We start from the raw sequence: 144,179 nt of genomic DNA on the forward strand, positions 1-144,179 counted from the left end.
AATTCCAGCATGGAAACTGTCTTAACCAACAGGAAGTGGTTTTGAGATCCCATCACTAAGCAGGCAGTTTAACAACAAAGTGCTTGGAGGACTGACTTAGCCAGTTGCTAGGGCAGGTCTGTGGCAGGGCTCTTCCCTCAGTCCAGTGAGCTTTGGTAACAAATTCCAAATCCTTTTCTAGCATCAAATGTAGAAAAACAAAGATGCAGTCATATCAAGCAACCTCATTTATATAATACCTGCATAGTCTTGAACTGATACATTCTTAGATAGCCTCCGTTTACTCTTCAACTATTCATAGTGGGGGTCTGCAGTGATTTAAAGAAAGGCTCTCTTTAATCTTTTAATCTTGAAAACAAGTGGGGACCTCTGTTTTCAAAGGACAAAAGAGAAATAGGGCACACAGTGAAATCTATGGCGATCAGGGAAAGGATAGAGAGCACAAAAGGCTTTCAAGAAGAGAAAAGGAAGGATGCCAGCCTGAGGGGAAGTAGGGAAAGCCTCTTGAGGAGGCAACAACTGAGCATGGCTTGGAAACATGGTGGGTGTGGCAGGTTTAAGAACCATAACCTCTTTGATATTCTCCCATTGACCCTTCACTAGATGCCATCAGTCCTGTGGTTCTTAGACCAATAGAACACAATGAAATTGATTTGTGCCAGTTTACAGGTTAAGACTTACAATCATGGCATCTTGCTTTTCTTGTCCTCTGGAATACCTGTGCTTGCAATGCTCCTTCTGGGAGCCTAAAGTCATCAGGCTTGAGATGCCACAAGAGTGCACCTCAGTGTAGTTCAGCTCCATCATGCCACCAGACAGATGAGTATAGCTGTCCACCTTAGTCTCTCTACCAACCAAACAATATAAGAGATCTCCAGCAGCACTTCACAAAAACAGAAGAACCACCTGGCTGAGCCCAGCTCAGACTCCTGATGCATAGGACCAAGAAGCATAAAGAATATGATGGTTCTAAATCAGTGTTTATGTGGGCATTTTTGAAGCAGTGCCTGGGAAGTGGGGTTCTGACTAGGAACAACGAGGAAACAATGTCATATCAGAAAATGACATTGGTGCAGGCAGACCTGTGGAGCTATGAAGGCACCTAGAATAGATTCAGTAATTGAACAGGCGTCACATGTAGTCCTATATTCTATGGTAGTGGGGTAGCACTAAGGTCCTACATTTTGATGAATATTTGTAAATACATTCTGGAGAAGATTAGAATGAGGTACCATTGTCTTACTTTCTTAGGTCTGGTGTAACACTACATTTTAAACTGAGAACCTTGTAAACAACAGAAGTTGATAGCCCACAGTTGTTAGTGCTGGCACCTCCCAGATCAAGGCAGCAGGAGAATGAGTAACGGTTGAGGTTTCAATTTTTAGTTTGTAGGCAGCACCTTCTCAAGCTGTCTTCCCATGGTGGAGAGGGGTGGGGATCTCTCTGGAGGCTTTTTATAAGGACCCACCTCTATTACCCTGGGGAGTAGGATTTCAGTATATGACTCTTTGGGGTATACATGCATGCAGACCTAGGTCCTATACACATATTACAACTGGAGTCTTATGGTGTGCATGTTTTCCTGACAAAAAGAATCTATTATAATTTTTAAAGGATTTTTTTTGTCAATAGAGATAGTCTTATTATATATTAAGTAGACCTGATCCTTTAATTGCATGACTTCTTCCTGCAGAAACCTTTAAGGTCAGTGTCTTAGTTTAGGTTTCCATTGCTGTAAAGAGACTCTATGATCAAGCCAACTCTTATAAAGGATACCATTTAATTGAGGTTGGCTTACTGGTTCTGAGGTTCAGTTTATTATCATCATGGCAGAAAACATAGCAGAATCTAGGAAGACATGGCTCTGAAGTAACTGAGAGTTCTATGGTTTTCTTTTTTGGGGTTTTTTTTTTTGGTGGGGGTGGAAAGAAAGAGTTTATTTCATCTTATATCTTACAGTACATTATAAATGGTGGTCAGGACAGTAAATCAAACATTAACTTGGAGGCAGGCACCGAAGAAGAGATCATGAAGGAATAGAATTACTATCTTGTGCAGACTGAATTTTTTTTTACCATTTTGTAATTTATAAAGTATAAGATATGCCTAACATCCAGTCCATCATCTTTGACAATTAAATAGAACACTCTTTCATCTATCCTAACTTAAAAGACTTATAAATCCATCTGTTATGTCCTAGTTTTGCTTGTATACCATCAGAAAACTATCTTCTCAAATATATTTTCTCAATGTTAAATAGCCTGGATTGGCTATGAGACTATAAATAATATTTCATACCTGTCAGAAATCTGAGAACAAGCAACATTATCTGAAAATATAGGAAGCCTTCCAGAACTGTGACAAGTTGTAGAGTCAGCTGCCTACTCATGCAGCTACAGTAAGTCAGGAAGTTGGAGCATCAGTCTTCAGCATTCTGGCCCAGGGTCATGAGAAAGACCTTTGAAAAACAGGAATTATTAAGGGCTAGCTTATTCTGTCTCAGCAGAACCAAGCTGTCCTAACCTACAAATTGTGTCCTCTCAAGAACAGTACAGTTCTGCAGAAGAGATAGGCAATTTCTGCCCAGTAGCCACCTAGCCACAATGTACAACCTCACCTGGAGGTGAGATGCTCAGCTGCTTCTTTGAATTCACAAATAGGAAGCTGTTAGGAGCATTTTTGTCTCAACAACAAAAGAATAAATAACATTAAATGTCACATTCTGTGGATTTCTGATGTTTTTGAAAACCAACTATCTATGTAAAGTAATCTGGACTGTTGTCCATTAACTACTCTCAGCTATTTCTAATTAAATTATTTGAAAACACCCTAACAATAAACTCAGAACCATGAATTTGCTATTTGATCCTTAACTCACAGGCTTGAACATCTCAGATCAGTTTGTAATAACGTTATAGAAGGACTGGGTCCAAGCCTTGTACTTTAAAATTTTTTGTATCAATAGAAGAAATTTATACCAATAATAACCTTGATTCTGTATCAAAACAAATTCTGTACCAAAATAAGAAACTATGACATCAATTTAGTAACTATTGTAAAGATTTCTACCAAATGCAGTTATGACTACACAATCAATTCTAGCTCTTTCCTCCCTGAACCAATTATGATCATTTCAACATTCCCCAGAAAGAGAACTAGAATAACCACCTCTAGACCCCCAAGTTTGGAGAACTGGGGCAACAACTCTTCATAACTTCTTCAAGCTGAATATAAATGCTGAGATATCTTTGAAGGGGGTGAATGGTAGAAAAAATGGGAGAGTTGGATGACCTTAAGAAGGCCACACCAAAGGATTGTTTTAGTCTCTGACATCTGTGTCCTGACTGGATCCAGATGAAAGTCCAAGAGATCAGGAGTTCAAAGCAGGTCAGTTCAGCATGTCTACTGATGAGACTCACCAAGGCTGTATATTCTGTAATATACAAATCTCAAAACAAAGTTTTAGAATTATCAAGATACCTTTTTTGTTTGATTCTCTGGAATCTAGTTCTCTGGGGGTCTCCCTTTGTCACATCTGATCCATATAACTCTGGAAGCTGTGTAGACACTAATTACCTTATCTGAAAACACAAAGACAAAACCTTTCTCCCAAATCAGCATATCCTTGGGCCAGTAACCAGAAAAACTTTTATTTTGACCTCTCTCCCAGAGGAATAATATAACCATAAAACCCAAAATCACACCCATTTTGAGAATTAAAACAAATGTAGTAAGCTAAAATATGATATGTGCCCATTCTTAGTTTTTTTCTATTTTGCCATGCCAGGAAATTAACCCAAAATTCCCATGGAGTCCATGTTCAAAAGAATATGAGTTATCCTGCAGGTCTTCAAATCTTCCCTAAAACAAGTGTTTTCATACAATTTCTCTGCTATCCTAAAAAATCTTTTGCTTATTATAAAAACCTATTCTCAGGCCTTTTTCCTAATCTGTCATGTCAGGAAAATCAATGCAAAATTCCTGTGGAGCCCACATTCAAAGAATATGAGTTAGTAACCCTGCAGACCTTATTATACCATTTTTAAAAACAATTGACTCACACTTCTATCTATACCTGCTTATAAGCAGGGAGCTTGTCAAACCAGGATTTTAACCCAAAATTTCCATAGAGCCCACATTAGAAAGAGTATGAGTATCCTGTAAGACTTATTAAAGCATTATATTTTTATACTATCTTTAAAGCAATTAATTCAAACTTTCACTAATATCTGCCTATGAAAAGCAGGTAATTTTTACTTGTTAAGCTCTCTGACTAGAGCAGCCATCCTGTTATACCATCTAACTATTGTGCTCACTACCTGGAGCCACAGACTTATCCAGTCCGTTAGTCTATGTCTTTTTATTGGGTAATTGAGTCCATTGATGTTAAGAGATATTAAGGAAAAGTGATTGTTGTTTCCTGTTATTTTTTATGTTATTTTTATGTTTGTGCGGTTATCTTCTTTTGGGTTTGTTGAAAAAAAGATTACTTACTTGCTTTTTATAGGGTGTAGTTTCCCTCCTTGTGTTGAAATTTTCCATCTATTATCCTTTGTAGGACTGGGTTTGTGGAAAGATATTATGTAAATTTGGTTTTGTCATGGAAAATTTTGGTTTCCCCATCTGTGGTAATTGAGAGTTTTGCTGGATATAGTAGCCTGGGCTGGCATTTGTATTCTCTTAGATGTCTGTATGACATCTGCCCAGGATATTCTAGCTTTTATAGTCTCTAGTGAGAAGTCTGGTGTAATTCTGATAAGTCTGTCTTTATATGTTACTTGACCTTTTCCCCTTACTTCTTTTAATATTCTTTCTTTGTTTTGTGCATTTGGTGTTTTGACTATTATGTGACAGGAGGAATTTCTTTTCTGGTCGAGTCTATTTGGAGTTCTGTAGGCCTCTTATATGTTTATGGGCATCTCTTTCTTTAGGTTTGGGAAGTTTTCTTCTATAATTTTGTTGAAGATATTTACTGGCCCTTTAAGTTGGGAATCTTCACTCTCTTGTATACCTACTATCCTTAGGTTTGGTCTTCTCATTGTATCCAGGATTTCCTGGATGTTTTGAGTTAGGAGCTTTTTGCATTTTGCATTTTCTTTGATTGTTGTGTCAATGTTTTCTATGTTATCTTCTGCACCTGAGATTCTCTCTTTTGTCTCTAGTATTCTGTTGGTGATGACTCCTGATCTCTTTCCTAGGTTTTCTAACTCAAGAGTTGTCTCCCTTTGTGATTTGTTTATTGTTTCTAGTTCCATTTTTTTAGGTCCTGGAAGGTTTTGTTTAATTCTTTCACCAGTTTGGTTGTGTTTTCTTGTAATTCTTTAAGGGATTTTTGTGTTTCCTCTTTAATGGCTTCTAGTTGTTTACCTGTGTTCTTCAGTATTTCTTTAAGGGATGTCTTAGTCAGGGTTTCTATTCCTGCACAAGCATCATGACCAAGAAGCAAGTTGGGGAGGAAAGGGTTTATTCGGCTTACACTTCCATGCTGCTGTTCATCACCAAAGGAAGTCAGGACTGGAACTCAGACAGGTCAGGGAGCAGGAGCTGATACAGAGGCCATGGAGGGATGTTCTTTACTGGCTTGCCTCCCCTGGCTTGCTCAGCCTACTCTCTTATAGAACCCAAGACTACCAGCCCAGGGATGGTCCCACCCACAAGGGGCCTTTCCCCCTTGATCACTAATTGAGAAAATGCCTTACAGTTGGATCTCATGGAGGCATTTCCTCAACTGAAGCTCCTTTCTCTGTGATAACTCCAGCTGTGTCAAGTTGACACAAAAATAGCCAGTACAATTGACCCCTTGTCAACTTGACACACAAACACATCACTAGTAAGCCTCAACCCTTATATTCTTATTCATCCCCAAGATCTAAATAACTTTAAAAGTCCCACAGTCTTTACATATTCTTAAAATTTCAATCTCTTTAAAATATCCATCTCTTTTAAAATCCAAAGACTTTTTACAATTAAAAGTCTCTTAACTGTGGGCTCCACTAAAACAGTTTCTTCCTTCAAGAGGGAAAATATCAGGGCACAGTCACAATCAAAGCAAAAATCAATCTCCAACCGTCCAATGTCTGGGATCCAACTCACAATCTTCTGGGCTCCTCCAAGGGCTTGGGTCACTTTTCCAGTCATGCCCTTTGTAGCACATACGTCGTCCTCTGGGCTCCAGATGCCTGTACTCCACTGCTGCTGCTGCTCTTGGTGGTCATCTCATGGTACTGGCATCTCCAAAACACTGCGTGACCCCTTCAGTCCTGGGCCTTCAATTACAACTGGGGCTGCACCTTCACCAATGGCCTTCCATGGCCTCTCACAGTGCTGAGCCTGAGCTGCTGTGTGACCCCTTCATGCCTTCAAAACCAGTACCACCTGGGTGACCCTTACACATTACCAAGTCCCACTGCAGAAGGAGTACAACCTTGCCTATCTCTGGAACACAGCCTCTTTGTGCTTTCAGAAAACACTTCCCAGAAGATGTCACCTCAACGATGCTGGTCTCTTCTTAATCACCGCTAATTTCTTAGCTCCAGCTAACCAGCATCAATAGTCCCAGTAATGCAAAGTTTTTGCTTTAGTAGTTCTGGTATCTTGTTAATCACAGCTGATTCTTCAGCCCCAGCTAACCAGAACTACAAAATCTTCACAATAAAAACAGCAATGGCCCTGAAGAGAGTCTTTAATTTTCCCTCTGAAATTTCACAAACCAGGCCTCCATCTTCTGCACTGTTCTCAGCATTATCTTCCAAGCTCCTATACAACATCTGACAGAGCTCTTAACAACGAATGGATCTTCAAGCCCAAAGTTCCAAAGTCCTTCCACAGTCCTCCCCAAAACATGGTCAGGTTGTCAGAGGAATACCCCACTCCCAGTACCAATTTGTCTTAGTCAGGGTTTCTATTCCTGCACAAACATCATGACCAAGAAGCAAGTTGGGGAGGAAAGGGTTTATTCGGCTTACACTTCCATGCTGCTGTTCATCACCAAAGGAAGTCAGGACTGGAACTCAGACAGGTCAGGGAGCAGGAGCTGATACAGAGGCCATGGAGGGATGTTCTTTACTGGCTTGCCTCCCCTGGCTTGCTCAGCCTACTCTCTTATAGAACCCAAGACTACCAGCCCAGGGATGGTCCCACCCACAAGGGGCCTTTCCCCCTTGATCACTAATTGAGAAAATGCCTTACAGTTGGATCTCATGGAGGCATTTCCTCAACTGAAGCTCCTTTCTCTGTGATAACTCCAGCTGTGTCAAGTTGACACAAAAATAGCCAGTACAAGGGAGTTATTTATATTATTCTTAAAGTCCTCTATAATCATTATGAGATGTGATTTTAAATCAGAGTCTAGCTTTTCTAGTGTGTTGGGGTATCCAGGGCTCCCTGTGGTGGGAGAAGTGGTTTCTGATGATGCCAAGTAGTCTTGGTTTCTTTTACTTACGTTCTTGCCTGTGCCTCTCACCATCTGGTTATCTCTGGTGTTAACTGGCACCTTGCTGTCTCTGATTGTGGCTTGTCCCTCCTGCAAGCCTGTGTGTCAGTACTCTTGGGAGACCAGTTCTCTCCAGGAGGAATTTGGGTATGAAGAACTGTGGTACAGGGTCATCAACAAGTTGTCTTTCAGAATGCTGGAAGGACAGGGTGCAGACAGAAACTGGAAGGATCCTGTCCCTGGCTGTTCCTTGGTTCCTGTGTTCTGATGGCTTGGGGAGGGTCCCTCTTGGGCCAGGAATTTGAGCAGAAGTGGTGGTCTTACCTCTGCTCACAGGCATGTCCACACTCCTGGGAGATCCTTTTAAAAGCATTTTGAAGGATGCATTTTATTTTTATGTTATATGTATATTCATGTGCACCCATGCATGTGTACTACATACTTATCTGGTGCCCATGAACACCAAAAGAGGGCACGAGATCCTCTGGAACTGAAGTTACAGGTAGTTATGAGATGCTCTGTAGGTGCTGGAACTGAACTAGGGTTCGTGCAAAAGAACAAGTAGTTTGACCTCAGAGCCAACTCTCTTTAGCCCCCTCCTTAAGCATTGTAAAACAAACCTCTTACATTGTATCATTTTAACCATAAATCTTTCAGGCTGCTGTTGAAAGGGTGAAGGGCTTTAAAAGGGCACCCCAATTCCATTTCCTACACCTACAAAATGGCAATCCTGTAATGGAGCCTATTCCACTGTAACAGCTCTCTCACCATCTCTTGTGATGTGGTATTGGATCAAAGTTGTATTAGATTGTCTCTCTGTCCTACATGATGTGTTCTACAGAGCTTCCTTGTAGAGTGCTGGGCTGATGGCACCCCAGAGGGTAAGGTCACTTCCCCTGCTCCTCTGTCACCAAATTATCTGTGAACCAGTAGTTAAGGCAGATGTCACTGCAGCACTCTGAAAGACAACTTGTTGGGCAGCATTTGAAAAGCCCTGATGACAATGACACTAGGGTTGAATTGGCATCGTTCCGGAATGATAGCTCCTGAGATTCTGGCCTGGGCAGGAAGGAGATAAAGACCACAGCTGGCAAGGTGCTGAGCACAGGACACAGAGGCCAGAGTCTAAGTGGTAACACTAATTACCAACATTTTTGTGTGCTCACAGCATACGAGGCTCTCCACATTGACTTCTTACCTTAGCACAGCAGATGCTGCAGCCTCCACTTTAGAGACCCACACATAGAAAGACAAGTGAGTTCTCTAAATATTTGTGCAGAATGCAGAGAAATACTGAATCCTAAACCCTGTTCCTTTCCACTGTGCTCAGTCTTCAAGGGAAAAAAAGGTTCTCACCACCGAGGCCAAGGGAAGGGCAAGAGGGCAGGGAAGCTTCTGTAGTGGAGTTGCTCCTAGTGCCGTCTGAGACACACTTCAGCATCCCTGAGAGTCGTTAAATAAAGTTCAGATTGCTATGTCTTACCCAACACCCGATCAATCACAGGTGACCAGCAGTATGCACTAACAAGCTCCTTACTCTCCTATACCTGTGACTCCCAAATCAGTATTTACATCCCTCCCAGGCTCACCTTTCTCTTCTTTTCCTTTGATGGCTAAACTCTGATTTTCTCCTGCCTGCTGGAGAAACCCTTCTACATGAGGTCTCTCCCTGAGTGGCCAGACACTAAGCAGCTCTCCTTGATTTAAAACTGAGAATCTTTGTGAAGGAACTGAGCTCAGCTCAGACTGGGAAAAGCCTCCAAAGCCAAGTTTCCATTCATCAATTGAAAACAGTTTTTGTCTTTCTCTACCAACCTGCTGCTGGGGATGGAACCCAGATTCCTGCATAGTGGTCAGGAAAACCCCCGGTTGGTCTTCTCTTTTGTTGAGCACACTGTTTTATGACCTCTTTTAGTGGTCAAGTCTGCTACTGAGAAAATGAGTGTCTTCTGCCTTCGTTCCAATTGCTCAACTGTCCCAGAATGAGAGTGTGCACAGTGGACACAGCATGTTCACTAAAACTTTGCAAAAACACTTTTGCACTGCAGCGGTTTGAGTTGATGTTTTCCCTGGATGGCAGTTCTGAACCCAGAATCTTTCAAACTATCATAAAAAGAGACCCTGCAGGAGCCAACCTTAACTACAGTTCAGGAATTAAGAACATTCCAAAGGCTACTTTAAAAGGCAAGGCCTGAGCCTGAAGCCAAGGGCCTGCGTTGCTAGGGGAGGGTTGTGCTGGAGAGGAATGGCTCAGGGGGGCGCGCGGAAAAGAGGAGTGAGCCAACATTCTCTGTCCAGGCTGGTTGGGCTGTACCTGGCATCAGTCCTGCCCTCTCCCCTTTGGCCACGCGGCTCTTCTCAGCGATTTGCAACAGACCCGCAGGGCAGTGTGCCTCGGTGGCATTGAACTGAAGCTTGGCTCTCGGCCTGGCCTGCTGGCTAGTTTCCCACCCTGTGGGTCCCGCCCAGAGCAAGGATACTGGAGCTCTCTGCCTCGCTGAGCCTGGGTCCCTGCTCCAGTCATCCCTCCAGCTACTTTGCAGCACTCTGTCACCATGAGCACCTCGTCTGCGTCTGCGCGGCCTGCAGTCCTGGCCCTTGCTGGGCTGGCTCTGCTCCTTCTGCTTTGCCTGGGTCCAGGTAAGTGGAGGATACCTGGTGGAGAGTGCTTAAGGTGCTGGGGAAGGAGATTGGAAATGGGGTGCTTCATGCCTGAATATGATCCTGCTCTTAACCTGAACTAAACCAAGAAGACAGAGGAACCTGGTCTAGTATTTTGCACTCACGTAAGTCCCAATGAGTGCACTTGGGCAGGCAGTGAGGGAATCAAATTCAAAGAGAGCATAGTAGACTGAGGGGCAACCTTGGGCAAATGGAATAGGGATCTGAAAGAGCCACAAGAAGTGCTAAATCAGGGATGGTGGAGGCTTGAAGGGAGTATGATTCCGAGGCAGGACACACTGCTGTCTTTCTCCAATTCCCTCCCAGGCAGTTTGGGGTAACAGAGCTGACTAAGAGTGTTCGGGCTGCAAAGCTGAGCAATGTTTAACTTTTTCTATTATATCCAGTGGAATTATTAGCTATTGTATTTCTACTAGCTATTATATTTAAACATGAAATATATCTACATATTAGCAAATATATATCTACTATATTTAGCTGAATTAACTGAAAATCCCCAGTTCTTTCTCCATTAAAAGCACTTAAGCAGTACACTGTAAAGTGAGTTCAGGCCTTTATACTATACCCAGAGCTCCACAGACTCTACCTTCTGAACCTGGAAAGTTCTTCTTTTGTGTGACCCTTTAGAGGTCACAGGTGAGTTCCTGTGCATAAGAGCACCTTTGAGGTTATAACTCTGGGAGGCAGTAGGGTGACCCGAGATTTACTGCCAAGAGAGCAGTAGCTGGAAGACACTAAACTATTTACCTATCACCTGAGACTGGTGTTTGTCCCAGTGTGAAGCGGTGGCCATTGCCAGATGTAAATAGAAGACACACTCAGTTTCTCTGTGTTTCATTTTTGCTTTCTCAGAGCAGGCATGGTAAACCAAACTCCAGAATGAGGGGAGGCAGGGTCACGGCAGGAGAGACCATGAAAATAAAGGGGAGCTTGCTTGTTCTTGTGGGAAGGGTGACTGTTGCAAATGACATCAGTACCCTCTTGTGAGCTAGCTTCGTGAACATGGCGTTAGGCCATTCATTTTCAACACTCATATTTTACGAGTTAATGCCAAGAAGTGAGGGAGTGGAATCCGTCACAGTATCAGCATCACTGAACTGAAATAAATGTGAACTTAATAATGAAAGATGAAAACACATTGAGTCTCAAGGATGACCGTTTCCCCTCCCCCTTTTATTTTATGTGTATTGGTGTTTGGCCTACACATGTGTACTTCATGCATGTAGTACCTTCAGAGGCCAGAAGAAGGTGTTGTCACTCCGGTACTGAAGTGACAGAGGTAGATGCGGAAATCAAGCCAGGGTCCCCTGGAAGAGCAGCACCCAATGCTCTTAGCAGAGGAGCCACCTCTCCATGCCCCAAACATGACTCTTCATGGCATCCAAGCACATTTCATGAAGAGAAGGATCACAGCTCCCTCTTGATTGGCCTGTTGTGGGTTCTCATCTTCAGAGTGAGACATCTTGAGACTCTGAATGTGTCCAGTCCCCTGTGAATTCTAATTCCAGGTAACGAGATTTGCTACATATGTGACTGCTTTTCATCACAGCCTGGACAGGACAGCTGGGGATGTTGGAGTAAGGGGGCTACAGTTCTTCTTTTGTTCTTTCCTCCTTTCCCCAAGCAGATTTAGTGTGATGTCCAATTGTATGTACTAATATACAGCTGAATGTACAGGGTTGGCATAGCAGCAGCATTCATAATTCATGGCTTGGGGCCTCTGCAAGCCTTTCAGTTGCACAGCTAAGATTTGCTGTGGTGGAGCTTTCATTCCTGAAGTACTCATGACTCACATTTGCAAGAAATTTCAGGCTTGCAGGAATAGCCTGAATCTCATGTCTCTTTCAGCATCAGACCACATTTCATTCATTAACCGTTAAGCACATCTACAGAAGGCAAACAGATGGAGGGCCGTGCTTAATTCTGTGTGTGCTGTCCCATGGCTTGTTAAAGACTGATGAATGTTAAGATATTCATGCATGTTAATATTAGAGCCGAGAATGTATCTGTCTGCTTTGGCAAATATTTTCATAGATTTCTTCATTGAGTTTTAAGATTTGGAGGGAAGTATAGCACTCAACAGCAGCCCCACTTTAGTGGTTAGATAATCATTTTCCAGTAGCTTGGCCAGCTCTCAACTGTGTTGATTTATGCTCAGATGCATTAATTCTTAATCAGGAATCTCCTAGAGGCACTTGCTCCATCTTTATGTGGTGGCCCAGGAATTGGAAATATTACTAACTCACTACTTTTCTATTGCTGAGATAAAATACTATGGCCAAGACAACTTATAAAATAAGACATTTAGAGTCTTACAGTTACAGAGAGTTAGAGCCCATGGTGATGGATTGAAGGTATGGCTGCAGGAGCAGCTGAGATCATCTAAAACCATAGTGGGAGGTAGGGTGTTTCCTTTCTCCAGGTTTCCTGTTATCTTGAACTGCAGAGATGTGGCCTGATCAGGATGATAACAAAGCAGAGATGGGGCAGTCATTTCTTGATAGCTGACTACACTGAACTCTGATGTTATTTTAGAACAGCCACATCACCATAGGTAGCCTGCATACAGACTACAGAAACCTCCATACTCTGATGCCTGCTATGCTAACGCTTTAGCTCCCTGCCTAGCTCATGCCGGTTCCTCTGAGCAAGATGTCAGGACAATAACTTCTATCACTCATTCCTTAGCATGGCTCTTACATACTCTTCTCACGATGTTTCTATGCTATCCATTCTCTAAAATTAGGATGCCCATATATTATCCTTCAAGCTAGAACACTTCTGAGAATGAGAGGAGGTGCTGTAAATCAAGACTCTCCTAGGAAAGACCAGAAAGTTGCCACTACACCCATCAGGTCACCAGGGAGGCACTTGGACAAGCTCTAGGATTTTCCTACTCTATCCAAGAGCATAGGCCAGACTCTCTAGATGGTACTGCCATACTTGCAGTCAGCAGGCAATATATTCATGCTGCAGTAGGTCGAGTGATGAGGCTCTGTATGGATTGCACATAATATGAGTGATGTGGATCTAGAAACATGGTGAGCATTAAGTGCACTAACACACACACAGTAAAACAATCAGGTGCTGACTCTAGGCTTTGAATATTGGCTATTTTTTCTCCTCAATAACATAGCAAATCATTTATGCAAGAGTTCTTACTAAAAAGATGTTTTTTCAGTCTTATGGTTGCATTGTTGACAACCAGCGTGCAGGTTTTTTAGTTGATTTGAAGTGCTGAGGATTAATCCCACGGCTGGCTCATCATGCTAAGTGGATGTTCACTGAACTAAACCCAGAACCCCAAATGGATATTCTTCATTTTCTTTTTTAATTTTAAAATTGTCCATTCCTTTGGCCCTCTTCCTCTCCTCTTTTCTTACCCCCCCCCCATATCTTCCTGGTGAGCCTTTCATCATTGCTCTCTGTAGACAACCCCTTCCTATTTTCTTATCCCAAGATACATCTTTATTACTATGGTGGTTTGAATGAAAATGGCCCCCATAAGCTCATATAGTTGAATGTTTGGTCCGCAGTTGGTGGAACTGTTTGGGAAGGATTCTGGGGTGTGGCCTTGTTGGAGGAGGTATATAACCGAGGGTAGGCTTCAAGGTTTCAAAAGCCCATGCTATTACCAGTTAGATAGCTTTATTTCTCTACCTCCTGCTCATAGATTAGGGGTAAGTGCACAACTACTGTTCCAGCACCATGCCTGCCTGCTGCCATGCTGTCCCCATGATAGTTATGGATTCATCCTCTGGAGCTGTACACTCCCACTAAATGATTTCTTCTTTAAGTTGCCATGGTCATGGTCTTTTGTCTCAGCAATAGAAAAGTAATTAAATTACCCTCCAACCTTTTAAAATTTTTTTCCTTTCCCTCTCATGGTCCCCTTTCTAGTTTTATGAACTATATCAAATCTGTATACATACATATAAAAGCACTCTAATATAAATTAAAATCTGGGTTCAGCATGAGAAAAAGTATGTTATTTGTCCCCCCCCTTTTTTTTAATTGTCAGCATGGCACAGCCTAGACTCACAAAAAAGAAAAAAAAAAAAAAAAAAAAAAAAAAAAAGAAAGTCTCAGTTGAGTAACTGCCCTTGCTCTGTCGTCACGTCTTTTACATATTGTCTTGATTGTTGATCCATAGAGGAGGGCCAAGACCACTGTGAGCAGTGACATTTCCTGGGAAGGTGATTCTGGGCTGTATAAGGGAACTAGCTGAGCACGGGCCTGAGGGAGATGGCCAGGGAGTGAGCCAGCAAAGGGTGTTCCTCCACTGTTCCTTATTTAAGGCTCTTGAGTGTCTATGCTGACTTCCCTTAGTGATGAACCGAAACTTGAAGTGTAAGCCAAACAAACCCTTCCCTCTCCGAAGTTTCTTTTGGACATGTTTTATCATAGCAAAAGAAATCATACCAGAACACTCAATCCGGCCTATCTCACTTAACATAATGATCTCCAGTTTTATCCATTTTTCTGACCATAACATGATTTAGTTTTTCTTTACGGTTGTCTCTGTACCAGTTTCTCTACCTCCATTTATCTGTGAGTAGATACACACACACACACACACACACACACCAATTCCATTTCCTAGCTATTGTGACATGAGGGTTCAAGTGTCTTGGTGCATTTTCAAAGTGTTCAACATCCTTAGGCACCAGGGAACTACCAATTAAAACAGGTGATTCCATCTTGCCCCAGTCAAAATGGCTATCATGAAGAGAACAAAGGACAGCATGTGCTGGACAGGATATAAGGAAGCAAGAACCTATATTCACTGCTGCTGAGTAAACTGGCAATCGCCGCTATGGAAATCAGTGTAGACGTTTCTCAGAACACTAGAAATGGAATTATTATGTGACCCAGTTATTCTACTTGTGAGTGTATACTCAAAGCAAGTTCTTAATTGCATTTGGACCCCTCTAGCAGATGTAAGCACAGATTTGTCCTTTTCTCAGGAACCTTGGATAGACTGAGAGGATAAGAATCCTGATGAGAAGACAGAACTACTACCTCACTGTGGCCTTCTCTATCCTAGGTTCTCATGGTAGTTCCAGACCCCTATAAATGTTCTGTTTTTTACTTAGTGTTTTCTCCAGAAGCTTTGAGTCTACCCTTCATGAGACCAACTAGCCTGTGTACAACTCTTAGGTACCAGTTCGCCGAATAGAGGGTGTACTCTTTCAGGCTAGACACGCTATTTCCTATCAAATTATCAAGCTGATTAGTTAAACTCTTTAAAAACATATTTAACAGCCAATGCCCCCACCCCCCAAATAAAACTTAAATGAAGGGCAATTAAAGAAAGTTGCAAAACTGTACAGCGATTTTAAAGAGCCAAGTTCCCAGGCTTGCCCTAGAAGGCTCACCTCTGCCTGGCTCTTTCTCATGGGGCTGCCTAGCCTGTATGGATCTGCACCATGGGTGTAGAGTGCACCCTGAGTCAAATGAGAACCATCTTAATATCCTTAAAAAATGTTACTTCTGAAATTCCCAACCAGTTATTCCTGGAGGATTATGAATTTGGGAGGAGGGCACTACAGGATCTATTACACCATGAAGATAATGTTTGCTGGAAGCTGCATGTGATAAGCAGGAAGACATTAGGACTAAAAACACTGTTTTAGCGAGAGAAGCTCAATCAGTAATGCTCTTGTCATCTATTCGTCTCTGTTATCAGTATTAGCCCTCGATACCATGCACTGTTTTTCTTGTATGGCAAGTATCCCCAAACCCATTAAATACTTTACTACAGAGCTGTTAAATCAGGACAGGGATCAGCAGTTCTTATTTACAACTCTGATTTTTGCATTCCATAAGGTGCAAAAATCCTAGGAATTATGGACTACTTTCTCTTTCTGTTTCTGTAGATGGCATATGTGGAAACACACTCAAGAAAATGCTCCAGAAACGAGAAGGTAAGTCTGCCTCAAGCGGGTAAGGATGTGTTCACTCGTAACTGCAAGCGGCAGAACAGTAATGATGACTGTGTTCATGGAGGGCTTGTATTAGGGACATGAGGAAGGCTTTGCTCTTCAAAGGCTTGCAGATCTGGCGGGCTTGTTCTGTGGCTATGTGGTGTGGCATTCTGGGAGGTAAGTATTATTACTAGTAAACATTTGCCTTCCCCCACCAAACAACAGCAAAAGAAGCTGTCAGTGTGAACGCAGAAACAGTGTTAATTGAATTTTGATTATTTTATACCAGTGAAACACATCTGAAGGGGGTCTGAGGACCCTAACCCTACCTGGTGGGGTGGGTATAGAATGGCACGTTGATGCTCTGCCTATCCAGTCAGCAATTAGGAAAAGGCATTCCCATGGGGAAACCTTTCTATTACTAACTTCTACTGAAAAACAAAAAAATAAAAATAAAAAACAAAAAAGCAGTTTCTGAGTTATATGATAGACAGCAACAAGGAGACATAGAAGTAAAATATTCTAGAAGTCAAAATGTGGGCTCTTGGTCAGTTATCAGTTAGGTCAAATGGAACCATTGTGCTGTCTAGTGAACATCCTTTCCCCTCTCTTCATCTCCCTCTATAAAATTAGGTGTTGAAGAGATTAGAAAATGTGATAATCACTTACCTTCCTCCCTCCTAGCTTGTAGTGGATCCTGAAGAGGGAGTGAGGTGGGGAGGTTGGATGACAAGCAGGTACAGGGGAGTACGGTATACAATGTGCTGCATCACTGCGGGGTGGCTACAGCTCAGAGCAACCCACTGCACATTTTATGAGCAACTAGAAAAGAGTTTAAAGCTTCCTAACATGAAGTGATAAGCATTTCAAGGGAGGGAAATGCCAATGAACCCACTTTGATCCTTGCGTATGTATAGCATAAATATTTACAATTTCTATGTGTTAATTCAAAACACAGAGTAGTTAAACCACATTAAAATTCTAATAATAGCCTGGGGCTAGAGAAATGCTCAGTAGTAGTTAAGAGCACTGGCTGCTGTTTTAGAAGTTTAGGATTTTATTCCCAGCATCCACATGGTATTTCCCAATTGTCTATAACTCTGGTTAGGGGATGATGCCCTCTTCTGGCCTTTGCTGGTACTATATGTGCATTGTGCACAGTCATACATGTAGACAAAACACCCATGCACATAAAATACAAACCTTGTTAAAACATAGGAGGAAAAATTTCTTTCAATCGTAAAGAGAATATTATTTTCAAAAAATAATTCATTCTTTGTCTTTTTGGAACTAACCTTTTCAGGACCTGTCCCGTCAAAGACTAATGTAGCTGTAGCCGAGAACACAGCAAAGGAATTCCTAGGTGGCCTGAAGCGTGCCAAACGACAGCTGTGGGACCGTACGCGGCCTGAGGTACAGCAGTGGTACCAGCAGTTCCTCTACATGGGCTTTGATGAGGCTGTGAGTATACTTTTCTGAGGGGGAGCCTTGGACACTATAGGGCAGGCTGTGTGGGACAGAGGACTGGCCTGAGGGAGAGTGCCTGAGATGGTAGACTTTGCTTCTTAGTAGTCTGTTCTCTGTTGCTCTGTCAGAATATCAGAGTTCATGTTTAGCTTGTGGTTCTGGAGGTCTGAAGTAAAAAATCTACTGGCTCTAGTGAGAACATTTTGGTAAACGGTGTCATAATAGCATGAGTATGTGCTAAGAAACTGTGACATAAAAAGCAAGTCTAAACTGGTTATATTATTATTTATTTTTCATATAATTTTTTTATTATCTGCTTGTTTATTGAGACAGGATCTCATGTAGCCTAGCCTGGCCTCAAACTTAGTATACAGTCAGGGAAGACCTTGAACTTCCTAGTGCTGACATTATGGGTGTGTATAAGCATGCCCACTGACCTTTACAACCGCCAGTCCTTACAAGAACTCAGCCACTCTGAAACACCACAGCATTAGTCCCTCTAGTAAGTAAAGCCTTCATGACCTAACTACTTTGCACAGGGCCTCACCTCTTAAAGGCTCTCCAGCAATGCCATACTGGGACCATGCTTCGAGCTTCTAGGAGCGCACAAACCATAGCCAAGCCGCAGGGCTTTTTATTCCAAGTGTATGGGCCCACTCTTCACTGCATGCTATCCATCCAGGTGGAGAGGAGGGATCCAGGGAACCTGTGAGCCAAAAGGCCGCATCTAGCTTCCCGAAGCATCTTATTTTCCTAGAAATGCCTTCAGCCCTGCTGTTTAGTTTCAACTGGGCATCCTCAAAACAACTCGCTAAATATTATCATCTTTGCCCAGAATCGGCTGAAACAACAAGGTGGGTATATGGACTCGTGAAGACCATAAAGAGACTTTTAAGGAGAGGTGGTTCTTGCAGATGTTTAGGGGAAATTGCATCAATGCACTCACGAGTAAAGCTGCTTGGCAGTTCATATGGGCCAGGAAGCACCAGTGGGCAAAATCAGCAAGTTAACTATCTTATGAGACTATTTAAGGTCACATGTCATTATCTGGGCTACAGGAACAGGTAAGAAGGCAGCAGGACAGGCACTCTAGATTCCACTCACTGGAGACCATCCACAGAGTGGCTGAGGAGTCCAGGGTAGACCACATAGCCTGCCTGCCAGGGAACATCTGCAGCCGGGCAGCTGAACATGTTTTCATGTTCATGAGTATGAGACTCAGAGGGTGTTTGACGTACTATGCAGGGTAGAAAGGTCCCCTCTCATTAGAACAAACCCTGTGGCTGCACCATCCCCTGCCTTCCCATTCCTAGCTTCTATACATACCAGTCCCTTCCCTACTCAACTATCTCTTTTGCTGTGCAAGTAGCTACATACTTAAGCTAGACACTATGTCAGGAGTGATTTGAAGTACTTAAAAATGACTTTATTAAGCATTTTTCACAACTCAAAGGACATCACTGTGCATCAGTTGTTCCTTTCTTAGGTCCATGTTCTCCCTGGTGAGGTTACGGGGAAACAGGTGGACTCAGATGAAGGGTCCTTGCCACAGTCAAGTTACACATCCCCAGTGTCCTTCAGGATACCCATGTTCTCGAGTCTTCAGCATCTTGTCTTTGGAATACTTAAGCACATATATTTATTTCGTAGATGAGAATGTTATATCATGTTTTGGTAGTTTGTATCTCTGTGATGACCACCATTAAATAGCTATTAAACTTTTAATATGGGTAAATGGCTAAAACATAATGTCTGGTAACAAAATCTTAAAAAGACAAGGACTGAGGAAGACTATAATGAGTTAAGTTTACATTAAAAGACCACAAGAAGCTATGCTCAGATGCCATGAGTGGTGTTCTTTTCACTGGACTAGCACCATCCCTCTTCATCTTTGCCCCTGCCCACATTCAAACTTAATATTCAAACTTGAACTTGTCTTAGTTATATATTCATAAAAGATCTTAAAGTGTATCTAAAATACACATTTGATTCTGAAATCTCAAACCTAATAAAATAAGAAAATAGGCAGTAAGATCATTTCACTCTGACCACAAAATGTGGTGGTGTGAAAAAAGTCTAAGGCTAAAGGCACTGGGAGGTAAAAATGTGTGTCTTCCTCCTTGCCACACAGGTTGTGGGAGGCTCTGACATTGATGGTCTTGCGCAGCAAACAAATGAGGTATCAGAATCAAAGGCCCAGGGTGAGGGGGTACACAGGAGGGGACCTACCACTAAGCCAAAGTAGGCTCCAGAGCCCCATTTCATGGCCCCAGCATAGGGTTTTCAGTCTCGGGGTCTTCAGGACAGATTCTCCTCTGTCTATGGTAAGTTGGAATCACTACAGTTTAAACTGCCTCCAGCACACCTACCTCACCACCCCTTACGTCAGACACATGGTCAAGGGACAACTGGGAGCCCTGACTCCCGCAGCTTTCCCGGAGAGTCTCATCCCACACAGCACTCACCTGGGGGGAAAATCCAACTCCAGAATCCAGAGTGGTTCCCACTGAAAGCACACTGCTTTACTTTATCTTAACACAAAGATAAAATGTCCAAGTCGGAAATGGACTGTATTTAGTATTCCCTAGCCACTCCACTGAAATGAAAATGTATTCCTGAGACCCAGCCACTAGAAAATTCAGTGTAAGAGCCTAGTATGGTGCTAGAGAATCTGCATTTACCAGTCGCAGTGGTATTCAGGTGCAGGGTCTCACAGCCATTGCCTGCAGTCCAAACTGCACAAGCCTTTCCCCATCCAGTCTGTCTTTGTCATCTCAATGCCTCATCCTCAAACTAGATCAATAAGTGAAAGTTGTCATCACAATCCATCTTGGATTTTCACCATCACTTCAGAAGTATTCTTCTCCCTCTTGAAAAGGCAATTTATAACAAAAAGCAGTTGCTGGAGGTGGTCATGCAAACCACTGGTCCTTTTCTTTGCCTTTTAACTTTTATTAACAGTCGCTCTCTCCTTTCATAATTATCTCCAATAGACTGCAGGTTTCTTGTAAGCCAGGACTCTCTAGCTTGCTTTGAGCCTTTTCCAGTGTCTTCATGGGGCCTGACACCCACATCCCACTTCACAATCCTGTGCACACTGAGACCAAGAACATGCATGAGGTGGCCCAGATGCATTGCCCCAGAGCTGAAGGTGGCAGTGGTTAACTTAATTCCTTTGGCAGGTCAAGAACAGGAATAAGCCAGCAGGATAAGGAGGCATCTACCATAGCAATGTGGATGATAGTGAGAGCCAGCCAGGCTGTTACTGCATTGGACAGATGCACACTTTATTTACCTTATAAGGAGAAAAAAGGCTCAGGTATAGACGATACCTTGGCATGGTGGAAATTATCAAGAGCTCAGGCACAGATTTCTTTAGTGGACAGTTAGTTCATACTGGTATCCTAAGATCCTGGATTGACCTGTGAAGAAAACATTATAACGAGCAGCTGTCCTGCTATGATGTTGACTCTCAATCACTGAGAAAAGCCACGTAGAGAAAAGCCATAGTTTCTGTGTGTTTTTGAGGATTATGTGTCATCAAAACCATCCTTTAACATTCTCTTTTTCTACAGAAATTTGAAGATGATGTCAACTATTGGCTAAACAGAAATCGAAACGGCCATGACTACTATGGTGACTACTACCAGCGTCATTATGATGAAGATGCGGCCATTGGTCCCCACAGCCGGGAAAGCTTCAGGCATGGAGCCAGTGTCAACTACGATGACTATTAAGCTTCCTGAGGTGCCCACAGAGCTTGCGCCTGCTTCAGTAGGCCTTCTCTACCTATACCACGTGAACATCAGGCTAAAGGAAAGAATACAAGTGCTTTTTGCATTTCAAGCATGTGCTTAATGATATGTCTCACTTAAAAATAGAAATAAAAGCATTAAAAAAAGAGAGAGAGGCATCAGAATTCACTTGGGAGAAAACTGAGCCATGACAATTCTAATCGCCTCCATTTTTGAAGTTAGCACATCATCTGAGGGCCTCAATATTTTCTTCCAGGAATCCTTTCAGCATCCATTCAGGGCAGGAGTGAAAGCCAGGGGTATCTATTTGTTAAAATGCAGTTTGTACTAAATGCAAAATATTGCTTCAACAGGAAAATCTAGTTGGTGATGAATTTTAATGTTAAGCATGATCTGGAAAGCTCTAACCAGCAGTGAGGGGCTTTCTGTGCTCTGGGATGCAGGACAGAGCAGGGTCTAGTTAACAAACCATGCAGAAAGGGAGCAAGCACAAACTGACCTGAAGTTTAGTGCATCTCAGAATCACACTTACATAAAATTTTTAATGTGCTCCAATCAACCCACAAAGATTTCTTAAAAACTACTTGCCATTTCCCATTGAGTTTAAACAACCTGAGTGAAAGAGAGAAGTGTATTGGGATGGGAAGTGGAGAGAGAGGAAAGAGGAGGGATGGAGATGGAAGCTGGGGAAGAGGGTAAGGTGGTCTAGCCTGCGTTACACCCAAAGGCCTGTAAGGATGGAAAGGCATGGACAACCTGGAAAGAGCCTTTCAGAATTGTCACATTTTGGTGGATCACAGCACTCTCTGACAGCATAATGAAAATGTGTTACTCTTTTCTTAAAAATTACATGCTATTTTGCATATGATCTCTGGAACACTGTGATTGATAAGATCCAGGTAGTAAATAACTTCTTAACAGAGTCTTGCTTTCAGGATGAAATATTTCTGAGCAGTCATAAGTGAAACAAGACTTATTTAAATAAAAATGTGTGATACATCTATACCATCTAAGGATTCCTATTTAAAGCCAGGTGTGGTGGCTAGTGTCCATAACCCAGCACTCTGGAAGCTGAATAATGAAGATTGCTTGAATCCTAACAGTGTGAGACGTTGCCTGAAACAAATGAAAAATAAGCCTTTAGCAATTTCTAGGTATCAGTTTCAGTGGGCTTAAATGCTGTTGCTCAACCATCACCACTATCAACTCTAGAACATTCCCATCACCCCAAACCAGTTAAACACCAACTTTCCATGCCACCTCCCCGGGACCTGGCAAACCTTGTTCTTTTTCATTTTTTAATGTATTTTAGTTATCACTCACAATGATGGGGTTTTTTGTGATCTTTTCACAAACACGATCACTTTTCTTTTGTTCACCCTCTCACCTACCTCAGATCCCTTCATCTCCCAAATTGCCTCCGTTCCCATGTCTCACATTTGTTTACATTGCTAAACCAAGATCCTGCAAGAAAGAAAACATATATTTGTCTTTTTTTTATTACCACATTCCCCCATCTCCCTCTCCCTTTAGTCTGCTTTCTAATATATATGTTCCACTATGAGAGAAAACATCCAATATTTATCTTTCTGTGTCTGCCTTATTTTGTACCACAATCACCTCCAATTCTATCCATTTCCTTGCAAAACAGATAATTCTGTTTATGTGTGCATGTGTGTGTGCAAATATGTATAGCATACTGGTATGCAAATATGCATATGAGTGTGGGGCCATCAATCAATGTTGGGTGTCTTATTTGGTTCATTTCCACCCTGTGTGTTTGTTTTTGTTTTGGGTCTTTTTTTTTTTTTTACACAAAATGTCTTGGCAACTTGTTTATTGCTGTGATAATACACTATTGTACTGGCTGGTTTTGTGTGTCAACTTGACACAAGTTAAGAGTCATCAGAGAGGAAGGAGCCTCAGCTGAGAAAATGCCTCCATGAGATCCAGCTGTAAGACATTGGCTCAATTAGTAACCAATGGAGGAGGGCTCGGCCTATTGTAGTGCCATCCCTGGCTGGTGGATATAGGTTCTATAAGAAAGCAGACAAGCAAGCCATGCGAAGCAAGCCAGTAAGCAGCACCCCTCCATGGCTTCTGCATCAGCTCCTGCCTCCAGGTTCCTGCCCTGCTTGAGTTCCTGCCCTGATGGACTGTGATCTGGAAGCGTGAGCTGAATAAACCCTTTCCTCCCAACTTGCTTTTTGGTCACAGTGTATTTGTTGCAGCTACAGAAACTCTAAGACAGCCATGATCAAGGCAACTTATAGAAGAAAGGGTTTATTTGGAGCTTACAGTGTCAGAGGGTTGGAGGCCATGGCCATCATTGTGGGGAACATGGCGGCAGGCAGGCAGGCATGATGCTGAAGCAGGAACACATTTACTTATTCCTCTCTCTCTCACACACACACACACACACACACACACACACACACACACCTTGAGGCACAAACACAAGGCAGAGAGAGTTAACTGGGTAAGATGTGAGCCCACATCAATCCCAACCCCCAGTGACTTGCCTTCTCTAAGAAGACCATATCTCCTAACCCCTCCCAAAGAGTTCCACCAAGTTTGGGCTAAGTATTCAAGCTTGTAAGCCTATGGGAACCATTCTGAACCAAGAGCTCACCAATTAGACTGAACTTTGAGCCCCAGAGATCTGCCTGTCTTTGCCTTCATCCCTTACCCCTGTCCCTTCAGCCCAGGAGTTTACAGACATGCACTGCCATGCCAGACTCTTTACATAGAGGTTAGAGATCAGGAACTCAGGCCCCTTTGTTTGTGAAACTAGCCCTTTATCCTACTAGGCCATCTCCTCAGACCTCTGTATAATGTTCCCTGTTATAGCATATACAACTCTACATTAGCAGCAAACTGAATAACCGTCTTCCTTTCAGAGTAATTCGACAAAGTGAGCCCAGACTCGGATTCTCCACTGCTCTCCCTGTCTCTTCTGTTTACCTGTAGTTTGTGGTCTATGGGCTGCCTGTTGTGTCTCTGGTATGTGTCTGATATGTTTCCATATTGTCACTCCCTAACAAAGGGTCTGCTCCATAGTTATTGAGCAGGAAATACAATACAGGAAAGGGGTGTGGCATTCTTTTTACAGAAATAGTTAACAGAGCCTTACAAGGGAAGAAATTACTTGACTGACCCAGAATAGCATTCAAGACCACACATAGATGTTGTCCAACATACGGTCACACATTGCTTTCAACATTTACGGTGGATGCTTGTTTTGTTTAAGAATTCTTTTAACCTGTTGGTTGTTTCCAGCAAATGATTAGCACAGACACACACATACATTGTTCAGGGTCAGGGATACGGAAGAACACATGGCTTAACATTAAAGCTATGCTTTAGCTTAAGTTGTAAAAGTGATTACACAAGAAATCCAGCCATGTACGACTGGTTACACTGTTTTCTCAAAGGCAAGTTAACTTAAAGCAGGCTGCATACAAAGTAGGAAAACAGACCGAGGATAGTTGTAAGCAGTCTCAAAGGTCCAAGTGGAGCATGCCGGATAAAACTGGGAAGTTTTGTCTTCTTCCCAGCCCATTCTCCTATGATCCTGACTGCCATGATGGAGCAGATCTACCCTACCAATCACAATGAACTGAACCCTTTGAAATCCTGAGTCCAAATCAACTTTTTCCTTTAAAGCACATTTGTCAGATATCTTGTCACAGCAACAGTTTACTAACACACACAGTATTTATCGTTCTGGCTTGTAACTGTCTTAGCAGATAGCAGTGCTCCCTTCTATGCCAAGGCAGAGTAGCATCCCACTGCAGCTGACAGTGCACTGCTCATCCTTCAGCTGTTAACGACACACAGCTACATAACCCCCCTTTGGCAACGGTGACTTATGCCGCTATGCTCCTGTTCCAATTCCCTTTAGAACTGGCGGAACACACAGGAATTCTTTTATTGAGCTGTCTCAAACTCCAGTGCAATGCTAAAGAGGAGGGAAGTTGGGTCACTGTACCAGAAGACATCTTTGCTTGGTTCTTGATTTCAAAAAGAGTGCTATTTTTTTTCATTAATTATATTTTCTGATTTTGATAGATGGTCCTATTAGTCAGGATTCTCTAGAGAGCAGAACCAATAGATTAAACTTATTCATATCGAATATGGATCTTTTTCGATTTGCTTACATAGGATGTTAGGATAGCTAGCTGCAGGCTGAAGAGCTACATAGGTACAACAAAGTTCAAGAAGCTTAAAGTCTTACAACCAAGGAAACTGATAGTACAAACTCCAGTCCAACACAGAGTGCTCACAGTCTACCTGGCCCCCATCCCCCGAGGAGACACTGATACAAGCACCTGAGTCCAAACAGCCAAGGAACCTGGGCTCCATTGAACATTTTGTCATCTTCTCTCTGTAGAAGGAAAGATTTGGGTAGGTGTCTCAGCTTTAGTTTAATTGCTGCGAAGTGACACCATTACCAAGGTAATTCTTAGAAAACATTTAATAGGGGCTGGCTTACAGTTGCAGAGGTTGAGTCTATTATCATCATGGTGGGAAGCATAGTAGCTTATAGGCAGACATGGTGCTGGAAGAGCCAAGTTCCATATCATGACACCTCCTTGGAGCACCATCTTAGGAATAAGTTTCCACCCTCTCAGTACCTCAAAAAATGGAGCTGAATGTTGTCACATGAACCTTCACGCTCCATTCCAGCTCCACCCACTCCACAGCTCAAGTTTCCTGATGAAAATCTGTATTTTCCTTCCTATAATGTAATTGTAGATGAAAATGGCCCCATCTCTATCATGGTAAGTGAGATGCAAACAAGACACATATATGGGCTATCCTTGGTGCTGAAAATAGTAAAGTCTTGTTTGCCTTCTGATACTGTGGTATCAAATTTTCAGAACTACAGAATTCTCTAACATCTCATCAAAGGTACCAACCAACCACCAAGAAAGGCTAGGTCAACTAAGCAAGTTATTTTGACAGACACATGGCAAAGTTAATTCGCAATTCTTGTTTCTGAAGAATCACGCAAGACCCTCCAAACTCCCTACAGTCTTACGAGACAAAACTTGATGGCAATACAGGACTCACCCTAGCTTCTATCAAGGTCACATGACTGAGGACCACCAGGGTCATAATCAAAGATAATGCCATGAAGTTCTACCTGACTAGAAGGCTGGGCTCAGTATTCAATTCCACAGCTGCAATCCAGTACACGCAGACTATGGTTTGTACCTTGCTGGAGCCCAAACTGTAGCAATCTCTCCCCTATAAGCAACAGCAGTGACATCCCAAACGAAACCACTTCCAAAATGCAGCTTCCAGTTGCTATTTTTAAAAAGTTATAGATTCAGTAGTTAATAAACAGTAGGGATTTATTGCTTATAGTTCTGAGAGCTACAAAGTCTAAGACAAATTTTGGAGTGTGGAAGGGCCACGTTCTGGTTCGCAGATGGTGCTTTCTCAGAGTAGCAATAGAAGCAGCAAGCAAGAGCCAGGAGCTCCTACAGAAAAGGTCCCCCTCTGCCTTCATCAGTTTGCACAGATACCTCATCTTTCTTAACACTATTGCACCGAAGAGTAGGTATCTACATGCAGATCCTGCTGGACCACAGCCGCCATCACCTATCTACCCCTCAACTTCATTTCCCTCTCTGCCTAAGATACTATCATACTTAATTCAAAAGTCAGTGTTTTCTACAACGCATTACTCACTTTCTTAGAGGGCATTATACACACCTGTTTCTCTTCTACTACTTTGAAAATACTCTATGGATACCAGAAGAGTGAATCTTATGAAAGAATTCCAGATATTACTGTGTAATAAGCTAAGGGAATTCTGAGTCTTCAGACTTTTCGATACTCCTAATTATACATAAAGCTCTGAGCTATTTCTGTCCACATTCTTCTTTGGTCCAAATTTAGCATTACTAATTTCCAAGCAAGCTTCTGCTTTTTTTTTCTTCTGTAAATGATGTGTCACTCAGTTCAGACCAAAATAACGGGGCCTAAGAGAGAGAGGCTGGGGGTGTAGTTAGTGACCAAGTAAGTGCTTAGCTAGTGTGTGTGTCTGTGTAGGTTATTCTTGATTCTTTTTTCTTATATCATGTTCAATCTTTGGTCCAGTTTCAGAATCTTCTGATAAATTTAGCAAGACAGAGTCAGAGCATCTTTGGCTGAATTCTAGAGCCTTTCATAAAATAAATATAAATACACACACACCCTATTAAGAAAAAAAAAAGCATCCCAACATGGTTCTGAAGAATAGACCAAGCTCAGATATTACATGTGCTCCTGTTTCTAGTCACTTCTATCACCTGGTCCACACCTTTATTCCTTGGGCATTTGTAAGGGTTTCTGCCGCTACCATGTAGGGCCAATCTGGTTGGAGATAGACTGCTTTTTGTGCACTGTGTTTTCCTCCCATTTATTTAAAGGTACAAAATAAAGTCCTAGCACACTCCTTGAGAGAGTTCTTAATGAAAATAAAAACTCCTAAAGTTTTCATTTGACTCAGCAAAACTTGTTTGAATTCCACACCAGAAAAATGGAAGTTTTTGTTCCACCTGGTTTGTGCTGCTACAGGACACAAAACTTATCTTAACCCAGGCTGAGTTCTGAAAACTTCACACCACAGTTAATTTGGGCTCCAAGCCCCAAATCCCCAGTGCTGAAGAGACACTGGGACTTGAGACTTCAGAACACTTCATCTTTGGGATTGAGGATGCTCAAATTGCATAGTTCAGGAAAATATTCCCAAGTTAAACAAAATAAATCCTGAAATTTGAAACAGTTGGTTTTAAGTATTTCAGATAAAGACATATACACATGTGTGTATCATATGCACAGATTCAGCCCATAGAGCACACAGATGGTTCTAACAGTTACATATCAAGTTAAATAAGGTATAAACCTGGATGTTCTCAGAATTTCCTTAAACTAAGATCTCAAGTATTATTCTCAGCAACCCGACATCCGTAGCTCAAAACCCATGACTGATGAGTTTCAATATTTTATTAAAATAGCATATTTAACCATGGTTAACCAAGAATATGTTAACGTTGTCCCCCCACCCCCACCCCAATATGCAGCACAACACAGTAGTGATTTCAAATATCTTTGATCAAGAACCAACAGGGATGTTTCAAAGTCAAGTTTGCAACTGAAAACTAGACCTTCAGAAAATTCTGAATTAAAAGAGAAAGACAAAGCTTTCCAACAGAGTTCTTTCATCGGTCCCCAAATAAACACTGGTGCACCACCCACCTGACAATACCTCTATGATTTTTATTCCTTATGCATAGTGTAACATCTCATTTATAAGTACCCACTTTTATAAATAAAATTGGCATTTTCCACCCCATTTAATGTTTCTTTTTAGCTTCACAAAGAAACCAGTAAATAAAACTGTCAATGACAGTTACAGCATACACTCTAACAGCAAGATAAAAACCTGAAAATAGCAGAGATGCATCTAGGCTGTTGTACATAAAAAAGACAGATTTAAAAAGTGCAAGGCAAAGTCTGCAGATTTCAAGGGAGCTTTTAGGCACATCAATATCTTTAAAGCAAGCTTCAGAATAAAATTCCAGTTTGTTCTTCATGACACCTGTTTAAGTATTAAAAAAAAAAAATCCCACAAAAGTCCACCTCATATGGGTAAAACAGAGTCTCATAACCAAAGGCTAACTCAGCTGTGGCGCGTCCGGCCCTTCTTCACTCTGGCGGGCTTGGGTTTAGGGATGTATTGGTTATTAGCCTGGTACTCTAGTTCCTTCCGGAAGTAGTGGATGGCTTTGTTCAATCCTTCCTCCAATGGGACCTGTTGGAGAGAGTAAGAAAAAGGAACAAGGAACATTAACAAACAGACTTCTTGAAGCCAACACAGCAGAGTGCCTAGAGATGAGAGACTTCAGTCAGTTTCCTGCTTCACAAGGACACCGAAAGCCTCACTCTGGACAGAAGTGCATCAAGGCCACTTCAAAGATGCCTAGAGTTAGTTAGAGCTGCTTTCATAACACATACTGCAATTTAGCAAGTGACCTCAAGCCCTTGGAAGTTCCTGAGTCTCCTCTTGCAGGCATGCCTACTACAGTTAATTGCAAAGACTGTTTCTGAAACATATGTAAGTCCACTCTTTGGAGGAAATCCCTCAGGGAAGATGCTCTGAGGAGGCTGTCCTCACTTGCCTCACTGGGCCTCCCCAATGACACACCTGGACTTGTACCAGCAACATATTTAGGGACATTTAAAGCAATCTTAACCAGGAGCTAGAGACAGGAAACAGAAGTCAATTAGCTACTGAGTTAAAGGCTAAACAAAAAGCAGTGGAGGGAGGCACTGCCAAGAACTAGAGTAAATTTGCTGGTGTGTGTCTGTCCGTCTTCATTGTGATGATAGTTTTATAGGTGTCAAAATACATCAAAACACATCATAATGTAAGCTTTAAATATGGGCATTTTGCTATATATTTATTACATGAGACCCTAAAAGCAGAGGGAACATAATTAGACAAATTAATCAAACTAAAAAGCTTCTCTTAGTAAAGTAGATAGTAAGCAGACATAACCTACAGAATGAAAGAAAATACTTGTCAACTACGTATCTGGCAAGGGGTTAAAAGTAAGCATTTATAAGAAGCCCAATTCAGGAAAAAAAAACCAAAACAATAGGTTTAAATAAGCATTTTTTTCAAGGGAAGGCACAGAAATGGTCAACAGGTATATGAAAATGCTCAGGACCACCAAATATCAGGAGACACCTGAAAACACCTTTTCACCCAGTTAGAATGCCTCCTCAGTAAGCTGTCCACACTCACATGCATGTTCACCAAGTATGTTTGAGATGAGCATGCGTCTTTGGATAAGACTCTAATATATTTCCTATGAATTAAGACTCTTACTATAAAGAATTCAATGGCAAACATCTCATATTCTATATCTCCATGTCTTTCAGATGATGTGTGATAAGATACAAGTTCTAAATAAATATCCTGGCTATATATACATCTCCAAAACCAGAAGCATTTATTTAGTAAATATGTATTGAATATTTTCCAAAAAATTTTTGTTTAAAACACATGCTTTGCTAATAATAGGACAAATGATAAATTCCTTCAAAGAATTAGAGATAGCTCAGCTGTTGAAGCCATTTGTTGCTCTTGCAGAGAATCCAAATGTGGTTCCTAGCACCTATACAGTGGCTCATAGCCACCTGTAACTCTAGTAGCAAAGAATACAACAATGCCCTCTTCCAGCTTCTGTGCAGGCCAAACACTTACAAACATAAAATAAATGAATATAAACAGCAAACTAAAGGAACCAGGACCTCTGCTTCTGGGCTTTGCTTTGCTCAGATGGGACTATTAGATTTTCAGTCTGAGCAAACTCAGTTGTATTTTATTTACCCATTTTCTGTCCTTTGCAGAGCTCTCAGACTAAGGTATCATACACCAGCTCAAGAGTTGAACTAAACGTCTAACATCCCAACAGACTCTGACATTCCTGTGTCTACCTCCTCACATTTACTGTGCGGGGGTAAGCGGAGCTCTGGGCAACATTCTGCCTCCTGATGAGTCCTCTAATGCTCATATAATGACAGCCCTGTCTATCCTAAGTTTATCCTCCATTTAATACATCTCTGCTTCTGTAACAGCTGTCGGAATAGCTGCCATATGAGGCTACGTGCTTGCCCAGAAAAAAGATAAACCCATAAAGGACACACACATATAGCCTGGTAGATGGGTGTTCAAGGACAGGGGAGGAGCTCTCCACTAACAGATGGAGGAGAGACTGGAGGCTTCAGAATATGAATGCAGTCTGGCAGTGAGAGAGAGTTGGATAGATTTCAGTGTCTAATACAATGACCTAACGCTGTGACCCTTTAATACAGTTCCTCATGTTGTGGTGACCCCAAGTATAAAATTATTTCATTGTTACTTTGTAACTATAATTTTTCTACTGTTGTAATATAAATACCTGATATAGGACCCCCTGGGGAGGTGTCTAGACCCACAGATTAAGAAATGTTGGCCTAGTAGGTCAGACCATGAAGAGCCTAGCAGTATAGGAGTTCCAGGAAGGTATGGAAGTCCACCTTCCTCCATGTCTTTTAGTCTTCACACTTCCCAGTTGGAGTTCCATCAGCATGGGGACTTTATGACTAGACCACCTTTATTTACATGAAATCTCACCTAATCCATCGCCGGACACCAGGGCCATGCAGTTATGCTGCTGAGACCTTCTGATGATCTGCATTTGGAATGTCACCCAGCTCATGACTCTCTTTCCAGGGCAGTGGGACCTTTGGAGGTTATATTTACCCCTGGCTCCTTGCTTCCTATTGCTCGATGTGAGCAGTAACTGCCACAGACTACAGCTCTGGCTGCCATGCCTCCCCTGCTGTGATGGACTAAGTCCTATGACACTGGGAACCAAAATAACCCTTTTCTCCCTCTGAAGTCGCTTCTCTAAGATATTTTGTTACAGCAATGAGAAAAACCAACATCTACACCTTAACACTGCGTTTGGAGATTGAAGCAAGTCCTAGTTAACAGTAACTTTCAACCTGACCAACTTGGACTACCTGTAAGATAGATAGTCTCAATACAGGAACTGTCTTTATCAGGTTGAACTATAGATACTACCTTGGTTGTCATAACTGATGTAGGACAGTCCAGTCTACTGAGGATAGCACTGTTTCCTTGGCAGGCTATCATGAGATGTATAGGAAAACTAGCTGAGCATGAACCTGTGAGCAAATCAGCAGCACTCGTCCATGGCACCTACTTCCAGGTTCCTGTCCTGACTTCCTTCAGTGATAAACTATGACCTGGAAGTGTAAGCCAAATAATCTCCCTTTTCCTCTCCAAGGTGCTTTTGGTCAGAGTATTTTATCGAAGCAACAGAATAAAAAAGGACAATGTGTTTATATAGAGAGGCCACATAGAAGGTCCAAACCATTTTCACTAACAGAGGATCACATACCACTGAATGGCCTATGGAGAAAACCTCCTAACAAGGGCCAAAGCTTAGGGGACGGACAAGGGGGGAGGAGAACGCCTTTCTCTCGAGGCAGAGGGCCTCCTTCAAACTTACCACAGGTTCCCACCCCAGCATCAGTTTTGCTTTTTTGATGTCTGGTTTTCTTTTCTGTGGGTCATCCTGGGCTTCAGAGAGAAACTGAATTTCACTTCCACTACCTGAGATATTGAAAAAGAAGGAAAAAAAAAAAAGTTAAAAAAAAAAAAAGGTAAGGCGAAGCGCATCTAGGGGGCAATGTTTTACTATCTATGGCAGGGAAAATAATCTTACCTGTAAGCAAGGACCCTTATGGCTCGAGCAAAGCCACATAGGACAGTCCTGGCAAACCTAGGAGTGTGCCTGCATAGCTATTACTAAGCAATCACATGCAGGTGCCAGGCTTGCTTCTGGTCCCACAAGAGCAAAAGGGCTTGTGCCAAAGACAAACCTCCACCTCAGGTAACAGGTGCAGATGTGCCCATAGGGAACAATCTTACAAACACAAATATATAAGTGTGGGTTGTAGCCATATCGGAGATGGATGCTCCAAATGGGCTAGAAATTCTCTTTCATGGGGATCAGGTGGCTTATACTGTTCTGTTCTTAATCAACAGCGTGCAGATGGTAACTAGGAGCCCATGAAAACCTGGCCACCAATGCTCTAGCCAGAGCAAGCACAGAACCAACTTATGTCACATGAGTTGTCAGCTCTGCTGCTGCATAGACTATGCAGAGGACAGAAACGCCTGGCTTAGCACCCTGGGGTGGGGGACTAGACCCCAGTGACCACAAAAGAGAGCTACTGAGTGACCACCAGGCTGACCTGCGTAAGTTATACAGCACAGTCACACACACAGAGTCACAAAGCAGCAAGATGGAAATCCTAAGCCCTCTTTAGTGTGCAGGTCACAGTTTTCTAAACTCTGAAGTGCACATGGATCACTGTGCACGCTCTGATCCAAAAATCGGGCTCACACCCACAGTGCCATGATACCAAAGCATCTGACCCATGGTTTCCATCTGGACAGCAGAGGTTTCAAAGGCACAGTGACTGGAGGCACATGGTGAGTGGAGCAAACCTTCTCCCAACAGTGGGAATGCGTAACTGGGAAGCTAGTCTGAATGGGATTACTGGAACCACACGGTGTTGTGCTTATCTGACAGAAGGATTATAGCTGTACACAGCTGCTCATCACAGCCCTGAGCCAAGAAGGAAGAGCCCATTCAGTCAAGGGTATCGCAGGGTCAAGTCAGAGCAGCCTAAAGCACACATATCATGGTTCAGGCCAGATCCTGAAATCAAATTTCTGAATTGGAGACCAGGTTTCCCAGAGCTCCAGTAAGCCTGAGTATGAGGCCAGGAAATACCTTCTTGGCACCTGCAACCCAAGAACCAGGCCAGACCTAGGAATATCCCGCTCCCTGATGGAAACACTGTTCCAATGTCACACAGTCTAATCCAGCCTGGCCAGAGCTAATGTCACTCTCCCCATGCTCCTGAAATCTGGTCTCAACAGGAGCAGTGTTTATCACACCTGGAGGTCAAATCTCTGCCCCACACTCCATCAAGACATGCAACTAGACCTGGGAGTCAAACCCATCTCATTTCAGCCTCTCTCTAATCACCAACTCAGAACTGAAAGTGTTCCTCATTAAAATTAATGTTCTGGGGCTGGAGAGATGGCTCAGCAGTTAAGAGCACTGACTGTTCTTCTGGAAGTCCCGAGTTCAGATCCCAGCAACCACATGGTGGCTCACAACCATTTGTAATGTGATTGGATGCCCTCTTCTGGAGTGTCTGAAGACAGCTACAGTGTACTTACATATAATAAATAAATAAGTCTTTTAAAATAAAATAAAATTAATGTTCTGGTACAATTAATCAGCTTCTACTTTCTAAGGAAGGTGCTACTAACACAGGGTAAATACAGATGAGTTCTTTCAGAGTGGTGTAGTCTACTTACCAACAAGGTTTTTAATTAACTGAGCAAATTCCAGGATTGTGTGTTCTTCTGGATTTCCCTAAAAAGGAAAGGGATTCTCTTATAAATGTCATGGCAATGGCAGTACTTCCCTACCTGGACACTACACATGACTTCAGACACATTTGTTGCATCAACCATCAACTCCCAGACAACCCTGTCTCCAAGTAACTTCACCCCAGCTTTTTGTCCCACTGGTACATTCTGGAATGGTTTTCATCCTGGCCAGGTACAAACACATACTACCTAAGACCTTCATCTATCTGTTCGGAAGAAGGGCCTTCAGGTCAGGCAGGGTCATTTTAAAAGGGGGCACACACATTGGGTGAGCTTCCAAGACAAGTAACTTTAATCTACCTTTTCTTTCACTTTAGTGTTACTCTGTATAGCTGGTTTCACAATACTGGCTCTCCTAAGACAACAGACTCCCTCTATGAGAACTGTGCCAATACCTTCTCCTATAGAGAAAGCTCCTGCAGCAATGGATGATGTCACAGACCAGTGTCCTGGGTGAGCCACAGGAACAGTCTCCATGAGCTTGATGAAGTCAGTTTATTGGGGCTGGATGGGTAAGTAGTTAAGATCTGTTCTGCCTTTTTGCCATCACACTTTCTAGCAGATGCTGCCTTCAGTTTTGTAGTGCTGAAGAAGGAACACAGGACTTTGCCCACACTAGGCAGGTGCTCCACCATTTCTCTAACCCACTACTCTTACTTCTAGTATACTGTCCTAGCACAGACACAGAAAAGCCTGGGAGCTGTGAATCTTAAGTCTCCCCCCCACCCCCAATTTCCAAGGCTATCCTGGAACCAGGGATCAAAGTTTCAGGAAGGCCCAGGCTTAATTGTAGACACAAAGAAAGGCAAAGGGGCAGAGCAAAGTGATGGAGGGTGACATGGAGAAGGGGCTTTGGGAGGCTCCTTGCAATTTTGTGATTTGAGGGAAGGCAAATTTCTAAACAGATACAGTTCCTAAATGTTCGTGTACAAAAGCTTCCTAAAAAGAATAAGAGAACACGATGTACAGAGAATCTGTAGGCATAAACAACTGAACAGGACTTTTATCATAAGCCTTATCAGGCAGAGGAAGTTCATACACTGCTCATGAATGCCTCACAATTCCCTCCTCTCAGTCTCTTACTCTGCTTTGTTTCACTTGAGTATTTAGCAAATGCCCTGCACAAGCTAGTCATGTGCACAGACAGTCCATCACAAAAGACCCTCCAGCAACTGCAAAGCAGAAGCAAAATGGTACTTACCAAGTTGACAGGACTGCTGACATTGCTGTTCATCAGTGCTACCAGGCCATTCACCAGATCACTGGGGAAAAAAGGAGAGTTAGGTCAGGCACTGCCCACCAGAGTGCTGAGGGCATGTACCAACCCTTCCCAGACAAAACAAAACCCAAATGGAAAACTGAATGTGGAAATAAAACCCTGTAAATTAAGATGGTGCTTGTAATGCTAGCATGTTCATGGATGGAATGAGTCCTGTAACACTGGGATTTGCTTTTAGTGGGTGTGGTGGGGTGGCGAACACAGTGGGAGGATGGTAACAGGTTAAATCTACCCTTTTTTGTGCATTTCTGAACACAATCAATGACCAACAAAAGTAAGTTAATGTAGGTATCTATACCCCCAAGATGGCATTTGCAGGGTCTCTGATGAAACCTCATGTTTAACATGAACCCACATTAATTGACCGAAACAAAAGTTGTGATTGTTTTATAAAATAAGCTCCACAGAAATGAATGGACTTCAGTATGCAAACTCCATACTGGCAAATCACAGCGACAGCCAAACAAACTGAGCACTGAAATCAATCAAAGCTGCCGCCCCTCCCCCCACCACCAGCAGCCCGCCCTTCACACAGCCTAGGAAGCTGTCAGGGCATCGGGATGTTTCAGATGAGTTGTGATCAGCTGAGCCATGAGGGTGAAGAGAAGTAAGCAAACTTCCGCTTACCAAGGATTGGTTCTTAGTTTCAGAAGCGTTAAAGTGTAGCTCTGTTAAAGAAAAGTTACTTCGTAAAAATGACACCTCATTGGGAATGTGAGCGCTTGCTCTACGCCCATGTCCAGCAGCTATGGTTCTGAATGAAGTCCACTTGGAAACCTCTCCCTCTTCCTCCAGCTTTACCACAAGGCGAAGGCCACTATGGCTTATGATTGGCTTCCAAAAGAAAACCCAAGAGTGTTTTGTTTTTCTTTTAATTGGAAAAACCTTTTTTTTTTCTTTTTGATGTGTCACTTAGTAAGGTTACTTCTGCTTTTCAGTTTTCAACCATCTTAGTTTTATATGAATATGCTTAATGTTCTGTTCTCACAGATCAAGTGCAAACGCAAACCACCATTGATCTTTAGTGATTTTTTTTAAAAGAGAAACTGGCAAAAAGTCACTTCATCACCATGGCATAGTCATTGAATCCACGGCACATTCTTCTGTGTGTCTGTAAGGAGACATTAAAAGCTGCCATTCAGTAGCACCGAAATGCCTCTTAATGCTAATAGGGTAGGGTCACGTGGCGTTAGAAGATGGCTGTTTCTTAAGCAGTCATCCTCTTTGGGAGAGGAGGGAGGGCCATACACCTTGTATGTAACAGGTTGGCAACTTTTAAAGTCAAAATTGTGTAAGTCATACTCATTCAGCCTGAAGCTCTTTAAAAGTGTCATTTTGACAAAGTGACTTTTAAGAAATATATAACATGCCTTTGTTATGTGAATGAGGACACAACCCAGCTATGAAAGTATCAGACATGTCATGCCAGATGTGAATGCAGATGACCATGTAGGCCTTGGGTCCCTGTAGTGCTGCTGAGGCAATTGTGGCTCTGGGGACAATTAACCAAGGACAGTAACTACAGATTGAACACTGTACTCTTTTACTGTGAAGTTAAAAAAAAAAAAATCAGTTTTTTAAAAGGGTAGGGGATATGTTAAAAATAGCCAAACTTGGTCAGTTCTCTACTAAACAGTGTTCATCAGGAAACTGACCTACAATGTGCCTACATCCTGGTGATCTCAGATACCAAGACAATGGCAGCAATGTAGAAAAAGGCTCTGCTGAAAGAGTTCACATCTATGAACAGGGAAACTACTTATATCCTCTTTCCAAGGTATCAGGTAGGTATAGGAGGTGAGCATGCAGATCATAGCCACTAGGTGTGTGAGCTGTGGCCAGGAGGCCTGGTGCCATGTGTTTTGTTCCAGCTGGGATTGTACCCAGCATAGGCATTGCTGAATTCTTAAAGTATTTTAATCATCTACCTTTTTTCCCCCACCAAATGTAATTTTGTATGAGATGCCACTGAAACCAGGAAGAAGACAGGTTTCTAACCAGTGCCCGCCCCTTGTATTATATCCAGTCTTATGGTGGTAGAAGATGAGAAAGCCTGGGGCCCTGATTATGTAGTTCAAGGCTGAATCTCTGTACTTGAAGACATTAACATCTCCTTGGAAGTGCATGACTGAGGGGTGGGTGAAGGGGATGGGATGAAAACACATTGTTATTATTATTATGAAGAGATGGTTCAATACACAGCTACAGAAATGAGCCCCAGTAGATTTCTCCAAGCACACAGTCCAAGCTTTGCCCTCTAAAACAGAAACTGTCCTGAGGGAGGGATAGACAATTTCTCCCTGTGAAACTGTCTCTTGGAATAAACTAACCTATTGGGCAACACATGACCAGCTAACTTTCACTTCAGGAAATGAACACTGACTGTTGTATGCATTTATTTATTTATTTAACAACTTCTTCTGTATCTCATTTAAGAGTTTACGTACTTTTTTTTTTTCCGAGACAGGGTTTCTCTGTATAGCCCTGGCTGTCCTGGAACTCACTTTGTAAACCAGGCTGGCCTCGAACTCAGAAATTCCCCTGCCTCTGCCTCCCGAGTGCTGGGATTAAAGGCGTGCGCAGGGAAATGTCTACTCTGGTTATTTTAACTTTCGAGAAAAAAAAAATAATAAAGTAGGATTTCCAGTTTTCTAAGTGACTTCTATTAAGCTCCTTATCTAATGAGACATGGTCGCTCAGGCTGAGGCTGGAAGCTGCTCAGACCCGTATTGATAGCTAACATCTTACTCTACAGTACCCTTGGAAGGCTCTAAGACACCTGGAGTGGCATTTCCTGGCCAACATGCATTTGAGGTATTTGCATTTAAGAGCAAAAGTACATGTGTTAAAATACAGAACTAGGTTTTACAATGACAAAGGATTTGGAAATCTCCATGGAGTTTGTAATAGCTATGTAAATGTGGAAGGTGCTTCAGTGTAGTAATTGCTTATCATTACCAACTGTGTTGACCAACAAAACTCTAGGTAGAATTCCAAAGACAACAATAAAAGTCACCAAGCAAAAGTATGAGCCTGCCTCAGCTTCAAGACAGGATCACCATTAAGACACGCTTACCTTATATTCTTAAAGACTTCTCCATGATAAAGAGCCATGTTTTCAAAAATTGGTCAGACATCTGAATCTGCAGGTTTGATGGGTGACTAATTGGCCTGCAGCATTAATTATTCAAGCCCCCCTCAGTGCTGGATAACTTTTATCTATGCAACACTAGGTGGCAGTAAAAGATTAGCCAGGAATCACAGAAATAGTGGATGAAAATCAACTTTATCTTCTAAACAGAGAAGCAAGAAGTTCCCAATCAAATATTAAAACTGGCTTAGTGCACAGGTGAGCTGTGGAAGTAACCAGCATGTAGAATACACAGTTACTGCTGCCTTCTACTCAGAACCAAGGACAATGGCAAGAGCCTTACCTAACGTACTGGAATGCCCGTGTCTGAGACCCAGAGCCATAGACCTAGAAGGAAACCAAGAGTTAGACTTGAGAAAAAATACCCTGGCACTATTAGTGGGGCTCCTTGGAATCCTGTGGGTCTGACTTCAGAACCAATCCTTGAAGAGGCACTGACATGGGCTTACAACAATTTAAGGTTTACAAACCCTCTTTGCCTAGTATATCTAACTTTCATACCTCATCAAAGGAGCTTCTCATTGCATCAGACAGAATCTATCCCAGAAAACCACAAGTGGCCAAAATACAGAGAACTGATCATGGAGTGCTCACCCTCACCATACATCTACAGCACAACTTCTCTACCCAAGGCTCAGGGAACATTATGGACAAGAGGATGGCAGACTTCTGAGAGCCAGAGGAAATCTGCTGTGAGATGAGACTGTGTCTCCAAGAAATGACAAGAAGATACACCCATAGTACTGCAACAGTGTGGCTGCTGAACAAGATCCAGTGACAACATGTTAATAAGGCTTCAAACCTAGAAAAAGAACGGCAGGTAACTAACAACTACTCAGAGAGAGACAATTAGTCTTCCCAGGGATGGCCCCCTTAATTAGTCACACAATACCAAGTGATCAGTCAGCTCTGAAATCATATACACATAAACAACACTGAATGGACTCAGAAGGTGTATTTATATATTTAAATGTATGTTTAGCAATAATAATAATTAATAATAATAACAACAATAAACATAATCAAAGGAAAAGAAGCTATAAATTTAAAAGGGGGTAAAGGGGAATGGGAAATACTGGAGGAAGATGATACAGGAAGGGTTGAGGGAAGGGAATGGAAGGAAATGATATAATTGTATTTTAATTAAATTATTAAGGAAAATGAGAACATTTTGAGCACATCTTATATTCTGTACTTCAGCACTGATACTTACTATGAGTGTGTACACATATATCAAGTTTTTCTTCAAAAGACTGTGTCCAAGAACTGGCTTCTATCCATGTCTTACTGTTTGTTAGGTATGTAAGACCCTGGGAACTGCAATCCTGGACTCTATTTGTGCAATAGACAGACCTTACACACAGAATAATGTGAAGAATATTCAGTGGAAGCTCTCCAACATGGATGACTTTTATAAGTGATAGAATTCTGCCTAGATAGGCTGGTAAACTGTGCGCCAGACTTGTTCATATTTATATAGCTGGCTCTGAGGGACTTCCAACATATAGCTAAGATCAAGCTAAGATCCTCTAGATGACTGATAGGATGACAGATCTACAGCAGCCTTGGTTCCTCTAAACCAAGAACTGAGTCAGAGGACCCGAACACTCATAAAAATTCCACCATGACAGGAATCAGCAGTTAAAATCAATTTATAATGGGAAGCAGGTGGTCCTAGTGAGTAGGATAAACTATTTCTTGTGAGACTACCAACCCTTCCTATCTGACTAGGTCTGTCTGCATAACAGTTCAGTCTATGGCTATACAGTTGTATCTCTATTGCCCTAAAAATACCAATTCCTGAGTACCAGCCACAGCTGGATTTAGTTGATGTGGGGGGGACAAAGCTTACCACCTTCAAGCTCCTGGAATGATTCTGAGATATAGCCAAGGCTCAGATCTATGTAGTACACACTCAGAGAGAGTTTAGGTTTACTATCACAGATATTTCACTTCGGATCTGCAAGATCTCGGTTCAAGACTGAGAATTCACCCAGACTGTCATGCTGTCTTGACGAAATTTAAAATCCTGCTTGCTCTGTTCAATACTGACCATGCATGCCTAGCTCAGAGATCTATGTTTTTAGGTTCTACTTGAGATTGGAAGGCCCACGAGAAAAGGCTGAACAGTACTACATATGGAGATGTCTGCTGACAGGATACAGAAACTGCAGGAGCAAATCTCAGCAAAGGAGCAATGAGGACAGAGCCTTGATGTGCTTACTTACTGCCTTGATGATGAGAGTGAATGTGCCCTCTTGGTTCACAGACCTGCCTGCCTGCCTGCCTGCCTGAGGGGCAGAAGCTACTTCTTGTCCACAGGCCAGGCAGAGTAGGTGCTCATCTATACTCTTGAGTCTGTACAGCATCACACTCTGGTGTCTATATGGTCCCTCTAGCTGCATTTTACAAGATGAGAGAGATTTAAGGAGATTCTGGAGACTCAAAGTTGCTCTCAGGGGATTAAGTGCTGCATATGTTCAGGTCACAGCAATATGGTAACCTAGGAGTCACCAAGATGTCCAGGGAGGAGGGGGCAGCAGGAATACCAATGGGAACTGTCTGAATGCACGGCACTGCCTTCTACAGTGTGCATTAAGTACTTAAGCTATAACAGCCTCTGCTAAACCAAGTCAGTCTCTTGTCCTAGTTGGATATTTCTCACAGAAGTCAACAAAAAGCCCTGTTTAGTGAATCCGACCCTCATACCTGCCTCTGTTTCTCATCTCTTTCCAAGCCTTCAAAGCTGTGGGCCCATTTGGCCTCCTTCAGCAAGAATCCTGTTAGGTCAGTCCCATCAGGGCCCTCTTTCCCAAATGTTTCTTCCTCTTTGTTTTTTCTATCCACTGCCTCCCATTCTGCTCCTTGGCTGTGAGTTTCCACTTGCCCTCTATGCTCAAAGTTGTGCTCGGTCTCCAGCACACTTCTCCCCACTCCACCCTGCTGACTTCTAGACAGAACCACCTGACAAGGGAAAGATGATATTTTAACCCAAGAGAAAAAGCACAAGCAATTCATCAGGTCTTTGATGGGCAATACAATTCTTTGGAACAAACAAATTTAAAAAACACTAAAACACTCTAAATGCCTCCATGGGCCTTCTGCCTGGGTGGCTAGGAAAGAGGGATGTCTGACAGGCTCTGGATTAAAGGCTTTTGGATGGCACCAGTGATCTCTCCTTACATCTCTGGGAGAGTCATGCTGGGCCTGAAGACAACACATGAGACATGACCTGTGCCAACAATTTGTGCATTCTTAAGGCTGCCAGCGGACTTGCCTTCCTTCTTAATATGGGGCCCTTGAAACAGCCAAGGAGGCAATAAATTGAAAAGCTTTTTCTTCAAAAGCTGTTAACAGTTTTCTCTGCAAACAAGGTAGCTCTGACCCTGGGTAAGTCACTGTGCATGGTGGCTGAAAAGCCATCAGGAATATCTCCCTCCCCAATAGAGATCATCTGAACCCCAAATATAGTTAGCCCTCAGTTTCCTTGGGGATTGGTTCCAAAGCACTCCACAGATACCAAACTCCAGGATGGCAACGTCCCTTTTGTAAAATGGTTTAGAATTTGCATATAAATCATGAACATTCTCCATAAAGGAAACCAACATCTGTCCATGTTATCACAGGAACCGTATTTCCAACACTTTTACTTTGAGCTGGCTAAAAGTATCTGGGAAATCTGTGGGTAGAAGCCAGATGAAGCACGAGAGGATATGAAAGACAGGTTTACCTAGCAGTTACAACTAAGACCCCTGGCCTCTGTGGCTAACCTATAAGTCACTTTTCACTTACTGCAACAAAAAAGCAGCCACCACATTACCTGACCATAAATTCAACCAAGATTTATCTTATATTGCCTATGTGCTGGGGCCAGATTAACAACTATGAATCAAAGGAACAAAGGTCCTTGTTTCCAGAGTTAATGTTGTGTTGGGGACCTGGAAATTTAGTATTGCACTGGTTCCAAGTGAAATGAAAACAAAACTGCATAATTAGTGGAGTGCAATGGTGCCTTCATAGAGAGTGGTCCAGTTAGTACTGTCTACAGAGAATGGGGAAAATGCCCAGGAAACACTCCCAGAACATGCAAGACAGGAGCTGAAGGAGTCAGGAGTGGGTTGGATAGGGACCTAGGGAAAGGTGTGTGGCATATGCTGTCCCTGAGATGAGGATCTTTGGGTTTCTCCTCTTCAGAAGGTTGGCTCTAGGATAAGCTGAAAGAACATAGCTAAAGAACAAGAATGGGACTACAAAGATAGGACACTATGGTGGCAGGGTGGGTCCAGAGCCAGGCCACCAGGAAGAGCTGGTGGAGTCCATAAATGATATGGAAAGACAAGCCAGGTATGACCATAGAGCCTCCATCAAGGGGCAGCAAGGTAGCACTTAGGAGAGGAAAGCAAGCTTGGGCCATAGGGATCCACGGGGAATGTTCAAGCAGGCCAGCTGGCACAAGCAGTCCCTGTCCAAGGTGAATGAGACAGGACCCAAGGTTCACTGTAAGGCTATCCCCGCACTGTGTTCCACCCACATGCTTCTCTTCCTTTCATGAAGGTAGCAGAGAGATACACATGGAAATGATATATCAACTGGAAAACATCAAGGCCCTGAAGCAAGTCACCTTTTGTTTACTGGTGTGAAGAAAGGTTACAGGCTGCCTCTGGGCAGTACTCACTGTGAGTGGCTCCCCTTGTAGTGCTTGTAAGATGAAGTTGCTGACCACTCGCCCATCATTCATGTGCATTCTCGGCCCAAAGGTGTTGAAGATCCTTGCCACCCGTACTTCCACACCTTCCTAGAACAGAGAGGAAGAATATGAGGTGCGCTTCTCTGCAGTGCAGCGCTCTTCTGCATTTCTAGTGTCTTGCAAGGATGGAGACCAGGCTTCTTTCCTCTTTCAAAAGACAAGACTTCTGTTCTGATTCTGTAATGTGCTCATCATAAAGCAACTTGGTGATGCAGAGCTACATCAAAGCCAAAGCTGCCTCCGATTTCACTCTGGAAAGGCCAGTAGTACGGGCACTCTGGTGGGGGAAGCTGTAAGACAGTGTGAGGGTAAACTGCTTATATAAATTGTTTCAGGTGCCTATTTTCCCATGTGTGGCCATGCTCTAAGAGTTATTAGAGAATCTTCTATCTGAGAAATTGGTGACAGAAAACAGATATATGCTTGTTATGCACTTCAAGTTACAGCCATGATGCATGCCAAAGGTCTGGTTAAGGTGAAAATGGCATTAAACAGCACAGACTTGTCTGTGGTTCCAAGAATCCACCATAAATCTTAGAACCCATCCCCTGGGGGATGGGAAGGAATAATGTATTAAAGAGGAGAACAGAGGGAAGAGCAGAGATGCAGCTCTCAATAGAAGATAACTCAAAAGGTTCCATTTGCATTTAATTGATGAAACAAATAAAGACTCAGAAGAGGATGAATATGGTTTTATTCTCTGAAGAGACTGAAAACCTTCAGAAAATTTACAATACTCCAACAGGCATGCCCAGCAGAGGGAAGCTCAAATCAGATGCTTGTACCCTCTTGTTCTCCCCTTTCTCAGGAACAACATTCCGAAGCATGGCCTTATTATAAACTGACGTCTGTAAACATTGACTGCGTAACGTATAAACAGGCAAGCTTGCTGATTTCTCTATTTGGACCCGAAACCATTAAGCAAGCTAACTGGAATGAACTGAAAATTGAGAGGCCACATGAACTCCTGAAGTAGCTGCAGCTACTGCTCCTACCTCTGCCCACAGCAATCTCATGGCTTCCCAATGGACACTCTCGAGCCCAGATATCAAACCAAGATTAGCTACATGGAAAGACATAAACCTGAATCTTTCAGCTGAGATGAGTGTGTATATAAACACTGGCACCACAGGATCTTAAGACTTCTGGTGAGGGGAGCACAGCTTCTGCTCCAATCCAATTGCGCGGGACCTGAGACTGCATTAGTTAGGGAAGCAGAAACCAGCCTGAGTAGGGCCACAGGCCTCACCCGGCCGGATCAGCGCCAGGGTAGCGGGAGCGCAGGGTTGCCTGACACCCGCCAGCTACCCACGACCCCCGCCGCAGGATTTTGGGACTGCTGGTGAGTGGAACACAGCTTCTGCTCCAGTCCAATCACGCGGGACCTGAGACTGCTCTGGTTGGGGAGAGAGAAATCCGGCCCACACAGGGCCACAAGCCTCTTCCGGTCAGAAAAGCACCTGAGCAGCTGGGGCGCAGGGTCTGCTGACACTCGCCAACTGCCCACAACACCCGCCACAGGATCTTAAGACTTCTGGTGAGGGGAGCACAGCTTCTGCTCCAATCCAATTGCGCGGGACCTGAGACTGCATTAGTTAGGGAAGCAGAAACCAGCCTGAGTAGGGCCACAGGCCTCACCCAGCCGGATCAGCGCCAGGGTAGCGGGAGAGCAGGGTTGCCTGACACCCGCCAGCTACCCACGACCCCCGCCGCAGGATTTTGGGACTGCTGGTGAGTGGAACAAAGCTTCTGCTCCAATCTTTAAATAGTGACAACGATAACAACTAACCCCAGAGATTACCAGATGGCGAAAGGTAAACGTAATAATCTTACTAACAGAAACCAAGACCAGTCACCATCATCAGAACCCAGCACCCCCACTTCACCCAGTCCAGGGCACCCCAACACACCGGAAAAGCTAGACACGGATTTAAAAGCATATCTCCTGATGATGATAGAGGACTTCAAGAAGGACGTTAATAACACACTTAAAGAAATGCAGGAGAACACTGCTAAAAAGGAAGAAGACAATAAAGAGGAAGCACAAAAATCCCTTAAAGAATTGCAGGAGAACACTGCTAAAGAGTTACAAATCCTTAAAGAAAAACATGATAACATAATCAAACAGGTAGAAGTCCTTACAGAAAAACAGGAAAACACATCCAAACAGATGATGGAAATGAACAAAACCATACTAGACCTAAAAAGGGAAGTAGACACAATAAAGAAAACCCAAAATGAGGCAACACTGGAGATAGAAACCCTAGGAAAGAAATCTGGAACCATAGATGCAAGCATCAGCAACAGAATACAAGAGATGGAAGAGAGAATCTCAGGTGCAGAAGATTCCATAGAGAACATCGGCACAACAATCAAGGAAAATGGAAAATGCAAAAAGATCCTAACTCAAAACATCCAAGAAATACAGGACATAATGAGAAGACCAAACCTACGGATAATAGGAGTGGATGAGAATGAAGATTTTCAACTCAAAGGACCAGCAAACATCTTCAACAAAATTATAGAAGAAAACTTCCCAAATCTAAAGAAAGAGATGCCCATGAACATACAAGAAGCCTACAGAACTCCAAATAGACTGGATCAGAAAAGAAATACCTCCCGACACATAATAATCAGAGCAACAAATGCTCTAAATAAAGATAGAATACTAAAAGCAGTAAGAGAAAAAGGCCAAGTAACATATAAAGGCAAGCCTATCAGAATTACACCAGATTTTTCACCAGAGACTATGAAAGCCAGAAGATCCTGGACAGATGTTATACAGACACTAAAAGAACACAAATTCCAGCCCAGGCTACTATACCCAGCCAAACTCTCAATTAACATAGATGGAGAAACCAAAGTATTCCACGACAAAACCAAATTCACACATTATCTCTCCACGAATCCAGCCCTTCAAAGGATAATAACAGAAAAAAACCAATACAAGGACAGGAACCACGCCCTAGAATCAACAAGAAGGTAATCCCTCAACAAACCTAAAAGAAGACAGCCACAAGAACAAAATGCCAACTTTAACATCAAAAATAACAGGAAACACCAATTTCTTTTCCTTAATATCTCTTAATATCAATGGACTCAACTCCCCGATAAAAAGACATAGACTAACAAACTGGCTACACAAACAAGACCCAACATTTTGCTGCTTACAGGAAACTCATCTCAGAGAAAAGGATAGACACTACCTCAGAATGAAAGGCTGGAAAACAATTCTCCAAGCAAATGGCATGAAGAAACAAGCTGGAGTAGCCATTCTAATATCTGATAAGATTGACTTCCAACCCAAAGTCATTAAAAAAGACAGGGAGGGACACTTCATACTCATCAAAGGTAAAATCCTCCAAGAGGAACTATCAATCCTGAATATCTATGCTCCAAATACAAAGGCAGCCACATTCATTAAAGAAACTTTAGTAAATCTCAAAGCACACATTGCACCTCATACAATAATAGTGGGAGACTTCAACACACCACTTTCACCAATGGACAGATCATGGAAACAGAAACTAAACAGGGACACAGTGAAACTAAGAGAAATTATGAATCAAATGGATCTGGCAGATATCTACAGAACATTCTATCCTAAAACAAAAGGATATACCTTCTTCTCAGCACCTCATGGTACCTTCTCCAAAATTGACCACATAATTGGTCACAAAACAGGCCTCAACAGATATAAAAATATTGAAATTGTCCCATGCATCCTATCAGATCACTATAGACTAAGGCTGATCTTCAATAACAAAATAAATAATAGAAAGCCAACCTTCACGTGGAAACTGAACAACACTCTTCTCAATGATACCTTGGTCAAGGAAGGAATAAAGAAAGAAATTAAGGACTTTTTAGAGTTCAATGAAAATGAAGCCACAACATACCCAAACTTATGGGACGCAATGAAAGCATTTTTAAGAGGAAAACTCATAGCTCTGAGTGCCTCCAAAAGGAAACTAGAGAGAGCACACATTAGCAGCTTGACAACACACCTAAAAGCACTAGAACAAAAGGAAGCAAATTCACCCAAGAGGAGTAGACGGCAGGAAATAATCAAACTCAGGGGTGAAATCAACCAAGTGGAAACAAGAAAAACTATTCAAAGAATCAACCAATCAAGGAGCTGGTTCTTTGAGAAAATCAACAAGATAGATAAACCCTTAGCCAGACTCACTAGAGGGCACAGGGAAAGCATCCTAATTAACAAAATCAGAAATGAAAAAGGAGACATAACAACAGATCCTGAAGACATCCAAAACACCATCAGATCCTTCTACCAAAGGCTATACTCAACAAAACTGGAGAACCTGGATGAAATGGACAAGTTCCTAGACAGATACCAGGTACCAAAGTTGAATCAAGATCAGGTTAATGATCTAAACAGCCCTATATCCCCCAAAGAAATAGAAGCAGTCATTAACAGTCTCCCAACTAAAAAAAGCCCAGGACCAGATGGGTTTAGTGCAGAGTTCTATCAGACCTTCAAAGAAGATCTAATCCCAGTTCTTCACAAACTATTCCACAAAATAGAAACAGAAGGTACTCTACCCAACTCATTCTATGAAGCCACAATTACTCTGATACCTAAACCACAAAAAGACCCAACAAAGATAGAAAACTTCAGACCAATATCCCTTATGAATATTGATGCAAAAATCCTCAATAAAGTTCTTGCTAACCGAATCCAAGAACACATCAAAACAATCATCCATCCTGACCAAGTAGGTTTCATCCCAGGGATGCAGGGATGGTTCAATATACGGAAATCCATCAACGTAATCCAGTATATAAACAAACTCAAAGATAAAAACCACATGGTCATCTCCTTAGATGCGGAAAAAGCATTTGACAAGATCCAACACCCATTCATGATAAAAGTCTTGGAAAGATCAGGAATTCAAGGCCCATACCTAAACATGATAAAAGCAATCTACAGCAAACCAGTAGCCAACATCAAAGTAAATGGTGAGAAGCTTGAAGCAATCCCTCTAAAATCAGGGACTAGACAAGGCTGTCCACTCTCTCCATACCTATTCAACATTGTACTTGAAGTCCTAGCCAGAGCAATTCGACAACAAAAGGAGATCAAAGGGATACAAATTGGAAAAGATGAAGTCAAAATATCACTTTTTGCAGATGATATGATAGTATATATAAGTGACCCTAAAAATTCCACCAGAGAACTCCTAAGCCTGATAAACAGCTTCGGTGAAGTAGCTGGATATAAAATTAACTCAAACAAATCAATGGCCTTTCTCTACACAAAAAATAAACAGGCTGAGAAAGAAATTAGGGAAACAACACCCTTCTCAATAGTCACAAATAATATAAAATATCTTGGCGTGACTCTAACTAAGGAAGTGAAAGATCTGTATAATAAAAACTTCAAGTCTCTGAAGAAAGAAATTAAAGAAGATCTCAGAAGATGGAAAGATCTCCCATGCTCATGGATTGGCAGGATCAACATTGTAAAAATGGCTATCTTGCCAAAAGCAATCTACAGATTCAATGCAATCCCCATCAAAATTCCAAATCAATTCTTCAACGAATTAGAAAGTGCAATCTGCAAATTCATCTGGAATAACAAAAAACCTAGGATAGCAAAAACTCTTCTCAAGGATAAAAGAACCTCTGGTGGAATCACCATGCCGGACCTAAAGCTCTACTACAGAGCAATTGTGATAAAAACTGCATGGTACTGGTATAGTGACAGACAAATAGACCAATGGAATAGAATTGAAGACCCAGAAATGAACCCACACACCTATGGTCACTTGATCTTCGACAAGGGAGCTAAAAACATCCAGTGGAAGAAAGACAGCATTTTCAACAAATGGTGCTGGCACAACTGGTTGTTAACATGTAGAAGAATGCGAATCGATCCATTCCTATCTCCTTGTACTAAGGTCAAGTCTAAGTGGATCAAGGAACTTCACATAAAACCAGAGACACTGAAACTTATAGAGGAGAAAGTGGGGAAAAGCCTTGAAGATATGGGCACAGGGGAAAAATTCCTGAATAGAACAGTAATGGCTTGTGCTGTAAGATCGAGAATTGACAAGTGGGACCTCATGAAACTACAAAGCTTCTGCAAGGCTAAAGACACCATCAATAAGACAAAAAAACCACCAACAGATTGGGAAAGGATCTTCACCTATCCTAAATCAGATAAGGGACTAATATCCAATATATATAAAGAACTCAAGAAGGTGGACTCCAGAAAGTCAAATAACCCCATTAAAAAATGGGGCTCAGAACTGAACAAAGAATTCTCACCTGAGGAATACCGAATGGCAGAGAAGCACCTGAAAAAATGTTCAACATCCTTAATCATCAGGGAAATGCAAATCAAAACAACCCTGAGATTCCACCTCACACCAGTCAGAATGGCTAAGATCAAAAATTCAGGTGACAGCAGATGCTGGCGAGGATGTGGAGAAAGAGGAACACTCCTCCATTGTTGGTGGGATTGCAAGCTTGTACAACCACTCTGGAAATCAGTCTGGCGGTTCCTCAGAAAATTGGACATAGTACTACCGGAGGATCCAGCAATACCTCTCCTGGGCATATATCCAGAAGATGTCCCAACCGGTAAAAAGGACACATGCTCCACTATGTTCATAGCAGCCCTATTTATAATAGCCAGAAGCTGGAAAGAACCCAGATGTCCCTCAACAGAGGAATGGATACAGAAATTATGGTACATTTACACAATGGAGTACTACTCAGCTATTAAAAAGAATGAATTTATGAAATTCCTAGCCAAATGGATGGACCTGGAGGGCATCATCTTGAGTGAAGTAACACAATCACAAAAGAACTCACACAATATGTATTCATTGATAAGTGGATATTAGCCCAAAACTTAGGATACCCAAGATATAAGATACAATTTGCTAAACGCATGAAACTCAAGAAGAATGAAGACCAAAGTGTGGACACTGTGCACCTTCTTAGAATTGGGAACAAAACACCCAGGGAAGGAGCTACAGAGACAAAGTTCGTAGCTGTGATGAAAGGATGGACCATTTAGAGACTGCTGTATCCAGGGATCCGTCCCATAATCAGCTTCTAAACGCTGACACCATTGCATACACTAGCAAGATCTTGCTGAAAGGACCCAAATATAGCTGTTTCTTGTGAGACGATGCCGGGGCCTAGCAAACACAGGAGTGGATGTTCACAGTCAGCTATTGGATGTATCACAGGGCTCCCAATGGAGAAGCTAGAGAAAGTACCCAAGGAGCTAAAGGGATCTGCAACCCTATTGTTGGAACAACATGATGTACTAACCGGAACCCTGGAGCTCTTGTCTCTAGCTGCATATGTATCGAAAGATGGTCTAGTCGGCCATCAATGGAAAGAGAGGCCCATTGGACTTGCAAACTTTATATGCCCCAATATAGGGGAATGCCAGGGCCAAAAGAATGGGAATGGGTGGGTAGGGAAGTGGGGGGCGCTATGGGGGACTTTTGGGATAGTATTGGAAATGTAATTGAGGAAATTATGTAATAAAAATATTAAAAAAAAAAAAAAAAAAAAAAAAAAACACTGGCACCTTCTGGAATTAGTATGCCCAGCTCTTTCTTCAGTGTCAGCAACCCTTTGCCCTGACACAAAGGCAACGCTGGTTTAACGTGTACAGCTCATGACATGCATCCTCAACCCTCACAGTGGGATAGTAAAGGTGTAGACGAGAGGCACCAACAAGCTATTTGGTGGCAGCTGGGCTAGTTTCCATACCAAGCTTGGAAAAAAGGGACTGGATGAAAATTAGGAAAGTGCCCACTAGGGCTGTATCGTATTGAAAGCAGAGCCAATCTCTGAAGGATCTAAGCACATCCATATGTTATAGATCATGTGACATCAATCTGCATGGCCCAGCCCTGCCACCGTACACTGCAGTTTCCATCATGCTGTGGTGCAGGGACTCAGCATGCAAAAGGCCAACATTCACAGAACTAGTGACTCATTCTTAGCCATAGCTTCATGTCACTGTGTGCTCAGTCCTTCACAGGAACCCTGAGTCAGTCACCCAAGTCTCTGAGCACTGAGAACAAGAACATCTCAGCATCTCTGAGTTAGGTCAGCATAAAACCAATGAAAAGTTCAGAGGAGAAAGATGGTATGAACCCCCATGCAGAGAGTACAAGCTCATGGGCATATCTGGGAACACTCCAGGTTCACCCAGCAGTCTCCAGTTATACTTAATTTTCTCTTCTTTCTTCCTTTTTTTTTTTAAGATTTATTTATTTTATGTATGTGAGTACACTGTAGCTGTACAGATGGTTGTGAACCTTCAAGTGGTTGTTGGGAATTGAATTTTTACAATAATACACTGTAGCTGACTTCAGGTGCACCAGAAGAGAGCGTCAGATCTCAGTATAGATGGTTGTGAGCCACCATGTGGTTGCTGACATTTGAACTCAGGACCTTTGGAAGAGCAGTCAGTGCTCTTAACCACTGAGCCATCTCGCCAGCCCTATACTCAATGTTCTAAGACTTATGACTCGGTGGGACTTTTGTAGACTTTTGTTTCATATTGCTTGTCTAGGCATGGGGCTTACTAGTCTTCTGCTTGTGCATTATGGTTTTCAATTTTGTGTTGATATTGTTTTCTGTGTGTGTGTATGCATGTATGTGTGCATGTATTTGTGTATGTACGTGTGTGTATGAATGTGTATATATGTATGTGTGGATATGTGTGTGTACGTGTGTGTATGAGTGTGTGTATATATATATATATATATATATATATATATATATATATATGTATGTGTGTACGTGTGTGTATGAGTGTGTATATATGTATGTGTGGATATGTGTGTGTACATGTGTGGATATGTGTTTCTTGTGCTTTCACTTTGTTATTTTTCTTTTTTAAAAACCTGGCTGTTTTGTTATGTTTTGTTTTCTAATGAGAAAAAGAAGGCCTCGAACTGAGTAAATAGGGAAGACCTGGGAAGATTTGGAGGAGGAGAAGCTATGATCAGAATATATTGTTTAAAAAATTATTTTCAATCTAAAAAACAGTGATCGTGTACAATGTTTCTCAGTATCTGTCCCCCACCAGAACGACAGAACTATATGGTGGAATCCCACAGCACTCTGGGGAAGATTAATCACAGGCTTGAGGCAGAGCAATGGTTGGGACTAGTGTACCACCCACAAGGGTAAGGTGGCATCAGATATCCCATTGCTTCTTTTATAATAGTCAAGTCCTGAGGTAGAGAGTAAAATGGGCTCTCCATTAAGACTGCTCTTAAACATAAGCTATGCCTTGAACAGTGTTCTATTATGCCATAGATGCTGTGCTTTGATCACTGCTCAATGACAGAAGTCCTCAAAGGACAGAGGAGTACTGCACAGACTGAGGAACGGGTCTACACAGAAAAGTGTCACTCTCCATTACACAAAGATCTGTCTGTCCTGCAGGAGAAGCCTGAGTTATACTGACCTGAAAACTATATATAGTGCTCCCATAAATGGTAGCCCTACTCTGCCATACGTCCAAGTCTTCTCATACCCGGAAAATGTGTGAATCAATGGGGACAGGAGGTTGAATCATCTCATTCTCTGATGCTTCTCACACACCCGAGGTCTTGCACTAGACTGAGGGATGCTCACATTCATTGTGGAGGGTGGCAGAAAAGCCACATAAGACTGGGTGATGCAGCTGTGCTGCAGCTCCCTGACAACCCTCTTCAACACATCTACTTTAGTGAAGTGGATTCACTAGCCATGGCTTCAGTTACCCAGTCAGCCAGAAGTGAGGGTAGCATTGGGAGATAGGAGGCAGCCTGTGCCTATGAGCATTTTGCTACAGTTGGTCTTTTTTGTAACTGCAAATAATCTTTTACTATGCCTAACTTATAAATTAAACTTTAACATAGCTATACATGTTCAGAAAAAGCATAACATATATAGATTCCTGCACTTTTCAGTCAGACATCCCCTGGGGTGTTGAAGTGTATCTCCCTCAAAAAAAAATAACAGGGACTACTGCATTAATAAGTAAACTTCTTACGGTTGCTATGTGTCTGGGTATGCTGACAGCACTGCAAAGCTAGTAGGGAGGGAATACCACACTGCAGATGCCTATGTGGGGTAGCAGGATGTGGGTAGCAGACCCCCTGGGAACAAGGCCAGGGCCAGCAAACACATCAAGCCCTCTAGTGTCATATACATAGCAACTCTTCTTTTTTAAAGTATGCTGATGCCAAAAAATAAATATGCCCTCAAGCTAACTTCTAAGTTCTCTTTCTGCTCTGTTGGTCTGCGGTTTTATGAATGGTAGCCTGTTTTGCAGACTCAGTTCCGAAAGTGGGTGGGCCATGACTTCAGAGGTATACTCACAGAGGGCTAGGAGTACAAATGTGCCCTAAGCCCTGACTAACAGCCCCAGGGTAAACCCCCACATTACAAAGACCCCATGCCCACAGGTACACAGAAGCAGCAACCTACTTCCTCTCTGACAGATCCAAACTATTCATGAAGGGTGCTCTGTTTTGCCCTTCGATCCCCATTAAAAGATGTGCAATGAAATAAAACTTTATGCTGAATATATCTGGGTATTTCACTAATTATGAGAATCTTGAAAGAGAATCGTTAAAAGGCAACATTTTATTTAATAAAAAGGCAATGCAGACTTCTATGTATCTTGTTTACATTTTCATTCCTTACATTAGATTTATTTACACACCATGTACAGCCCTGAAAAAAGGATAATCATTAACAAAAAGGATGCTTTCTTGTATGTAAAAATCTGTAGTGCTAAAATAACCAAATCAGTAATCTGCTAATATAAACATGACTCAGGATATTCTACAAGCATGAATCCTAACAACTAAAATGCTATTCTCTAAAACTCCTTGAAAAGGCTTTATATTTAGAACTCAGAATGGACGCTACATGAAGCGACTTGGCACTAAGCCCTGGCTAAGGAACAACTGATACCTAGAGTAAGCAATACATGGGCATTGTCAAAAACTGTGCTTACTGCGAGACTTGATGCTCTCGGCTTCAGAGCTATGCCACCTCACTGGATACCTCCTTATTGCAGTGATTTGATTATGGCTTGGTTCAGGGAGTGGCACAATAGGAGGTGTGGCCTTGTTGGAAGAACTGTGTCACTGTGGGGGTGAGCAATGAGACCCTCCTCCTAAACACATGGGAGCCAGTCTTCTCCTAGTAGCCTTCAGATGAAGATGTAGAACTCTCAGCTTCTCCTGCACCATGCCTGCCTGGACGCTGCCATGCTCCTGCCTGGGTGATAATGGACTGAACCTCTGAACCTGTAAGCCAGCTCTAGTTAAATGTTGTCCTCGTAAGAGTGCCTCAGTTATGGTGTCTCTTCACAGCAGCAAAACCCTAACTAAGACACTTATCCACAGCAGCCTGTCAAGACAGCAGGGCAGAGCATGTTGTATATAGGTATCTCAAGCTCCACTTAGGAGCCAGGAACCTGGGAGCAAGTTTGGAGCCCACTCTCTCCTTACCTCAAGCATGCTAGGTAGAAGGAGGGAAGACTAAGGAAACCCAGCCTCAGCAAAGCTGAGGCATGCTGCTGTCACTCTAGCCCCAGCTCCTGAGGCTTTGGGCACTTACCCTAAGCATGCAAGGTAACCCCATGTACTATGTCACCTCTAGCCAGCAGCATATCCTGACAGGCAGAACACCATGGTGTCCAGCAGTGCAGGGGGCTTGGTAATCAGGCTATGGGTCCCCTTCTCTACAGGGGTTACCTTACATGCTCAGAGTAAGTGCCCAAAGGATTAGGAGGTAGAGCTAGAGTGACAGCAACATACCCCTGTGTGGGGGCCTACTATTTACAACCCGGAGAATAGGGACAGAAAGCTGGAAGCTCACACCATGACTTATGCTATATCTGTAAGAATTCATGTCTACTGCTAGCAGAGAAACAGAGCAGAGAGGTCTAGAGCCTGATACCCACATAAGTTATTTTGCATTAAAAAGCTAAGGAAGCTAAGTGCTCCAGGCCCGTCATAAAAGGGGAACTGTAGCTTCATGCCGTACTATCATCCACATAAAAGAATGACTGATGGTCAGAAACAAATAGTCAGGGGCCAAGAGAACTCCCATATTGCCCTCCTCTCTTGCCCACAGGCTAGATGTGGGCCTGACAACATTGCTCCCAGGGTGGACAGCACATCGATACATAGTTGTCCTAAAGCTACATTCTATGTCCATGATTATTTTCCTACAAGTCCTGCTTCAATTAAAGGAAGAAGAAAGAAACAAAGGACGAACAAAGAAAACAAGTTCCTGAGAACCAGAGAGTGCTGGTCCCAAGCACAAATTTAGTGAGAAAAATGGAACAACACAGGGCTTTCACCTGACCAAACAATCTGCCTTCTACTGCACTCCCTAAGGCAACAGCCCAGAGCTACAATACAAGCCCATCCCAGAGGTCAGAGGTCAGAGGTGAGAACTGAGTGCCCATCCATCCATCTCCAGCTCAGGTTATGGTAGCACCAGGCTGGGAACCTTGGCCTCTCGGTCTGTGAGTGAGATGATGCACAAGATAAAACACTCATGGCCGAAGCACCCAGTGTAACTATGAGTAATAAAGAAAGCACATAGGAAACAGGGAAATATGTACAAAAAAGATAATATGAGAGGATGATTTCTAAAATCTATCACAGCTAGGGAGGTGGCTAGGTAAAGTGCATGCTGTACAAGGATGAAGTCGTCCAGAGCCCCTGGACCAACACAGAAACCAGACGGGCATGGCAGCCCACCTGTACTCTTAGCACACCGCAGGAGGAAACAAGTTCCCAATACCTCCACAAACATGTAATGACCCACACTCTGGAACATAAATACACACATACACATAATAAATAGATGTTAAAAATTAATCACACCAACTTGGAGGCCTTGCAAAAAAGAGGCAGACGTTAACTAATGGAGGTTAACTGATCGTGGACAATATGACAGTAGGGAAGTATGCTGTTCCCGGCTCTCTCACAGTACTGGAAACGAGCTCATATCATTTTGAAAACAAGAAGATATGTAGAAATGCCTGGCAATACCATTCATATGTAACCGTAAGCACTAGGTCTTCCCAACAGCCACTGGCAGGTGCCAAGCACTGAAGTTGATTCCTGTACAATAAATGTGCACATCTGTGTACAGTGCTCTGTGGTATGGACCAATACCTGCTTCATGTAGGCATAGCACATGGTCTCTGCAACACGTTTGCCCTCATCATAGCAGGCTCGGGGTCCTATGGGATTCACGTGGCCCCAGTAGTCCTCACTTTGAGGGTGGACCTCAGGATCTATGAGTAAGCAGGAGAAAATAATACTTAATTTATATTCCCTAACCAGCCCTCAGTTTGTTACCAGAAACAATGTTCATTTTTGATGGACCTAGGTAAATGTGGGGAATTGCAGGCTGGTCTCCAGTCAAGCTGAGGTCTGAACCCCGATGGTCATAATTCACCTTCATGACATGGTAGGTGTTCCCTGATGCTCCTGGAACTTTGGCCCCTGCCTAAGTTAGCCCCCCAACCCCCAAGCCTACCACAAGAGAAGCATGGTCAGTAGTCACATAGGCAATGGCCCAAGCTTCTGACCTTCAGGCTAAACTCCTCCCCAGTTACCTAGCAACAGTAAAAACCATAAAAAAGGCTGTTCAGCCCCATCTTGATCTCTTACTGCTTACTCTCTTGTCTCCCTCTTATACCTCACTCTCCCCTTTGGCTCCTCTCCTCTCTTCCTCTTCCTCTCTTTCTCTCTAGCCTTTCTCTCTCTCTCTCTCTCTCTCTCTCTCTCTCTCTCTCTCTCTCTCTCTCTCTCTCTTTCTCTTTCTCTTCCTCCCTGCATTTCTATAATAAAGCTCTTAAACCATAGAGAGTCTCTGCTCCATCAAGATCCACTGCACACTCTGATCTGTGTTGGGAACCTCTTCCCTCGTCCCTCTCTCCTATAGCCCCAAGGATTCCCAGGTAGGGCTACCTTTGGCCACCCCCTGAAGTGTGGGATAGAGGAATGCCCACCCAGGGATGAGTAGAAGGTAGTTAGCAGCCCTCCCACGCCTGACTAACCAGAGAATAGAGAAAACTCTGGCGGGGTGTGGGTCTCTCCCCCTCCCCCTTTCTAGTTCCCATGGGTAAACATTTAAAGATAGAGAGAAATGCCAGTGAGGGAAGCTCAGAGCTCCATGCCCCTTCCTAAGCTCCAGGGCACCTGGTGCTCCTCTACATATATGTATGTGTCCAACCACACTATAAAATATATAAATCTCTTCCAAGAAATGTGGATAAAAACATACAGCAACTCTGTGTTATACATTCACAGCCAATTTACTTGGCACAAGGTTTGACAGCAGACTTGTATGGATAAGGGAGAGGCGCAAATGTGGTGGACCCTTGGCACATGAACCTTCAAGAAGCAGCTATAACTCTGCAGTGTGTACAGTGCAGAGTAAGGCTGGTGAGTGGAAAATCCCCCAATAAGAGGGAAGTTACAGGGAGAGAAGAGGTCTGAGGCAAAGAGTCCCTAAAAAAAAAGAATATTAATGATTTACATGCACAGAGAGATGATCAAGATCAGGCTTTTTCCTAGCTTCTGACAGGTCAGATCCCAAAAGAGACAGTCTCATTTTCTGGCACACAAGAAAGCCAAGCATAAGCAATTCAGTCTTGGCACCACTCTGGGCTGCAATGCCCAGGGAGCCAAGCTTCTCAAAACTCTCCTCAGAAAGCCATGGAGGTGGGGTTAATGGGGGTTGGGGGTGGGAATACAGAAGTAAAGGGCCAGGATTGAGAAGCTGACTCCATAAAGTATTTACTTTGCAATCACAAGGACCTAAGTTCTATCCCCAAAACCAACTAAAAAAGAAAAAAGGCTCAGCATAGTGGTGCCCAGTTTGTAACCTCAGCACTGAGGAGGCAAAGACTGGTAGATTCCTGGGATCTGCTGGCCAGTTGCCCTATCATATTTAGTGAGCTCTAGGCACAGGTGAACCAGACTCCAAAGTTACTCTCTGCCCATTACAAATACATGTGTACCTCCCCACACATGGAATACCTAGATGTGTTCATGCTTTTATCAGTGAGCATCTGTATGTGTCCACATACATAAAGGTCTAGTAAAAATTATTTCAGAAGTCAGGTGTGTCAGTGAGCATCTATAGTCTCAGAACTTGGAAGGCTGAGGCAGGGGACCAAAAGTGGAAGCCAACCTAGGTTATGTAGCAAACTGGAGGCCAGCCTGTGCTGCATTCAGTTTTAAAAGACAAAATAAAACAAGAAAAAGTTTTCCAATACTTACCCTCCTCATAAGCATTTTGTGATGCTGCAAGGGAAGGCAGATGCTTCACAAAACCCAAATGTTCTAGCAGCACTCATGCAGAAAGTGCCAAACCACAACTGTACCACCCTCAGTACTTAAGACTCCTAAAGACAACAGCTCTTACAGAATATACAAATGAATGCTGACAAGGATGGAAAGCTGTCACTGTGCCTTTCAGACAGTGAACACGGTGCGGGCTGGGGCACCTGCTTTGCCGTTTCAATTGCCAAGAACCTCAAAGAAGAGGCTGTGTTACACTGTCATGGCACTTACAACTACTTTCTGTACAATTTGTGTTGCTGTATTGTTTTCCTACATGGCAAACTTACTTCAAAAGTAATCTCTTCCAATTTTACATCTCAATATCCTCACTTCCCTTGTCCAGAAGAATAATGTACAAAGAGAAAAAAGGACATCACGTCAGGGTCTGGCTCCTCACTGTACCCTGCAGCCAGCTGGAGTTTGGACGGTGTACAAACCAGACATGAATAACAAATCCACGCCAAGCTCCTGGGTACTGAATAGCTCGGGAGGCATCATGATGGTGGTGGGTAGGTAAATGTAACCTGGAGTTCACTGGCACTACCTTTCCTGGTTCTTTCAGGATTCTTTCTGTAACAGGTGAGGAAATGAGCACATGTCACCAGCAAAAGGGACAAAAGCAGCTTCATGTTGGTAATCTCTGAGATGTTTTCAGAGCAAATATAAAGTCCACCTCTATGGAATCATAAAAACCTCATCATTATTACATAGCTGACCTGACCCAGGCCTCAGAGTAGCAGTAAAAAAAGAGACTGTGTCAACAGGCTGGGCCCTCTAAGTTGAATCCTGAACTCTGGTTCCCTCTTGCCTACAACATGATACAAACAGTCCCATGGCTTGGTGGGCTTCTTTCAGGGGCTCCATCACTCACCTCCATATACCTCGGAAGTGGAGGCCAAGAGCAAACGGGCACCCACGCGCTTTGCCAATCCTGTAGAAAGTGTAAATCATAAGAGAAACTGTCAGTTTACACAGGCAGGCACATGTGTGTGTGTGGCCAATTTAAGCAATGTTTCAGTCCTGAAAGTGCCTTAGTATCTACCAAATTACCTACTCCTAGTGCACCTGCCACAGAACATGTGGGGAAAAAAAAAAAAAAAACACCAACAAGAAAACTGTAAATGAACCCTTGAGACGAGTAATATTTAAGTGAGATATGGTAGCTGCAAATAGGGCCAGATCCAGACTCTGTTGAGCACAGTGTGACTCCAAGGAGCTCTGCACAGACTCTATGTGCCCCAAAAATGCTACCTCATATGATTTTTTTAAATTGAAAAACAATTTTTATTCATGCAATATATTCTGATCACAGTTCCCTTCCCCTAACTGCCCCTAGCCCTTCCCAACCCCTCTATCCAACTGTTTCTCTGTGTCTTTAAAAAATAATGCAAACAAATGAAAAGCAAACAAACCAGAATCTAAAAAAGAAAAAAAACCACAGATATTCACAGAGAAACAAAACCAATATGAACAGAAAATTGGAAATAATACCCAAGCAAAAGACATATAGAACATAAAATGCCTAAACAAAATATTAAACAAAAAGTCTACAAAAATACCACTGAGTTAAATTTGTGTTGACCTTCTCTGTAGGGCTTTGGGTCTACCCTTAAACGTGGTTAATATAACTATCCAGTGAGAACAACTGGAGAAGAGTAATTTTTCCTTTGCAATCAGATGTCAATTAGCTTCCTGGTTGGGGTGGGAGCTCAGTGCTGGGATCCTGTCTTGAACCTATGCAGGCCCTGTGAGTGCTGCCACAGTCTCTCTGAGTTCATATGCACATTAATCCTGCTATATTTGGAATACTGTTTCCTCTGAATTGTCTTCTGTGGCTTCCCCGCATTTTATTACGTAACTACACTGGCAGGTTAACTAGCCAGATAACTTCTCCCAGCTGCTTCTCATCTTGCCTTCCCAAATGGCGCACCTATCACCTCTTCTGCATGCCCTGCCTGGGCAACTACCTGTACCTTCTTCTGTCTTCCAGGTTCTGCATACAGGCACCTTCTAGAATGTAGCCACTATAGTGCCCAATCCTGCCCCAAATCACTTTCCTACACTCAACAGCCACATACAGAACAACTAGACTAAGTGTGGGCTCAAGCAAACATGGAAAGTCCTCCAGACTTTTCCCAGAGTTCCACCATATAGTGGAGAAGCCCATCACCTTCACTTAACTCTGATACACCCCACTGTACCCCACGACTGCACACCAGGACAATGAGAGGATCCGGCCCTAACATGGAACACAAGTCCACAGTGCTGCCCAAGAAGTACAGCTAAGTGGGACAGAACAGGCATCCATGGCCTGAGGCCAGTGCTGGGGGAGTAGGCTGAAGGGCAACAGTGGAAGAGAGCCAGGGGTGTGAGCTGTCAGAGCAGCTAGGGAAGGAAGCAGGAAGCCTCCAAGATGTACGTCAAGAACGAAACAGAGGGGAGGCAGGGGAGACTGAGACAGAACAGGCAGCTTCACCATCATGTGATAGACACTGGATGGCAGTACCTTTCAGAAACAAACTGAAAGGAAGAAATCAAAGAGTGAGAGGAGGGGATGCTCTGAAGATGAGGACAGAGACTGCCCACTCCTGTGTGTTTAAGAAGAAAATGCCATCCTGAGGTTGTATCAGATGGAATTCACAGACTACCTCCTGGACACAGACTATGGTGTTTCACTGTGGAGTCTTACAGAGTAGCTGCAATGAAAGATCCTGAGGGATTTTTTTGTTTTGTTTTGCTTTGTTTTCTTTTTTGTTTGTTTGTTTTAAACCCTTTTGATTTTGAGATAATTGTCTATGCAAATTTAAATGCACCTCCTCATGATCTAGTATGTGACTCTGCAGGTGGCCACCTTTCTTCATACTTCCCCGTCACCTCCTCATGATCTAGTATGTGACTCTGCATGTGACCACCTTTCTTCGTACTTCCCTGTCACCTCTTAATTCTAACGTGAATCCTCAGGTTAGTCTGAGCAGGAACTCAGTCTCCAAAACTCCCATGCAGGCCCCATCTCTCCTGACCCCTCCCAGGTATATCAGTGAATCTTCCTAGGTACAAGGCCACACTGCTCATTCCTGGACCAGGGCTACCAGCACTCCTCTGCTCGTCTCCCAATAATCCTAGACACTGGTGACCAGCTTCAGAGACAAAGAAAAGGAAAGCAAGCTGGTCCTTGAATTAAGTACCTGTCCCACTCCCTGGAAACTGACAAGAGCCATGGAAGACTGGTTACTACAACTCAGGAAAGAAAGGTGCCTTCCCCATGTCAAAAAGCTATACTGTGAAACTACTGAACAGTACCCACAAAGGGCTGGAGGAGGGTGCAAATACCATAATCAAACCAGCAGACTAGCCAACCATAGGACTGAGCAAGTTTCAAATACCAATGTAAGATACTCAATATCAATCCAAAAATCTTAAATTTAAAAGAATCATCAAAATAGTTGGTATCTGCGCACTGTTATGAAGACCATAATTAACTTGTCCCATCCTGCTTTATACTGTCCATGGTATGAATTACCCATTTGTCCCTTTGTCAGACATATTCTTGTGGTATATATTACCCACTTATTAGTCACTGTCATATCAAGGACTGACTGTAATGGCATCAAAAGAATCATATTTATGTTAAGAACGTATTAATATCCCAAAGGCCTCAGAGCAGTGACTCTCTGTGACTCAAATCAACTAGAAGCCAGGAAGTGCTTTCTTCAGATAAAAAGTAGATGCTCTCAACTCAAGAGAGAAAAATAATAATTCTGAGGGTGAAAAGATCTATAGTAAGAATTAATTTCATATTGGAGTAGATATAAAAGAAAAAGAAAGACACACTAGCTCTACTGATATAAAAGCTAAGTACACACAGTTCAAGTGCTAATACTAAAGACATCACAAGATTTGGTACAATCTCATTTTAGGGAATCACAGGAGCCTTGGAATATGCATTATGGGTGGAAGATTCCACTACTATGCACTTTTGAAATCTCTTAAAATATTTCCACAAAAAGAAAAGGGGAAAAAAAAGACAAAAAAAAAAAAAAAGGCCAACTTACTGACCCAGCATGTTTAGTGTTCCAATTGTATTAGTCTTCAGTGTCTTGATGGGGTTGTACATGTAGTTAGGTGGGGAGGCTGGAGATGCCAGATGATATATCTGGTCAACTAAAGGAAACAAAAGAAAGAATGTCATTTGCAAGAAAATGGTTTTTGCTTCTAAATCATGAGCCCTTGGATACTACCGTGTAAAGCAACTGTGCCAGTATACCTTACGCTGAAATTCTACTTGCTAATATATTGTTCTGTTTGAAAACCAATCACATTCTTAACAACTTCAAACAAAGCAAACATTAAGGGTAAATCACAAATAAATCATGTATAATTATAGCCTTTATTGAAAATGAAAGCAAATCTAAGATGAATGTGTTTATGTACTGAATATTGCTATTGTGAATACTGAATTTATAGAATTGATGGACATTCTGACTGCAATGCTGAGAATATCACTTCATGTAAATGTGTAGTACAAACAGTAAAGTGTGCTTAGGAAATTTCAGAAAATTTTAGAAAATCTGGCTTGACTCTAAGTCAAAATGTACTTAAATATATATTATATATTTACAGCTGTATAAGTATATAGAACTATTTGCATAAATATATAATTATATATACACAGTAACCCATCTACAATTCTTAAAATCAAACATCCTATTATAACCCGATAATATTTTATAGCTCTGCACTGGGGATAGAAAATATTATAGTGTAAAAGCAGAAACTGAACAGTAAAAGAAACAGATCATAACATACAATACTGTCTGTTCTGAGCATGAGCTGGCATGGCTGCAGAGCAATCTGCATGCTGTGTGTTCAGAACAAGGCTACAGTGAGGCTGCACAGTGACACATGGGCAAGCACTGCCAGAAACATCTAAGATTCATTATAAATTTGATGTTTGGTTTGTTTGTCTGTGGGAGGTGTTTGTTTGTTTGCTTTGACAGAGTCTAGGGTAGCTCAGGACCTTGAACTTTTGATCATCCTGCCTGTTAACTCTCAAAGACCTGGATTACCAGTTGTACCTCAGCTACAGAAAAAAATTAAAGTTAGCCTGGGCTGTGTAAAACCATGTCTTAAGAGGGTGGTGCCAGGGGAACTAAGAGGGAGTGTGTATCTTTTGAGCCCAAAACATTTTTCTGACATCAAACTGAAGTCATGAAGCTGCCCTCCTTCCTGTCACTCCAGCCCAGCTTTCTTCAAGGCTCACCCTGATGCCAGTTTGTATGTGAAACTTCCTGCTGCCTTTGGTCAGATACAATTCCTCTTATGGCTAACCACTCACGCTGCTAGGCTGCTAGCCAATGACTTCAACTGTCATCTGATCTGTCTAGCAATCATCAAGCTACTTGGGCACTGTAGTCTGTTTTCCCACCTCCACACAGTAGTGACAGACTACAAATGCAAGCTCCACTGCAGGAATAAACACAATCCTTTAGTGGTCCTGAAAAAAGCCAACAGAAAACAAATATCCCTCCACAGTGCTTCGGCCCAGAGCTCTGGGAACAGCAAAGTTAAGAGAGTGGAGATATGAGACATAAACTGAGTCTTTTGCACATACCCCAAAAGCTAGTCTACCTGGTTTGTTTTTCTGCCACCTGACAGGTCAGGCCTCCTGTTTTCCTAGAAAGATGAGGAGTGTCATGCACAGTTACACCAGGATTAAGCAGGACGTAGATCCAGTAGCCCATTTAAGGAGAACCTGAAAACTGCGTGAAAATCCAAGTTCTCCACAGCCCATTCCCCTATGCAAACATATTCTGCCTCTCACTTACTGCAGCACTGCTGCTCCTATCCTAAAAAGGGCATTACACAGACTCTGTTGACTTACTTAATCTGCTAAGGAGTTATGAAGAGAAGGAAACTTCAGAGTAGGAGCAAACAAGTACAAATGTGAAATGCCACAAGCAATATTAACAGCTGGCTCTGGAATGTAAATGAAGCTACAAAGTTATTAACTCTCAATGTCCAGAGAAAAAGCCTGAGAACATGTCAGCTGTGAGTTCAAAGCACAGTAAAAATGAGCACGACAATTGGGCTGGAGGTGGAGAGTGGCCTGCCAACTCACCCACTGAATCTGCTGCTCTGTGTTGTCTCTGGATGTGAGCTGCCCTGTCCTTTTGCATTTACAAGGCTATGAGCTGTGGTCTTAGCAAGGAAAAAGAACCTGGAGAAAATAATCTTAAGAAACCTCTGATCATCAGGCCTGCCTCCCAAAGGGTTAGGCTGGGAAGCATCAAGCAGGAGGGCACTGAGGTTGCCAGGGGATGGGGGAAACAAACGGCAGGAGAAGGAGTTTCCTGCATGTCCTGCAGATGCAAGAAAAGACACTATGCATCTCAAAGAATACCCAAGAGAACCCAGAGCCATTTTCAGAAGTCACCGGAGAAATCAGGCATTATCTTTCCCCAGAGACAAGTCCTTATGTAGCCAACTGCAAAATAACATGCTCCTCTTGACTGTGCTCAAGTTCCTACTGTCCATGGTGTCATTAAGTTCCTCTGGGACAGTGCCCATGCTGTAAGAGCAGGACTGGTACACACCAGTTAAGGACTACACCATGACACTGAAGACTGAGTCTCTCTGTGAATATGTGCATAAGGAACGCTCTCTTCTCAACACTCCAAGTCAAAGACATGGCAAAAACATAGCCTCATTTCCACAGCTTCTAGATTCACAAATTAGATCAACCATAGGTTAAAACTATCCCCACAATGGCATCTGCACTGAATACATAAAGCCTTTCCCTGCTATGATTCCACTATAGCAACTGATTCACATTGTGCACAGCTTCTGTGTGGGATTTGAGAATCTGTGGCTGCTGTATCCATGGGGATCTGGAACCATCCTCCATGGATACTGTCTTAGCTGGGGTTTCTGTCTCTATCAAACACTATGACCAAAAGCAACTTGAGCAGGAAAAGGTTTGTTTTTATCTTACACTTCCACACCACAGTCCATCACTGAAGGAAGTCAGGGCAGGAATTCAAGACAGGAGCCTGGAGAGAGTAACTGATACAGCACCTAGGCCCACCAGCCCAGGGATAGTACTGCCCACAATAAGCTGGGCCTTACAACATTAATCACCAATCAAGACAATGCCCACAGGCTTGCCCAAAGGCCACTTTGGTGGGGAATTTCCTCAAGTGAGGTTCCCTCTTCTCAAACCACTCTTCTATCAAGCTGACAATAAAACAACAAAACAGGCACTTGAGGGGTTGGGGGGAGGGGTGGGGTGGGGGCTGTTCTGAATGTGCTCATAACGTCAAGTTCCACAGTGTAGCTCCATCCTTGACAGCACCGTTTACAGTGAGAATCAGGATTCCAGGAGATGCATAACCTTTCACATTCCTCAGACCACTGAGTGCGGTTATGCCTTAATTCCTAACAAATAGAATTTTATATGAAGGCTGCACACGCCAGAGGCCTGGCTGAGCCTGGGGCTGAGGCTTTGCAGGGCTCTCTTCCTCATGTGTCCACAATGCTCTGCAGGAAGCCCTGTGCTGCAAGTTATACAGACAGGGCATCTGAGATCTAACACCTCCTTCACTAAAGTTGACACATTAATTCATAAATATAATGAACTAAAATATTCTCATGAGCAAAACATGCCCCTAATGCTTGCATCACCAAGGAGCCAGTCCCCTCCCTCTGCAAACACTTCCCCAAGCCCGCTTTCACCCTGAGAACCCATGAAAAGTAGCCCAGGTCTCTTACTTCCTCTTTCCTAGCATCTTTCCCATGGTCTTTCCTGGCACCTGAGTGTTTGGTAAGAGGTTGCTGAGGCTTGGTGTAAATGAAGATAACCGCCTCTATCACATGAGCATAGGGAGAGCTGAGCTTGCAGGGTAGACAGTGCTGGTATTAAGTGCTGCCAATCACCCTGGCCCCTTCTCTCCTGTGCTCTTTCATGGATGCTGCTGCTTTTTGAGCACTGCAAGAAGTGCTGCTCTCTAAATCTGTGTTTATGCAGTGATTGGAAAGCCAAAAATGGAAGAGCTTCTAGCCAAGTCCAGGCTGTTTGCCTCAGTAGCCTTCACAGAATCTGAGGAGGCAATCCCAGAAGCACAAATGATGCTATCCTGAAGCAGGTTTCTGACAGCTTCAAGTGCCAACAATCTAATGCCCAACAAAGAGAATAAGGCTGTACTATATTCACATGATGAGACTTTGTAACAACATTGAAGTAGGAGAAGTATGTTTTTACAGAGATATAGTAAGGCTACACAACAGAACACTAAACACCTACTTTAAAAATTAAGAAGCTTTCTAAGTATGAAAGTCTTTTCATACATAGGCTGCTTTCTGAAGAAAGAACAGGCATGAAATATCCATTTATATTAGCTGGTGTCACTAACAGACACAGAAGTTTCCAAAGCCCAGTCAGGATTGCAAATGTAAGAGATTGTTTACAACATTTATTTTTAATTTTGCATAAATGAGAAGCATAAATAAGAAACTAAATTTTTGTTTAACACCATCAACTTGTACATCTGTTGCTTGTAATACACAAACATGAGCGTGCAAATTGTGTGAACACAGAGGCCAGAACAGGTCCTAGCATGTCTTCCTACATCATGCATCACCTTACTGCCTTGACTTAGGGTCTCCGAGCGTTGTCTGGGGCTAAGCTGCCAGGACAGTGAGCTTGGGAGATCTGTCTGTCTCCACCCCAAAACCTGGGGGCAGAGGCGTATGACTTGGAGACACCCAGGTCCTCAGGATTGCAGAGCAATCACTCTTTACTCACAGACTCCCTCCCCAGCTCCAGGTAAATGGTCACATTATGAAGATGTGGGTCATGCATCTTTGAGACACTAGCTTCCCATGTTATCTTTCTGCCTGGTTTACTTTCAGTGTAGTCTCAAACACTGAGTGAGCTTATAAAGAATGTTTCCTGCTGCTGTCGGAAGAAACAGACACTGCCTGCTAGGAAGAATGAAATGAAAATGTAGAGAAAATCACCAAATCCTGAAGAACAATAGGTTTGGCACCAAGGTGTTGAGCTACATAGTGGAAAAATACCTTCAGTTGTCCCAATCTGAATGAGAATGGGGGGCTCTCAAGATCTCAGCAGAGGACTAAGGCTCCCCTTAAGACTGGCGTGGCAGGTCTCCTTATGTGGCAGGTCTCCTATGTGGCAGGTCTCCTTATGACCGTTCTTATCCAGTCTCTCTCTCCGGGGACTAGCCCACTTTCCCTTGATGCCTTTTCAAGATGACCCTGAGGGCACGCCTAGACTATGGGTCTGCATTCTGTATACGGTTGGTTCATAGCCTTTGAGGCAGCAACAGAAAGCCTTTTAAGATATCTTGCTGCACCTGGAGGTGAGTACCAGGACTGACAACTTCAGGAACTCCTACTGCTTGGATGTAAGTTACTCAGCTGACCCACAGCCATTCACAAGGAAGGCCAGGTGGAGAGTAAGTCAGCTGATCCACTTTGTAAGAAAGATGAGTCAACCCATGCTAGTCAAACAACTAAATGCTTTGAAATGATACTCGGGGTGGGGGTTGAGGGGTCAGTCAACAAAGAACACGATGGCTGTTTTAAAACTGGGTCATATCACATGATCCCATCATCTTGCAGTGTCACCACTTTAAAGTGAAAACAGAGCAAAGGGTAAAGAAACTCATGAGACTGAATTAAAATGTAAGATTTTAATAAATTGAAAGGCTACAGAGAAAGCTCTCTTCGATGTCTACAGAACCCTCTTTCCTTCCTTCGCAGAGATCCAGCTGTCAGATGTTTACCATGTCTACCAAGTTTACCAAGATCCACGCCAGAGAGATCTTTGACTCCCGAGGAATCCCACTGATGAGGTGGATCTGTACACCACAGAAGGTCTCTTCCAAGCTGCGGTGCCCAGTGGTGCATCACTAGCATCTAAGAGGCCCTAGAACTCTGAGACAATAAGACCTGCTTCATGGGGAAGGGTGTCTCACAGGCTGTTGAGCACATCAGTAACACTATTGCACCTGCTCTGGCTAGCAAGAAAGTGAGTGTTGTGGAGCAAGAGAAGATTGACAAGCTCATGATCAAGATGGATGGCACCGGGAATAAATCTGAATTTGGTGCAAATGGCATCCTGGGAGTGTACCTGGCTGTCTGCAAAGCTGGTGCAGTAGAAAAGTGGGGTGCCCCTTTACCGTTACATTGCTGACTTGGCCAGCAACCCTGAAGTCATTCTGCCGGTCCCAGCTTTCAATGTGATCAATGGTGGTTCTCATGCTGGCAACATGCAGGAGTTCATGATCCTGCCTATGGAGGCATTCAGTTTCCAGGAAGTCATGCACATTGGAGCACAGGTTTACCACAACCTGAAGAATGTCATCAAGGAGAAGTACGGTAAAGATGCCACCAATGTGGGTGATGAGGGTGGATTCACACCTAACATCCTGGAGAACAAAGAAGCACTGGAGCTGCTCAAGACTACAATGGCAAAGGCCAGCATCACTGACCAGGTTGTCATGGGCATGGATGTGGCTGCCTCTGAGTTCTACAGGTCTGGCAAGTATGATCTGGACTTCAAGTCTCCGGATGACCCCAGCAGGTACATCACACCCGACCAGCTGGCTGACCTGTACAAGTCCTTCATCCAGGACTCCCCAGTGGTGTCCCTTTGACTAGGATGACTGGGATGCTTGGCAGAAGTTCACAGCTAGTGCAGACATCCAAGTGGTGGGCAGTGACCTCACAGTGACCAACCCTAAGCAGATTGCCAAAGCTGCAGGAGAGAAGTCCTGCAGCTGCCTCCTGATCCAAGTGAACCAGATCAGCTATGTGACCGAGTCTCTGCAGGTGTGTAAGCTGGCCCAGTTCAACAGCTGGAGTGTCATGTTGTCCCGTCGATCTGGGGAGACTTTCATCGCTGACCTGGTAGTGGGGCTCTATACTGGGCAGATCAAGACTGGTGCCCCTTACCAATCTGAGTGCCTGGCCAAGCACAATCAGATCTTTAAAATCGAGGAAGAGCTGGGCAGCAAAGTCAAGTTTGCTGGCAGGTCCTTCAGGAACCCCCTGGCCAGGTAAAGCATGGACTGGAGATCCCTGGAGCCACCAGCTGCTAGGTCCTCTGTCCCTAATGTCATCCAGGCAGCTCAAGGCCAGCCCAGTGTGTGCCCCTCCCATGTCACTGATTCCTTAGATGTCCATGCCTGACCACCAGGAACCCTGCTGGAGACCCAGCTTTGCAATCATGTGATTGGTCTGAATCATTGTTTCTGTCACCTGACTTCCCAGCTAGTGTCTACAGTCCTCAGAACCCCAGTGTGGGTGCCCACCATCAAGACTACCCCCCGCCCAGTGGTTTACATGCAAAAATAAAAGCCATAGAAGTGGCCCCCCCCAAAAAAAAAACTACAGAGAGCTTGAGGAAAATGATAAATCTCCATTCAGAGTTACAGCCCTGTAATGAAGAGCTTGTAGCAAACGAAAAAATAAACTATCTGAAATTCTTTTTCATTCTTTATTCTTTTACCTCAGACACATGTCCTACTATGTACACAAGCTGGCATCAAAGTCACCATCTTCCTGCCTCGGCTTCCTAGGTGCTGCAATTTGACAAGTGTAAAATCAGGTCTAGACAGCAATTTGGATTTCTTTAGTGGTGACGTTAGCATGCCCTGCCTCTTTAGTAACCAAGAAATTTACATGGAGACACCACTGGTTTTGCATGGAATTAGCAAAATGCATTTGTTAACACCTTTCTCTAAAGACCATACTCCATTTAGAAGTAAGAGATACCAAGCCACCAAATCATGACTGTCAGGTTCAAAAGAAACTCCACCTCAAATTCCATAAGGCTGAAGGGACAAATGGCTACTTGTGATGCCTGTTAGCATCCCCGAGCACATGCTGTCCTCCTGACTCCCTCAGTTCACATCAGCATCCTAGCTCTTCTTACCTTCTTTCCTTCTCTAGCTCACTGGCCATCTCATCCCTCTCCATGTCTAGTCTGCTGGCCATATTTGTCTACTACTTTTTCTCCTCTGGACTCTTTCAGATATGTTCTCTCTCTCTCTCTCTCTCTCTCTCTCTCTCTCTCTCTCTCTCTCTTTCTCTCTTTCTCTCTCACTCACACACACACACACACACACACACACACACAGCCTTCTCCTTGACCATACCATGGAGCACTATTGTCAGTTTATACATGAAAGAGATGGAGTGTCATTTATATAACTCATACTTAAGAGTACTATACTAAGATAAAATTCCAACAAAGGTATTTATGAAAAACACACAGGGAGAATCTTACAAAAAACTACATAAATGTTGTACAGCCTCAATACACTGCTTCACAGGCAGCAATGTGAAGACACTCAGAGGTGGTAGTAGTGTGGTGGTGTGGGTGGGTGTGCTGCAGAAGCCTTGGACTCAAACAACCCAAGCAGGACTCTTGACTGTGGCAGGTTCCAGATAGACGGGGTTGTTGTACTGTTAAGGTAAGTGGAATATGACACTACTTAGCTCCTGTGCTACTTTAGACAGTGATGACGCACGCCTTTAATCCCAGCACTTGGGAGGCAGAGGCAGGCAGATTTCTGAGTTCGAGGCCAGCCTGGTCTACAGAATGAGTTCCAGGACAGCCAGGGCTATACAGAGAAACCCTGTCTCGAAAAACCAAACAAAACAAGAGCATGATGCTAGGTCCCTAAGTGGCAGTTCTCACTAGCACACCAGAGGACTTCAGAGGAAGCTTTCAATATTATTTAAGCACCTGAACTCATTTCCTTTGATGTCTCATAAGAAAGGGGTAAAACACCAGATGTTTACTTTCACAGTTTTAGAAACCAGATGTCTGAGCACAAGGGTCTGGCTAGTTATGTGCAAAGGCTCCAATGGCAAGTCTCTCCTTTTACTCTGGGACTGTACAATGCCACTCTGCCTGGATCTTCATAGGTCCTTCTCCCCAAGTATCTGTGTCCTTCATTTCTACTGTAAGGACAGTCCCCACTGAAACTGAGAGCCAGACTGTGATTCTCAATCACCTATGCAAAGACTCACTTCCATAGAAGGGCTCACTTACAGCTTCTACAGGTTATGACCAGTTCCTTTGCTGATCCACCTTTATCCACCTATTGCCCAATGCAATCTTATAAAGTGGCCAGGTTCTCTGAAGGCTTTACACATTTAAAACTGAGATTTTATTATTCAAAAGCTAAAATAATAGCTCTGTAGCTGACTCAAAATACCAAAGATAATTAACTTATAAAAGAAAAGGGTTATCTTAGCTGACAATTCTGGAGGCTATCATCTAAAATCAGGTGTCTTCGTGAATTGAGGCCTCCGGGAAGGGGCCATATCACAATACAAGTGTACAGTGGGACAACATATTTTTATTATAAATCCTGGGGCAGAGTAAGAGAGTAAGTTAGATCCCACAGTTCCCTGTATACTCCTGACAGTCTGAGGCAGGGGTTCTCAACCTTCCTAATGCTGCAACCCTTTAATACAGTTTCTCATGCTGTGGTGATCCTCAAGCATAAAATTATTTTCATTGCTACTTCAAAATGTCATTTTGCTATTATTATGAATTGTAATATAAACATCTGATGGTCATAGGCAACTCCTGTGAAAGGGTCATTTGCCCTCTGACCCACTGACTGAGAACCACTGATCTAAGGGCTTCTGTGTGCTACTAATCTCAAAGGTTCACAGTACTTGCCAATAAAACCACCCTGGAAAACAAAGCTTTATAGATGGATCTTTGGTCCATTTTACAACAGCCAACTTCCTATAAGATACTAAAAGCAATGATGTGTAAGCATCAGGCAACAGCCTTATCAGAGAACAAGGATGTTGTCTTACTTCACTCAGCCTACTGTAATGAAATGCCATATAATGCTGGCTTATAAACAGAAGTCTATTTACACTAGAGGCTGGGAAGTCAGAGACAATGGTGCTTGAAGACGTGGAGTATGAGAAGGACTCATTTCTTAGTTTAAATGGTCTCTTCTCACCGGGTCTCACTGTGTTCTAAGGGTAAAGGAGTATTTTGGCCTATAAGAGCACTAATCATAACCTGACCATCTCCCAAAGGCCCCACCTCCCAGAACCATTGCCCTAGAAATCAGAACCTCGACATGCAACATTTAGACCATCATGTGCACCTCACAGGTGCTACTTCCACAGATCAATTTCAAAACTTGGGAAGCCACATGACAGTGGGCAGGTATTCACCTGGCAACAATATTCTTCTTACATAAACTAGGATGCACCTTATATATGCTAGAAACATTCAAAATATAAAATGTGGCAACAATCACCTTCTATGTAGAGCGGCTCGACCACATCATGGTTAATCAGCTCGAAGTTCTCATGGCCAATCCAGTGTTCCACATTTCTCTTCCTGCCTGTGAAGAAGTTGTCCACCACGGTCACCTCATGGCCATCCATCATGAGTTTGTCAGTTAGATGGGAGCCCACAAAGCCTGCACCTCCAGTGATCTGTATTGGACATCCCCAGAAAACACAGTGATGACAGATGACACGGAGACACAAGCTTTGATGCAGACACAACTAAAAATCTGGCAGCAGGTAAGGTGCAAACAGCAAAGCTTATAACAGCATCTTGACATACTCCAGAGAAGCCTTAACCTGAATAGTGCTCAGCTATCTTCAACCATGACAATATTCAGGGAGTAACAAAAAAACGTACAGCTACTCAGCTCCAAACAGCTCTATTAGCAGAGGTGTGCGATACAAAAACTTGCATTTCCACAGAAATACCGACCATCCCCCAACATCTGCCCTTCCATATCCTTAGGGTCCACAGCCATTGATTCAACAGATCTAGACTGAAAATATAGTATGGTTTGTGATGGCTGTATCTACACTGAATATACACAGGTGATTTTCTTGACCTCTTCCCCTGAATGATCTGAGCATAATTTACACTGTATTAGGTACAGCTGTCTACTGATCATTTAAAGTGCAGAAAGGGGCTGGTGAGATGGCTCAGTGGGTAAGAGCACCCAACTGCTCTTCCGAAGGTCCAGAGTTCAAATCCCAGCAACCACATGGTGGCTCACAACTATCTGTAATGAGATCTGACTCCCTCTTCTGGTGTGTCTGAAGACAGCTACAGTGTACTTACATATAATAAATAAATAAATCTTTAAAAATAAAAAATAAAGTGCAGAAAGGGAGGTATAGGCACCCTTAGATTCTGTTACCCTTGAGGCCCTAGAAACTGCCCTTACAGGTGTGGAGGGACAATGGTACACAGCTATAAAAGCACTACTGCTAGGGTTTAGAATCACTCTCTTAAAGTGATCAGCAAAGTACAGAAGATTTGCCTAACTACCAAAAATGTATATGGTATTTCAGTTATACTTGGAAGCTAACATATTCCCAATTACTTCTATGCACAAATGAGAACTACAGATGTTCTTATAGAAGAAAGCCATAAGTGATGTTCCGCTGCCTGGTTACATCCAAGAGGGATCAGAAACATGAAGGCTGCAGCTAGGTCTCCAGAGCGAATGAAGCAGTAAGGGGCCAGCACAGAGGACCAGCAGCAACATGCTTCCTCAATCCTAATCACCACAGATGTGCCATGCTGATTATGTTAAAACATATTCTGAAAATGAAAATAATAATCCATACAAAATGAATGTTAGCATGGGGTGAGGGGAAGTCCACGACGGCTTCCTTCCGGGGAGAGGACAGGCGATGAGAAAGGAAAGCACTGTTCTGTGCTGTTCTCCTCCACCTGGACTTCAGCTTCCCTAAGCTCCCTACAGTCTTAGTACTGGGTAGGCTGAGACAGGAGAACCAATAGTTAAAGGCCAGCCTAGGCAACTTACAACAGGAGCTAACTGAGGTGAGCTGAGATAAGGCGAGGTGAGTCAGGTTAGGTGAGATAAGGTGGGGTGAGTGAGGGGAGGTGAGATAAGGTGAGGGGAGCTGAGATGTTAAGTGAGGTGAGTGAGGTAAGTGAGGGGAGGGGAGTAAGATGACTGAGGTTATATGAGATATGAAGTTGTCCTTCTCTTTACCTACTTTTTCAACCTGAAAGAGATATCATAAGAAAACCCAATTCTCTCTACAATAAAAGTACACAAATGACTAGAAATGTGGTTCTAAAAGATGCCAGTACCCACCAACCTCTTGTTCCATTAACATTTCACAGAGTACAAGATGCTGCCCACAGGTAAGAAGGACAGACACCAATAAGACTGGTCAAAAACAGCAGTTAGCCATTTTCCTATGCTCTGAAAATGCAGTGGCTGAGTGCAAGTCCAAAGGCAAGCTTTCACAGATTAAGGACATTTTTGCACCCCTTTGCTTTAGAGATAAAAAGACACCAGAGAAGCTGATGTTCTCAAGATAACCTTAGATATTCACTCACTAGCCTGAAGGACTCTTCCCCACCCCAACCTTGCAGTTACAAGCTCACCCACCACTGCTTTTCCCTAAGTAGCTATGGTTTCCATGCTGTTTTCAGAAGGGGTTAATGGAGCTCAGGAGATCCCAGTTATGTATCTCAGGTGATGTCATAAAGGAGCACGAGCTTTCTGCCCCACCACATCACTCTGGTCCCCACATCCTCCTGCATCACACGTCCTCCACCAGGTGATCCTCAAGAGTACCAAGTGATGGTCAGCCTCCCAAATTAGGAGCAAAACATGCCTATGTAGTATTAGTATTAGTAGTGTTAGTAATATTAGCCCACATAGTAGTAGTAATAGTAGTAGTATTTGCCCATTGTCAAGTATTTTGTTTCAGCAATATATTTACACTCTACCTATATAGAACCTATCTATAATATAAGGATTTCCTGGGAAAATATCTGATTCAAATGTAACACATTCTAACACTTCTTTCTGGGGGTTCTGGGACCTCACACATGCTCACTCTGCATGAGCCACATCACAACACTCTGCATAGAGCAAACATATTTTGTTTGCTGTTTTTTCTTTTCACTTTTTGAGACAGGTTCTCAAAAAGTTGCCTAAATTCACTTTGTAGTCCAGAAAGGCCTTGAATTTCCCACCTCGGCTTTCAGAGTAGCTAGGATTCCAGGCCAGAGGTACCACTGGCTCCAGCACATTTTAATCACCGTTTCACCCTGTTACATTTCCCAAAGAGGTCCATGATTACAAACTTAAAAACGCTCATTGTGTTGGCTGACAGATACTCCACACATCATTGTGCAAATGCTTCTGATGTGAGCTCCTCTGTGGTGTTCTAGTATATCTGTAGCCAAAAGGCCTGGAGACATGTAAGGGAGCAGAAATGCAGTCGATTAAACTATAAACACCCACTTCTGAGATTCTGACAGCCTGAGCAGGCAGCTCTTGAGGCATCCTGTGCAGCATGGATTACCTACCATGCATGCCATTCCTTTTGTTTCCTTCTTAAGCAAGTCCACTCTAGTGAAAATACTCAGAGGTTTGTATAACATACTTATGTAGTTATACTTTTCTAATTATAAATTTTATTTTAATCACACAAGCATTTTAAATAGAAAACATTAGCAGAAATTCAGCTTTTATACAGCTTTCCCAGGAAGCCTAACAGAGAACCAAGCATGGCATGGTTCTGAACTTAGCAGCTCATCTCAACGTGCATAGAGTCCATGGGTACTACTGGGCAGCTCAAATAGCCTCGTTCAGGTAAGCATTTAACTTATGCTGCCCAACAAATCAACAGAAATAAATTTCCAGACATACCTCTTCTGTGTTTAAGGCTCTAAACATTATGCAAAAGGCCTTAGGTTTTAAACAATATGCCAGACACCAATATTCACGCACCAAAGGATGCTGAAATGTGTATAACCTATGAGATGGCAGATGAACCAAAAATCCTAAATGCATTTGTTGCAGTAAGATACAAAGAAAAAAATCTTCAAGACCACAGAGTACTTAAGTACCAATGTGACTATCCTTTTGAGTCCACCAAAGTCACCTTATCAGAAATGTACTCCACGAGGCAACAGACATTAGGAGGCCATTAGGGATCTGCCCCCCTAGGTATATTAGTACCACCATTGTGGCACTTACAAAAGCAAAGATTCAGCCTCTCTCTTCCCTTGCCCTCTACATTTGCCACAATGTAACATGGTAACTGAGCCAGACACAGGACCTCAGTCACCATAACCTAAGACATTTTTGATCATCAGAAACTACCTACTCTATGCCTTAGAAATTACATGTGTAATGGACATTACAGCAATACAGACACACAACTGTAGTCCTTCAGATCTGTGATAAGTCAGGCACATGGCAACAGAGACACTAGAAGAACAGACTTTGATACTGATACTCTGAAGAAAATCCAGAAATAGACATGATCCCATAAAGAATAACACAGCCTATGTTAAGATGGCAAAATGGTCCACTATAGATTTAACAGTCTCTACCAGAATCACGGACGGCTTCTTTGGAAGATTTGGTAAGCTGATCCTAATATTTACAAGGAATTGCAAAGGGATCCAGAATAGCCGAAACCATCTTGGAAACACACACGCACGCACACACTGTGGATGAGACAGACAAGGTGGTATGACATGCCACCCAAATTCAAAACCTACCACAAAGTCACAGTAATCAATACTGTTCTTTAAGTCAGTGGACATGACAGTCCAAATATAAATACTTATATTCAATTGATTTCTCACTTTCAACAAACAGGACACACAGATTGTAAAGCAAAAGAAAAAAGCCCATCACCTAACACTATACACATAAATTATCTCAAAATAAAATTGTAGGCCCAAAAGAAACTCAGGATAAATGGATAACTACACTTTTCAATAGCAAATCCAAGTGTCCACTAGCCTCCAGGTTCAGTCAGTACCTATGGCTCCTCTCAGCTCTTATCATTCCACTTCCTACCCTAAATTTCTCCCCTCACAGTCTCCCCTTCCCCAAGCTTCTCATTCCTATATAATCCTGCCATTTTGTCCATGTGCCCTCTTAGTCCTTTCTGCCCCCTCTCTTCTCTTCATCTTTCATCTTTCCACTTCTCTCTCCTCTCCTGGCCTTGTTCACTCTCCTGGCCATGGTCTACTACCTTCTTTTCCTGCTCTGACGATACTCAACCTCATCTATGATAAAAACCTTCCCCTCAAACATACGCTGGAACAGCTATGTTCTCACTTCATACACACTTCATACACAGACCTAAACTTAAGATCCAAATCTAGAAAACGCTTAGAAAAAGACACAAATCTTTATGACTCTAGATTGGACAATGACTTCTGAACTCTACCAATAGAACACAAACAACAAAGGCAAAAAATAAAATTAGACCATCTGAACACACACATACAACTGCATATGCATCTGACAAATTAAATTACTACTCTACATTCTGCGGGCCTTGAAGGGCTGCGGACTTCAAGAGAAGAGATGCAAATGAACTTGTGTGTTTATGCAGGACTCAAACTTGTTTCAGAATTTAGTAGAAATTCTTGCCTAGCAACTTTAGGGTTATGTAAAAGTAGAATGCTTTAAAATAAATAAATAAATAAATAAATAAGTTTTATTGGTGTGCTGAAATCTACCTGCTAGCTAAAGGCGCTACTCCTTATCTGGGGAAGGGAAACACTTGCCAGAAACAACCTGGAGGACAGATATCTATCTCTCCTTCTTTGCTAGCTAGCTGGACAAATGTCATAAGAAAGGCATATTTTTATTGCCACCTGCCAAGTTTGTGGCCTTTAGTATTGCTTGCAAATTTTTTGTGTGCATTTATTGATACCTTTAAAACACCTACCAGCAAAATGTCTGTTCTTACCATTTCTGCTCTGCAAACATGCTTAACTGTGAGGAAAATTCATTTAGTGGGCAGGAGACTCAGAGATCGCCCTCAGGTGGCCACACTGTATTTGGCTGGAAGATACAGTGGGGGGTACTGACCTTTTCCAAAGCATTAGCCTGGGTCACAGCCCATACAAAAAGTTCTCTTGTCTATCCAAATGTACAATTGATTCTTCTCTGGTTAGAATTTTTCTAATACAGCAACATAAAACTTTTGTGCTTCAAACACTACCATCAAGAGAGTGAAAAGACCACTCACAAAATGAGAAAACAACATGCAAAAAAAAAAGTCTTAAAAGTCCTGCAGATATATATCAAAAACACAATTGTGATCGAATGGTAAGAAGGGAAGCAATCAACACTGAAAAAAGTATCCAAAAACAGCCAATTAGCCCAAAAATGGTTCTAATACATGATGAACAAATGTTTGAAACATTATGCTAAGTAAAAGGGCCCATCACAACTGGATAAATGTGGCATTACCCTATCCATATGGTGAAGCCAACAGTGAATTACATGGCATATGACTGGTGCCCCAATAAAGATGTGACTTTAAAAAACAAAACAGTAAAATCTCTATGTAACTTCCCACAAAATAGTAAGATTCATCTTTTTCCCTGGAGAGCTTGAGTTAATATTTAACAGGGAGACTCTTAGTCAAGGAAGCCCCAGGATATTCACCAGTGTGGTCCAAGAACCAGAAAAGGTTAAAAGCTGCTGTGTGAAGTTTCAAGGGTCTCCTCGTAAACTGTGTTCTTCAGCCTTCAACTCTTTGGTTAGTTTTAAGGGGATTCTTTTTGAGCTTTATAAATACAAGATTATGTTACCTTTGACTATTTATAGTTTAATTTGGGCCTTTTTAATGTGGATTCCATTTATCCCTAACTACACAAGAAAGAAGTCAAAGCCTACATAACATCATGTTCACAGCAATATGACTCACAATAGCTTCAGAATAGACACAGCTCTAATGCCCATCAACTGAGAAATGGACAAGCAAGATATGGCACAATCATACAAAAGAACATTGTTCAGCCATGAAAAAAAAAGGTAGTGAAACAATATTAAAAATATGATTCTCAACGAAAGAAGCTAGACACAAAGAAGCTAGGCATAGTGTATCATCATTCATCCTTTCATTCACATGAAAGATTCAAAGTGGGCAAAGTCGTGGGGATAGAAGGCAGCTTCAGTGGATGCTGAAACCCCGGAGGAGAAAGGGAGTCAAGGATACATGGCACAATAGTCAAGGGTACTATTGATGGTACACGGTTTCTCATCAGTGTGTAATGCCATTAAGACAATGCAAACAAATAGAAAACACAGAATTAGCTACTTGAGGAGGGAGAACTTGACAGCATTGAAATCTCATCATAAAACAAATTTCTTAATATTATAAATGTAAATCTTGTATGCAAACTTACCAAAATCCTTTTCCGGTCCTTTTCTGATAAAAACTTTACAGGTGGGTATTTCTGGGTAAAACTATAATATGAAGAGATTTAAAAGGAAAAGTTAGTCCAATGTGGTTCCCCGGTCAGTCCCCAGGCTCTGTACAGATGGCATAGGGGAGCACTCCTCAGAATCCTGCGGACAAACTCTGGCTTGACAAACCATGAGGGAAACAGCATCATTCCACCCAGGTATACACCAGCCCTACATGTTTTGCAACAAACAGATTTGATCTTTTTTGCTGTCGATACAGCAGAAGAGAAGCACTACTTATATTCAGCCAGGTCAAAATATGGAATGCAGTAGACATAGTGGTACCACACATTAATCCGCAGCCGGGGGAGGCAGAGGTAAGAGGATCAAGAGTTTCAGGCCAGCATGATAGTGAGAGACTGCCTTTCCCAAAAATAGTTATAGAAAGACCTGAGGATGTAAGAGTAATAAAACACGGAATGACCTTGAGTTCAATCTTCAGTCTTATTCTTTCTCTTTCCCTCTCTGCCCCCTCCCGTGTGTGTGTGTGTGTGTGTGTGTGTGTGTGTGTGTGTGTGCGTGTAGCACAGGAGCATTAGGAAGTCAGTGGTCCATGTTAAAGGTGACTTAAGACAGTGAAGAAACATAACGAGACTGTCTCCTACTCTAGAAGTTTTTGCAATTCCATTCTTGTCAGAGTCCCTGGCGCAGTGACTGGGCATCTGCACTTTCTGTCTTCTATTTGCTCTTCCAATGCCCTCCCGCCCTGCAAAGTCTCCATGGGTCCCCAGTGCACACTGACATCCCAGAAGGAAAACAACATAATTAACATAGAAAGCAGCCAAAGGACTTAAATGCAGACTTAAATGTTCTCTCTTATTAATGCTTTGGAGCTGAGTGCTTTAAATAAATCTCTGTGCAGCTTTGTAGTTATTGTTTTAACAGGGGAGGAGTGAGGCTGTCTGCACCATCTTTGTCTCCAGCAAGCAGAACTGGTACAGTGACATGTTAACGGTCACTGAACTGAACATCACATCCAGTACACAGGGGCCTGTTCCCTGAAAGCAGGAAGGCAGAGATCTTTCTTTACAGTACAGAATTTTGCTAGGAAGAGACTCCATGTTCTCAAAAGGGCAAGCTGCATACTATAGACACAGGCAGATTGAAGGGCTAATGAAGACAAGGTAGCAATCCTGGGCACTGAGCTCTGCACTCAGCCCTTCCTGCTTCATCCAGGGCCACCCCAGTCACAGACTGTCTTTGGCATGGACTGCTCAGAGCCAGTCCATGTGTTATGTTCCCAGTGCTGTGAGAGAACAAAGGCCTCTGGGCTCTGCCTTGGGGCAGAGGCTAGGTTGGAAGACCTGGGAAGGTTGGACAGATGCCCTACTTTCCAAATGATTCTCTCTCTACCATCTCCTTCATTTAGGTAGGCATGTGGGAGCTGGAAATACAAAAGTTCAAGTGGTCTACACACACCCCATCCATTTGTCTCCAGCTTCTGACTCAGGTCACAAGTCACCTTCCCTTCCCACCCTCCTGGCTAAGCTCTTAGAAGCTACAAGCTAGCAGCAACAGACAGCAGAGATATAACCTCTACTAGACCAGAAAAAACACAGACAGAACTGAATATGGTGGTTCCTTCCCTCCCTTGGTTTCTTCTTCAAGACCCACTCTACTTTGTTGTCATTTTTCAAACAGTATTGGGGTTCAAGCAGAGAGCTGCTAGCATCTTAGCCAAGCTCTCTATACTGCTGAACTACAGACCCAACCCAGGAGTTAGCTACTCTCTCTGTCTCAGGGGAGTGAGTTGGCAGGTACACACTGGAAATATAAAGTGGGAGGAGAGAGACATGGTTCAGAGGCACAAGACTGTAAAGTAAATCCCAAGAGTAAGTGGATCCATCAGCCACAGAACAAACCCAACCTAAGTTTAGCTCTGGATGCAGCAATATCCCTCAGCATTCTCAGGGGTTACTTCTGAGACCCCAGAAGACCCTAAGAAGAGAAGAATGTTCAAGTCTCTTACCCAAGGGTACTTACACAGAACCTTCATATGTCCCCAGTGTATTTTTGAGAGACTGTCCAGCTAGGTAGACACATAAGAGGGACCTCGAATGGATAACAAATATTTCAAACTTCCTGCTGCCTCCTCATACTCCTGATCTGAGACAAAGGCCTGAAGGCCTGGTAGGAATTTCCTCTCTCTAGTAGGATCCCTTTGCAATAGACTAGTTTGATAAGTTCAAGTTTAAGGTAGAGATCAGGGAGGGCATGCTTACCCCAAAGTTGTGAGCCTATCAATTCCCTCCATTATCAAGCTGACCAACCCTAAATTAGGAAAGAAAGTTCCCCCCAAAGACTCTTAAAACCCCAACTGTGGAGAACAGGCTGTACCTGAGACCCCTGACATGGTCTGATAAAACAGAGGAAAGACCAGGGGTTCAAGTCTTCCATCAGAGGGTCTTCTCTGTGTAGTCACTGTGTGCATGTTATCTCACTCCTAATTAAAGGTTGCCTGATCTACCCACAATGTCTAAGATTTCCCCTGCTGATACTTATTGCACTCAAGATTTTCCCTGTCTTAAAATCCTTTAATGGGAAAGAGAACAAACCTAATCCAGACCCCTAGACAGTAATGCTTTGGGTCCTTTCAGATGGGGACTGATATCAACATAAGGGGCATGTCATGTCAATAGTCACTACACCAGATTGTTTAGGGAATAACAACAAAACTGTTTGTGTTTGCTACAGATACAACCCTTCCCCAAATACCTTCAAACTGTAGTTGGTAGAAAGTGATATGGAACTGTGAATATGAACAGCCATCTATAGCCCCTTGAATGAAAGCTGATGTTATTTGTCTCAGGAAGAAAATGGCAAACAGTTTTCTCAGGAGTATACTTTAGAAATAAAGCCGATCTGGTGTGCATCCAGAACACAGCACCTCACCAAAAAGCAACTATGTGCCAATTACCACTTTATCAATTATTTAAAGTCATTCTAGACTTTGGCCTTAGGTTTTAGGACACACATGTAAGAACAGTAAGCACTCTCAGTAGAAGTCTAAGTTACTACTGGGTTAAGAATGAAGCTTGGCAGCAGAGTGCTTGCAGCACATGAAGAAGGCCCTGGGTTCCATCCCCTACATCACAATAAAATAATCATCATTAATTGGTATATTCATAGCACATTAAAGAAACAGAGATGAATTAAGCAGCAGCATGCAGCAGGCTCTCTGAGTTCCACTGAGTGCAGATCGGAAGTGTTTTAGTATATGGAGTAAATGAAGACTTCTTCCTATGTTATTACTTCCTACTTGCATAGCATGCTCCCTGACCAAAGCAGGTCACTGGAGATGACTTAAATGCTTGAGTTCTATGCAATACTATATGGAACATCTGAGAATTTCATTTGTATGGAGGGTACTAGAACCACAAAGAAACACCAAGGATGACTGCAAAATCGGCATTAATAAATGGGAACCAATGTGCAGGCTCAGGACACTCATGAGCTACATGTGAGACTGTCTCCAGGGGGGAAGCTTCCTCAGATCTCACTCACCGAGGAAAGCAGAGCTATTTTAGCAAGAAATCAATATGCAGAACATTCCTACAGTCTAAGTCAGTAGTTCTCAACCTTCCTAATATTATGACCCTTTAACACAGTTCAGTTGTGGTGACCCCCAATCATAAAATTATTTTTGTTACTACTTCATAACTATTATTTCACTCATAAATATAAATATCTAATAGTTCTGATGGTCTTAGATGACCCCTATGAAAAGATCATTTGACGCCCACCCCTAAGGGTCATGACACACAGGTTGAGAGCCATTGCTTTAAGGTCACTGCTTGTGCCATTCTAGACCTCTGCAGGTTTGTTTCTCAGCATACTGTTAACAGTTGCATGAGGAAGCTGCAAATGCAGAGCTGCAACACTGTTCAGGAACCTCTTGGTCAGTGTCTCCAGTCACAGACCCTTGAAGAGGTCAAAGCAAAGCTGCAATGGTTGCTGGGGGATCCTGCTACTACCCACAGCTTAAGTTTCTACTTTCCTTTTAACTTGGTACTCCCATCTGCAAAATAAAAACTCCCCTTGTTTGCTGACCCCTTATAGTATGCACACTCCATTCTTAGAGGGTGAACAAGACAACAACTCCTTATGATACAAACAGAATTCAAGAACATCAAAAAGATCACTCACCACAGTCAAGTCAAGGAAGGGTCAATACACATATCAATGTAATCAATACACAATAAAAAATATAAACTGCATAAATGGACTCAAGGACAGAGGTCACATGATCATAAATTCAAAAAATAAAAACCCTCTTAATGCTTATCCAATGTCCTTTCATGTCAAAAGCCTGAAGACACTCGGAATAGAAGGAACACATTTCAACATAATAAAGACTGAACATGAAACATGAAGCACTCAATCCCGAACAGGGGATCCACTTTCTCTACTCTCAATTCAATATAGCACTGGAAATCTTAGCTAGAGTAATAAGGCAAGAGAAGCAGGAAAAGGGAAAACAAATAGGAAAGAAAGAGGCCAAAGTATCATTATTGGCAGATGATATCGCTGTAAGATACAAGACCCTAAAGACTCCACTAGAAAACTCTTAAGACCTTATAAATACTTTCAAGCAAAGACAGGATACAACATCAACAATTAAAAACTCAGTAACATTCCTATATACCATTGACAAGTACACCGAGAAAGAAATCAGAATAAAGCTAACCAAGGATGTGGGGAAACGTCGATGACATAAACGTTAAGATGCTGAAGAAAGTGAGAAAGTCAATAAAAGGTGGACTTCCCATGCAGATGGATTGACAGGCTTTAACACTGTGAATATAGCTACTCTACCAAAAGCAATCGATAGATTCCATATCAAAATTCTAATGATGTTCTTTGCAGATTTGGAGGGTGGGAAGTCTTAAAATTCATATGGAAGCAAAGACCCAGACAGCCAAAGAAATCCTGAATACTATAGGGTATTACCACTCCTGATTTTAAGTTTCACTACAAAGCCATAGTAAGAAAAACAGCATGGTACTGGCACAAAAACAGACACACAAACCAATGATAGAACCAAGGATTTGCATACAAGGCCACAAGGTACAGCCACCTGATTTTTAACAACGGTGCCCAAAAAGTGCACCCAGAGAAAAGAAAACATTTTCTTTTTTTTTTTTCCATTTTTTATTAGGTATTTAGCTCATTTACATTTCCAATGCTATACCAAAAGTCCCCCATATCCCCCCACTCCCCTACCCCCCACCCCCCTTCTTGGCCCTGGCGTTCCCCTGTACTGGGGCATATAAAGTTTGCAAGTCCAATGGGCCTCTCTTTCAAGTGATGGCCTATTAGGCCATCTTTTTTTTTTTTTTTTTTTTTTTTTTTGATTTTTTGAGACAGGGTTTCTCTGATAGCCCTGGCTGTCCTGGAACTCACTTTGTAGACCAGGCTGGCCTCGAACTCAGAAATCCACCTGCCTCTGCCTCCCGAGTGCTGGGATCAAAGGCGTGCGCCACCACGCCCGGCTTAGGCCATCTTTTGATACATATGCAGCTAGAGACAAGAGCTCCAGGGTACTGGTTAGTTCATATTGTTGTTCCACCTCTAGGGTTGCAGTTCCCTTTAGTTCCTTGGATGCTTTCTCTAGCTCCTCCATTGGGGGCCCTGTGATCCATTCCATAGCTGACTGTGAGCATCCACTTCTGTGTTTGCTAGGCCCTGGCATAGTCTCACAAGAGACAGCTATATCTGGGTCCTTTCAGCAAAATCTTACTAGTGTATGCAATGGTGTCAGCGTTTGGAAGCTGATCATGGGATGGATCTCTGGATATGGCAATCACTAGATGGTCAATCCTCTCGTCACACTTCCAAATTTTGTCTCTATAACTCCTTCCATGGGTGTTTTGTTCCCTATTCTAAGAAGGGGCAAAGTGTCCACACTTTGGTCTTCGTTCTCTTGAGTTTCATGCGTTTAGCAAATTGTATCTTATATCTTGGGTATCCTAAGTTTCTGGGCTAATATCCACTTATCAGTGAATACATATTGTGAGAGTTCCTTTGTGATTGGGTTACCTCACTCAGGATGATGCCCTCCAGGTCCATCCATTTGCCTAGGAATTTCATAAATTCATTCTTTTTAATAGCTGAGTAGTACTCCATTGTGTAAATGTACCATATTTTCTGTATCCATTCCTCTGTTGAGGGGCATCTGGGTTCTTTCCAGCTTCTGGCTATTATAAATAAGGCTGCTATGAACATAGTGGAGCATGTGTCCTTCTTACCGGTTGGGACATCTTCTGGATATATGCCCAGGAGAGGTATTGCTGGATCCTCCGATAGTACTATGTCCAATTTTCTGAGGAACTGCCAGACTGATTTCCAGAGTGGTTGTACAAGCTTGCAATCCCACCAACAATGGAGGAGCGTTCCTCTTTCTCCGCATCCTCGCCAGCATCTGCTGTCACCTGAATTTTTGATCTTAGCCATTCTGACTGGTGTGAGGTGGAATCTCAGGGTTGTTTTGATTTGCATTTCCCTGATGATTAAGGATGTTGAACATTTTTTCAGGTGCTTCTCTGCCATTCGGTATTCCTCGGGTGAGAATTCTTTGTTCAGTTCTGAGCCCCATTTTTAATGGGGTTATTTGATTTTCTGGAGTCCACCTTCTTGAGTTCTTTAAATATATATTGGATATTAGTCCCCTATCTGATTTGGGATAGGTAAAGATCCTTTCCCAATCTGCTGGTGGTCTTTTTGTCTTATTTTTGCTATTCTAGGTTTTTTGTTATTCCAGATGAATCTGCCAATTGCCCTTTCTAATTCGTTGAAGAATTGAGTTGGAATTTTGATGGGGATTGCATTGAATCTATAGATTGCTTTTGGCAAGATAGCCATTTTTACTATATTGATCCTGCCAATCCATGAGGAGAGCATTTTTAACAAATAGACTTTCTACATGAAGAAGGATGAAACTAGACCATTAACTCACCCTGCACAAAAATAAACCCAAGGCCAGTTATAGTAGGGACTTGGAAGACAGTCGTGCTGAGAGTCATCCAGATAGCAGAGGCCGAGTTCAAGAGGCTTCAGAGAAGAACAATATTAGCAACTGGGTTAAAGACTGTTCTGTGATACTGTGGCAAAGAATGTGACAGCTTTCTGTCCTTGTCCTAAGAATTTGACCATGGTAAACTTAAAAATAAAGTGCTTATACTATTGGCAAAGGAGATTTCACGACAGCTCTATTACAGATCCTGCAACATGGTCACTAGCAGCCAGTCTTAGATGGGTCTACAATAAAAAAGAGCAAACAGGGCAGAAAAAATACAAACTGTACCATTTTCAGAGAAAAGGGAGACTGATAATCTTAAAATGGTACAGCCAAAACTCGGTGGAAACGAAGCTGCAATCATTAAAAAGACCAGCACCTCAATGGAGAAGTTTGATCTGAACTGGAACAATGACTGGGAAGGGTGAACTCAGGGTGAGATCCCAGCCAGCTAAGCTTCCAATTAAAAAAAAAGAAAACAGACATAAGATGTTTTCTGCTTCTAAAGGCAATTATAATAAGAAAGACCAAAAAAAAAAAAAAAAAAAAAGGCTGATGTTAATGTGGTTCCAGGGGGCCAGGGTCCATCCCAAGGGGCAGCTGAACTTGACAGTGTTTTCCATACTGTGCTGTCTTTAGAGGCATCAAGAATGTAAGAGTGAAGGCTTTATAGAACCATCCACTGCAGTTTCAGAGAGCCTCCAAAGCCAGTCAACATGTGTCAGGAAGTCTCTATGCAAAGACCCTGAGAAATCATTTTGTGAAGTAAAGTTTGGGTTGTGTTGGGAACCACAAGATGTTGGAAATGCCAGAGCCATGAGGTACCTGCCAAGGGAAGTGGTATACAGAAAGTTGAGTCAGCCCAAAAAGAGGTATCAATGTTGGAGGGGTGGAGCCATCTAAACCCTTTAAAATTAAAGTCCCAAAATTCAGACATGGAACTACAGGCTATGGAGTTTGCCCTGATGGCTTTCAGTCTTGTTTTCTCCAATATTTTCTCACTGTGCCTCAACCCATTTTAAAACAGTAATGCATCTTCTGTGCTATTATATGTTGGGGCGTATAATTTATTTTTTGATTTTACAGAAGGTTGCAATTAAGATACTACATGGAGTCTCAGAAGAGATTATGGCCCTTTTAACAGTGTTATAACTGTAAAAGACTACAGGGACCTTTAAAGTTCAACAAAACGCATTTTGCATTATGGAGGCCAAGGAGTGGACTATGATGCTTTGAATGAGAAATGTTGTGCATGTTAATTCTTGGTTCCCAGTTGCTGGTGCTGTTTGTGGAGGCTTAGGTGGTATGGCCTTGCTGGAGGAGGTATGTCACTAAATCAGTGAGTTAAAAGACACACCATTTCTAGTTCTCTCCTGATCTCCCTTCCTCCCTGCCTGCCTGCCTGCCTGCCTGCCTGTCTCTCTCTGCTTCCTGACTGAAGTTTAAGATTTAAGTTCTCAGCTTCTGTTCTTACTGCTATGTCTGTCATTTGTTGCCATCATGGATTCATATCTCTGGAACTATAAACCCAAATAAACTCTTCCTTTTTCTGAATACTTTAGATTAGAGCTTATCATAACCGTGGCCAGAGTCACCTCTGTTCAAAGTTGGCAGTAGTTGATGCACAGACTCAGAAGCTGTCCAAGCGCTGAGAACAAATGACTGCTTAGTACTCAGCCTTAATTGTCAAACCCATGTCCCTACCTCAAGGCTCATCAGAATTGCAGAAGTAGTAGAAAGACTAAAAGCCAGAGGAGGAAGAGGAAGAGGAGGAAGAGGAGGAGGAGAAGGAAAAGAAAGAGGAGGAAGAGGAGAAGGAGAAAGAGTAGGAGAAAGAGGAGGAGAAAAAGGAGGAGGAGGAGGAGGAAGAGGAAGAGGAAGAGGAAGAAGAAGAGGAGGAGGAGGAATGCTGTTATGAGGACACAACATGACCTCTGCACCATGAATTCACAGAAGCTATGGTTAATTGCACAAGATCAACTCAATAAGATCAGTCAACATTCCAACAAGAATCACTAATGGGACTCAGCGCATTACCAAAAATTAACAACAAAAAAAAAAAAATCAAGAGAATGTAGGGTGGAGAAGAAGTTGTGTATATAGGGGATGGCTAATCATGAGGAAAAGTATTCTATAAAAACCCAAAGAACTGGGCAAGAGAATCAACTCAACTGTCTCACCAGCACTGCAGGCACTGCACATCTACAGGACTTTCCTGTGGGTTTGGGGGTTTCCACTGAAGGATCTCCCAGGCCTAATTTTAGAAGGATTTTTTTTTTCAAACTTAGGATCTCATTAGACTTCAGCAAAATCACAGTAAAAATTAACTTCAAACAAGTAGCAAACAAACAAAATTTCCCTTTTGTTTTCCTAAAGGCAATCCATTGCTTTCTTAGGAAATAGTCCTTAATAATGAAGGGTTTTAAAATGTTTTAAAATACCACAACCAGGACCTGGTGTGTTAGTACATACTTGTAAATGCAGACATTCAGAAGACTAAGGTAGGAGGACTGTGAACTACAGGCCACTAAGGGCACAGTGAGCTCCAGGAGAATCTGAGCAACAAAAACAGGCCCTGTCTCTAAATAACCAGTACTTCATTCAAATATTAAGAACTTAGCTTCTTACAGAAGGAAAAGATTTCCCTTGAGAATTTTTTATGTCCTCTAAGTTTATATGTAACTTTCCAATATAATGAACTTAACTGAGAGGAACACTCTAAACACCAACATTTCCTGTCATACATCTAAGACATTTTTTTAAAGACAGAACAACAACAACAACAAAAATGTGTACATACCTTTTTTCCAAATCTCTGATTTTCTCTCTTAATGGTTCAACAATCTGGAACAAGAATAAAATCAATTTTAAAGCAAACCACTTTTGTCCTAGCTTAACACTGGAGGGTTGCGTGGCATAAAGCAAGACAAATTTTAATAGGGCAAATGATCTATAGAGTAACAAACAGAAAGTCCCCTTACAGAACAGAATGATGTTTGAGTTTCAGAAGCACTAAATAATATCACAAAGGAAGGGAGATTGACGGACACATAAAGCAAAACAGAAAATAGACTAACCTCTTCAATCTTGCTTTCGATCTTTAGTTCACCATTTTCCTGGATAGACCTGTTGAGCAGAAAGCTACAGAACTGAGATCAGGTCAAAGACTTTGTGCCTTCAAGGTATTAGCCCAAAACAAATCCTATTTACAGACCTTCTGCCCATCTTGCTCAAGTCCTGGTCACCAACAAGACAGTATGAAGGAATCTCCTCACAGGTCTATAAATAAGTGGTTTTACCTAACACATTATTTCTATTAAGCTAAATTACCTCACCCATATTATACCCAACAAGAAATTTTATGATGCACGTGTAGAGTATCTATAGGAGTCTGTTTGTCTACTGGGCTTTCTCAGGGATTTAAGACAAAATGGAGGAGTTATTCCAAGTAAAAACAGAGTACCTCTAAATGAGACCTGAGCACCCCACCTCTCCACAGACAGCCACCTTTGTTAGGGGACACACATTGGCACTATCAATCAGATCAACATAGTCCCACCCACTTTACAAAACCAATTCCACAAGAGGCTGCTAGGGGCTGTGGAAGCCAGTTTGTTTCTTGTGAGAAGCTTTAAGATCAAAGCCAACCTGCCCATCACAAACAGCTACTACTGTTCCTGATACTAAGAGATAACAAAGTGGCTCAAATGTTCCTGTAAACAGAAAACTGTTCTGTGTAGCAAATCTGCTTACAGGATGAGTGCTTATTACTCTTCAGCTGATTTTAGTGTTATTTTTTAATTTGATACATAAGAATTCTTACTTGAATCTTGGATCTTTACGAGTATCCCCCCTGCTTATTAATTTAAAAAAATTAATAATAAAGCCAGTTCAGTAATGAATAGCTCTAATCTTGGCACTTAAGAAGCTAAGCCCAGAGTATCATGGACTTGAGACAATCTGAGCTACACTGTAAGTTCAAAAGTAGCCTGTACTTCATTGTAATACCACATCCCAAAAACAAATGAAACAAAATAGAAACAAAAAAGCATGCACACTCAACCTAGAAGGTACCACAAACTTTAACCCCCAAAAGGAAGAAGGTGTAGACAACCACATCTAGTATAGACTACACATCCCAAAATACCCTGAAATCTGAAACACAGTAAGCACCAACAAGAAAATTCCACAGATCATATCAAGTGACAAGTCCAGTCAGAACACAGGCTCACCAAAAGTATCTATAAAGTCACTTTCAGGCTATTTATGTATAAGAAACACAAGTGAATCCTGTGTTTAAACATGGGTCCTAGCTCACACAATTTCAATTTACAAGCAAAAATATTCCAAAATATGAAAAAGAAAATTAAAAAAAACTTTAAAATCTAAACACTTATTTTGGAGATAAGGAAGGCTCAACCTGTAGTTGGCTCCCTGAGGAAAAAGACAACCATGATTTCTCTAAGACATTATCCTTCTAGAAGAGCTGTGCAGAAGACCCTATGTTCCCATTCAAACCACCCAGAATGTACTCTACATGTGAGTAGTAAAAGCAAGTGTCAACTGTATATATCTACGGGAGGAGGGGGAGGAGAAGGAGGAGGAGGAGGAGGAGGCAGGCAGGTAATACTGAGTGGCCATCTTTTCCATCTTAACTTTGCAGAGATAAACACTAAAATCAGATGTATTCCTTGAGAACACCCACAAAAGACATGAAACACACAGATGTGTAAACAGCGTAACAGCTTCATCAAAAAGTACTCAATTAATTCATGATACAACTGAGTTACAAATGAGACTATAAAGCCCAACCATAATGCCCAAGCAATTAAAAACAATTACCTCATGTTAACAAAGTTGCCCCAAACAGCTGCAAGAGAAAGGAGAAAAAATATATATATGTCAGTATTTAAAACTACAATATTCAGGGATTCCAACTCATCAAATTTTAATTTTTAAATGCTATTCAAAGTTCACTGAAAAAAATTAGCATTCACAAAGACAATAAAACATATACTCTGTTTTCAGAAAAATGAAGACTATAAAAAGTAGAAAATAAGACTTCCATGTATTCTTGTAGCTCTGGCATTTGGAATTCAAGGAAATGCTTTGAAAAACATTTTGTCCTCAACATTCTGTTTAAGAAAGATTCATTCCTTTAAAAAAAAAAGGGGGGGGAGGGAAGGAGGGAGGGAGGGAGGGAGGGAAGGAGGGAGGGAGGGAGGAAGGGAGGGAGGGAGGGAGGGAGGGAGGAAAAAAGAATCTCATGCCTTAAAGACCCAGAGTTCGATCCAAGCTCTCTCTATGCATGCTGTTGCTGTAGCCAGAGCCCACTTCACTCAGCCCTAACCCACTTCCTTTAGCCCTCACCCTCTCTGATCATAGGCACCGGACAAGCAGATTATCAACCAGGTGCTTGAGCACAGCTGCCTCTAGTATCTGCATAGACTTAGTCCTGACCCAACAATGACATCTTACCATACATGATCTAAACATATAAAAATCTGGAGAATCCCTAATTCAAAATCTGGTGTCTGAAATTTGCCCAAATGCAAAACATTGAGCCTTGGCATGATGTTACTACAATCAGGAAACTTCAAACCATGAAAGTCAGTTCCATACTGAAAATTATTTAGAATATTGTATAAAATGATCTTCAGACTGCACATGTAAGAAACAAATGAACATTGTGTTTAGAGTCAGTTCCCTTCATAAGACAACTCAAGGACATGCAAATATTCCTCTTAAAAAACAAACCCTCAGCCAGGTGGTGGTGGCACATGCCTTTAATCCCAAGCACTTGGGAGGCAGAGGCAATCGGATTTCTGAGTTCGAGGCCAGCCTGGTCTACAGAGTGAGTTCCAGGACAGCCAGGGCTACACAGAGAAACCCTGTCTCAAAAAAACAAAACAAAAAACAAAAAACAAAAACAAAAACAAAAAGCCCTGAACTCTGGCCCAGTTATTTTAGGTAAGGGATAGCAAACAAGCACCAAAACTTCCCAAGCAAAAGAGGAAGGAAGTAGTAGGGAAAACTGAACTAGCACACTACAGTTGGAAGAAAGTAAGAAATCTGTAATTAAAATAAGATATACTAAATGAAGCATTGCTAAAACTTCTGGGTTTTGTTTTTGTTTTTTCATGCAGACCTGACTGGCCTGGAACTTGCTATGTAGCACCAGCTGGCCCTGGACTCACAGATCCACTTGCTTCTGGATTAAAGGTGTGCACAACCACCCTCTACTTGAATGGTTTGTTTTTGAAACTGGGTCTTATTCTGTAGCCCAAGCCAACTAGACCCTATGGTAATCTGCCTACCTCAAATTTGAGGGTTAAGATTATTGGTATAAGCTACCACATACACCTTACTTATATTCACTTAAAAACTAACTTAAAAACTATCTGCAGAAAAGAATGGCACTATGGTCATTTCCAAAACTGTCCTTGAAGCTAATCCCTAACTCTGATGCCACAAGACAAGTGTTTCAGAATGTCATTAACCTAAAGGAAGTCCCTGGTGGGCAGTAAACCTACTCCCCTATGGAGGACACTCAGCAGTTCAGGAAGTCGAGCAGCTATTGTAACCACTCCGTTTAATTTAGACAACTTCAATTTAGAAACTATTCAGGGGGCTGGAGAGATGGCTCAGCGGTTAAGAGCACTGACTGCTCTTCCGAAGGTTCAAATGCCAGCAACCACATGGTGGCACACAACCATCCATAATGAGATCTGATGCCCTCTTCTGGGGTGTCTGAAGACAGCTACAGTGTACTTACCTATAATAAATAAATAAATCTTTAAAAACTATTCAGAATAGAAACTGTACAAACAGAGGGTACCGTAAACTCATTTCAAGTATAACTGGCAGAAGAAGCTCCAGAACTCATTCTGCTCTGGACAGGTTAGTGCCTGCCTCTAGGTCTTCTGAATGTTTAGTAAACCAAATGCCTCACCTGACCCAGTGCTTCTGGAAAAGCTCTATGGTATCATTGTGTTTTTAAACAAAGGGATTGTCTCAGTCACTGTTCTATTGCCTTGAAGCACTAGAACCAACCATAACTAACACAACTATTACAAAAGAAAACATTTAACTGGGGGCTTGCTTGGCTTCAGTGGCTGAGTCAAACATCATCTTAGTGGCAAGCTGTTGTGCTAACAATTCTCCTTTAAAAGCTACACAGTACTCAGAACTGTACATACTGGTTCATGATCATACAAATACGGTAAAGATACTGCTTAGTACAGAAAACTACTACAGGGAGAAGTCCAGCTTAACCAGTTCTGAGTCCCCTGTACAATATACCCGGTTTAAAAGAGGTTAATATCTAATTCTAACTAAAAACCAAAAATATCTAAGGCTCTGCCTCCCCTCCCCAAAAAAATAACAAGAGCCACAAGTGTGGGTCGTGATAACACCCACAAAAAAAAAAATCAAGTCAATGTCCACCCAAGCCAAAGTTAAAAGCCCACTCATCTACAAATAAAAAAATCATTTAATCACCTCAGTTAAACGTGGCCTTTTTAAACTTAATTAATAAGAGAGAGAGGTTGGAGACCGTACTGTTAAAAGGGCAAGCCCTTCACAGCCTCCCACCCTAAAAAAGCCAATTGGCCTTGTACTACCGGGCCAGTCGTTACCCTCTCCTCCCTGTTTCCCACCTGTCATCCAAAAATGCAGAGGAATATCAATTCAGTGTTATTCTTATTAAAGTGCATTTCAAATTTTTTCAGTCAAACAAATTTGGGTTCCAACGCCCTACTTAAAATTCAACTAAAAAGTTACCTATTCAACACTAATTAACATTATAAAGTCAGAGCCTACTGCTCAGGGCTTTTCTGTTAGTTGTTTACTAGGATAAAAAGGACAGTCTTATCCAGATACGGTTTACCATAAAAAAAGTTAGAAAATCCCACAGAGACAGGTTTTTTTCGTTAGCCCTAAAAATTCAGACAAAACTATTGAACATAGATAAATGTTTTGCCTCAGGCCAGCCTTTTTTTTATTTTTATTTTTATTTTTATTAACAACAAGGAGGAGATGTAGTCTCCCCTCCCCCCAGCCTGAAACCTGCTTGCTCAGGGGTGGAGCTTCCTGCTCAATCGTTCTGCCACGCCCACTGCTGGAACCTGCCGATTTGCTGTTTGGAGCCATACACGTGGTCACCCTGCTACTGGTCCCCAGGACTATTTGGTGGGAATCGGGCCCCCTTCCCCTGCTTCATAACTGCGTGCAAAACAGTAAAATTGAGCTTTGATCAAAATGCCTGTCTTAGCTGCATTTCTTTCTCTCGCCGCCTAGCCCCTCTTCTCTTCCAGGTTTCCAAAATGCCTTTCCAGGCTAGAATCCAGGCTGTGATCTGCTGGCCAGACACAACATCGAGCACCGTGCTAGAGCAGTAGCTGAATTACATTTTGATCTTTAAGCAGAGAGGAGAAAGAATGGGCTTGGCATGGACTTTTGAAACATTAAAACCCATCCTCAGTGACACGCTTCTAACAAGGCCACACCTTCCTAATCCTTCTAATCCTTTCAAAGAGTTCTGCTCCCTGGTAACTAAACATTCAAATATATGAGCCTATGGGGTCCATTCTTACTCAAACCAACACAGCAACTTACTGAAGAAAGCATTTAAGGGGGCGAGAAAGAGGGGAGCTTACAGTTTTAGAGGGTTAGTCTACAGACCATCATGGCAGGGAGCATGGCAGCAGGCAGGCATGGTGCTGAAGCAGTGGCTAGGAGCTTGTCTCTGACCCATAAGCAGAGTGAGAAAAATACTAACTGGGAATGATGTGAGTTAAAACCTCAAAGCCCCACAAACAAAATCAAAATAATCTCATTTACCTAAATAAAAAAGTAAAACATAAAATCAAGAAGAAGACTTACATCTGAAAACTATAAAACATTGATGAAATAAATAAGAAAAATCCAGATACCTTGTTTTCATGAATCACTGTTTAGAAAGACTGCTGATTGTTATATTTTTTGACTTTATGTTGTGAAATAACTGGATTCTTAGATTCATTTTAATGTTGTTTTTTGGTGGAGTTTGGGGGACTTATATGTAAGATTACACTGTCTGCAAACAGTTACTTTAAACTTCTCTTTTGACTACAAGGAGAGCAGAAGTGACTTCTGAAGCTGGGCACAGCCAGCCTGGTGCTGCCTCACCTGCTAGGACAGTCAGTCTGGGGCCAGTAACCATGGAAGAACTCTGGACAGGGAGTACGTGGGCACACTGACCGCCAGTGCCGAGTGTCATTCCAGAGTTAGCCAAGTAGCCTTGTGCTGGTGAGTCTTCCCAGTGGCTGACTTAATCTGAACAAAGCTCCAGACATGAATTCCCAACCCACAAAGGCCAATACAATATAATGGTAGTTAAAGTGGCGAAACTGCCTGAATCAGAGTAGAGCTGGATCCATCACCCCCTTTAACTCACAGATATCCAGATATCATTTCCAGTACCAAAACAGAAGCAAATATGGGCTGCATTACAACCAGCCCACCTCCCTCATTAAAAGCAACCAATTCACATAGGCAGACCGTCTTTAGACACAGGAGGGAACAAGCCATCTCGACCACCAAGTGAATGAGGTTGCTGACAACCTGACTCATTACTCCACACTGCCATGGAACATCAGCTGCTCCTGGGGAGAAGGGGCCTTGCATAGTTTCAACACCCCAATAAGGCAAAGACTGTATGGTATAAGCATGTAATTAAAACCATGGGTAAGCTCTAATGGCCCAATTAAAACCCTCTCCCGCCTCCAGCAGAAGAAAACATCCAACAAGTAAGAGCAACAGTGAACTTCTGGTCTACCTAGACAAAAGGTTCAAGACGCTGGTTTTCATCCTTCAAATTGAGAAGGGGAGGAGATATGCCGAAACACAATAGCTTCCCTTTTCTACTTCCTACTACAGACAGAGTTGAGGTGCTAAAGGTCAGGCAACAGGAACCTCACTGAATAGGACTGTCCACACTCTAACTGCAGTCTCCTCTATCCTCACAGAGCAGGTCTGTGTGTATGTGCAAATAGGTTACCTCATGACAATGGTAACTGAAAGCTGGGACTGGTATGTTCTGTGTGTTTTCTGCACAACAAAAGACTTATCAGACTTCCCTGTGTCTCTAGCCTGGCCCTGTAGGTCCCAACCTCAAGCCAGGCCCTGCTGATAAGTCCTGAATCCCAGTTACAAAACCTATCAGTAACTCATACCCCCTATGCTTACATCATGAACTCCTACTGCTATGGTTTGAATTTCCCTTCAAAACTCATGCTGTAATTTAACTATCATTGTAATAGCAGCCTCTCTAACCGAGAGTACCTTCTGATTTCTTCCATCATACTTGCACATCCCATCCTCAAATGAGCTGTATGTCAACACAGGTGGGTCTTTCTAATGGAAAGCAGAGAGATGCTGAGGCAAGCTCATCCTGCACCATTCCTGAGTGCTAGGCTGTGCATGATTTAAGGCTGCTGACTATGTGAAACCACTGTACTACACTCAGCACAGCCAAGTCCTGCATGACCACTGCAGGCCAATGTTCGCTCCACGCCTTTTGCTCAGGTGGCTTTGCCTCTTACTACCCAACTAATTTACTTTGTAATGCTGCTGATTTCTTCTCAGATATTAGAATGAGCATTTCCTGCCTGCCAATGTGGGCTCTCCAGGAATCCTCCATGTCTTTGGCATCAGACTGGGATTGCTGAGGCAGCAGCCTTCGAGAACTAAGCAACTACCAGGTCCTTGGTCTTCTCTGGTGTGATGCACCATTCCCAGAGTATTGATTGAGCAAGCTGGTCTAATACATTCTTTTTATAAATATAGTGGGGGTGGGGGGACCTATGAACCCTAATTAGTATAGATGGTAATAAGAACTTTAAAACAGCAGACCTTGGAACCCCTGAGATAGGCTTTAAGCTACAGTTCCATTGCTAATCCTGGATGCTGTAAGAACCAGTTTACAGGAGCAGAGTTCTCATGCTGGAGCTCCACTCATGCAAAGGCTTCTTTTCATTTAAATGAGGATACAGCAGGCTGTACATCTACCTGAACTCTGCAACCAAGAGAGGAATGAGATACGCTCTTCATGGAAAGCTTTTCTCCATATAGAAAGATGGCAAATCTCAGAAAAGCTGATGGTCTAACACCATCAGCACACTAGAAGTGTTTAAAGGTTGTTTAGAGAGACAGAATGCAAAGGCTACCTGGGTGACTCATGCAGATGCCTAGAGGGAAGGCACCTGGGTTGGCTAGAAAGGAAACAGACCTTCCAAGTGTCCTGGGTTACCTGAATATTCACACTGCAAACTAAAACTAAATGTCTGAAGTAACCAGGCAGTGGTGGCACATGCCTTTAATTCCAGCAGTAGGTAGGCAGAGGCAGGTGGATCTCTGAGTTCGAGGCCAGCCTAGTCTACAGTGAGTTCCAGGACAGCCAGGGCTACAAAGAGAGAAACTCTGTTTGAAAACCAAAAAAAAAGAAAATTCTCTGAAGTAATGTAAATTTTCCATAAGCCCAAAACCTTTCTATCCAAGCTGCAAACTGCCCTTAACCCTTAAGAGCCTAGCTCCCAGACTATTCAACTTAACTTTGAGCTCAGCAGTAACAGGCCCATAGAGAAAAAGCTTGCTGGAAATGAGCCTTAATAACAGGTATGTAACTAATTTTTAGATCTGGAACTGAGCGTCATTCTGTCTGCAAATCTCGGCCACAAAGACACATCATTTCTGCCATCTGCAGGAGGACATGCATGGGTCTTAGGTCCATTTCCATCCTGTGTCATACTCAAAATTCTAGTCTGTGGAATCTCCTCTTAACACATACACATCCCAAGTCTTTACACCTGAGAAGATCAGAGAACACCATCAAATTTGGTGAAGACAGTAGGAAGAAACAGAAAGGAATACATCTAACAGCTTGTCATCTCCCAAAAGCAAAACTACTTTAAAGAACCAGGTCTGGTGGTTTATATCTAAAACTATAGTCCTTAGGCTACTAAGACAAGAGGATCATAAATCTGTGGCCAGTCATGCTATATAGCAAGTTTCTGGGCTACATGGTGAGACTCAGTCTAAAACAAACAACAAGTAATTGATTTTGCAAACATCAAGAGACAAGTATCAAGTGATAAGGAATATAAACTCCCCTTCATCCTATCCAAAGTGCCTCAAATACCAGCACATATCTGGGTGGGTCAGGAAATGCAACCACAGAGTTTCTCTGGCTTTTGCTGGTTGAACAAGTTTGTAGGATAACCCTAGGACATGAGGCAATATTTTCTCTCAAAGAATGAAAATATACCTCCCTTGATGCTACTAAAGGAATATTATCTCCTTAGATTTTCTTATGAAACTGGAATTGTTAAAAAGAGAATGAGAAAGGAAAAAAAATCTGTACCTTAACAGAGGAGGCACCCTAGGCTCATTTTCCACAGGGGTGGTCATCAATATGGACAGACCCTATGTGACACAGTTGTTCCTGGACATCAAGCTAACAATGTGCCCTGAAACTCACTAATAAGTCACGGGGGTAGGGCAGGCAGAGTCAAGTATGCATGGAGATAGGAGTGTTGCAAGAGAAGGGGTGAGACCAAGAGTAAGGAGGAAAGGGAAAGGGACGGGTGTGAGTAGTGGGAACAGAAGGCTGCAGGGGGAGGACTCTGAAGAGTGGAAGGAACTGCAATCATGGGGCAGAGCAAAGGCGGTAGGAATGAAGGGGAGGTCTCTGGAGGAGTCAGCCATAGTAGAACACAGCAGGGTACATGTGTACAGCAGGGCAAATATACATAGTAGATTTAATTTATCTCTTTAAAAAGCAGATTCATTTCCACCATGCTCAGAATAGCCAAGGGTCCTGCAGATGTAGTGCACAGTGGCTGAACAGATAGCTACTGTTTGGTTAAAAAAAAAAAATGTAAGTATAATGAATAAGGAAAAAAAAACTAGGAATGGTGAATTTCACTTCTATAGGAGGGAATCACCAATCATGTAGAATTTGAGCAAAGAGTAGATGAAAAACAGAAATCTGAAAATAACACTCCGAAAGTGGCATTTTGTGGAAATATCCTGAAATGAATGAATGTGGTAGCACTGGGGAGAGCTAGAGATTAGGTAGGTTTTGTAGAGTTTTTAAAGATTATTTCATTGAGTTCTCAACTCCATCCAACATGGCATTATCCTTACAAATCTCTTACCCTTTTCAAGGACTCACTACCTTTTAATGAACTATAGTATCTGTAGGATCCTTCAAGAAAGTGACTTTCAACCCATGGGTCATGACGCCTTTAGCAAACCCCTATCTCCAAAAATATTTACATTATGGCTCATAATATTAGCAAAATAAAGTCATGAAGTGCCAACGGAAATAACTTTATGGTTGGGAATCACCACAACATGAGGAACTCTACTAAAGGGTTTCCACATTAAGGAGGAGAACCACTGCTTGGGATGGCAGACAACATTTGGGTTGTTAAAACTAATTAATTAAAAAAAAGAGAGAGAGAAGGGAATTGTTTCTATACCCGAAAGTTAATTTCCCTGACATACTACTGCTTTGCATGGAACATAGGTACTGTACATACTTGTAAGATGAATAAATACATGCTTGCCTCTACAATTTTCTTTTCATAATATATAAAAATCAATGAGTTATTTTTCTAAATAAGTTCTAATGGCAAATGTTTACACAATTCATCAATATATCATTTTATTTTCAATTACACAATGCACAATAGTAAAAATCTATTTTTTTATATAGGCTGTGGATATGGACATGAGTGCACACATCTGGTCATTTTCTATTAATGTTATATATTTTTAAAATTTAGATACATTTTACAGCCCATATGCTATGCGTGAAATGGATTGTGGTATAATAGTGTTTGTGTTTAATCACTGTCCATGATAATAAATGAAGACAGAAAACAATACAGCTCCTGACAAAATATGTACTAGGTAAATAAATGGACTAAAGTACAAAGGTATTGATACATGTTGAAATATAATTAGCCTGTCATATTAAAGGGAAAATAAAAGATTAGTATCCCTTTAAAAAAAAAAAAAAAAAGAATATGTCTTTTATTATCCAAACTCAAGGAACTGAAGGTATGGAGAATCTGATCTAGACAAACTGACAATAGCCCACCCAGGACCACCACAGTGTGCAGCTCCCTCCTCCCCTTTAACCATGTCAAAAGTCCAGTGAAGGAAGAGGCTGCTAGATTGCCCACCATTAAGAAAAGAACAGGTTAGCCGGGCGTGGTGGCGCACGCCTTTAATCCCAGCACTCAGGAGGCAGAGGCAGGTAGATTTCTGAGTTCTAGGCCAGTCTGGTCTACAAAGTGAGTTCCAGGACAGCCAGGGCTATACAGGGAAACCCTGTCTCGAAAAAAACCAAAAAAAAAAAAAAAAAAAAAAAGAAAGAAAGAAAGAAAAGAAAAGAACAGGTGAAAAAGAAAATACCTTCAAACTCAATTTAACCAAATCTAGTTCTCCCTGTTATCCATGGTGCTAGGGTTTCAGGACTCCTCTCAGGCATGGAAAATTCACAAATGTGCAAGGCCCCAACCCCTTGTATTTGTATATGACATAACATATACTTTAAATCATCTCTCAATAACTTAATACAATGTAAATATTAAATATTATATTTATTCTTTTTGCTTAATCAGAAGAAAAATATATGTATATTCAGTACCATTTTTTAATATCTTCAATCATGGTTGGTTTTATCTCTAGTAGGAATCCACAAATATATACCACAAATATATATACTATACCCCCTGCTCCCTCCTATACTATCTGCATCCCATTAGAGCTGCCTCAAAGTTACACTTCTCTCAGGATTTATAACATTAAAAGCTTTCACACCTACCTCAGGACCATTGGGATGGCTGCCATAACAAAAGAATGAGCTATGGGTTGGTTGTCTATCTCAGTGGTGGGAAGAATACAATACATCTGCTGTGGGAAAAACAAAAACAAAAAACTGATGGTTCCTTAAAAATTCAAAACACAGTATGACCTGGACCAGAGAGATGGCTCAGGAGATAAAGTGCTTGCCACAAACACTCCCAGGAACCCACTTTAAAAAGGCTGGTGGGGTGGCACACAGCTGTAATCCCAGCACTGTGCAGAAGCCTTGACAAAGCTCAAGGCCAGTTAGCCTGAAGTACACAACACAGCAACAGAAACAACAAGAGGACTTTAAAACAAGCTAGAAAGAAGACTGACTCCCCAAAAGTTATCCTCTGACCTTCAAACACATACCAGATTGTGTACACAATCACCAAAATAAGTAAAATTGTATTAAAAGAAAAAAGAATTACAGGGAGGAGTGGGAGGTAAGCATGAACAAATACATTGCATGCGTTATGAAGTCTCAAATAATTAATAAAAAAAAATTGAAAGCAAGTATGCTCTTGCAGCATCATATTCCACAGTTTAAAAGTGGAAGCAACCTGCATATTTGTGATCTGATGAATGAATAAACAGAATATGATAAATAAACACAGTGGACTATCACTTAGACTTAAGAAGAGAATTCTAATGCTATAATGTGGATGAACTTAAGTAAATATGCCAGGCAAAGATACACACACATTCATACACACACTGTGTGAATGCATGGAAAGGAAGCTCTTTCTATGATCATATTCACACGATATAAAGCACAACTTCCTGAAGCTGGAGAGAGGGCTGGGGGAGGTAGTAAACAGGTTTGCAGCATAAGTTAGGGAACATAAAAATGTCCTGGGGACTGGATATAAAATCATGTGAAAATACATAGCATTGCTGAACCATATATTTGAAATAGTTAAAACATAGGCTGGACCAGATCCTAAAAGATAAAAACACAGCTATAGTGGTAAATTTTATGTTATATAGTATATTTTATCATCTTTTTAAAACAATCCTACCTAAAAGTTAAAAATGTCATAGGAATTTTTTGGTCCCTACATGATGCAACACAGTCACTGCCAGTCTAGGCCAGAGCAAAATATATAACTGCTGTATGCCTCAGTTTCTCCATCAATAAAATAGAGTACAGCCCCAATCCAACTCCTCACTTTAAGACACCCAGGTGACTCAGTGGGCTGTCACTCCTTCTCCAGAACCCATTACTGCAGCTATAGGGGTGAAGAACACAGCAGGGTGGCACAGAATGCCTCACTGGGGTGCAGGGAGGTATTGTACCATATGAAGAACCTGAGACAGCCACTGTGGCTTTTTAAGTAATTAAGGTACACTGGAGTAAAGACAACAGGGAATTAGAAGTAAACTATACAATCACAAAGGAAACTAAGAGAAAGAAGAAGATCCCAACTTGGTAGAGTCTCCTTTAGAGAACCCTTTACAGTTAGTTCATGGTCTTCCCACAAGACCTTATCATTAGCGCCAATGGGCATCTCGGGTATCAGATTAAAGCTGAGCCACCTCTATACCTATGCCTGCTGCTGCTGCTGACGTAACCTAGCTGCCTTCTCCCTTCTTTAAAACAAAGACAAAAATGAAACCCCACCACCTACAGTATTTATGTCAATGAGAATAGTCATGTTCTGTTTCCAGTTTCTGAAAATGCTATAAAAATGCTCAAAGATACTAAAAATTCCACTGCAAGATCTTAACACCCTGACAAAACTGTTTTTCTTTTCTAGCACATTCAGATTCTCTTTGAAAAAAGGCTGTTTGAAGAAGCCAAATGTTTTCAGTTGTTGTTCTATTTTACTTTTTTATTTTGGTTAAAAAACTCAAAATAGCTAAAAGAGGAAGGTGAAGGTCAATAAATCTGAAAGTCAGTCTGTGCAGAGCTTCAGTTACCCTTCTGGCCTGCAAATCCCTTCATGTAAAACCCACCCCAGCAAAGCCTTGGTTTCTGTGTTACTCATCAATAAAAGCCTTCAGTTCTTTAAACATATTGGCCTTTTCTGCACAATAGATTTTAAGTATTTATTTATCCCTGGAAAACATAGAGCAGACATTTCATTTTGTAAGGGAAATAGCAAGGGTTATCCTGAAGGACAAATGAAATCACTTTCCAAGAGGAGACAGTCCTAAATGACTGCTCTTGCCTGCCCTTGATGCTCAAGTCTACTCTCCCAGGTGTCCTTTAAACCATCACATTTGCAGAATATAAAGACATTTTTTAAAAGGCAAAGGTGTGTTCAGTGCACACAGAGAATCTGGTAACTTGTCTCAATAACTAGAAGCTTACTCATCAGAGCTCTGTGTGACTTCACAACCAACATTCCTGGATTTGTGAGTCAGCTCAGGCAGCTGTGACCAAGTTCCACAGACTTCATGACTTATAAACAACTTAACTGTGTTTCATACAGGTCAGAGGCTAAGAGCCATGAGGATGAACGAGCTTTTGTCCTATGAGAGAGAGTTCACAGATCATGGATAGCATGTTCTTAACATAGAGTTACATGGTAGACTTGCAAACCAGATCTCTGGGAAATCAATATTCATGAGGCATCCAATGCTATGACCCAATCACTTCCCAGAGTTCCACTTTCTTATCTGAATTCCAGTCCATAGTCAGTCCACAGCTATGGCCTGTAGTGCCAGGGCTAAAACCCTCCAGTAGGTCTACCACTACCAGCAGCACCCACAAGCGGAAACATTCAAGGCAGAGAGGCCAATATGAGGTTCTTGACCAAGCCCACTGATCTTCCATGTGCTACCTTTGTGGACCCCAGAACTCAGACCCATATCCTGCCTCATATCCAAATGCTGTCCATCATGTGACCTGCCCCATATCCAAATGCTGTCCATCATGTGACCTGCCCCATATCCAAATGCTGTCCATCATGTGACCTGCCCCATATCCAAATGCTGTCCATCATGTGACCTGCCCCATATCCAAATGCTGTCCATCATGTGACCTGCCCCATATCCAAATGCTGTCCATCATGTGACCTGCCCCATATCCGAATGCTGTCCATCATGTGACCTGCCTCATATCCAAATGCTGTCCATCATGTGACCTGCCCCATATCCAAATGCTGTCCATCATGTGACCTGCCCCATATCCAAATGCTGTCCATCATGTGACCTGCCCCATATCCAAATGCTGTCCATCATGTGACCTGCCCCATATCCAAATGCTGTCCATCATGTGACCTGCCCCATATCCAAATGCTGTCCATCATGTGACCTGCCCCATATCCAAATGCTGTCCATCATGTGACCTGCCCCATATCCGAATGCTGTCCATCATGTGACCTGCCTCATATCCGAATGCTGTCCATCATGTGACCTGCCTCATATCCAAATGCTGTCCATCATGTGACCTGCCCCATATCCAAATGCTGTCCATCATGTGACCTGCCTCATATCCAAATGCTGTCCATCATGTGAATGTTGCCCTTGTCCTGAGAATGCACTGTTGGCCTGTTTCTCTGAGGCACTTGGCACTCTATCTTAACCAAGTTCTAAAGAATGACATGAGAAATAGGAAACTATTGATAAAACCCTGCTTCTGATATCAAATGTGTGGACTTTTCCTATTCCAGGAAACCACTCACCAACTCTCTAAATGCCAACCTGGATTCCCAACAAAAGAATTTATCCTGCCACCAGGACCTCACAGGCAAAGGGCTTTAGACTATGGAGCTGTTCTCATCTGAAAAACCTTCTGCGATCTGAGACTTTCTGTACATCAGACTAACTGCAAACCAGGAGTTCCCGTGAAAACATTCCTGTCACTCAGAATATTCCAAGGGTTTAGGACAACTGTGCTGAGACTCCAGAACAAAAACAAATATATCCTTGTATTCTATCACACCAAGCTTGAGACACTGTCATTTACAACACAAAGGGCAGCTAACATCCCAATAGACTCTCAACAAATGAGAGGAAAGTGTATTAAAAACTCAATGGAAAGGCATATCAACAGATTTCAAACATCTGAAACAAAAAAAGTACAGATTAAAACTATGAGGAATAGTGTTAGGTAGTGTCTTAATTAGGTGTTCTATTGCTGGGAAAAGACAGCATGACCAAGGCAACTTATAAAAGGAATCATTTAATTGTAAACTTATAGTTTCGAAGGACAAATCCACAATCATTGTAGGGAGCATGACAGCAGCCAGGCAAACATGTCACTGAAGCAGTAGCTGTTGAGCACTTACATCTGATCCACAAATTAAAGATAGAGCAAGATTCTGGGAATGGCTTAGGTTTTTGAAACATCAAAGCCCACCACCAGTCCAACAAGGCCACACCTCCTAATCCTTCCCCCAAACAGTTTCACCACCTATATGGGAACTATTCCCATTCAAACCACCAAAGGTAGCTAGCTAGCTAGGCAGCACTCATATAACAATCCCTGAAGCCAAGAGAAGAAAGATTAAGCCCCATCTCTGGCTCTAGGTAGAGACTTGTCCTTCTAAATGTCTCCAAATTATACATTACAAAGACACTGTTGCTTGCTTCCTTAAGAGTTAATTCAAATGGGCCTGTCAATCACCTGGCCAGAAGACCACCCCTTCACCCTTCAGGAAAGGTGACAACAATAACTAACCCTTTAACAAGATGTATGTATATGTACATCCCAGAGTCCTTCCCTCCAAGCAGGTGCTTACGCAACCTTACTGCTAAGCCCTCTAAGGCAGCCAGCTTGTTGGAGTTCTAACTCAAGTGTAGCCTGTTTTCTCTCTCTGATTTCCGGATACTGGTCAAAACCGGGACACTCTGGGCCTTTTTATTATCTCTGAAGAATCTGCCTCTGCCTCCTCACTCTCCCTCAAGTTGCTTCATTACTAAGCCTGCCTACTTTCTGCAGTCTAACTCATAAACTGTAACTTCTTTTTCCCCCTCTCAATTTCCAGATACTGGCCCAAATCCTAATCAACTGAAGATACTGTTCTTTCTCTAAAGAAACCCCAGCTCCACAGTGCAATTATGTACAGCCTCCACCACTGAGCCCCCTCCCTACTTTCATGACTTTCTCTTTTCCTCTTTTCTATCCCCCTCTTCCCAGTTGCTGTGAGGATTTATAGCTTGCCTGCCTTGTTGTTTTCCTCTCTCTAATAAAATGGTCCAGCCCGGCAGTAGTAGCGCACGCCTTTAATCTCAGCACTTGGGAGGCAGAGGCAGGCGGATTTCTGAGTTTGAGGCCAGCCTGGTCTACAGAGTGAGTTCCAGGACAGCCAGGGCTACACAGAGAAACCCTGTCTCCAAAAAAAAAAAAAAAAAAAAAAAAAAAAGGTCCTTGAACTTCTTTTTGAGTCTATGTTAAGTACTTTTATCAGTGAATCTAAAAGCCCACAAAAGGAAACTATGATTCCCATTTTCACACTTGCATTTAAAAAAAAAAATGCAAATACGTCCCTGAGGTTAGGGCAAGTCTCACAGAGCTGGGGGAAGCCTGTACAGAAGTCTATCAGTTGCAGCAGTATTTGGAACCCTACGCTCTCTGCTAGAATACTGGTCCAGAAAAATAGAGCACTGTTCAGAGGATTACCACACATCAATAAAAACGGGTGGCCTCCACAAATCCTCACACATCTTTTTATTACCCTCTCTCATCTTAACAGAATGGCAGAAGACATTTCTCTTGCTCTAAAGCCAACTAAATTTTGGCAACAGCAGTCACCTACTGGAAACTAAAACACAGAGTAAGAGAAAAGGGAAGGACACAAAGTTCGCTTCAGAAAGATAACAGTAAGTGCAGAAGGATTGACTAAATTAGAAAATCACCACCTGCAAACCTCCAATATAAACAGTAGACCAGGCAGGAGAACCAGATACTTGCTGCCTCAAGAATCACCTTACAGTGATGTTTGGGACATGCACTTGTAAGTGAAGCCATGTGACAGCTAGCCCTTCCAATCCATCAGGTTTGGATCACCAACAGAAGAACCAGCTCAACACTACTTGTCCCCTGATAGATATCAGTTAGCAAGCATTAATTAGGAAAACCGTTTTTGGTGCTAGACAACCACTATGCCACTGAGCTATATTCTCAGTCCATAATAGAATGTACAGCCAAATTTAATAACAACAACGAAGCAATCAGATGAACCCAAAATTGAAGTGTTGTATAGGACAAATGATGTGGGCTTTAAATTTCAGAAATGGCAAATGTTATAATACTTGTGCGCATGAGCGTATGAGTGAGTATGTGTGTGTGTGTATAAGATCATTCCAGAAATTTATGAAACATAGCAACCAAATGAAATGCAGAGGATCCACAGACTTGCTGGCCAGCCAGCCTCGCACATCAGTGAGAGGCCAGTCTCAAAGACAAGATGGAGTGGAACTGAAATGCTCCATCACCTTAACCATGGCTAATTGCCAAACCAGATGAAGAGAAACCCAGAGGAACCACTTAGCTTATGTTCACATCAGTACACTGGCCCAAACAAAGGTGAGGCTCAGCATGCCTGCCTCATCCTTGGCAAGCTGTGGGTGTGGCCACTACTCAAGGCCATCAAGCAGAGAGGGCACCAGGTAGACCTTGACATTTTCCAGAAACACTAGAACTGGCTTCACACTTCTCAAACAATACTAGAAGCTGGGAAGGAATAGGAAATGTTTCAAATCCTGGAAAAAAAAAAATTCTTTTCTGGAATTCTACCTTCACTCAGTCTCTAAAGTGTCAAAGTACCTGATTAGAGGCAGAGCCAAGCAGATGGGAACATTGAGGCTGGCAGCCTATCCTCATCCACACTTCCGGAAAGTGCCAACACAAGGATGCCTAATACTGACAGTCTAGACAAAAACAACTGGAAAAAAAAAGTAAAATCAGATCTTACACGGAGAGAGAAAGTACATTTAAAAGGGGGCAGGAGAGATAGCCAAGAACAAAACCACAGGACATGGCTCTCCAGCAGCATTCAGTCACACACACAAACACCAAATGATCAAATATACTGTGTGGACATACGTATAGGGTGAGCAAGTGTATGGTGGAGGGAAAAGAAAGCAAACACCCGATCATTTTCCAAAGAATGAAGTCATGAATTTCAGCTTCATCTGAAACAATCAAGAAGCATAAAATACAGAAGTATAATAAGACCAAAACCATAAAAATTATGAGCCAGAAGTAGGGTGTCTATTGCTAAGTGCAGGAGGATGGTAGCAGATGAGGCTGTTGACTAACACCTTGCAGAGGTTATCTGACTACAAGCCTTGCAAAAACTCATCAGATCTTTTTCAATTCTATCCAGGCCAAAAACCAAAAGCACTATGGGCAAGCATTCTGAACCTGTGCCAGCTACATGGAAGGTTGCAGTGAATTTCAATTCATTCCCTTAGGGAGTTACCGGGCTCTTTCAATGTGCACTGCCTTAAGAACTACATGGCCTGATGCAAAGGATAGGAAAAGAATTAAAGTGCAATGTTAAGTCAGCCTAGGGTGACATACACGAACTACCCTGGCCCAGAAGTTGTATGAGAGCAAGGACAACATGTCTACTGCAGCAAGAGCAAAGGCTGGGAAAAGAAGACAACGCAGACAACTTGAGCTCTGCTGGAAGAAAAAAAGTTATAGAAAGCAGACTAAAGATGAAGGTGTTATAATTGGGAGTATTTGTATATTGTTACATAGAGGTAACATCAAAGTTCTATTTTAATAGGAGGATAGGATTATTAGTAAGGAGAAACAGAGATTAGAAAAACACAGGCATATCAGAACTAGATGATAAAACTTCACTGCTAAAGACAACACGCTTTGGCTGCAGGACATAGAGAAATCAAGCTGGAAATGATATGAAACCATCCTCCCGCCAAGCGGTGGTGGCGCACACCTTTAATCCCAGCACTTGGGAGGCAGAGGCAGGTGGATTTCTGAGTTCGTAGGCCAGGCTGGTCTACAGTGTGAGTTCCAGGACAGCCAGGACTATACAGAAAAACCCTGTCTCAAAAAAAAAAAAAAAAAAAAAAAAAAAAATCAAAAACGAAACCATCCTCCCTGTTAACTACATTTCATAGTGGCAAAGGGTGTTACACAGGCTCATAGGGGAGATATGTCCTGGATGGTATCCTTGCAAGCAACCTCATGCTATAATACCAACCTTCCATGTAAGATGTGTCAGTGTTGCAAGGTCACAAAACTTACAGAGAACAACCCAACTGCCCTGGATTGGTTTGAAGCCTGCCCCACAAGACTGGATTCAGACCTAGCACTATAAACTTGGTTAAAAGGCCATGGCTCAGAAGCAAGCTCCAGGGCCAAACCTAATACTGTGTTTGGTTCTGCTCTGCTAAGAAGGCACCTTGTCCAACTGCTTCTAAATATGTATGCTCAGACCCACAGGTTAGTGTTGCCCTCGACCTTGGCCAGAGTAACTTCTCTCTGCAGTTAAGAGATCTGTCACAGTGCAGACAATCAGTCCCTCCAAGTGCTCAGCTCTAAACAAGTCTCTATCATCAGGCAATATCTTAGTGAACAGGAGGAAAGAACAAACCAAAGAGCTGAAGGATAGGGAGGAGCGCTGTGAAATACTGTCTTTAGGAAACAACACAACCACTGTAACCATGAACTCACTGCAGCTGCAGTTACCTACACAAGATCAAGTCAACAAGATGGGTCAACATTGAACAGGCAGCAGTAACTGAACTCAGTGGGTTACTAACAACAAAAAAGAAGGGGCTTTGGGTATCTAGAGGAAAGGGAAGGGTGAGTTGGGGTGTATATGAAACATTGTTTACATGTAAATTTGTCAAATAATAAAAGGTATTTTATTTAAAGAGAAACCACAGGTGCCACCAGACTACATTTCCAGCATCCTGTTATGATCAATCAGCAGCTCTGTAACATTTTCGTGGCAAAGCAACTCAGACTTACTGCTACCTCTCATTACTAATATTGTCTCCAACCAGCCTTTAAATCCTCACAGTATACTCAGCACCCATTCTCTGAGCTGCCTGCTCTAGTCCTTGCCTGCCTGGGTAGCCTCATTGTTGTGCTGCGATCTGACACTCCCAGAACACTGCTCTTCCATGCATTACTACACTACTACTATTTGATCTTCAGTGCCAAAGGACCTCCGCAAGTGCTGCTCTTTCTGGAGCATTCTCTCCTGTTAACCCCTATATATCCTTCATTCTCAGCTCACATCCTGGCCTCTCAGGGAATCCAACACGCTTGATTTCTAACCCATCCCCTCCCACCACATCAGTTTGTAAACTTAATCTTTTTTGACATGAGTACTGGATTCATGACCTTCTCTTTCCAAGCAAATGGTTCTCAGCGCAGTCTCCCTCAGAAGGACTTCTGGGTTGCTGAAAATCTGAAGCCACCCCAGACTACAGAGTGAAACAAACAAAAGACAAACAAGAAACTACTCGCTAAAGTAAGCTATTGAACATGGAAATTATCAGGCCACATCCCAGGCCTGCTGAACACAGAACAAAGTGTTTTAAAACCCCACTGGATGACTCTGATGCACTCAAGAGTGTGCTGAACTACTGGGTCTATGTTCTGTACCATCAAGGCAAAACCCTGATGTTTCTGTACTTCATGCTGTGCCTTGTTACCACTGTCTACAATTGACAACGTTAACGACTGAGCGAAACATGATGGTCAAATGAAAACTCTTGCTATAGCTTCATAAATTCCCTATTTATCAATTCTAAACACCTATGCCTCACTTCGGTATCCCTCCCTAAGTAAATCAGCCCTGAAACTGCTATCCAGAGACCTGACTTATAGACCCAGATCACTGCCTTTCGGGCTGGAATGAATCTTGGCCCTCTAAGATTGATAAAGGTGCTAATCCCTCATGTTTTTAATTGTCTCACCCATAAAACACTGTTAATATTCATATTTACCTGTATTACCCCTGGCAGGATAAGAATCATACCTATACATACAGTTAAGCACTCAGCTAACTTAGGCATTACTAATAAAACAGTAATAATTACTCAGCTGTAAGAGGTCTTTTTCTTGAATCATCATCTTCAACACAGAGCACACTTGAAGTTAATTCTTCCTTCCTTGCTGAAATCAATCAAATCTACCAAGCCACCCAGATCTAAAACTTCTCCTAGCAACCAGAAGCCTTTCCAGAGCTTCCTGGCTGCTGCTGCTGCTGCTGCTCCTCCTACTCCTACTCCTCCTCCTCCTGCAACAGCTGAGCTGTAGCAGGCAGTCTGCATTCTACTAACTCCATCATCCCATCAGCTGAACCCACTTTCCGAAGTACCTACTCACCTGGGACTCAGACCCTGGAAACGCGATCACTTATGTTTGTTTGTAGTATGTTTGCCTGGGTGGCCAGGATTCATAAGGAGCTCACTCTGAGAGCTATTTTTAGCCCAATTTGGTACTTGGTAAAGTATTAATAGCTGTTATATCCCAGTTGCACAGAGCAAAAACAACAAAAACAAACAAACACCAAAAAACTGGACTTTGCTTCCTCTGAGAAGCTGAGGGCCCCTCAAGATAAACAGGCTAAGGATCCAATGACACCCGCCCCGCCCGCCCCCTATGTTGTGCCTCCTTCCGCGACACGCTGGAGGAGTACCTGGTGGCGCGGGAGGAGAGTGGGGAGCGGGAGTGTGAGACAGGATATCAGAGCATGGCCACACAGGGCATCCACGCAGAATGGCAACACTCAGCTGCTGAGTAATTTTCCTGCGGAGCAAACAGTCGGAGCAGGGATCCTGCCAATGGCTATAGTATTTTTATCCTACTTAACCAGCACCGTCCCCAAGGATGTCCCCGCGCCGCACTCTCCAGGTTCACCCTAACCCTAACCCTGGGTGCTGTGGACAGCATAGCGCCTCGGGTCAGTACGAGCTGGCGAGCGCTGCGAGGTTGGCCGAGTCCGCAGTGTCTACGGCTCGGGGAACGTGACCACCGCGTCCTGGGCAAAGGCCCCAACACCGGCCACCGGTCCGACGCCCGGCCTACGCGGAAGCGGGCAGCAAGCAAAGCGGCCAGCGGCTCCACAGCACAAGTTCAGCCTCGTGGAAGCGGTGAACCGGTCCCCGGCCCTGAACAGCCTGCCGCTCGGCCGCAGCGCCCGCTCCCCGCCGCGCGGGAATGAATGGGCTCCCGCCCACCGCGCACGCACTCACAGGCGGCGTAGGCGAACAGCGCGATGCCGAGCAGAAGCTTCATCCTCCTGCGGTTGACTGAAGAGACAAGGCGCAACAGCCCCTTGCTCACCATGCCCGGGAACCGCACGGGTCCGGGGCCTGCCGCGCCGGCCAGCCGCAGCACAATGCGCGGCGGCCCGAGCCCCGCCCCCGTGCACCAGCCCCACCCCCGCGCGCCGGGCTTCCTGCCGGCTAAACCACTGCGCTCGCGCGGCTGGGTCCCGGCCTCCGGCTCCGCCCACAGCCGCGCCCCGCCCTCATCCTCCTTTTCCCCGCAAGCGCAGTGTGATGCCTGAGTTTTCAGGATGGTGTCAATCAACCAGGGAAGGGTGGGCACAAGTGGGTGGCTCGGAGCGCGCATGCGCAGCCCAGTGTGCTTGCCAGCTTTTCGCTGCTAGGGCAGCGTTCGACGCTCGGCGCGGATCTCGGAAGTTCGCCTGCAACTTGCAGGGCGCTTGCGCGTTCTTAGTCCTACATGGCCGGTAGGGCTGTGGCCTCTCGCTGTTGGAGATGAAGAACTGGTTGCTGTAATTGGTGTGTCTTGACAGTGAACAGTTGAGTTTCTATGAGTGCGGGGCTTAGGAAGTTGCTTGGCCTTCTTAGCTGTTCTTTTTGCAAGGCAGGAAAGTGATAAATCCCAAACGGGCCGGTGAATCGACAACACTTTTCTTCATTTTCTTTATTTTAAAGATAAAGGGCATATTATCATGAAGAGGTTGCTAATCGTTGGAATTTGGGACAAACCACACTGCAGTGGAAACAGCAGAAATGAGCAGGGATCATTTCTGGTACAAAGCGTATGGGAATGATTTCAGAACAACAGACACTTTGCCTGATCATAGTTATCAAAAGCGAGACAGAATGCTTAAATAAGATTCTTCTGTCATACTGTGGTTATGTCTTCTCCTTAAGCATAGCACAGTGAGACCTGAGGTACTTTTCCTCTCAGATGTTTGAATATTAATGAGACTCAGTGTTGGCAGAGAGTTTCACATTCATAACAACCCTGATAGAAGATAGAAACATGAGCACTGCTTGAAGACCTATGAAGAAAGGGCTGCCATCTTGAGATTGTATGAGTGTACTGTAATGTTGTCGTGTCTGCATGGTTAAGGAGGGAAGAACATAGACCAGAGACTGTGACTCTGGATTTTCATGTCTCCGTCTGTAAGTCATTTCCAGTTTAGGAATTTTCTGGTGAGTTTTAAGAAGTAAAAACTATCCATTGAAAGGACAATTTAGAGCAAAAGCTCTACATCCTATCAAATAGGCAAACTCTTGTCAAAAGTAACTACATTAATAGTGTAGAACACAGAGGTTCCTAAAAGTGGCCCATACAACTTTGCTTTGAGCAATAGTGATAGGAAATGGTGAGTTAATCAGTTGATTTTGGACTGTATCACCCAGTACTGCATTGTACCTGTCATTGTACTGTCATTGTACCTGTATCCTAAGGGAATGCATGCAAAGAGTCTTCAGAAACACATGTTCTGCTAGGCCTTAGGGTATTTGATAGAATCAGAAAAGTCCTCTTTCCTTAAGATACCTTCCATCCATCTGTCAGGAAATTGTCATAATAAATGCATACCCTTTTGTCTGTAACATTGTACAGATATATGGTGTATATCTTACGTGCATCCAGGAAAGGAAATGGAGTTGAATGATATTCCCTGTGCACTAGAGGCTGTGGAGCTGGGTAGGTACATCTGCTCTGATAGGGTTTTCTGGAGTGCAACTGGATTATAATTACTACGACAGCTCCAAAGAAGCAAGCTGCTGAAACATGAAAAACCTCCATAAAATAGTCTCTCTCCTCATGTTCTTCCCCATTTGTCTCCATTGACAAAGATACATAGTCAAGGGCATAGACAGGGGAAGGAGATGGTACTGAGGGAGGGAATCACCCTACAACTATACAGCTTATCACATAGACAGTAAGAAACATCAAGTCATATATACAGGAGAGCATGTGAGAAGAACAGCAGACTGTGCACGTTGAGGTGATAATTCTGAAAGACAACATGTATGTGGACATATACAAGAGTAAGTACTTTACGATCATACTTCCTGTGCTTGCAGGGGACCAGCATAAGGCAAAAGCAGAGTTAATGGTGTGGTGGCAGAATCTGCTTTAGAAGGTGGTGTGCAGATCTCAGCTGGGTTGTGTGTGTGTGTGGATGGGGGTGGGGGTGGGGCGTTGCTTAATGTCAGTGGGAAATAACTAAAACATCTCAGCAGAATGAAACGTAGAGTCGGGAGGGAGATAAAAGCAGAAGACTCCATGCAAGGATATCAATGTGTTCATATTAAAGCACAGAGGGCCCAGTTTAATATGCAGGGCTCAGCAGAAGCAGAGTACTTCAGGGAGACAGCCTCTCTAGAAAGCACAAGGTCTTACTTCATTCACATGCTAAAAGAAGCGATTCCTGAATCAAAGAGGGCCTGCGGAAAATTTGCAATGAAAATGGGGTACTTCAAACAGCATCTTTTCAATAGCATATATAAATAATACTAAGATAAGGTAGCATCCCCTACATGATCCTCAAGCATTGAAAAAATGCAACATAAGTATACAATGGACAGGTCAGACAGAGAACTCAGGCAGTAAAAGTGTCTCCTATACAAGCCCGAGGCCCTTACTTCAATCCAAGAACCCTTGTAGGGACAAAAGCAACAGGCGTCCTGGCCATGGTGCAGTAACTGCAGAGACTTCCAATGATCAAAATGCTAAAAGGAAGTGGCCAATGAGAGCTCAGCTGTAGGAGAGGCATCAGTGTTGGCCTCTTAAGCTGGGGAAATTCGGCGGGGGAGGGGGGGGGGGAAGAGCACACTTTCCATTCTAACTTGTTGAACTGTGCCAGCAACCCAAGCCAAAGTCCATGACTTATACACATAAAAGAAAAAGAAAAATCTGATTTTAAAGGCATAGAAACCACCTTTTTTTCTTAATTGTCTAATTTTTATTATAGACAGCACAATATATATTTTATACCAATCATAAAAATGATGGACATGTTATTAAATGAACATAGATAAAGTCTTTTTGTTTGTTTTGTTTTTAGTAGAGCTTTAAAATCTTGGCTCTTACTATGGTACAAACCCAAAATAAGAACAATTTTTAGTTATTGGAGTTCACTGTATTCAGGCTGTACTTCAGTGTCCCTCACATCACCAAAGGATTTTACCTCCGTAGTAGCTAACCTAAGCTATGACTTGACAGTTCTGCTGCACCAAGGAATGAATTGTAGGCACGATTATTTGGATACGGATTTCCTGTTATGGTCAAAGCTATTTGACTTGAGTGATTGGCGTCATTCTCAACCTGCAGGGAACAGGTTACATTCATTTAAGAAATGGTGTGTGTATTAAGATGGTCTATCCATGAAGTCATTCATCAACTGTTTCAATGAAGAATGAAACCACTTTCAAAAAAATCATAACTTGTCCAGTAAAAGAGATGCCAATCCAGATACAGGACAAGTTGTTCAGAACACCAAACACAAACCAAAAGACAACTCTTCTATCATAGTATAACGAGAACACTAAATATACAGAATAGAGAAATTGTATTGAAATCAGGAAGAAACATCAAGTCATATATAAAAGAGAGCATATCAGGACAGCAGATTAGTCAAGCATCCTTAAAAAGCCAGAAGGAGGCCCGGCGTGGTGGCGCACGCCTTTAATCCCAGCACTCGGGAGGCAGAGGCAGGCGGATTTCTGAGTTCGAGGCCAGCCTGGTCTACAAAGTGAGTTCCAGGACAGCCAGGGCTATACAGAGAAACCCTGTCTCGAACCCCCCCCCCCAAAAAAAAAGCCAGAAGGACTTGAAGTGGTGTTCTGAAAGATAACATCTCCAAAACAGACATCAATACTGTATCCAGTAAAGCTGTCACAACTGAAGGAAAAACAAAAGCTTTCCATGATAAAACAGAGTACGGGAATTTATGACCACTCTAAAGAAGATACTTGAAGGAATCTTTCAGACTAAAGGCAAAAGCAAACTCATCCAGAGGGCCACATAAAAAAGGTGGAAGTCACACCTTTAATTCAGAGGCAGGAGGATCTCTGTGACTTCAAGGGTAGCCTGGTGGTCTTCATAGCAAGATCCAGGCTAGCCAGGGCAGCATTGTGAGACCCTGTCTTAAAAAAAGCAAAGAAACAAACAAAAAACTATGCTAGAGTAAAAGGAAGGACGGACACATAAAACCACCACAAAGTAACAAGAATCAGTACACACCTTTGAATTAAAACTGAATATGAGTAGTGTAAATTCCTCAAAGACACATATGTTGGATCAAAAAGCAAGAACTATCTATGTGTTGCCTCTGAGAAATACACCTCACCATGAAAGACAGGATGGGAGGAAAATTTCAATCAAATGGAACAGGAAAAGAAGCCGATGTTCCTGTTCTATTATCTGGCAAAGTAGACTCAAGCCAACACTAATGAGAAAAGGTCTTAAAAGCCACTTCATCCTAGTTAAGAAAACAGTCTCACAGGATCACATGAAGCATGTATGTCTCAAACACAGGGGCAACCAATTTTATAAAGCACATACTTTTAGATGCAAAGTCACAGATTAACCCCACACGGTAGTGGACTGGCTTCAGTGTCCCCACATTCCCCAATTAACAGATTTCCCCCCAAAAAAACATTTGCATTAACAGACATCATAGATCAAACTGATTTAACAGACATGTACAGAATATTATTTCCAAACACTGTAGACTTTTATCAGCAGTCCATAGAACATTCTCTAAAATGGAGCATCTATTAGGAAATGGAGTGAGCCTTAACAAACATAGGAACATTGAAGTAATCCCATGGGTTCTATCTTTTCACAATGGAACAGGGCTACCAATGAACAGCAAGAGAAGCTTTATGACATTTACAAACTTGTGAAGATTAAACAACACAGTAATGAAAAGTGAATGAGACTTTGGAGATTCCAAGAAGAAATGTTAAATACTACTGGAATCAAATGAAAATGAAAAAAAAACATAACAACCCCAAATCTACAGGCTACAATAAAAAATAGCCCCTAGGGTTTGTATCTCTAAGTGTCTACATTAGGGAAAAAATAGATTTCTCAAAGAAATAACTTAATGATGCTGCAAAAAGTATACACCAAACTCCAAATAAATCTATGGGAAACATTGCCAAGATCAGGGCAGAAATGATTGCATGCAAACAAGAATGCCAACAGGAAAACAATACAAATATTCTGTGAAAAAGGAAGTCAGTACTTTAAAAAGATGATTAAAATTGACAAGACTTTAGTCAAACAAACCAAAAGGAGAGAGAGAGAGAGAGAGAGAGAGAGAGAGAGAGAGAGAGAGAGAGAGAGCATGAATTTGAGGAAACATGAGGAGGTTGAGTGGGGAAAGGGAGGGGTGAAATGATATAAATACAGTATTCACATACAAAATTCTCAAAACAGTTAAATACAAAAACATCAAGGTGAAAAGACTCCAAGTAAATAACTGGAGGGTAAGGAGAGCTATTACTAAACACATTAGTGAAATTCAAAAAATTGTTAGGTGTTACCTTAAAAATCATATATTCCAATGAATTGGAAAACCCTAAAATAAAATACATAGATTTCTAAATGTATATGACCTACCAAAAATAAATCATAAAGATATTTTTAAAAATGAGCAGCTTTGTTGAAAGCAATAAAACTGAAGCAGTAATCAAATATCTACCAATTAAAAAAATTACCAGACCTTCAATGAAATACTAATACAAATGCTTCTCGAATTATTCTATTAAAAAGCAAAGCAAGGGGATATTACCAAACTCTTTATGAAGCTAGTACTTGCCTGAAACTAAGACCAGATGAAAAACAAAATAAAAAATTACTGCCCAATCTCCAATGTAAATATATATATGCAAAATTTCTATAGAAAACTCAATTCAATAATATATCAAAAACAAATCACTCACCATGATCAAGCTGGTTTATTCCAGAGATGTAATGCTGGTTCACTATGTCAATCAATAAATTTTATAAATTTCACAAATAATCTCTTGTTCTTGATAGAATAGAAATCATATGGCATCTTGATAAACATGGAAGGCTTTTGACAAAACCAACATCAATCATGTCAAACACCCCAAAGAAACTCAGAATATAAGAAATATATCTCACCATAATAATATATATGGCAAGCCTATAACTGACATTATATTAAACGGAGAAAACAAGGGTTTCCACTTTCCCAACTCTTATTCAAGATGGTACTGAAAATCTTAGCTAGAATAATATAAAGCAATAAAAGGAATATAATACAGAAAGGAAGAAGTCAAAGTATTTCTATTTGCAGATAATATAATTCTATACATCAAAGACTCTAAAGACTCCACCAGGGGAGCCGGGAGCGGTGGCGGGGAGCCGGGAGCTGTGGCACATGACTTTAATCCCAGCAGAGGCAGGCGGATTTCTGAGTTTGAGGTCAGCCTGGTCTACAGAGTGAGTTCCAGGACAGCCAGGGCTACACAGAGAAACCCTGTCTCGAAAAAACCAATAAATAAACAAACAAACAAACAAACACTCCACCAGGAAACGTAAAGAATGGATAAATACTTTCAACAAAATGGCAGAACACAAAAATTATATATAAAAGTCAGTAGCCTTCTTATAAAACAATGAAAAATATACTTAGAAAAAAATTAGAGAAATAATCCCATTCATAACACTTTTTTAAAAATCCAAGCCCCCCCAAAAAAAATCTCTTGAATTAAACCTGACCAAGGAAGTAAAAGACCTCTATAATCAAAACTTTAGATACTTAAGAAATTAAACAAGACACTAGAATATGTAAAGAACTTGCATGCTCATGGGATAGCCACACATCCAAAATCAACCTATAAATTCAATGCAACCCCAAGAGAAATTAAGGGGGTTGGGGAATATTGTCAAAATACATTACATACGTGCATGAAAACATTATAATAAAGCCCATTATTCTGTAGAATAAATATTTATTAAAGCATGTTTGAAAACTTTACAATATAGATCCAAGATGTTTTTAGAAACACACAATGACACACACACACACAAAATCACACACATACACACACACATGACAAAACTCCAAAACACCAGGCAGGTATATGATGTTCTGCCAGTAATACCAACTCTGGTGAGGTGGGGACAGGTGGAGCCCTGGGATTCATTGTCAAGACAGCCTAGCCTAAATTATTGATCTCAAGTGAGAGACTTGGCTTCAAAAACAAGGCAGATATTACCTGAGGGACAATACCCAACCAAGGTCAGCATTTGGTCGAGAGATGCATGCTAGCATACATGAGCTCACACTGTATACAAATGGAAAATGATGCAGACTGAAAGCTGTGGCACATGCCAGAACATAGATGCCCCAAGGATTTTACACAAGAAGAACCCAATTGCCAAGAGACAAATATCATATGATTTTATTTGTACCAGGAGCCTAGAGACAACAAATTGGTAGCAATGGAAAGTAGCATGGTGGTTGCCAAGGGCTATGAGAGGGAAAAGTGAAGAGTTAGTATTTACTGGGTATAGAATTTCAGTTTGAAATGGTAAACGAATTCTGGTGATGGGTGGGAATTATAATCCCACAATACTGTGAACGTACTTAATGCCACTCAACTATCAACTTAAAGAAATAAAAATGATAGCTTTAATATTATGTATATTTTACAGGAATAATAAATAAAAGGTCTTCTCTTACCACAAAGTGATAGGGAAGGCTGGGCCCTGCATAGCTGCCACTCAGTAACAGCAATGTTAATCTACTTTGGTCAATTTCCTAACTGTTTCACTGCATTTGCATAAGTGTATCTTAAAAATAAAGTAACATTAAAGTGTCTACCAGGGTCTTTCTAAGGTATCTGTTGAAATCTCAAAGGACACTCCTTTGAGTGACTTAATGCAATGGAGGCAGCTGATGGCTCCGAAGTGCTGAGAAGGCAGAATCCTAGTGAAGTCTGAGTGCTCTGCACCACACTAACTCCCAGGCAGTACTTAGTTTACAGCACTAACTCCCAGGCAGTACTTAGCTTACAGCACTAACTCCCAGGCAGTACTTAGCTTACAGCACTAACTCCCAGGCAGTACTTAGCTTACAGCACTAACTCCCAGGCAGTACTTAGCTTACAGCACTAACTCCCAGGCAGTACTTAATTAGTTTACTTTCCTTTATAAAACTTTACAGAATAGAATTTTATGTCTATCTGTTTGGGTTGATTAACCACATGTACTTTCACAAGAAGTCTAGCATTAGATGCTTCATTTCTCCTCAAATGTCTTTTTTTTTTTTTATTTTTAGGTATGTCACTGAGGCTAGAGTATGTGAAACTCCTCCTGACTATACTGGTGGTGGCCTGCAACATACAAAGATTTTTTTTTTTCTTCACTAAAGGTTTGTGTCATCTTTGGCTGTGGAGAGATGTTTAAATTCATGCTGGCATAAGAAAATATGCTCAGTGCTTCTTTAGATATTTAGACTAACGTTTCATGTAACAAACATCAGCTTATTACTCCTGGAATGGTGAGCCACCTCAAGACAGGATAAGCAGTAAACAACACAACACAACACCACACTTAGCAATCAATATTGAGTGGCTCCAATTCCAGCTCTGAGCCCCAGCCCAATGGAGTGCTAGACAGCATCCTAGAACCTAAATCTGTAAAACTGACTAAACAGCACGTACCTTTCAGGATTCCTACAAAATTAGGGGTAGAATATGTAAAACTGTGCAGGTGCTGTCACCGAATGGACACTAAATAAACAGACATTAGTTACTGTTTCCCACATTGGTGTTAGTGTTATTAGAGAGCCTATGCAGGGTAGGTGACAACAGTAAATACATTGTGTACACTTCACATCATTCAGAATTCACATCATTAGGAATAATGACAGCTTGAGACTAGGACAGCTCTAGCAATTAGCATTTCGGATTGATTTCAATGACACCCCTTTCACCTGGTCTTGCTAACTAACTCTGAACTTTGCTAATATTCAACCCACCTTTTTATCTATTTTTAAAAACAAAAAAATCATATAAAATGCAATAGTAAGGCAAGCTGACAACTGCTTTTTCTTTTTTTTTAATTATTTATTTATTTTTAGTATGTGTGTGGGAGTGTGGGGGCACCCTCAGAGACTAGAAGTGTCTGGTCCCCTGGAGTGGAGTTAGAAGCGGTTGTGAACCTTCCAATATGGGTGTTGGGAACAAGGCCTTACTTCTCTTCAGCTCTTAACCACTGAGCCATCGCTCCAGCTCCAGAACTGCTTCTCTTAGTGAAGAAAAGAATACCTGTTTTAGCCGGGCATGGTGGCACACACCTTTAATCCCAGCACTCAGGAGGCAGAGGCAAGCAGATTTCTGAGTTCGAGGCCAGCCTGGTCTACAAAGTGAGTTCCAGGACAGTCAAAGCTATACAGAGAAACCCTGTCTCAAAAAAAACAACCAAACAAAAAAACAAACCCGAATACCTGTTTTAAAATTGTATCACATTACCTGGTAAGGACTATCATAAACAACAGATGCTGTTTTAAAAAGATACATGTTGGGATTTAGCAATTAAAAGCTAGAAAACATGCACAGTGCAACAGGTGTCCCTCTTTCTGTCCTCAGCCTTCTGTCAGATTTGCATCTGATGTAGTAATGGAGCCAACCCTTAGGTGGGATGTGCTCAAAGACTGGACACAATATTGCCCACCATATTTGCAGAACAAATACATGTTATCCCAAACTATTGTATATTCTTCAAGCCTATGACTTTCCCTAAATGAGTTTTACTGTTTGTCCTAATTTGTTTTCTATGATGTGGTAAATGTCATGATCAAAATCAACTTGATGGTTTTATTTATTCCCTCTCACAACTTATAGTCTAACATGAAGGGAAATCAGGGCAGTAACCCTGGCAAACAGGAACCGGGAAGAAGCAGTTACAGCAGAGACCATGGAAGGATGCTGTTTGCTTGCTTGCTCCCCATGGTTGGCTCAGCTTGTTTTTTTCATATGACTAAGGACTACCTACCCAGGGATCACATTGTCCACATTCCATTGGGCTTTCTCACATCAATAATTAATCAAGAAAATGCCCAACAGATTTGCCCACAGGCCAGTCTGATGGAGGCCTTTTCTCAATTAAGAAGTCCTCTATGAAGATGAGCCTCACTTGTGTAAGGTTAACAATAAAAACAAAACAAAACAAAAAAGCCCAACAACAACAAGAGAAAAACCCAACATGCTGTTTTCTGACATTTTCTGTACTTTACTTTCCCTAGAGAGAGTAGGGCCCAAAAGCTTCTGAATTATGTTGGGCTGTACTTAAGGACAATAACGCATTTACATACTTTTCTCCCATTTAATTTATCTTGGACATTTTGTTCCAGCAAACCTTCAGAGGGCAGAGGGAGAATTCCATTCAGCCCTATCATATTCTACCCTGCCCTGCTGCAGTCAGCTCAGTGGCTTACCAATGGCAAACTTTTAGTGCAGTTTTTTTTTTTCTTTTAAAGTTCAGAGGTACAGTGTTTCTAAACAAGAAGAACTTCACTAAGTCCATTATTAGATACCAAATAGCTTTGAGAATTATCTTTTAAACAGGTTTGATAATGTTTCTTTTTTTATAAAGAACATTTTAAAAGATGTATTTATGTATTTTATGCATATGAGTGCACTGTGGTTGTCTTTAGACAAACCAGAAGAGGGCATTGGATCATATTAGAGATGGTTGTGAGCCACCATGTGGTTTCTGGGAATTGAACTCAGGACCTCTGGAAGAGGTCTCCTAACTCCTAAGCTATCTCTCCATCCCTTGATAATATTCCTTAATGAATCTCTCCTAAAATTACAGGGTAAAACAACAGTTGCTTTCAAAACTTAAACAATTGTGAAGCCATTCAATAACAACTAATAGTCCAAACATGGTTTGTCAAGCTGCTTGTGCATGTCTCATGCTGCCATGTTTAAAAGAAGAAAAGATGTTTTTACTTCCATGAAAGTTGTAGTGGATACATTTTTTTTGAACTGAAGTTCTAATGATGACTGTTTTCATCAGACTTCAAGGCAAGGGAAAAGGAGACTTACAGCTTTCAAACTCTTTTTAATACTACAACGAAGAGTTTTAGTTTAGAAATGGTTAACGTATTTCAAGAAAAGACTCTGATGGGTTACAGTGAGTGTTCCCTAAGAAATGGTTAATCCCATTAAAGTCATAGGCTCATGGATTTATGTCAGCATTTTACAGTGCCTATCTGCATAAAATATATTCTAGTGATAAAATGCATGTCATTATCAGGTAAGTATTTGCAATTGAGTCATGTTTTGACTTTAAAGTAAGCAAAATAATTAAGAATGAAGAGTCCTCTTGTAACCAGGTGGTGATGGCTCATGTCTTTAATCCCAGTACTCCAGAAGCAGAGGCAGGTGGACCTCTCTGAGTTCAAGGCCAGCATGCTCTACAAAACAAGTTCCAGGAAATCAAGGTTACAGAGTAAAATCCTGTCTTGGAAAAAAAAAAATCCTGGTACAATAAAGTGTTTACTCAGGGACAGCAAGGTGGTTCAAACTAAAGCCACTTGCCACCAAGTTTAATGACCCTAGTTCAATTCCTGGGACACTGTGGAAAAAGAGAACTAATTTCCTCAAGTTGTCTTCTGGTCTCAGCATGCACTTCTGAGGTTTACAGATACACACACACAGAGAGAGAGAGAGAGACAGAGAGAGAGAGAGAGAGAGAGAGAGAGAGAGAGAGACTCACACATATATGCACACATAAGTGCAATTAAAATGGAGCGCAGATCCATAGAAATATGAAATGCATAACAGAACACATAAAATAAAGAGAAGTTCAACATAAACAGAGAATAGCAAGGAATGAGTAAAAGCAATGCTTGAAGAAACTATGTCTTGGGCTGGCGAGATGGCTCAGCAGTTAAGAGCACTGACTGCTCTTCCAGAGGTCCTGAGTTCAATTCCCAGCAACCACATGGTGGCTCACGATCATCTGTAATAAGATCTGATGCCCTCTTCTGGTGTGTCTGAGGATAGCTACAATGAACATAAAATAAATAAGTAAATTCTTTAAAGAGAGAGAAAGAAAGAAAGAAAGAAAGAAAGAGAGAGAGAAAGAAAGAAACTATGTCTTAATATTTCAGACTGCAAACAAATCATGAGTCATGTATAAATAAAACTAAAATAAAGTCCCAAGTGAGCTGTACCAGAGAAATAACAAAACATTAAATTCAGAGAGAAACTTCTAGGAGTTTCAAGTTAGGAAAAAAAGACATAGCTTTTCTTATAAAGAGGCTCCAAGTAAGTGTATCTATTAAAAAATATGGAAAACATAGTATAATAGGACACCTAAGGGAAGAATAACAACTCACCTAAATATCTTCATGTTAGGCAATCTTTCACCTGCCCTTTTTACTGTCTGTCCCTGTCTACTCTCTACTCTTAGTAGTGTTTTTATTTTACCTTATTCAGCAGAGATTTGTTCAGTTATTATTATTATTATTATTATTTAAATTTACCCACATTTGGGGGCTGGAAATAGTCTAAAAAGTTAAGAACAGTTGCTAGTCTTTCAGAGGACCGTGTTCCCTTCTCAGTACCCAAGTCAAGAAACTCAATGGTTTGTCCTTGTGATGACCAACAACAACCACATCCTATGTCCCCTCTGAGAAGACAATGTTGTTTTTCTTCTCCTAATGTTTACTCATTAGGAAGAAGCATCTAATGTCAACTCACTACAAAGATTCACAGTGTAGCTTGTGATCACAACTAAATTATTTTTGAACATTTAACTATGGAAAAACCTTCAACAACGTCAGTTTAGGGTGCTAACAGAGGCCATTTGAGATATCATTTAAAAACAAAATTAGGAAATCCACTTGGGAAAAGGTTAATAATCAGTATAAGGACTTCATATTGGAACTGTTGAAAGTCATTGTACACAGACTTTAAATATCAATTAAGAAAGGGCTAGTTGAGCCGGGCGTGGTGGCGCACGCCTTTAATCCCAGCACTTGGGAGGCAGAGGCAGGTGGATTTCTGAGTTCGAGGCCAGCCTGGTCTACAGAGTGAGTTTCAGGACAGCCAGGGCTGCACAGAGAAACCCTGTCTTGAAAAACAAACAAACAAAAAAAAAGAGGTAGTTGTTCAAATTCTGAAGCCTATGATAGGATCAATGAAAAAAAATCATCTTTCTTAGTCAATCATAATGTTTAAGCTTATAATTTGAGCTCATTTTCCAGTCAATGGAAGCTTGTGGTTTGAACTTGTTTTCCAGTTGGCATGACCACAGCCTTCAATAGGCCAGAACCAAAAGTCATGTACTGTAAAATGCTTATAAGAGGCTCAACATTGACAGTAGGAATTATAAAAATATCTATAGCCTATAGTCACATGAAAAGTTAATATGAAACTGGAAACAAAAGTAGAAAAATTAATGTTATTGAATGTGCTTTATGAGACAGTGTAGCTAAATCAATAACTATGTTTATTAATATTGTTGAGTTAAACGTTACATAATAAAATAACTTTAAATTATTTATTTACTTGTGTAAGTGGATGTAGCTACTTGCACACATGCGAGAACAGTGCACATGCAGAGACAAGAGGAAAACATTCAGAAGTAGGTTTTCTCCTTCCACCATATCTATTCTGGAACTAAAACTCAGATCATCAACCCACTAAGACATTTCACTGGCCCTAAATAAATTCTTTAAATCTGTATTTATATCCCTCAAAGTTTCTATACTCAAGTTGACTAGAAAACAAAGCAAAAGATACTCTCTTAGTTATTTTTCTGTAATTATAACCACATGCCACAGCTTGGTTAATTTTCCTTTTAAAGAAAATAGATTTGTTTGGCTCAGGACTGTGGAGACTGGGAGTTTCAAGAACACAGTATCTGATAAGGGCCCTCTTGCTACATCATAACATGATGAGGGCATCACCTAGTGAAACAGAGCAAATGTGGTAATGAAGTTTCTCTACTTGTCCTTATGTAGCCATTTGGGGCATCATGGGGATTCTATTCATGATCATATCTAAACTCAAGTTACTGGGCAGCTATTGAAGTCACTGAGCAAAAGCTCTGATTCTTAGCATACAGCAATAGATGTTTTATTGCGTTGAATAGAAGGAATCTTGCTTCATCAGATGACCTATGACAAACAGAAGTGGATCCCACCTTTCTTCCTGTGTCCTCCCTTGAAAAATACTATTGTGCCTGTGAGTAATGGGTAGTTGCTGTACACAGAAGGGGAGAGATTGGTCAGGTTTATGTTAGATGCTATTTAATGTACTTCCTGTAGGTGGCCTCCCTACAGATATCTTCAGAAAGAAGTTAAAAATCAGAGAGTAATGAAGGTTATTATCTCTGGATTTTGCCTTCTTTTTTCTCTGGACAACTCTTGTCATAGAACAAGCTAATTAAGAGACAAGATAGGAGGGCTCTTAGTGATCACTGTTTGACTCTGTGCCACCTCCCCAAACACTGACCCTGTGTGGGGGAGACATACATGGGCCAGACTCATCTGTATTAATGAATCTTTCCCTAGATTCATATTATCACCTTGACAATTTCCATGAGGTGTAGTTACACAGTCAACATACAGTCCGTTCTCTGTATAAATGGGACTTTGGTTCCAGGTCCCCTCATCAATATCACACCTAGGGGTGGCAAGGTCTCCTGTGTAAAATTGTGTAGTAATAGCATAGAACCCAAACACATCCTCCTTACACTGTAAATCAACTTAGACGTTTTACAATATTCAATATCAGTGTCGACTCTAAGAAAACACATCGAATTATTAGGAAATCATAAGCAGATAGATATCTCCATATGTGGCACAGAAATAACATCTTTTAAATAGTCTCTTCTTCCTTCTCCTCTTCTCTCCTTCCATTTTTCCTCATCTATATCCTTCTATATTTCCTTTTCCCTTCCGTTTCTTTTTTTTTTTCCATGAGAGCAATGATGTATTAAGATAGAATCTCACATGTAGCCCAGGGTAGTCTTGGATTGAAAATCCTCCTATCTCTACCTCTTGAAGGCTGAAATTATAGGTGTATATATCATGCCCAGGTTTTTCAAACTGAATCCATGGATGTGGAACCCTGAACTGTCTAATCTTTGGGAAACTGCTAAGGTGATGAGAATATTGAGGAGTAGACTCAGAGAGTGCAGCCATGTCTCCACTTTTGTTAGCTCCTGGAAGGCTATTACTACAGGGATATGGAGTAAGCCTAGGCATTCGTTCTAAAGCACTCTGTTTCACTTGAGACAAAAAAGAGGCACCAAAATGACCAGGAGGGACTAGAGCTTAAAGCACAATAAAGGCCCTCTCAAGCCAGACAAGGACTCCAGGAGATGCTCTAACAGATTTAATGATCCTTGGCCAAAGAGGACAAAACCCATTGTGTTATGAGGTGTAAGAGAGGGTTCCAAGGTGCTTTCTTCTAACTTCAGATAGTGTTTATTTTATTTAAACACAGACACATATTGGGTAGGGTAGAGATGAGTATCTTTAAGATTCACATGGCAGTCTTTCTAGAGCATCCTCCATGTCCAAAAAGCATCAGAACATGGGATCTGCTGTTGACACACTGAAGCAGTTTCAGAAAGATCATTGTTATGTGACTATTAATTTTTGAAATGTTTAATTTCAAATTTCTTTAGAATTTGGAAGGCTCATAGGAAGAACACACAGTGACCAGAGTGCCTTTGGCTATGTTAGTGATGGGCAGGGAAAGAAAAGTCCTGCAGGTTTTCCTTAAAGCTTTCCCTCCTGTGTTCTACATCATGCAAAGCATGAACTGTGATTAGTCTCTGAGGTCTTGCACCATTTCTCCTTGGTAATGTCTGATGAACAGGTATTGAATTCTGGTCTTTAATGTGCATGCAGAGACCACGATTTCCTAATAATTCAATGTGTTTTCTTAGAATCAACATTATATTGAATATTGTAAAACGTCTAAGCTGATTTACAGTGTAAGGAGGATATGTCTGGGTTCTATGCTATTACTACACAATTTTTTTTTACTACACCACGGGTTATCCTCAGCACTATCTTCCACTTGTGTCCTGCTTAAGATGTTCTGGACACAAGGTGACACTAGAAAATAGACTTCTCTAGGAATGCTGCACCCTATTAGACAAGTTCAACAGGAAAAAACATAAACTTTAACAAAGAGGAAACGAAACAGTGGGAATGAGTCATTCAGTACTGTGGAAGAAAAATAGAAATAGGGACTCTGGTGGAAACAAGAGACTGCAATTCTCTCACACCTACCACCCACCAACAGTCTCTTCTACCACATCCACAATCTGTGAACAATCTGTGAACCTATGTGTAGAGTGACAGCATGACATGTCACTGATACACCGGCTGCTGGTCTATGTCTTACGTGTGAAAATCTCCTTCAGTCATGAGGAAGAGTTTTCTTTAAAATAACATTCTCAGGAGGAACAGAAATGACCAGGCCCCATGACATTCCCACCGTCAATAATAGGCCTGTTCTCTACTGGCAGCCACCACGGCCCTTCCTCCTTCCTGCCTGCACCCGTGTGATGTCAGAAGAACCAAATGCATAAGTCTTCTCTCAGAAGCTGTGATTTAAAGGATGTGGCTGAAAGAATAAGAGAAAAGGATAGGCTAGGCAAGCATCAACCACAAGTCCAGCATTGAAGTAGGGGGGCTTTAATTTCTCTAGAATCTTGATTAAATGTCAACTCTGCATTCTATAGGATAGGGACAAAGGAAGAGACGTGTGGACATTTGAGCAAACTATTTACTTAAGAAAGTATTTCTAGTCTTGAAGTCATACCTGCCCAGAAACATTCAGTCTGCACATGCTCCAGGCTGCACCTACCTCCACCCCCACTACCTGGACAGTTGGCTAACAATCAACACATATTTTAAGCTGTGCAGTTTCTTCCTACCTGTGACAGTCTGAATGAAAACAGCCCTCATAGGCTATTAGGGGGGTGTGGCCTTTTTGGAGGAAGTTTGTCACTTAGGGTGGGCTTTGAGATTTCATATGCTCAAGCTAGGCCAAGTTGCTCCCTTTCTCTTCTTGATGCCTGCTAATCCAGATGTAGAAATCTCAGCTACCTCTCCAGCGTCATGTCTGCCTGCATGCCACCGTGATTCCTACCATGATGATAATGGACCAAACCTATGAACTGTAAGCCATCCCTAACTAAATATTTTTCTTTATAAGAGTTGCTATGTCCGTGGTGTCTCTTCCTGACAGTAGAAACCCCAACTCAGGTACTACCCATTTGATTTGGGAGATCTTCTTAGTTAGGATGTCCTGGGATCCAAACTGAAGGCATGGGAAAGTTCTGAGGGCAAGTGGGCCTCTTGTCTGTTCCTTTATTTTATTTTTTGAGACAGAGTATCAGTATGTAGCTCAGGCTGGCCTCAAGCTTTCAATCCTCCTGCTGCAGCCTCTTGATTGTTGTTATTATAGGTATGCAGCATTGCACCTGGATAGACTCACAGACCTCACTCTGGAAACTTCAGGGTTTCTGAAGAATCAGGAAATGGGTTGAGGTGGGTTAAATAGACCAGTCCTTGTTTGTATGTATTTCCAATATTTAATTGGCTTAATGTCTCAGTTCAAAGATGCTTATTGGTAGGAAATTGTGAGGTGAGAAATAGCCAGTGTAGGCACATTGACAGCCATAAGAACTGAGAGCTTGATAGAATGAGTAGTCTTTAGCTGACTGCCAGCCCCACCATTAGCCATCCCTCACATTGAAGCTGTTTTGTGCAGGGGCCAGCAACCCCAGAATTCCTGGTAACTTCCAAGATGTCCTTGTGCTCATAGCCTCATTAAGTAATTAATATTTATGATGACCTTGGGCCATCAAGAGAAGTAATTATACTCTGTTTACTCTGATTCCTAAGGCAGGCACTTACATAATACACTTAATTAACATTAAAAAGTACTAACACTTATTGAACTTTATGTGCCAGGACTTGTGTTCCAAGCTTTATAGGGATTATCTCATTGTAGAAATATTTCCATATAAAACAGCTTTAACTAAAAATATTTTGGTACTTAAGCTTTACTTGGCTGAAAGTTGTACATATATGGAAAACACATTTACTAAGGAGGCTTTGGTTAAATGATGGCTTCCATGTTCTCTTTTTGAACTGTGTGTATGTATAAATATATTAAGTCTGGTAAGAGTGTTCAGTATGTATCTTTGTACTGTGCTGTCCTTCAGTAGTACTAGTAATCCCTTATCCATGGGAAATCCATGACAAGTCTCCAGTGGAATAGCACCAAGCCTTATGCATACTGTATTTCTGTACATGAATGTGGATAAACTTTAGCCTATAAACTAAACACAATAACAGGTTAACAGCAATGTTTAACTGTATGCTACAGTAAAAGTAACATAAACTGGCTGTTTTACCCTTAAAATATTATGTACACTGTTCTTCCTGTGATGGTATGAGATGGCAATGCCACTCCATAATAAGATAGAGGTAGCCAGAAACCACAAGCACTGTGGTGGTAGCAATGATCTTCTATGGAAGAATTATCTGAACACAGAGCTGCAGTGACAGTAGATTTGAGACAGAGACAGTGATGAAGCAACACATGGGTGGGCGACATATTCAGACAGGATACAAGACAAAGGCGTGGTTTACATCTTAGGTGAGACCAAGAGAGACAGCACAAAACTGCTGAGGGCTTTTCTGTTCCTAAGCAGTCACAGTACAGATGTCATACAGCTTTTCAGGGAACACCTACATTGCTCAGGTTGCCTTCCACATCCACCTTGGTCCCACGTCTCTTCTCTGAGCTTCTGCAGCTGTTGGGTGCCAACTAGCTCTGCGACTCATCTCTCATGTTGATAGCCCCTTCCTCTCTGGACCACAAACAGGTGGTGCTCAGGCTCTTCGGTAGACTCCTCTCATGCTGGCATGTCACTCCACCATTCACCTTCTGAGAGCTTTACTTTTCTCATATGAACAATAGGTATTATACTACTCACATCATATTGGCCAATATGTGCATTACTCTAAATAACCTGCAAAGAGACTGCTAACTAATGTTAGTTATCTGAGGTACAATTTGTATAAGATCCAATGTGCTAAAATATGATGTTCATATAACATTTATTTTTAAAGTTTTTGGCAAAATTATTAATGTTTACTGTGTGTATAGTGTATGATGAATGTGTGGGCACATACATTTTATGGCACACGTGTGAAGATCAGGACAACTTTGTGGAGTTGGTTCTTTCAATGATTTATTATTTTACATATGTGAATGTGTTGTCACTGTCTTCGGACACATCAGAAAAGTACATCGAATTCCATTGCAGATGGATATGCACCACCATGTGGTTGCTGGGAATTGAACTCAGGACCTTTGGAAGAGTAGTCAGTGATCTTAACTGCTAAGCCATCTCTCCAGCCCCAAGTTAGTTCTCTCTTTTTATCTTTGCATGAGCTCTGGGATTCGCTCTCAGGTCCTTAGGTTTATGTGGTAAATGCTTTTTTTTTTCCACCTCTGAGCCATGTTGCCAGCCCTCACATAGGTTTCTAGAAGTGTATTTTTTTAGGAATAAACATGGAACAATCTTCCCAGCCTAAGCCCTGACCAGGGACCCATCTGCTGCTTCTACATTGTCAGCATTAGCCCCTAAGCCAGACGTCTCCAAAGACCCAGACACTCAGATTTCTTCCTCACTTTTGCGATTGAGCCGCTGAAATACCAGATACTCTGTGCTGTAGAGTGGATACTTATGTCCTCCTGAAATCTGTGTGTGGTAACTGGGACCACAGGGTAATGTGATTAAGAGCCTTTGGCAGATTATCAAGTCACAAGTATGTATGGAGTACTCATGAATGTGGTTCTATCCTTAGAAGAGACCCTGAGAGCTCATGTATTCCTTCTGCCATGGGAACACAGCAAGAAGGCTGTAGTCAGGGACTGGTTCTGTGGACCTCAGCAGACACCTAACCTGGCATCCTGACTTAGTATTTCCAATGTTTCTGTGCTGGAAATTTATGTGACTTTTTTTATAATGACAGACAATTTCTGTTGGGTTCCTGAAGTGGAAATATGCATGTGCCATGCACCATCTGCAAAACAGTCTGTGGTGATGTGCAGATGGCAGCTTTGTGAAAGCAAAGAGCAATGTCAATGTGGTCCTGTACAAGTGGGGCAATACCTTTTGTCCCCAATTTCACGTTATTAGCTCTACTCCTTCTAGTAGCTGTCCTGCTAAAGTGGAAGACGCTAGTTCTCTGCCACTATATTTCTGTTATTATTATCTTCTATCAGCTATTTTTTTAAGCACCATTTGAAGATTTATTTATTTACTTCATGTATGTGAGTACACTGTTGCTGTCTTCAGACACACCAGAAGAGGGCATCAGATCCCCATTACAGATGGTTGTAAGCTACCATGTAGTTGCTGGGAATTGAACTCAGGACCTCTGGAAGAACAGTTAGTGCTCTTAACTGTTGAGCCATCTCTCTAGCCCCATCTATTTTTTTTTCTTTAAATTAAATTCAATTTTCTAATCAAACTATATATTCTGAACTCAAAAAGAAAAATAAATTCAAGACAGTAGCATGAGACAAATGCCTTTTTATTACAAAGAACATCTCCCCCAACAAGGAACTAATAGAACAGTCAAATTATGTGTTCCCCAGAATTACATTTATGTGCCTGAAGCATTAAAGAAAGGCATTTTGCTTTCCAAAACATATATTCTGTATTTTATAAGCACTAGTTACTGGTACTTGTAAAATACAGCAGAGCCAGCCTGTGACAAGAAGTATGTGAGGTCGAACACAAGTCAAATTGCTTTTTTTAAATGTTGAAATCCCTAATCTTTATTTAGCTTTCATACTCTTACCCTTTCTGTAAACCTTGGCACTGTTTACAATTCATTTCAACCATTAATTTATGAGAGCTACCCCCACTTCAAAACAGTCCCCTTCCCTCCCATCTTTTTTTCTTCCCTCTCTTGTCTCCTTCTCTTTTCTGTTCTTTCTTTTTTATTTCTGAAACAAGGTCTTGCTATGTAGCTCAGGCTGGTCTCAAACTCTCCACTCTTCTGCCTTAGCCTCCCAAGCTCTAAATATGCAGGCACGCCATACCACATTCCTATGTGGCAACCTTTTCATTCAAACAGATTTTCTTTTCTGTAGCAGTGATGGCTTTTCCTTTATATAATAGGATAAACTTAACATTCTTTTCCTCTCCAATTATTTTTAAAATTTTAATTTAATTAATTACTTTATTTTCACGATTTGCTTCTATTCCCAGGACCTCTCCTAGGAAAGACAGAACAAATCATGGCGCCCACAGGCTCTGAATGACTTACAGATAGCAATCCCAAGTGTTTGCTGTGGTGTACAAGGCCCTTCAATCCCCAAGAAGGGGATTTTCTGTTTTCTGTCCATGATTTCCACCCACATGGGGCTGCCTCCTCTGTCTGCTGAGTACCCACAAGGAGCCCACAGGCACTGAAACTCTCCACTTGCTCGTTCTTCTTTCTTCTCCATCTGGACTCTCTCCTCTAGGCCCCACGATGTCCTGTAAAGTCTCCCATCCTCTCTTGCATTCAGTAATTGCCCATCCATTTCACTCTCCTTTCCAACTTTCCCACCCAACACTCCTTTTTAGTTCAGTTCTATTGTGGGTTGGCCTGGTGCTGTTTGAATTATGATGTTAATTCTGCTTCCTCAGGAGAGCTGCCCAGGCATGTGAACCTTCTCCCCATTTTAACTGGTCAATAAAGGCTAGAGTCTGTGATTGGGCATCGGAGGGGAAAGGTGGGACTGGAGGTTGAGAAGGAGAAAAAGACAACAGGGGAAGGAGAGAGGACTCAGGAGGAAGAAGCATGATGGACCAGAACCATGTGGTCAGGAGAAACCACAAGTAGGAAAGGGGTCTTATAGCTGGGGAATAAGTTAGTATAGTGTTGTATCTGTCCAATCTAGGCATATAGCTTAAAACTATAATAATGGAATTGTGTGTTTTTTTATATGGGCTTATTGGAGTTGGAAATTCCAACAACACTGTTCATCTCAAATTCTAGATGTTCTTTCTTCTACCTTCCTCAAAGGATTGTTGCGTATCCACTTCCATTCCCCCTTGTTGCTTTGTAAGTTATAGATGCTTAAAACATTTTTGCTAGATCTGGAAAGTCACCAAATGTTATGGTTGATAGAAATAGGCCCCAACTCAGGTCATAGAGTCTTGTAGGAATGAGAAGTCGACCTTACCAAAATGAATAAATCAGCCTGGTCTTATTTTTTCCCTAAACAGAAAGGTTCACATATGTATTATTGAACTAGTCTATTAGTGTAGAATCTTACAAACATGGTAAAATCCAGTGTTTTCCAAATAAAACATGTCCATCTACTCAAATAGAAATCATCTTGTCAGTTTAATATGATAAGAGCTTAATAGATCATATATTCACATAGTTAAAATATACCATATATAGTATGGTAAGTGCCTAATAGCATATATGTGTGTGTGTATTTATACATATACATATACACATACATATATAGCTTTCATTTAAATCCATTGATAATGGACTCAAGATAGTAATGTATCATAGCAGTAGAAATTTTGTCTTTACCCATTACTTGATATGCAATATCTCATTTATAGTATATACATGAAATCACACTACTTACTAGAAGAACAACAGATAGAGGTGAAGTGATTATGATGACAACAGATCAAAGTGTGTAATGCCCAAAATTAACCTGTATGCTTCACTGCTCAGGGACCAGGTAACTTCCTAGAATACTGGAAATTGTAGTTCTTGAAAAATAACAAAGCCCTATGGTTTGTCCTTATAAACCTCTGCAACACATGGCTCAAGGTCGTTCTCAGCTGGGAAATTCCAGGAAATGGTCCTGAGTAAAGTCTATCCCTTGGTCAATATTTAATATTTAAAGCTTGCTTTAAATTTGGCCCAAAATGCTGGAGCTGGTTTTTCTGGGCAATCTTAGGATTAAGAGTTGATGTAGAATAGTTCTCCTACCATCATTACAAATTGTTCACTTGATTACCAAAGACACCTAAGGTCACAGGTAAGGAGTTCTGTTATCAGGTGAAATGATACTATAGGAAAAGAACCCCAATTAAATGACTGTAAAGTATAATACATGTCAAAATCCCTAGGAGTCCTGAGAAAGGGCAAGACCCAGCAGTAGCTCCCTGATCTCTCTGATTTTATTAGAAATCAGGAGTCTGTCTTCTCACTGTGCTTGGCTCTGGATGGGTTTTGTCCAGGGCTATGTAGCAAGAGGACACCATCCAAGCTTGACAAGGATGGCTTTAGACAAGCTGTCTTCTGCCGTGGACTTTTTAATGCACCTAAGTGAAGAAGCCCATTCCTAAAGGCTCTACAGCAGATCTCCATCCCTCCCAGGCTCAATTAGCCAAGCTGAGTCCAGCTTTTGGTAAGGGATTGTCTAGTGAGAACCAATCATCATTTGTCTGATTCTCAGAGCACACCTGGGTTTTGATAACAAGAGCGTGGCCATCTAGACAATAAATGTAGCTACATCAAGGTCATGACATTTAGGCTGCCCCAAGAGGTGTGTTACAAAATAGCACATAGGGCAAATGGTCCTGAAGGCAACCCCTTGGCACATTGTTTGTTTTGAATAAAAGTAGCCATGCCTCTTCTTGCTTGTGAATCTTCTTGCTTGTGTCAGGCACTTAACCATCCCCTCTCTGCATATAGTAGACTGCAGCTTTAGTAATTCAGTTTAATAGATTCCCACCAACTTCTTGGAATCCATTTCTGTTTCAAAAATAAAAGATAAAAATAGATTGTAACTAACAAGACCATGGTCATATTTTCAGTAATTGTGACAGAAGCATTTTATAGTAAGTGGATTTTTAATGTGGAAGACTGTACGAACTCTGTGGCTAAATAAGGGTGAGATGACTTAATGGAGGGTGCTGTGCACTCACATTTGAACCAACTCAAGGCCTGTCCCATTAAAATGTCCAAACTATGCCTGGGTTCCTTGTGTTCGAGTTGGAACCTCCCATTTTTCTGCTTGGGTTAGACTTGAATGATAAGAAACCTCATGAAGTTTGAAAAGACAGGCTTGTCAGAGGCCGTTTATCTTGGATGTTGTGACTTAGATGTGTATACAAGTCTTCCCACACTGCTGGCTGCGTGTACACAGAAGCTATGAAGCTTTCCTAGCAGCTCTCACTTTGTGGACATGGCAGACATCTAGTGCTCCCTACTGTTAGCCCATTTAGCCTTTCAGGCAGCTGTCCTGGCAACCGTGTGCTCTCTGCTCTCGTAAAAGTCACAGAGCTTCAGACTTTATCTTAGACACTTAAAACTCAGAATGTGCAGAATGACTACTGTTGTCCTCATCAAATACACACACACACTCATATATTTATACTCACACACACAAACTCACACGTGTATACACCTCCTTGATTCTGTGAGACTGGTGTCCAGCCAGCTCTAAGATCTGTCTGTCTCCTTCCCCCTCCACAGTACTGAGGTTACAAACACATAGGCACTATTAGCATTCTGTCTAAACTCTACTCCACAGTTCCCTGGCAACAGCCAGGTTGGCCTGCCCCACTATAAAAGGGGCTGCTTGCCCCCTCCTCCCTCTCTTGATCTCATGTTCCTTTCTTGTTCTTTTGGGCTCTTTCTCTTCCCCTCCCTCCTCCCCTCCTCTCCCCGTCCCCTTGCATCCTATCTTTCCATGTGCTCATGGTCTCTCTCTCTCTCCCTCTCCCTCTCCCTCTCCCTCTCCCTCTCCCTCTCTCTCTCTCTGCCTCTACTACCCTCTTAACTCCCCTCTCCTTGCCCTGAATAAAAACTACATACCGTTGGCTGGTCCCTCAGGGAGAAGGGATGCCTTGGCATGGGCCTGCTGAGACACACCCTTCCCCATACCTGACTACTCCCCATAGAATGTACCCTCTCTCTTTTTATCTTTATATAAACACATCAGGCACCATGCCTAATTTTCAGGTGGGTTCTGGGCATTTGAACACAGGTTCTCATGCTTGCACAGAAATCATTTCACCACTGAGCCATCTCTTCTGTCCCTCTAAATTGTTGACCTTAGACAAAAGCCTGGCAGCTTAAAACAAAGGTTTTGTAGAACGCATTCTTCCATCAGAAGACTTTCAAGATTTTTCCAGCCATGTAATTCTCTAATTGGTAGAGAAAATGGACCTGATCAAGTCTCCTCAATGGTAAGATACGGGTGCTGCTCACTGCGTTGTTCACTGTGGCCTGCTTAGCCTGCTTTCTTATAGCACAAAGGACCACCAGCCCGGGAATGGCCCTCCCACATCAGTGACTGATGAAGAAAATGACTTACAGGCTTGCCTACAGCCCAATCTTACAGATCCTTTTTTACATTGTGGCTCTCTCCTCTGAGATGACTCCAGTTTGTGACATAAAACTAGTCAGAACATAAATGTTGACCAAAAAAAAAAAAATCTGAAAAATAACCTGATAATGAAAATCTGATTTCTTTTTTTTTTTTAAAGATTTATTTATTTTTATTATATATAAGTACACTGTAGCTGTCTTCAGACACTCCAGAAGAGGGAGTCAGATCTCATTACGGATGGTTGTGAGCCACCATGTGGTTGCTGGGATTTGAACTTTGGACCTTCGGAAGAGCAGACGGGTGCTCTTACCCACTGAGCCATCTCACCAGCCCGAAAATCTGATTTCTTAACTTTCAATCTTTTTTTAAAGATTTATTTATTTATTATATGTAAGTACATCGTATCTGTCTCCAGACATTCCAGAAGAGGGAGTCAGATCTCATTATGGATGGTTGTGAGCCACCATGTGGTTGCTGGGATTTGAACTCAGGACCTTCAGAAGAGCAGACAGTGCTGTTAACCACTGGGCCTTAACTTTCTCTCTCCAATCCTTAACTTTCAATCTTAAGTACTAAATTTTTCATTTCTAATTCAGTATTCTTGGCTTTTAGCCTGAGAGTCTTTCAAGAAGGGATTTATAATATTTTTTTAGTAGTTTAGTGTTAGACTGAGCCACATAAAATTAATGCTTTCTAGAGTTAAAGACAGCTTAATGTCTATAATGTATGGTTCATCCTATTACCAAAGTACAGGTGACATGGTCTACATTGAACAGTTATTGTACACACAAGGCTCTGTGTAACACGAAAATGATGTTGGGATATTATAAAGATAGAACAAGCACGAGGAATTCATGATAATATAATGAGAGCGAATGACAAGCTGTTTGGGTCTCCTGTTTGAGAGTTGAACTGCTTCCGCACAGATCCACAGTACAAAGGTGAAGCCAGTGTCCATTTGTTCCTTCTTTGGCCTTCCCAAATAGATTATACACACACACACACACACACACACACATCCCCTATCCTGCCCCCTTTCCCCATGGCAACTTCCCTGGCCTTGGTTCTTGGTGCACTCGCCCACCAGAAAGCATCTTCCCAAAAACCTTGGCTTCAATATAAAAAAAGAAAATTACCCGAAGAAGCAACTGCTGATAAATTTTAAAAATTAAGATTGATACTAGCTACGTAACTTAAAAATTCATAAAATATTTAATAAGATAAATAGATCTGGAAATTTAAAATATAAGCCCTATAAATCAGAAATCCAAACAGCTACATCTGTAAGCAAATCAATGAGCCTATCAAAAACCTAGGTGTGTCACATTTGAACTTCTGAGAAGAAACAATTTTGAAGGCAACCAGAGAAATAACAGCAACATTAATACAGAAGAATGAAAATAAGAATTATAGTAATTGTCATATCAGAACGTATAGTAGCCTGAAGGTATCTTTAACATGCCTACAGGAAGAAAGAAACTACTAATCCATAATTGTACATTCAAAGTAAAGTAAGGAAAATAAAGACGTGGACAGGCAAACAAATGTTGAGCATACATCATCTGTGTACTCAATTCAGTCAGCGGACCTACTTCACAAAAAAATACTTTTCGGGCAGGGAAGACTGTGACACCAGAGAGAAACCTGGATCTATACTGTGCAAAAACAAAACAAAACAAAACAAAACCCACAAAACTATGAATCAAATAAATGAAAGTTTAAATAACTTTTTATTTTAACTTTCTCTAAAAGAAAATTGGCGGTAGTAGAAATAGTATCAATAGTTTATATGTTTTCAGAACATACAGAAGTAAAATATGTGCTAATGCTAATAACAGCACCACAAAGTTAGGAAGGAAAATTGAGAATGTATTATGTTAAGTGCATATAATTTGAAGGTAGATTCTGAATTTGCACCCAACCAATGGACAGAAGCAGCTGGCCCCTGTTGTTGAATTAGGGAAGGCTGAAAGAGTTTGAGGAGAAGGGCAATCCGATAGGAGGACCAGAAGTCTTAATTAATCTGAACCCCTGAGATCTTTCAAACACTGGACCACCAAATAGACAGCATACACCAGCTGATCTGAGGCCCCCAACACACATACAGTAGAGGACTTCCGGGTCTGTGTTCAATCAGAAATGATGCACCTAACCCTCAAGAGACTGGAGGCCCCAGGGAGTTTAGAGGTCAGTTGGGGTGGAGGTTGAGGCATCCATATGGAGAAGGGGTGTGGTGAGGAGGAGGTGTGGGATGTGGAGCAGTTGGAGGGTGGGAGGGGAGGGGCAGGGAATGGAATATGGAGTATAAAAATAAATTACAAATAAAATTAAATTTAAAAAAGAAAAGAGTATATACTGTAAACACCAGGACACTACAAGTATTAAAAATAATCGTGATATTCTTTCATATTGAAAACATATCCTGCAGATCAGGAAAGAGCTGGAACTTTAGAATTGTGTGGTCCTTTACTACAGGGACAAGCACTGGAGTCTCCTGGGAAGTCGGAGTAGAGCTGGCTGCGTCACCTCAGGATCAAGTTTAGCAAATGTCATGTCATTTACTTTGGGCAAGTTAATAGATGATAGATGTTGATGAATCATGGAATTCATTTGGCAGGCAGACATAAGTAAATGCTGCCAAAATCAAGTTTGTGTCTGTTCCCATTTAATGTGGTATAATCAGATGACTACACTGGTCTGAAAGAAAAGAAAATTTCTCAAATACACTATTGTGGCCTCCCTTCCCCCCAGCCTGGAACCTGCCTGCTCAAGGGTGGAGCTACCGGCTCATTCGTCCTGCCACGCCCACTGCTGGAACCTGCCTCTGCTGCCTGGAGTCACACACGTGTTCGTCCTGCTACTGGACCCTGAGTTACTTGGCGGGAAATTGGGTTCCCTCCCCCTTCCTTTATAAACTGAGTGTCTGGAAATATTAAATTGAGTCTTGATCAGAGTCTTGTCTTGACTCCATTGTTTCTTCCGCCCCGTCTAGATTCCTCTCTTTGCAGGGAACTGCCATTCTCAGTGAACCATTCGTGTTGTGGACCGCGGGCGGGCCGCAACAGTTGGCGCCAGAACTGGGACCTGAAGAATGGCAGAGGGATGTTAAGAGAAACGACTGCTGTGTGGAGCTCCACAAGAAAGGAAAGAATCTTCGTATCGGAGGAGCATCGGAGCAACGGACAGGTACACATGCTAGCGCTAGCCTAAAAAATTTCAGTTTTGTAAAGTGTTGCTGAGGATGCGGTAGGATACGAACAAGTTTGAAGCAGTGCTGACCCAACACTGTTTCTGCTTGGGGTCAGCAGTTTCGTTAATTGGAACTAGATACGGAGACAGGCGGTGTGCCGCAGTTTTTTAGAAAACTGCTTAGGTGGAAGAAAGAAGGGTTCAAAATCATGGATCAGGCGATTGTTTTTAGTTTTCAGGAGTTGCTTAAGGAAAAAGGAGTAAGGCTTGAAGTACAATTAGTAAGAAATTTTTTAGATAAGATAGATAGCTGTTGTCCATGGTTCAAAGAAGAAGAAACGATAGATTGTGGAACCTGAGAGAAAGTTGGTGAGGCCCTGAAGCGAGTTAAAGTTTGAGATTAAGCTTCAGAGGCTGAGTCTCTTAAGATATTTCTAGTTTAGATAATGATTAATGTGGTTCCTATCCTAAATAGTAAAATTTAAAATAAGATATAAAGCAATGCCTCTTTATTAAAGCGTTAAAGCTTGCTTTAATAGGTATTCATGCAGTTTGATTGCAAATTTAAGACTGATGCTCAGATTAAAAAGTATTTTACCTTTGAGTCAATACAGGGCTCTGGGCAGTCCCAGAGCGGCTTGTGAACTTTCTTTTGTTTTGCAAACAATGCCTAAAAAAGTTTTTCCCTGTGTTCAAGAAAATTTCTTTTTAACAGTGTTACAGATCTATTCAGATGTTTAAAATAATGCTTAAGTTCAAGGATTTTTGCTTCTGGTAGACTGGTAATCGCTGGAAAATTTTGCCTCTACGTATGGCTAATATAGCTTTACATTATGTAAGAAAAATGTTTATTGTTTCTGCTTCTTTACAAGAAGCCAAAAGTTTTAATCTTTCAGTATATATTGTTTCCTAAGTGGAAAGTATTTTATTAACTAATGCTTCTCAAGGGAAGTTTACCTTAAATCCTTGCTCTCACCCAAAAGATTCAGAGACAGTATCCTTTTGTTATTTGGTGTTTTGGTTTGCTGCAAAAGGTTTTACAAAAAATAAAGAAAGCTTTTATAATTGTTGTTAATTGGTAATTAAAAATTAGTTGTGCCCAAGACAATTCTTTGGCCAGAAAAAACATTATTGTAAAGTCATTTCTTGGCCACGTGGGCCCAACTAGCTGCTGTGGGGCGGAGTCTTAAGACACACAGTTGCCCCTATTCCAGCACAAATAATCTAGTTGTGTGCTGTAGATGGTGTTTTAAAATGCTGAACAATCAAACCTTAATTTATATATTAATAGTCAATGCTATATCTCTGAGCTCATAATTACTTAAAATTGTTCGTCCCTCAGATACTATTAATTCTCAAATTTACAATTGCTTATACATATTTTTAGTTAATAAATAAATAAATTATGCACGTGTGACTCTTAATAACTTTTCAAGCTTTCTAGTTACAACCGTTCCTTAAGAAAAATAATTGAAAGTGCAATTAGTCACTGCCCCTTTACAGCCAAATATTTAAAATGTTTTGTCCAAAAAGTTATTAATTCAAAAGGTTAGATATTGTAAAATTTTAAACTTTAACCTCTTAAAAGACAAAAGAGAGAAATTGTATCCCCATATATACTATTTAGTGCATTTCCATGCACACTATTTAAAACATACCTTTATTTTCAAAATTTGAAATTAAAATGTCAAATTTAATAAATGCTTTTTAGTATCTTAAAAGGGTCTACTTATTGGCTTATAGATTGATCCTAAAACAGCTACCTTATTAGGAAAGGAAAAAACAGGTTCTCTCCACAGAACTCTACAGAAGCATATTGGTAATTCGTGTGCTGAGCTGACAGGTAAGTTAACTCAGTGTCCTGATTAAAAGGACTAAAGGATTAAATTCATGTTTTAGATCCATCCTTGCTTTTCATTTTTCCAGTTTAGACTAGCTTCTAGCCTTTTAACTTTATGGCAATAGTACATCAGAGACTGTATATTCAGACTTAGTAGAATTAGTCATTTAATAGAGTCATAATGATTTTTCACTCTTCTTCAGTGTGACCAGCCATTCTAACTCAATCTTAGACTGGTCTAATATTCAGTTCAATTATTAGAGATTCCTATATTCTAAATTACCTAGCAAAGTTAATTCAGAGCATTTGCCCCAAAGTCACCAAAGGCTCACCTTGCCTTTACCTTATTTGTCCTAAACTTTTTGCAAACTGACATTAAAGGTCAGTCTGCAGCGGAACGCCACTGGCACCCAGTTACTTCTAATTCTTATGCATTGGTAAAATGGAAGGACGCCCTGACTAATAAATGGAAGGGTCCAGATCCAGTTCTAATCTGGGGAAGA

General features: G+C 41.9%; 2 protein-coding genes and 1 pseudogene across 6 annotated transcripts; 2 read left to right on the forward strand and 1 right to left on the reverse strand.

Moving 5' to 3' along the window:
• The first annotated feature begins 9,698 nt into the window (after positions 1-9,698).
• On the forward strand, positions 9,699-21,523 carry Ecrg4 (ECRG4 augurin precursor). The gene is made up of 4 exons (XM_021176279.3): positions 9,699-10,072; positions 15,994-16,041; positions 17,345-17,502; positions 21,084-21,523. The coding sequence occupies exons 1-4, from the start codon at positions 9,988-9,990 to the stop codon at positions 21,243-21,245; spliced, it is 453 nt and encodes a 150-aa protein (XP_021031938.1). The 5' UTR covers positions 9,699-9,987; the 3' UTR covers positions 21,246-21,523.
• Positions 21,524-28,868: 7,345 nt separating this feature from the next.
• Uxs1 (UDP-glucuronate decarboxylase 1) lies at positions 28,869-113,441 on the reverse strand. 5 transcript variants are annotated; one of them, XM_021166509.3, is made up of 15 exons: positions 113,220-113,441; positions 92,028-92,055; positions 90,263-90,311; positions 89,986-90,029; positions 80,110-80,170; positions 73,184-73,364; positions 62,919-63,023; positions 59,734-59,793; positions 56,682-56,803; positions 43,414-43,533; positions 39,022-39,065; positions 35,510-35,570; positions 34,234-34,291; positions 32,345-32,448; positions 28,869-29,070 (listed from the first exon to the last, which is right to left on the reverse strand). In XM_021166509.3, exons 1-15 carry the CDS (start codon positions 113,311-113,313, stop codon positions 28,939-28,941), a joined length of 1,263 nt encoding a protein of 420 aa, XP_021022168.1. In that variant the 5' UTR covers positions 113,314-113,441; the 3' UTR covers positions 28,869-28,938. The 5 variants fall into 5 exon arrangements, with proteins under 5 accessions (XP_021022168.1, XP_021022080.1, XP_085693013.1 ...); XM_021166421.3 differs by having other exon boundaries at positions 90,263-90,326; positions 113,220-113,399; XM_085836887.1 differs by lacking the exon at positions 113,220-113,441 and adding an exon at positions 112,067-112,089.
• LOC110307306 (alpha-enolase pseudogene) lies at positions 68,643-70,187 on the forward strand (annotated as a pseudogene).
• Positions 113,442-144,179: the final 30,738 nt, after the last annotated feature.

Source organism: Mus caroli, unplaced genomic scaffold (genome assembly GCF_978045245.1).
Source record: "Mus caroli unplaced genomic scaffold, Mus_caroli_1 scaffold_1, whole genome shotgun sequence".
Classification (NCBI taxonomy): domain Eukaryota; kingdom Metazoa; phylum Chordata; class Mammalia; order Rodentia; family Muridae; genus Mus; species Mus caroli.

Coding starts and splice junctions, on each gene's coding strand:
- Ecrg4 (XM_021176279.3), top strand. CDS start 9,988: ATGAGCACCTCGTCTGCGTCTGCGCGGCCTGCAGTCCTGGCCCTTGCT. Junction 16,042..17,344: donor AATGCTCCAGAAACGAGAAG/GTAAGTCTGCCT, acceptor TAACCTTTTCAG/GACCTGTCCCGTCAAAGACT. Junction 17,503..21,083: donor ACATGGGCTTTGATGAGGCT/GTGAGTATACTT, acceptor CTTTTTCTACAG/AAATTTGAAGATGATGTCAA.
- Uxs1 (XM_021166421.3), bottom strand. CDS start 113,313: ATGGTGAGCAAGGGGCTGTTGCGCCTTGTCTCTTCAGTCAACCGCAGG. Junction 92,056..113,219: donor GCTGTTCGCCTACGCCGCCT/GTGAGTGCGTGC, acceptor TTTCTCTTGCAG/CTGTTTGGGGCAACTTTGTT. Junction 90,327..92,027: donor GGCAACTTTGTTAACATGAG/GTAATTGTTTTT, acceptor TCAGTTCTGTAG/CTTTCTGCTCAACAGGTCTA.